Below are 140432 nucleotides of genomic sequence, written 5' to 3' on the forward strand. Positions count from 1 at the left end.
TGGTGTAGTCTCACATTCACTTCAGTTCATATCAGATTTCCCCAGTTTTGCTCAAAGTTCATCACAGAGCAGACACGTGGAGATTTATGTATTTATTTGTTTATTTGTTATTTGATTTGTACTCTTTGTTCAGCTGCTCCACCACATCTGAGGAGTCCTTCTAAGGCATAAATCCTGGGCATTCAGCTGCACTCCAAGTGAAACCTTGTAGATCTCCAGAGTCACAGATACTGCATTTTAGAGCAGAGTGCCCTTCAGAGAGGAGAGCCAGTCAATCCATCGGTTCTGGTCTCAGCTGCCCTGTGTTGGCCGGTCTTTGAGCTACAGTGCAATTCTGCTTCTATGTCCCTAGAGTCATAGAATCATAGAATATCCTGACTTGGAAGTGTTCCACAAGGATCATCAGATCCCACCCCTGAATTTGTACATGACCACCCAAAAATCAGTCTATATGGCTGAGTTGCCCAGATGTTTGACTTCTGACAGCCTCAGTGCTGTGACCACTTCCCTGTGGTGCCTGTTCCAGTGCCTACAGAACCTGGACACTGCTGAGTTTTTCTAAAACAGAAATCCTGTGCATTCGCCCTGCACTTGAAGGGAAACTTTGTGTCTGCTCAGAGAAAAAGAGACTGTCCCTACAGTGCAGAGTGTCCTTTAGTGAGGACAGACAATCTGTCCATCAGTGCTGGTCTCAGCCACCATGTGAGTGTTGCAGGAAAGTTTTACTCAGAGGTTGATCTGAAAAGAACCTGAACATTGCTGAGAGCAAAGGAATTCAGGCACAAAGTGCCCATCTCCACACCCCTCACCCTGTCCCTGTACTCCATGTCCCACAAGCACACCAAGGGCTCACCCCATGGACATGTGAAACCCCCATCCCCAGCCAGCCTGCGAACAAGACCAGCAGCAGCACGGCCAGCTGGAGAAGCCAGGAGGAATGCCAGCGTGCTGCTGCCAGGGGAGGCAAGGCCAGGGAGGGACAGACGGACACTCAGCAGACCCTCCTGTGCTGCAGCTCTGCCTGCAGAGGAGGCAGCTCCTTCTCTTTAAAAACAATCTCTGCTCTGCCTTGGCCTGCAGACACCTCCCAAAGACAGGGGGTATCAGGGCTTTTGCAGCTCCCCAAGATCAGCTAGGATAAAACCTGAGAGGACCACAATATGATGTTGGTGCAGTCTGTGGGCTGAGGTGTGGGAAGGGACTTTATGAAGTTCATTGATGAAATATTGATCCCTCACTGCAATGCTCTAGCAGTCTCAGTCTGCAGTACAAACCTGACCACCTATTACCATGAAACCAGCCTCCATTCTACCACAGGTATCTGCAAGCACAGGCTACAGAAAATGTCTTGCCTTTCAGGTAGCCCCTGCCTTGGTCTTCCTCTTGAAATATGCAATCATAAATGCTATTCTCTACAGCATTTTTTACTCCTTTCTGGAGAAACAGAGAGACCCACCCTGCCAGATGCTATCAGCTGTCGGATGTGCCAGCTGTAGAAGACCCCTCTGGCAACCCCACATGCATTGTCCTGTTGCCAGAGCCTCACGGTGTCAGGAGCCTGCAGATGTGTCCTGCCACACGCTGCCCTCTGTTGTTGCGCTCCTCAGTGCCTCCAAGCCCTCTCTCCTTCTCTCCTCTCTGTGTGCCCGCTGCGGTCAGAGCCCCCAGCCCTGCTGCGCTGTGCAGAGGAGCTGCTCCTGGGCACAGCTCTCTCTCTGCAGCACTGCCTCTTGCCAGGAGCTGCCCTTGTGCCCAGGAGCCCGGCCCAGCTCAGCAGCGCAGCACCCAACCATGGCATCGCTTGCTCTGTGCCCTTGGGCTCCCTCGAGGTGTCCCCAAGGCCTCAGGGCTGACAGCTCCCCAAGGTAGCAGGGTCTCTGCTGGGGTGTGGTGGTTGAAGAAGACTGAAGGCATCACTGACTGCTTCTCTTCTGTAGATGTCAGAGACTGATTTTTAAGTGTGATTTGTGCTGTTGGACTGTGGTTGTCAAACATGAGTACAAATGTTTCCCTCCCTTAACCCCTATTCTGTTCCCAGTGTATTGCAGGACACATCAGCCATGACAGGCAGGGATCATTTCACCCCTCCGAACGTGTTCTAACAAAAGAGGGGGGACCAGAATGCTGTAAAAGGTTTCCATGAAGGAAATAGGGCACTAAGACACCATTCATTGAGTTTCCCTAGCTGTCCATCTGGGAGATCCTCTACCCATACACAAATATCTTCTTCCCCTGTTAATTGTCCAGCACGGTGACTGGGATGTGGAACACCCTCATCACTATGCTGGTGCCTGACACCAAACACTTGCAGATGCTCGTGGCCTTCTTCCTGGGAGAGAGTTGTCCTCCTTGCACAGCTCCAGCACCCTGCGCCAGATGCTGGCCAGCTTCCTGGCTGGGGACAGCACCCCCTTTGCTCACAGAGGTGGCAGCATTCTCAGCTGCGCCTTCTGCATGACCGCAGTGCTTCCTGATGGGGGCCATGTCCTACGGTCAGCCCTGGGCTGTATGCCACCCCTGTTCTCTGCAAGGCTTGGGAAGTGGAAGGTCTGACTCCAGAAGGCAGCTGTACCTGAACCAGGGGAATTTCTCTCATGTACAGGAATTCTTTCTCTTCCTCCCAGCTACAGTTCTGCGGCCCCAGTGTCATAGACACCTTCTGTGGTTTTGTTCCATTTCTGGAGCTGTCCTGCAGTGCCACGGTGATACTCTTGGTTTTGCTTTCAAAATTTGCATTTGTATCCAATCTTCCAATTCCTAATCATGCAGATTTCATGTGTGTGTGCCCTGTGTTGGCAGGCACAAAGCTTTATCCACCTGCTCTTCTGTCCTCATGAGTGTCACTGTTTTCTATGGCACAATCATCATTTTCTGTGTGAAGCACAGAACAGCCCACCTCACAGATCTTAACCAAGCTCTTTCTAAACCTTCATCATCCCCTGGTGAATCCTCAGGTTTCTTAGTGGTGGTGTGAGAAGGGTGAGAGAGGTGCTAGTGGAGATGCTGACATTGTCATAAGACCTATCTCAAATACCTTGGAAAGGACAGATGGATCAAAGACTTTCCTCAGGATTTGGAAAAGGTAGACGTCAAACCCATCTTCTAGTAGAGGGGCAAGCAGAAGGATGATTAAGCCTAACCAAGGAGAAAAGTGCCAGCCTTAGCCTTAGGCCCCAAACCAGACCTAAACTGAAGTCCTCAAAGCTTGCCCTTATTCTAAACCCTGAGCAGGATCCTTAGGCACAACACCAAACAATTCCTTGAAGCCCTTGCCATTCCTTTAACCCTGGAATGTGACCTCTTATTCCTAAACATTAACCTGATCATCTAACCCTCAAAGCCCTCCACCATGCACACAGCACATCTCAGCTTCAACCCCACTCCTACCCCTACCTTGTGTGGCTTTTATGCTTGGGGTAGGGCAGGGACTGTGAGGTCCTGCAGCAGTCCCATGGCATTGGAAGAGGCATGTGCGGTGAAAGGTATGTGATCAGATCACAGTCCACAAGGAGGAGCTGGCTGGGAATGCTGGGATGGAATCAGGTGTGCCTCAGGATGTGCTGGGCCTGCAGGAGGCACATGGCTGTGAAGGAGGCTGGGAGGCCACTTCTGTCTGTACAGCTGACGGACCAGCTGCAGAAATGTGGCACAGATAGGGACTGTAATGGCCAGAAGCATGCACTTGGCATTGAACATGATGGTGAGGCACCTTCTGTTCTAGTCAGGTGAGAGACCACAGGAAGGCTGATGGCATGGGAGTCATGCTTGAGGTATAGTTTGTGAGACCATAGAATGAGAGAATGGCTCCTGTTGGAAGGGACCTTAAAGGTCATCTAGTTCCAACCCCCCCGGCCGTAAGCAGGGATGCCTCCTACGAGATCAGGTTGCCCAGGGCCCTTTGCACAGGAATCCCTTCCTCTGTTGCATCAACTACACCTCTCAGCTTGGTGTCATCTGCACACTTGCTGAGGGTGCACTCGACCCCACTGTCTATGTCACTAATAAACATATTAAACCGTACGGGTCCGAGGACAGACCCCTGAGGTACAAGACTCATCACCAGCCTCCACTTGGACATAGAGCCATTGAGCACCACTCTCTGGGTGTGACCTTCAGGCCAACTCCTTACCCACTGAATGGTTCACCCATCAAATGCATATCTCTCTAATTTGGAGACCAGGATGTCATGTGGGACCATGGCAATGGTCTTACAGAAGTCCAAGTAGATGACATTGGTCGGTCACCTTCACATTGCCTTTGTCTCCATGTCCTCACTGCCTCCTGTGTTCTGCTCTAATGAGCTCCAAGGGAGGCTGTGTCAGTGCTGTCCCTCAGGGGGACACTGCAGGAAACTTGCCTCTGACTTGGACTTCTGGAGAGATGTCTTCAATTGTCTCTGAGTGCCTGAGGTTCGTGGGCTCATCAGCAAAGCCCCCAGAGGGGTGATTGCAGTGCCTTGGGCTGGTGCTGTGCTGCTGAGCTGGTCTGGGCTTGTGGGAAAGAGAGAGCTCGTGGCAAGAGGGCCGTGGTGCAGAGAGACAGCTGTGCCCAGGAGCAGCTCCTCTGCACAGTGCAGCAGGGCTGGGGGCTCTGACCACAGCACAGAGAGAGGAGACAGAGAGGAGAGAGGCACACAGAGAGGAGAGAAGGAGAGGGGGCTTGGAGGCAGTTGGCAATGGGAGGATGCTGAGAGCTGCCTGCTGGAGAAATGTGCACAGCCCTTGACAAGGTAAGTGTCTGGCTGCAGGGCCATGCAGCTGCAGATCCTGGAAGGGTCTCCTCCTGCTGGGTCTTGTTTCTGGGAGGGCAGTGGGCAATGCAGTAGCCTTTGAGAGTCCTGATGGGTTGCCCTGCGAGGGGAGGAAGCCTGGCTGAAGCCCCTTGGAGTGCCCTAAGGCAGGTGCCCCTGGTCAGCCCAGAACACCCTGCCCTGGCTGGCCATGCCGGGCTCTCTCTCAGCTGCCCCGTAGCTCCTGCAGCCATGGAGGTGCCCCTTGGCAGGGCCCTGTTGGTGGCAGGGTGCAGCAGGACAGCGCTGAGCACAGCCGAGTGGGATGGGGTCTGTGAGCACGGGCAGGGGGAAAGAAGAGGAGGGCGCAGAGCAGCAGCTCCCTGCAGGGACAGCTGCAGGCAGCACAGAGGGGCAGGCGGCCAGAAGGAGCTGTTGCAAGAAACACAGTGGCAGGGGGGATTTGGGCACTTCGCAGCCATGCCTTGCAGTGCAGACGCCTTCCCCTGGAGCAGCCCCTCCCTGGCCTCCTCTCCCCCTGCAGCCCATGGGCTGTGGGGCAGGCATGGCCAGCAGTACAGGCAGAGCCCATATGAGGAGAAGCTCTCAAACTCTGGCTTGATTTGGCCCTCCTCGATTAGCAGTCATCTACATTTTTTACTCAGGGAAACACCTGAGAGCAATTGTCCTGCAGCTCAGAGGGGTGACAATTGACTGCTGAGAACTGGTCTGATCGACAGAGCTGCTCTGCTCAGTCTTCACCAAGGGACAGCCCCTTTGGCTCCTGGCACCCACAGGGTTTCTCTGGGAGTGCACAGGAAATGTCAGGGAGCTCAACCATCCAATACCTCTCCTAAGTGTTATCGGGATAATAGGAACAAAACAAAGGAAACAAAATCCCTGAAGCTCTGCCTCTGTATTAAGATGATTTTTTGGCAACAACACTGCAGATCTCATGGATCTGAACAGTGGACGGAATGTAATTTTCTGCCGTGTTTCTGCCTCCCTCCAGCTGCACAGCAGGAAGAACTCCTGTGGAGCCACAGCAGCCCCTGTTCCCAGTGCCCCTCTCAGCCAGCACCAGCCACGGCTCAAGCAAGACAGATGCAGAAAGGTTCTCCTGCAAAGAGACAGGCTCTGTTTGGGGGTGCTCTATGACATACAATAGGTTTTCCTCAGAGAAATTTGTTTTAACATTTTTCCGCAATTTCCTCTTTAACAGAAAACTGTTTTCAATGTCAGAAAATGCCCAACATCAGCTCTATCACAGATTTTCTTCTCCTGGCATTCGCAGACACGCACGAGCTGCAGCTCCTGCACTTCGCACTCTTCCTGGGCATCTACCTGGCTGCCCTCCTGGGCAACGGCCTCATCCTCAGCGCCGTAGCCTGTGACCACCGCCTCCACACCCCCATGTACTTCTTCCTCCTCAACCTCGCCCTCCTCGACCTGGGCTGCATCTCCACCACTCTGCCCAAAGCCATGGCCAATGCCCTCTGGGACACAAGGGCCATCTCCTATCAAGGCTGTGCTGCACAGGTCTTCTTTTTTGTCTTATTGTTTGGAGCAGAATATTACCTTCTCACCATCATGGCCTATGACCGCTACATTGCCATCTGCAAGCCCCTGCACTACGGTAGCCTCGTGGGCAGCAGAGCTTGTGCCCAGATGGCAGCAGCTGCCTGGGGCAGTGGCTTTCTCAATGCTGTCCTGCACACGGCCAACACATTTTCCCTGCCCCTCTGCCAAGGCAATGCTGTGGACCAGTTCTTCTGTGAAATCCCCCACATCCTCAAGCTCTCCTGCTCAGACTACTACCTCAGGGAAGTCGGGGTACTTCTCTTTAGTTTTTCTTTAACATTTGGTTGTTTTGTTTTCATTGTGTTGTCCTATGTGCAGATCTTCAGGGTGGTGCTGAGGATGCCCTCTTCTCAGGGCCGGCACAAAGCCTTTTCCACGTGCCTCCCTCACCTGGCCGTGGTCTCCCTCTTTGTCAGTACTGCCATATTTGTCTACTTGAAGCCCTTCTCCATCTCTTCGCCATCCTTGGACCTGGTGGTGTCATTATTGTACTCAGTGTTGCCTCCAGCACTGAACCCCCTCATCTACAGCATGAGGAACCAGCAGCTCAAGAATGCCTTGTGGAAACTCTTTGGATACATGTTCCTTCGTCAGTAATATTGAAGCCCCCAATCCAGCCAGGACTCACTGTTTTTCTAAAAAATTGTTAGAATATTCTTTTGCTATACTTCTTTTGTAATATATTATACTGCATTATTAGATTTTCATTTTATAATGGTATCTTTATTTTCAAATCTTTTAATTATTATTTTTTTTTTTCACAAAAATATCTCATGTACCTGTAGAACCATGCCTGCCTTCTAGATAAAGACAATTGAGAAGCTGTTAGAACCTGATTGGTCTCAGCTGCCATCTCTCTTGCCATCTCCTCAGGAGCTGGGGGAGCAGCCCCAGCACGCAGGAGGGGCTCAGGACCAAGAGCCCAGCTGACACATGCAGGAGCAGCCCCGGTGGCCCTCGGGGCTGCCCCTCACTGCCCGCTGGGCTCTGCCTCTCTGCTGCCTTCGGGTCGGGGCTGCTGCTTCCCTGGAGCCATGGCCATGGCCAGCAGCAGGACGTGGCCTTTTCCCTGCTGCTCTCTTTTGGCTTCCACATTGTGCTTCCTTTTTTCTGGGTAAGTCCTGATGTCTCCTGTACCTTGGTGACAGTCCTGTTGTCTCTGCTGTGGCTTTCCTGTGGCTACAGGCAGCAGCAGGCACTGTGCAGCCCTGGGTCACAGCTGCCTCCCTGCTAGCACCACAGCAAAAAAATGGGGTTTTATTTGGGACTTCCTGGAGTGAAGGACATAGACTTGAAGTGCAAGGACAGTCTGTGAGGGACCAAGGGCCTGACCAAGAGCTTTATGGCACCTCCTGACAGCAACTGGTCTTGGACTCTTCTGCATGGCACTGTCCCCCTGCAGTGGGGCTCATAGCCACTGTCAGCCTGGAGAGGAATCTGGAGCTGCCAGGAGATGTCAGGGGATCTGCAGGGAGAACATGCAATGCTGAGTTGGTAGGGATTAGAACCTCATAAAATTAATGGCCTTCCAAAGAAGAGTTTGGTAAAGAAAAAGGGGAATCTGAGGAGTCCATGGGCTAAGGACAGCTCTGCCATACCGGGAGTGGTGCATGAAGAGCCAGCGGACAAAGGCCCTTAAGAGTGTAGAGTAATTGAGGATAACTTTTTTGAGGCCTCATGGACCAGGTCTGGTGCAGCACTCGCCTGCCCTTTGTGCCCTCAGAGACACCCCATGGTCCTGCCCAGCACTGCCCTGTGCTGCTGAGCCATCAGGGCAGATGGAAAGGGGCTCAGCAGCAGAGATCCCCATGGAGTTGGGTCTGCTGCCCACCCTGAGCAGCATGGGCAGGGCGAAGATGCATGGGGTTCCAGGTCACCAGAGCCCCTGGCTCTCACAGCAGAACCACCAGCTTGGGGCCCTGAGGGAGCACAGGGAGGGAAGCAGCAATGGCCAGCCAGGCTAGCACAGACACACTGCCCTGGGCCCTCTCTGGGAGCGGGGATGGCCCTGGGGAAGAGCAGGGCAGCATTGCTGGGCCTGCACTGATGGGGAAAGGGCAAAGGGAAAGCTCTTTGTGCAGGCCCCTGCTCGGGGCAGGCAGCCCTGTGGCTGGGCCAGGCCTCTTGTGCTGGCCTGGGGAGCGGGGCTGGCCCTGCGGGGCACAGGCACCCTGTGCTGGAGATCTCCCAGGCAAGAGAGCAGGGCTCCATCAGCTTCACGGACCTCCATCTCCTGGCACCACGGACACTTCCTTGCTCCATGCACCCAGCAGATAAACACCTATCAGCCACCTGCTTTCTCTTCTTCATGAAGAATTGGAGGCAGAATAGCAAAAGTAAGTAAAACTCACAAATTGGGAGCCACAGAAGGCCCTGATGCTCTGCAAACCCTGCTCAAAAACAGCGACCAGCGCTGTGGGTTACCAGCACTGCTCTGGTCACATATCCGAAACACAGCACCTCAGGGGCTGCTCTGCAGAGAATAACTCTGTCCCAGCCACAGCCAGTATAGGGCCCCTGATGAACAAGAAGGCTCCCTCTGAGCTCTGGAAAGAGGCAGAAAGGTGCTAATAAGTACCAGAATAATTGAGGAAGCCCAGAGGCCCTTCTGAAGGGTCACTGAGTGCCACCTGAGAGGCAGTGCTGGGCAATGGGAAGGGCCAGGAGAAAGACTTGGGTGAAGGCTGTGAGAAACAGAGACACTCAGGGCTTTAGCAGCTATCTGTGGATGGAGTAGGAGGATGAGGTCAGTCCTGGGACTGGGGCAGGGCTGAAGGTCCCTGCGTGAATCTGGTCTGATGGAGAAGTATCCACCTTGCATGTGTGCCTCAGCCTGGGAGCAGGGGCCTGCCCATGGTGCAGGATGGCTGGGCTGTGCTCAGCCATGCCCCAGGAGATGACCTTGCTCTCTTCCTCCCCACCACTCCCCACACGGGGCAGGCCCTCAGGAAACACTCCTGAGCCTGGAGATGCACCAACCTGCTGCGCTGAGGTGCCACTACTGCAGGGGCAGAAGGGAGGCTTGGAGAGACACATGGGGCCTGCGGGCAAGAGTGGTGTGGCCTGGGGAACTGAGTGCCTGGGAAAAGTTACCCTGGAGCCATAGGAGCCATTCTGGAAAGGAAACTTGTAGGCAGGAACCACACTTTTGTGGCACTGCCGAGCTGCTGGGCACATTGTGCAGGGTGCTCTGATGGACATTTGTGTCCTTTTCCATCGTGTCTTAAGTGACGCTTTTCTCAGGAATAGAGTAGCCAACAGAGCACTGACAGAGAGTCTAAGATCATGAAAGGCATCATAAGCATGCCCCTAAAAAGATAACTGATATGGGGAAATCAGGAGAAGCCTGGCCAGGAGAAATGTGAGACTGAGAGGAGGGAACAGGGACTTGGCCAGCTGAAATTAAGGATTTTGTAGAGGTAAGAGGGTTCAAGTTATGCTGATGCAGCTGTAACTGTGACTTAAAATAGTCATACAAGTCTATTCCCCAGCTTCAACCTGTAAATTCCTAAACCTAAATGCTACTCAGCCCCCTGACAGGAATCTACTACTCTAATGAGTGACCTCAACGTATCCCTAGAAGACAAAACTCAGCCCAGAGCCACTTCACCTAGCTCTTACTCTCTTAATCACTCTGATCTCAGCCCTTAATACTAGCACTAAAATTGCCTATTTAACACTAGAAAACTGCTTAAGAGATCTAAACAAAACCCTAACTCCAAATGAATTTGAGGGGCCATGGATCTGATCAACTTGTGGGCCACAAGGAGGAGATGGGTGGGAATGCTCTGAGAAGCTCAGCTCTGCCTCAGCATCTCCTGCCCCAGCAGGAGAAATGTGACTGTGGCAGTGACTGTGAGGTCACTTCTGTCTCTGCACTTGATAGGGCAGCAGCAGGAACGTGTCACGCAAAGGGACTCTGAGGTCACTGGTGTCTGGAGGTGGCAGGTCAGCCTTGACTTCTCCCTGGGAGCTGCACTTTTGGGCCGACAGCTGGCAGTGGCCCTGCTAGGCCAGCAGAAGGCACCTGTTTGGCATGCTGACTGTGGGATCCTCTCTGCCTCCAAACCCAGGGGGACGCAGACAGAAAGAAGGCCCCCATATGGGTTGTCCTGTCCCTTCTGCTTGAGTCCATGAGTGGGCAGCAGCAGGCACAAGGCTTGGCTGTATCTCCACAAGAAGCTGCAAGGCCAGTAGCAGGCCCCTGGCTTGGAAGCTGCTGCTGAGGTGACTTGTGTCTGGTTGGCTGAGAGGCCGCAAGGAGCCTGCTGGGTTGGGATGCCTACTTCAGGAGTGTTTTCCACCCTGATGGAGCTTTCTTTGGTAATATGAAAGAGCTGGAGAGAAGAACTTGACACAAACCTCCTGACATTTACAAGGAGAAGAGCCCAATCCTGCACCAGAGGAAGAGGAACCCCATACATGGAGGCAGACTGGGACTCTGCTGAGTGACCAGGGCCCAGGAGGAGGAGAGCCTGGGCACCACAAGGGATGCCATACGAGCAGTGGTGCCTGCTCACCAGGAACCAGGCCAGCTTCCTAGAGAGCTCCTTTCTGAAGAGCAGGAACACCAAGAAGATTTGAGTTATCAGACTCAGCTCAGATTGAACGTGACACTACCCACAGAAGGGTCTGCATCTGGCAGTAGAAGATTTGGAAGTCCGGGAGTCCCTCAGACAGCCTGGTGTGAAGAGGAGTAACGGCTGTGGAAAGGCTGTAAGTCCCTTCAGGACTCAGGTCTTTGTGTCCATGGCTATGGCTGTTGTCTCTGCCACTGAGGCCTATGAGGAGACAGCTGATCGTTAAAGCACCAGTGCCTCATTGCCTCCTCACCCCCAACCATGAACCAGGCAGGGGTCGTACCATTCTCCTGCACTTGGCCATGCACATCCCCATCTCCTACTGCCCCACAATGAGCCCTGAGCAAGGTGTGGCTGCTAAGGATCTCCCTTCTCAGGGGACAGGGGTCAAGGCCTGTCCCTTGTGCTTGGTGACACACATCCAGTTTTCCTACACATCAGTGTCATCTTCACATTGCCTTTGTCTCCTTGTCCTCACTGCCTCCAGGGTTCTGCTCTAACAAGCTCCAAGGGAGGCTGTGTCAGTGCTGGCCCTCAGGGGGACACTGCAGGAAACTTGCCTCTGACTTGGCCTTCTGGAGAGCTGTCTTCAATTGTCTCTGAGTGCCTGAGGTTCGTGGGCTCATCAGCAAAGCCCCCAGAGGGGTGATTGCAGTGCCTTGGGCTGGTGCTGTGCTGCTGAGCTGGGCCGGGCTCGTGGGACAGAGAGAGCTCGTGGCAAGAGGGCCGTGGTGCAGAGAGACAGCTGTGCCCAGGAGCAGCTCCTCTGCACAGCGCAGCAGGGCTGGGGGCTCTGACCGCAGCTGGCACACAGAGAGGAGAGAAGGAGAGAGGGCTTGGAGGCACTGAGGAGCACAACAAGAGAGGGCAGCGTGTGGCAGGACACATCTGCAGGCTCTTGACACTGTGAGGCTCTGGCAGCAGGGCACTGCAGGTGGGGTTGCCAGAGGGGTCTTCTACAGCTGGCACATCCAATGGCTGACAGCATCTGTCAGGTTGGGTCTCTCTGTTTCTGCAGTGCTTTAGATAACGGCATTATGAGGGGCAATTCAAGAGGAAGGCTGAGGCTTGACTTAAGTGAAGGGTAAGGCTTTTTCTGCACAGTGTGCTTGCATACTCCTGTAGTGGAGGGGAGGCAGGTTTCATGGTAATTCGTTGTCAGGATTGTAGTTTATACTAGCTGATCTTTAGCAGCTACAGAAGACATGACTGTCTGTCTTTGGGAGGTGTCTGCAGGCCAAAGCAGAGCACAGATCATTTGCAATGAGCAGGAGCTGCCTCCTCTGCAGGCAGAGCTGCAGCACAGGAGGGTCTGCTGAGTGTCCGTCTGTCCCTCCCTGGCCTTGCCTCCCCTGGCAGCAGCACGCTGACATTCGGTGTGCTTGGGGGAAGGGGAGTACGGGGAAAGTGTGAGGGGTCTGGAGATGGGCACTTTGAGCCTGGATTCCTCTTGGAGTTTTCATGTACAGATTCAGGGGTGGGATTTGAATATCCTTGTGGGCCCCTTGCAAGCTGGGATAGTCTATGACTTCATGTCTCTATGAACCTATGAGTGCAATAATTTTGTAGCTCAATAAATACCAGCACAGGCCAAATGAGCCTAAGCATGGCTGTCATCTCTAAATGAAACTCGGCACTGAAGGAATCATCCTCTTTATCTGAGGATCTACAAGTTTTCACTTGAAATGCCCAGTTCTTGTGCCTTACAAAACAGAGTGGGTTGGGCAGAAAGACAGAAAATACAAAAATAAATCCCAGCAGCCCTGCTCTGCAGTTGGGTGAATTGGGAGCAACAATATTGAAAAGTTCTTTATTATCAGGTGATTGAATATGAGATTACCTCTGGCTGTGGGGCAGGACTGACACATTGCCCAGAGCAGGGTCCCTTGCCACCCCGGACACCCTCAGGCAGCATCAAGAAGAACACAAGAAAGGGACCTGCTAAATGTCTGACTGAAATGGTTTCCAGGGCAGTTATGTGAGAAATGTAAGAACTTTACCTCAGGTATGTCTTCATATTTGTTAAAGATTTTTTCATCCTTGGGCAGTAACTCATGCTCAGAACCAGGAAATGCCCAACAGCAGCTCTGTTAGCGAGTTCCTCCTGCTGGCATTCGCAGACACGCGCGAGCTGCAGCTCCTGCACTTCGCGCTCTTCCTGGGCATCTACCTGGCTGCCCTCCTGGGCAACGGCCTCATCCTCAGTGCCGTAGCCTGCGACCACCGCCTCCACACCCCCATGTACTTCTTCCTGCTCAACCTCGCCCTCCTCGACCTGGGCTGCATCTCCACCACTCTGCCCAAAGCCATGGCCAATGCCCTCTGGGACACCAGGGCCATCTCCTATGAAGCATGTGCTGCCCAACTCTTTCTCTTTGTTTTCTTGCTTGTAGCAGAATATTGTCTCCTCACCGTCATGGCCTACGATCGCTACGTTGCCATCTGCAAGCCCCTGCACTACGGGAGCCTCGTGGGCAGCAGAGCTTGTGCCCAGATGGCAGCAGCTGCCTGGGGCAGTGGCTTTCTCAGTGCTGTCCTGCACACGGCCAACACATTTTCCCTGCCCCTCTGCCAAGGCAATGCTGTGGACCAGTTCTTCTGTGAAATCCCCCACATCCTCAAGCTCTCCTGCTCACATGCCTACCTCAGGAAAGTGGGTGCACTTCTTTTTAGTTTGACATTAACATTTGGTTGTTTTATTTTCATTGTGGTGTCCTATGTGCAGATCCTCAGTGCTGTACTGAGGATGCCTTCTGAACAGGGCAGGCACAAAGCCTTTTCCACTTGCCTCCCTCACCTGGCCGTGGTCAGCCTCTTTGTCAGCACTGTCCTGTTTACCTACCTGAAGCCCCCCTCCATCTCCTCGCCATCCTTGGACCTGGTGATAGCAGTTCTGTACTCGGTGGTGCCTCAAGTACTGAATCCTCTCATCTACAGTATGAGGAATCAGGACCTCAAGGAAGCCTTGTGGAAATTGCTGTTTAGATGTGTTGCAGGACAATAAGTACTCAGTCTGCTTCTGCAGATGAGTCATAATGTTACTTGTAATAGGAACGGCCTATAGTCTTTTTCTTTTTGTTTGTGTGCTTGTGTGCAATTTTATTACTCGATTTCCTTAGTTTTAGTTCGGTTAACGTTACCCACTAAAATGATATTATTCATCCCAATTCCACTTTGGTATGTATTTTTCAAGTCTATCTCAGCGACTATACAAAAAGAGCCTGTCTGTCTGTGAACTTAAGGAAGGAGCCTGCACTGCCATCTTATTCTGACATCCTTCCTCTGAGACCAGGCCTGGCTCTGCAGGGGCAGTGCCCGTGTGCAGGGGTGCAGAGGAAAAGAGTCCCATCCCAGCAGCACGGCCAGGGAACACCAGCGCTTGGGGCATGCAGAGCTGCTCTCTTGCCACTGCCGCCCTGTCCTGCTGAGCCCTGCTGGTGGGGTCAGGCCCGATTGCTCCTCTCACTTGGTGCCAGTGGTGCTGTGGGGCTGTGCTGGGACTGCAGGCAGGGACAGGCAGTGGGCACGGCAGTGGCACAGCTGGCCTCCACTGCAGCACCTCCCTCCTAAGGGGGGATCTCCTCCGGGCACTGCCTGAAGGCTGAGAGCTTCCTGCAAAGCTGCTGTCAAGATCAAGCCCCAGTAAGAGGCTCCAATGGGGCACGATGCTTTCCTTCTTTCCACAGGTTCTCGGTGTGTTGATAGCAGAGACTCAGCATGGATTTTTATGGATTTGGGGCTGATTCAGATATTCCCTGTTAGTTGTTAGTGCCCCTGAGTTTATCAGTGTTCCCAGTTCCCAGGCACTGGGGCTCTACAGCACACGATGGGGCTGATGGCTGACAGCACCTCACAGGACTGCAAGTAATTGGCTCCTGTGTGTCAGAGAGGCTGGGAGTCTAGCAGCAGTGCCATGGGCTTGAAGGATCACAACCTGCTCACATGTACCTGAGCAGGTCCTGGGCCATAAAAGGGGAGTTTTGTAGGTGTGGTATTATGAGCTCAGAGGTACCTCAGAAATTCCTTACCCAGTCCTTAGTGAATGTCTGTAAAGTAGATTGTGAGCTGAGCTCTTTCTGAAGTAGCTGACAGGTCATCCCTCAACTACCAGCTGGCAGTACCCAGGAGTCCCCAGACTGGAACAGGTCTTGAACAAGGGGTGTCATGTCAGAGGTGTCAGCTTTTTCCTAAAAAACAGGGCTTCCTTCAGTTTTCCATGCAGGGGTGGCCACTGCCTACAAGATGCCCGGGGATAGCTGCAGCCTGCATGAAGGCCTATGAACAGTTATCCAGGAGCCGTAGCAGCCATTCTAGATCCAAAACTGGTGGGTAGATAACAAACTTTTGGGGTGTTGCAGAGGTGCTAGGCATGATATGCAGGGTGTTCCTACAGACCTTTGTGCCCTTTGCCTTCCTGACTACAATGCCACTTCTCTCTCAGACGTGGAGTAGCCAGCAGAGGTAAGAGATACTCTGAGATCATGAAAGCCATCAGAAAGCTGCCCCTAAGAAGTTGACTGACATGGGGAGGTCAGGAGAAGCTTGTACAGGAGAGGTGTATGGTTTTGGGGGAAGGAAGAGGGGCTTGGCCAACACAAACTAACAATTTTTTAAGAAGTCCGAGGGTTGATGCTGCTACAACACTGACTCTGAAAACATTCCTGCCAGGCTCTTACCTTGTTTCTAACCCCTCTTACTCCTCACCATAACTGTAATATACTACTTTTAAACTCAGAACTTCCCTTGAAGCCAAAGATCAAACCCATAAGCCTTTACCATTAACTTCTTGCTCACCTTAATCCCTGTCTTTATCACTTAGCTAAAAGTGCTTTAATTAAACCTTGCCCGCAGGCCAGCCCTAAAAATAACCCTATCCCACAGAGCTTGACCATATGCTAAATTCTGACCTGACACCATAAGCAGATCACCAAACCCTACTTCTAACCCCTATCCAGGAAGAAGGCCTGGACATGCATTTCTCTGTCCCTACTGCAATGGGAACGGAAAGTAGGAGGCACACAACTTGGTCATGTCTATCCGAGGAGTTTGAAGCCAGCGGTAAGCCCATGGCTTGAGCGATGATGGTGAGGCAACTGTGTCTGGTCAGCTGATAAACCACAGGAAGGATGCTGGGTTGGAAGTCCTGTTTGAGGTGTGGTTTCTGAGATGGCTGAGCTTTGGTCATTAGTATGAAACAGCAGGAGAAAAATCAGCTGTCACAAAGTACAACTTGGAAAGTGGACTCTGGGTTAGAGAAGGAAGAAATATCCCTCAAAGGGGTCAGAGGTCACTCAGATGAAATCTTAGTAGTCTTAACCAGTCTATAACCATGGCCTCAAATTAACTTCTCTAGTAATTCCATTGGGAGACTTTCACAGTAATGACCCTCAGTGAGGCCAATTTAATGCTCCAAGAAACTTTGCTGTTTGCTTCTGACTTTAGCTGCTGGAGAGATTTCTTCTGTCTCCTTGCAGTACCTGAGGTACCTGAGCACCAAATACACCATGGGGACATTAAAATGCTGAAAGCCCTAGCAACCCATGTCTGTTCTGACCATTTCCTCAAGAGTTGCACAGCTAGTTAGAAAACTATGAGAAATGTAGTTAAAGAGGAAGACATCAAGAAGGATAAAGAAAGATTTTTTTGTATTCACTGTTATTTTTCAACGGTCTTGAAATCAGGCAAATAGTGATAGCAGTATTCCCCAACTGATGTGGATCCAGGTTTTTTCCTAATAAGGTGTGGGAAGGTAGGAAAAGCAGTCTCTTGAGGCTGGACACTGCATGGACAACCTCATTCCTCACCTCTTGGCTCTTGCACTTCTCCCACTGTTCAGCTGAGGATTTTATTGCTTTTCCTTACACCAGATTGTGGTGGTTTTACTCAGGTGGGCAGCTGAGCTCCACCACAACCGCTCTCTCACTCCCCCTCTCCTCAAAGAGGAAGGGGGAGAAAATACAACACAGAGAACTCGAGGTTTGAGATGAGAAAGGTTTAATTAAAGGGAAAGGGAATGGGGAGGAAAAAAGAAACAAAAGAAACAATCAGCCCGCGCGGAAGCACAGAGTGAGGGATAGAAAGAATTATTCTCTACTTCCCATCAACGAGCGGTGTTCGGCCACGTCCTGGGAAGCAGGGCCTCAAAACACGTAGTGGTTGTTCAAGAGGAACAGCCCCCTCCCCCACGAGAGCCCCCCTTTTTATTGCTGAATGTGACTTCAGGTGTTATGGAATATCCCTTTGGTTGGTTTAGGTCAGCTGCCCCAGCAATGTCCCCTCCCCATCACTTGCCCACCCCCACTGCTGGCTCTTCTGGGCTCAGAAGGAGTCCTCATGCTGTGCCAGCACTATGCAGCAAGAGACACAACACTGGAGTGATATCAGTGCTGTTCCAGCTTCGAGTGCAGAGCACAGCACTGTGTGGGCTGCTTCAAGGAAAAGGTGACTCCAGCTCAGACAGACCCAACACACCCACTGAGCACCTTGTCCCTGCAGATCTCCTGACATCTCCTGGCAGCTCCATATTCCTCTCCAGGCTGGCATTGGCCATTTGCCCAACAGCAGAGGGCAGTGTTGTCTATTTGGGCATGTGCTGCCACAAAGGGAGTTCTTGGCCTAGCCCTTGGTTCCTCAGGGACCACCCTGGGGCTTTCAACCTCTGTCTATCACTCCATGACAAAACCCAGAAAACAGAATAGCAGAGAGCAACCCCTTAGCTCTATTTCTGATAGCATTTGGAAGAGGTGTCCAGTGTTCTGGGTTTGCCGTGAGCAAGACCCTCTTGTTACTGTGGTGCTAGCAGGGAGGCCAGCTGTGACCCAGGGCTGCACAGTGCCTGCTGCTGCCTGCAGCCACAGGGATGCCACTGCAGAGACAACAGGACTGTCACCAAGGTACATGAGATATCAGGGCTTACCCAGAACAATGTTGAAGCCAAAAGAGCCATAGTGAAAACGCCACGTCCTGCTGCTGGCCACGGCCATGGCTCCAGGGAAGCAGCAGCCCCGACCCAAAGGCAGCAGAGAGGCAGAGCCCAGCGGGCAGTGAGGGGCAGCCCCGAGGGCCACTGAGGATGCTCCTGCATGTGGCAGCTGGGCTCTTGGCCCTGAGCCCCTCCTGCGTGCTGGGGCTTCTTCCCCAGCTCCAGAAAAGATGGGAAGAGATGGCAGCTGAGACCAGTGAAGTTCTAATGGCTTTATTATTGGGTTTATCTACACAGGGAGCCGTCTTCAATAGGAAAATAATTGATTCTAGGGGGGGTTAAAAATAATATTATTTAATTCAAAAGTGAAATACTTAGAGAAAATAATAATACAGACATTTATTGACAGAAGACATTATATTATTTTATTTCTGAGAAAAACTGGCATTTCTAATATTAGACATAGTATTACAGGTGAATTTGCTGAAGATGTGTGTATTCAAGTAGAGTCCTGATGGAATCCCTTAGTTCCCAGTTCCTCATACTGTAGATGAGTGGGTTCACTGCTGGAGGTACCACTGAGTACAGAAACGACACCACCAGGTCCAAGGATGGTGACGAGATGAAGGGAGGCTTCAGGTAGGCAAACATGGCAGTGCTGACCATCAGGGAGACGACGGCTAGGTGAGGGAGGCATGTGGAAAAGGCTTTGTGCCGGCCCTGCTCAGAGGGCATCCTCAGCACTGCCCTGAGGATCTGCACATAGGACACCACAATGAAAACAAAACAACCAAAGGCCAAAAAAATACTAAACACAAGTGCCCAAACTTCCCTGAGGTAGGCATCTGAGCAGGAGAGCTTGAGGATCTGGGGGATTTCACAGAAGAACTGGTCCACAGCATTGTCATGGCAGAGGGGCAGGGAAAATGTGTTGGCCGTGTGCAGGACAGCATTGAGAAAGCCACTGCCCCAGGCAGCTGCTGCCATCTGGGCACAAGCTCTGCTGCCCAGGAGACTCCCATAGTGCAGGGGCTTGCAGATGGCAACGTAGCGGTCGTAGGCCATGATAGTTAGAATTGAATACTCTGAACCAAAGAAGAAGACGAAAAAGAGGACTTGAGCAGCACAGCCTTGATAGGAGATGGCCCTGGTGTCCCAGAGGGTATTGGCCATGGCTTTGGGTAGAGTGGTGGAGATGCAGCCCAGGTCGAGGAGGGCAAGGTTGAGGAGGAAGAAGTACATGGGGGTGTGGAGGCGGTGGTGGCAGGCTACGGCGCTGAGGATGAGGCCATTGCCCAGGAGGGCAGCCAGGTAGATGCCCAGGAAGAGCGCGAAGTGCAGGAGCTGCAGCTCGCGCATGTCTACGAATGCCAGCAGGAGGAACTCGCTCACAGAGCTGCTGTTGGGCATTGTCTGACTTTGTACTTGCTTCTCTGTTGAAGAGGAGAAGGCAAAGCAATGTTAGAACAGACTTCTATGAAGAAAATTGGAAATAAAACAAAAGGCTGGCTAACTCATATTCAGACAAATGTCAGATCAATGAGCTTTGAAGTATTGCTGCAAAAGACTGAGCTGAATGCAAAGCAGAGCTGCAACTATTTCCCTCACTTTATTTTATTCTAGTTGCCCTATCCTAGTTGAGGTATTGGATTTTGAAACTCCCTGACATTACTTGCACACTCACGGTGAAATCCTGTGTTTGCCAGGAGGCAAAAGGGCTGTGCCTAGGTGAAGACTGAGCAGAGCAGCTCTGCCCAGTGGTCCTGTTCTCAGTTGCTCTGTGTCACCTCTCTGAGCTGCAGGACCATCCCACTCAGATGTTTCCCTGAGAAGAAACAAAAGAAAACTGAGAGCAGAAAAGCCTGAGTCCAAGTGCATCTGGACAGAATCCTCACCTTGTCTCACAGGGTCTTAGCAGGATCTCAGCTCTTCCCTCCTAACCAGGGCTGCAGAAGCCTCACTCCAGCTTCCCAGAGACAGCCATCCAGCAGCACATCCAGGCATGGCCTTAACACGGAGGTGTCTCCTCCTTCGGGTACCTGGATGCTGCAAGGGCACAAGGATGCCACGAGAGAGCTGCATCCTGCTGGGGAGCAGCCTGCAGACCAGGAGGACACCCCTCAGACTGCTCTGGATATTCACAAGCTGGGGTATCCCAATATTTAAACTGCATCCCCTGCAGTGTCTGGAGGAGGCTCAGCCACCACACTCCTGGCTGACAAGGGGTAGCTAGGTTATGACATTCCAAGGGGCTTCTGCCAGACTTCATTAACTCACACTGCAACCCAGCAGGACTCTCAAAGCCTACTGCATTGCCCACTGCCCCCCCAGAAACAAGACCCAGCAGGAGGAAACCATTCCAGGACCTGCAGCTGCATGGCCCTGCAGCCAGGCACTTACCTTGTCAAGGGCTGTGCAGGTTTCTCCTGCAGGCAGCTCTCAGCATCCTCCCACTGCCAACTGCCTTCAGCCACTCTCTCCTTTTCTTCTCTATGTGTCTGTGCCTCTGTGTCTCTTTCCTGCTGCGCTGTGCAGAGGAGCTACTCCTGGGCACAGCTGTCTCTCTGCACCAGGGCCCTCTTGCCACAAACTCTCTCTGTCCCACGAGCCAAGCCCAGCTCAGCAGCACAGCACCAGCCCAAGGCACTGCAATCACCCCTCTGGGGGCTTTGCTGATGAGCCCACGAACCTCAGCCACTCAGAGACAATTGAAGTAATCTCCAGAAGTCCAAGTCAGAGGCAAGTTTCCTGCAGTGTCCCCCTGAGGGCCAGCACTGACACAGCCTCCCTTGGAGCTCGTTAGAGCAGAACCCTGGAGGCAGTGAGGACAAGGAGACAAAGGCAATGTGAAGGTGACACTGATGTGTAGGAAAAGTGGATGTGTGTCAGCAAGCACAAGGGCCAGGCCTTGACCTTCAGCCCCTTGGAAGGGAGATCTTTCCCTTGACAGGTTTCTCAGGGCTCTTTGTGGGGCAGTAGGAGATGGGGATGTGCGTGGCCAAGTGCAGGAGATTGGTACGACCCCTGCCTTCTTCATTAGTGCAGGCGAGGAGGCAATGAGGTCCTGGTGTTTTAACGATAATCTGTCTCCTCATAAGCCTCAGTGGCAGAGACAACAGCCATACCCGTGGACACAAAGACCTGGGTCCTGTTGGGACTTTCAGCCTTTCCACAGCCCTCTATCCTGTCTAAACCTGGCTCTTAAAAGGACTCCCATACCTGCACATCGTTCACTGCTGGCTGCAGACCCTTGTCCGTGTGGTGTCACACCAAGTCTGAGCTGAGTCTGGGAACTCAGATCTTCTTGGTGGCCATGCTCCTCGTAAGACAGCTCTGTAGGAAGCTGGCCTGGTTCCTCGTGAGCAGGCATCACTGCTCGTATGGCATCCCTCATGGTTCCCAGGCCCTCCTCCTGCTGGACATTACTCACTCAGCAGGGTCCCAGTCTGCCCTGATGTGTGGGGTTTCTCTCCCTCTGGTAACTGACTGGGCTCTTCTCCATGTAAAAGTCAAAAGTTTTCTGAAGTCAAAATCCTGCAGATTCTCAAGGTTCACCCACAGTGATGCTCCATTCTATCAGCTGTTAATGTCAGCAGGCAGACAGTTCAACCTTCGTGTAATTGTGCTCTCTCTGACCAGAGATACCTTGCAGCAGCAAGGGTTGTAGGGAAATTTGGATAATTCAGGAGTAACCATCTGAATGGAACTGCAGCACAGTCACAGAAGGTAGGGGATGGAAGGCTGTCAAGTTCCACATTCGCTGTGCTTTCTTCTCATGCATGCTGTCAGTTTGTCTGAAGCTGTCTCCTCAATGTTAAGGGGCTGTGCAGGTCAAAATTAGATGGGACAAAGCCCAGCTGGAGCTCAATCCATCTATTACTGTCAAAGACAATTAAAAAAATAAAATAAGATAAAATAAAAAGATATAAATAGTTTAAATGAAGGAGGATTAGGGAGAATTATAATCCTTTATTGGATTCTGGGGGGAAAACCCAGTGACAAGGGATGAGGTAAAGTCTGAGGCACTTAATGCCTTCTTTGCCTCTGTTACTAGCAGCAAGACCAGTTTTTCCCCTGGACATTTCTTCCACAACATGGCCAGTGCCAATCTTCCAATGTAAACTTTGTGGATTTTTTTCTCTCCTGCTCTTTCCTACTACCACAGAATGCTCCATCAGGGTGGAAACCACTCCTGAAGTAGGCATCCCAACCCAGCAGGTTCCTTGCGGCCTCTCAGCCAACCAGACACAAGTCACCTCAGCAGCAGCTTCCAAGCCAGGGGCCTGCTGCTGGCCTTGCAGCTTCTTGGCTACACACAGCCAAGCCTTGAGCTTCCTGCTGCCCACTCATGGACTCAAGCAGAAGGGACAGGACAACCCATGTTGGGGCCTTCTTTCTGCCTGGGTCCTCCTGGGTCTGGAGGCAGAGAGGATCCTCCGGTCAGCATGCCAAGCAAGTGCCTTGTGCTGGCCTAGCAGGGCCACTGGCAGCTGTCAGCCCAAAAGTGCAGATCCCAGGTCTATGTCAAGGGTGACCTGCCACCTCCAGACACAAGTGACCTCATCATCCCTTTGCGTGACACGTTCCTGCTGCTGCCCTATCAAGTGCAGAGACAGAAGTGACCTCACAGTCACTGCCACAGAAACATTCCTCCTGCTGGGCCATGAGATCCTGAGGTAGAGCTGAGCTTTCTCTAGCCCTTTCGGTATCTCTTTTTCACTTTCTGGGTTAGAGATTAAGCCAAGTTTTAGTAGGAGTTTTTGGTGTTCTGCTTGTGCTGTCAGGTCTGTGGTTAAGGTATCGACAAGCTCTGTGGTTTACGGGCGTTTTTTGTCTGTCAAGGAGTCTAGGGTTAAATAAGGCATTTTAAAGTATGTGTTAATTGAATGGATTACAGTTTTCAAGAGAGAAATTTGATTTCTTTCAGTTTGTTGTAGTAGCATTTAGGTTTATTTAGCGTTAAAATTACTAGCTCAAGTAAAGGGCCATATATGACTGTTTTAAGTCAGTCTTACTGCACTACCAGCATTGCATGAATGCTCTTACCTCTATGAAATCATTAATTTCTGCTGGCCATGCTCCTCTTCCCACCCCAAAATCTCACATGTCTCTTGTTCAGGCTGCTCCTGACCTTCCCATATTTTACTGGGATCAGCTTTCTGATGACATTTAACGTCTCAGTGTATCTGTCTCACCTCTGTTGGCTCCTTCATTCCTGAGAAGGAAGTGGCATTGTAGTCAGGAGGGAAAAGGACACAAAAATCTTTAGGCGCATCCTGCACAATGTGCCCATCAGCTCTGCACCTCCACAAAATCATGCTTCCAACCTACAAGTTTTGTTTCCCAAGTGGCTTCTGTGGATCCAGGGTTACTTCTCCCAGGCCCTCTCACATGTTTCAGTTTTGGGTGTGCAGGGATGGGATAAGGAAAGCCAAGGCATGGATGGAACTCAGCTTATCTGGGGATGATAAGCATAACAGGAAGAGATCCTATAGGTACTTTGCTCAGAAAAGAAAGGCCAAGGAGATTGTACCCCATCTGATGGATGAGAAGGGTGAACTGGTAATGACAGACATAGAGAAGGCAGAGGGACTCAACAACTTCTTTTCTTCAGTCTTCCCTGCCAGTCAGGCTTCCCAAGTCTTTCATTCCCTGAACCTATAGATAGAGGCTGGGGGGTGCAAATTCCCACCTGTTGTAAGTGAAGAGAAGGTTTGAAGCCACCTGAAGAAGCTCAAGAAGTACAAGTCTATGGGACTTGATGACTTGCATTCCAGGGAGTGGAATGCTTTTGCTGAGGCTGTGGATGTTCCATCCTTGGGGGTGTTCAAGGCCATGTTAGATGAGGCCCTGAGGAACCTGATCTTGTGGGTGGTGTCCCTGCCTATGGCAGGGGGGTTGGAACTAGATGATCGTCGAGGTGTTTTCCAACTCAACCGTTGTATGATTCTCTGATTCTGTGATTGTGCTTCAGAGGGAAAGTAATAATAACAGTGATAGTGATAGTGATAGTGATAGTGATAGTGATAGTGATAGTGATAGTGATAGTAATAATAATAATAATAATAATATTAATAATAATAATAATAATGAAAGCATGATATTGAGTTTCAGAATACTCAGTGATCCTTTGTGATATGGCTTAGTGGAGGACTTGTTAGTGGTAGGTCAGAGGTTGGACTAGGTGATCTTGGAAGTCTCTTCCAGCCTAGGTGATTCTGGGATTCTGTTCATCCATGAGACAAAACCCTGCAGGCAGCATGAAGGACACTGAAATGTGGCCTAACATGAAGGAGGCTCCAGATCTCTGGTGTAGAAACAGTATTTTTGTGCCATGACCAACGTGGTATATGCTGCAGGAAAAGGCCTACATCTGAAGTAAAAGGCCTAGGCCAGCACCAGTGTGGCACAAGCTTGAGATTTGGGTGTATGTGAAACTTATGGAACCACAGGATCTTTAAGGTCCCTTCCAACATGAGCAGTTCTATGATTCTGTGCTTAGCAGCCCTGTACAGCCCCTGTAGGGCCCAGCCTCAGTTCATGCCCCTCAGCTTGTGCTCCAAAAGTGCTCCCTCACGTCACTTGTCCCATCTGTGTTTCTTGGCTACCCCAAGGGTGTCCTGGAGGCAGTGGCCAACTCTGAATAGAGAATGGAAACCAGCCATGAAAGTAGATCTAGGAAAAAATGGAAACCTGTGCATAAAAGGATTCTAAGTAACAGCTGAAAGAGTCTTTTATGGCAACACCACCAGCTTTTTTTTTTTTTTCTATGAATCTTTTGATTTAGTCTCATAGGTTTTTTATTATTATTATTATTATATTTATTTATTTATTTATTTATTTATTATTTACTATTGACAGCACTGTGGACAAGGATTATCTACCAAAGTAGGCTTTTTCTGTGAATAGTCTTATGCAAACATTTACCAAAAGACATTTCCCAAATTTTTTTTTTTTTTTTTTTTTTCTTTCTTCCTCCACCTCCCACTCTTCAAGCAGAACTCCAAGGGAAGAAGTCACTGAATTAAAGAATAACTCATGTTGAAGAGATCAAGACTTGGAAAAGTGCTCCATGCCAACATAAAGGGAGATAAAAAAGGGTCAACAGTGTTGGCCCAAGTGCCCATGACTGAAGGGCGCTGCTGCTAACTATCTGGCAGGAAGACTTGGTATCACTAATGTCCAGCCAACTTCTCCCCCCCAACTTCATCCACTTCTTCAGTGTGAATATCAGCAATGTGGCTAAAGGGAGACTCCAGGAGACTATGGCAAAGGCCATGCCAAATCCAGGTTCACCACATTCCCTTCTCTCCCCTCCCCTACTGCTTCACCTGCGGCAGGACTTTCCCCATCACGTTCCCATGGGCAGAGGTGACAACTGCAAATCTCCCAGTCCTTTTTTTTGTCCTTCCTGAAGACCATTATGCTGTCTGCTTTTTCCAAGTCCCCAGAAATCTCTCTGATCCAAACGCTTGATGGCCTGGTCCAGAAAGGCAGGGTAGTGTGACATAGCAGAGAGGGGCATCTGTAATGAGCCTGTGAGAGGGGGGTTACAGAAATCTCACAGAGACACTGGGGGTTGGTTCTGGAGTCACACAGGGCAACGACAGCGCTCTGTGAGGTGTCCGCATCTGAGCTGGCCTCCCACGCTCCTCATACACACAGGGCTGTTGAGAGACACGAGTCTCTGCCTTGCACACCACACACAGTGCACTGCAGTGTCTGCAGTGTCCCTCTGGCTCCTGCAGCCACTGCCAGAGGCTGGGAGGCACCTCAGCCCTGCAGTGCTTTGCCCTGCTCTGCCCTCCTCTGAGATGCCCCACGGCATGATGAATGGTCACAGGGACCTTGCTTCAAGGAAGCACATCTCAGAGCTGGATTCATGTGCCTTCCCAGGGCATGTTACTTAACCTCATGACACTGTCTGCCCCACTGGCCTTCATGAGACTTGTAGGAATGGCTGATGGCTTTTGTGCTCACTCATGTTCATCTGTTTGTGTGTGTATGATGTGCCTGCTGGCACCAGCAGCAAAGGGATTCCTTTTACACATCTCCCATGAACCCTCAGGTGACCCTGCTCTTCTCCTGGACATCCTACCTCCCAGGGAGACTTTATGAGATGAGCAATGAGCAACGGACTGGCCAGCTATTGCTGAACATCCTTCCCATGCACCCCATAGCTCTGAGCATGTGGTGATGCTCTCCAGAGTATGAAAAATGACAAAAAAGATAACAGAATAAACCTTGAGCCTGTAATGTATTGTGGGTCATATGCAGAAAAAAATGGGCTATGTTTTTGATTTTGAAACATCTCCAGTCATGAGTCTCTTCAAGGCATCCTTGAGCTCCTGGTTCCTCATGCTGTAGATGAGGGGATTCACTGCTGGAGGCACTACCGAGTACAGAACTGCCACCACAATGTCCAGGGATGGGGAAGAGATGGAGGAGGGCTTCAGGTAGGCAAACATGTCTGTACTGACAAACAGAGAGACCACGGCCAGGTGAGGGAAGCACGTGGAAAAGGCTTTGTGCCGGCCCTGAGAAGAGGGCATCCTCAGCACTGCCCTGAAGATCTGCACATAGGACACCACAATGAAAACAAAACAACCAAATGCTAAAAATGCGCTAAAGACCAGAAGACCAGCTTCCCTGAGGTAGGCATTTGAGCAGGAGAGCTTGAGAATGTGGGGGATTTCACAGAAGAACTGGTCCACAGCATTGCCTTGGCAGAGGGGCAGGGAAAATGTGTTGGCTGTGTGCAGGACAGCATTGAGAAATCCACTGCCCCAGGCAGCTGCTGCCATCTGGGCACAAGCTCTGCTGCCCAGGAGGCTCCCGTAGTGCAGGGGCTTGCAGATGGCAATGTAGCGGTCGTAGGCCATGATAGTGAGAAGGAAATATTCTGCTGCTATAAAGAAGAGAAAGAAAAAGACCTGAGCAGCACAGCCTTGATAGGAGATGGCCCTGGTGTCCCAGAGGGCATTGGCCATGGCTTTGGGCAGAGTGGTGGAGATGCAGCCCACATCGAGAAGGGCAAGGTTGAGGAGGAAGAAGTACATGGGGGTGTGGAGGCGGTGGTGGCAGGCTACGGCGCTGAGGATGAGTCCTGCATCCAGGACTCTTGTCCCCAGCACGAGAAGCATGTGCATCTGGTAGAACAGGTCCAGAGGAGGGCCACAAAAATGATCAAGGGGCTGGAGCATGTCTCCTATGAAGAAAGGCTGAGCAAGCTGGGGTTGTTCAGCCTGGAGAAAAAAAGGCTCTGGGGTGACCTCTTTGCAGCATTTCAGTACTTAAAAGTTGCTTATAAAAAAAATGGAGAGTGACTCATTGCACAACCAGATAATGGCAGCACAAGGGAGAACGGTTCTAAGTTAAATGAGGGGAGATTTAGATTAGAAGTTAGGAGGAAACTCTTCACTCAGAGGGAGGTGAGGCACTGGAAGAGGTTGCTGAGAGACCTTAGAGGTGCCCCATCCCTGGAGCTGATCAAGAGCAGGTTAGATGAGGCCCTGGACAACCTGATCTCATGGGGGCATCCCAGCTAATGGCCGGGGGTTTGAATTAGGTGACCTTTAAGGTCCCTTCCAACAGGAGCCATTCTCTCATTCTATGGTCTCCGAAACTGTACCTCAAGCATGACTCCCATCCCATCAGCCTTCCTGTTGTCTATCACCTGACCAGAACAGAAGGTGACTCACCATCATCTTCAATGCCATGTGCATTTTTCTGGCCTTTACAGTCCCTTTCTGTGCCACATTCCTGCTGCTGGTCCATCAGCTCCACAGACAGAAGTGACCTCCCAGCCTCCCTAACAGCCATGTGCCTCCTGCAGGTCCAGCAGATCCTGAGGCACACCTGACCTCATCCCAGCATTCCCAGCCAGCTCCTCCTTGTGGCCTCTGATCTGATCACATACCTGTCACCTCACATGCCTCTTCCAATGCCATGGGACTGCTGCAGGGCCTCACAGTCCCTGCCCTACCCCAAGGAGACAAACAGCTGAAGTTAGGTGTAGAAGTGGGGTTGAAGCTGAGATGTGCTGTGTGCATGCTGGAGGGCTTTGGGGGTTAGATGATCAGGTTAATGTTTAGGGATTAGAGGTCACCCTCCAGGGTCAAGGGAATGGCAAAGCATCGAGGGAGGGATTGGTGTTCGGCTTAAGGATCCTGCTCAAGGTTTAGGATAAGGGCAAGCTTTGAGGACTTCAGTTTAGGTCTGGTTTGGGGGCTAAGGCTAAGGCTGGCTTTTTATTCCTTGGTTATGTTTTATCATCCTTCTGCTTGCCCTCCTATTAGCAGATGAGTTTGACATCTGTCATTTCCATGTTCTGAGGAATGTCTTTGATCCATCTGTCCTTTCCAAGGTCTTTGAGGAAGGTCTTATGATGACATCTGCAGATCCACTTGAACCTCTCTCACCCTTCCCGTACCATCTCTAGGCAACCTGAGGACTGACTGGGAGGATGGTGGTTTAGGAAAAGGCTTCATTAACATCTCTGAGGAGGGCTGTATTTGGGCTTCACAGACAGTGATGGCAGTATCATAGAAAACAGTGACACTCGTGAGGACAGAAGAGCAGGTGGATAAGGCCTTGGCCTGCCAATACAGGACACACACACACCTGAAAACTGCATGAGAGGGAAGAGGAAGATTGGATCCAAAATGTAGATTATGAAAGCAAAGACCGTGAGTATCACCTTTGCACTGCAGAACAGCACCAGCAGTGGGGCAAAACCACAGAAGGTATCTATGACACTGGGGCCACAGAAGAATAGCTGGGAGGAGAAGAAATAATTCCTGTACATGACAGAAATCCCCTGGTTCATGTACAGCTGCCTTCTGGAGTCAGACCTTCCACTTCTCGAGCCTTGCAGAGAACAGGGATGGCATACAGCCCAGGGCTGACCGTAGGGCATGGTCTCCAGAAGGAAGCACGGCATCTGCAGGTGTTTGTGTCAGGCACAAGCACAGTGTTGAGGGTGTTCCACATCCCAGTCTCCACGCTGGTCATGTGAGAGAGGAAGAAGAGATTTGTGTATGGGTAGAGGATCTTCCATGTGTGTTACTGGGAAAACTCAACAAATGGTGTCTTAGTGTCCAATTCCCTTCTTGGGAAACCTTTTAGAGCATTCAGTTCCCCCCTCTCTTGTTAGGACATATTCAGAGGGGTGAAATGATCCCTGGCAGTCGTGGCTGAGGTGTCCTGCCATGCAGTGGGAACACAATAGGAGTTAAGGGAGGGAAATATTTGTTCTCATGTTTGACAATCAAACTTTAAGAGCATAAAATCAGTCTCTCCGAAATTCATCTAGGAGCAGACAGTGATGACTTCAGTCTGCTTTAACCACCACACCCCAGCAGAGACCCTGCTGCCTTGGGGAGCTGTCAGCACTGAGGCCTTGGAGACACCTCAAAGGAGCCCAAGGGCACAGAGCAAGCGATGCCATGGTCGGGTGCTGTGCTGCTGAGCTGGGCCAGGCTCCTGGGCCCAAGGGGAGCTCCTGGCAAGCGCTGCAGAGAGACAGCTGTGCCCAGGAGCAGCTCCTCTGCACAGCGCAGCAGGGCTGGGGGCTCTGACCGCAGCTGGCACGCAGAGAGGAGAGAAGGAGAGAGGGCTTGGAGGCACTGAGGAGCGCAACAACAGAGGGCAGCGTGTGGCAGCACACATCTGCAGGCTCTTGACACCGTGAGGCTCTGGCAGCAGGGCAATGCAGGTGGGGTTGCCAGAGGGGTCTTCTACAGCTGGCACATCCGATGCCTGATAGCATCTGGCAGGGTGGGTCTCTCTGTTTCTCCAGTGAGGAGTAGAAGATGTTTTAAAGAATGGTATATATGATTGGATTTTTTAAAAGGAAGACCAAGGCAGGGGCTACCTGAAAGGCAAGACTTTTACTGTAGCCTGTGCTTGCAGATACCTGCGGTAGAGTGGAGGCTGGTTTCATGGTAATAGGTGGTCAGGTTTGTACTGCAGACTGAGACTGCTAGAGCATTGCAGTGAGGGATCAATATTTCATCAATGAACTTCATAAAGTCCCTTCCTACACCTCAGCCCACAGACTACACCAACATCATCATTGTGGTCCTCTCAGGTTTTATCCTAGCTGATCTTGGGGAGCTGCAAAAGCCCTGATACCCCCTGTCTTTGGGAGGTGTCTGCAGGCCAAGGCAGAGCAGAGATTGTTTGCAAAGAGAAGGAGCTGCCTCCTCTGCAGGCAGAGCTGCAGCACAGGAGGGTCTGCTGAGTGTCCGTCTGTCCCTCCCTGGCCTTGCCTCCCCTGGCAGCAGCACGCTGGCATTCCTCCTGGCTTCTCCAGCTGGCCGTGCTGCTGCTGGTCTTGTTCCCAGGCTGGCTGGGGATGGGGGTTTCACATGCCCATGGCATGAGCCCTCGGTGTGCTTGGGGAAAATGGAGTACAGGGACAAGGTGAGGGGTGTGGAGATGTGCAATTTGATCCTGGATTCTTCTGCCCTCAGCCGTGTTCAGGTCCTTTTCACATGAACAACTGAGTACAACTTTCCTGCAGCTCTCACAGGGCAGCTGAGACCAGCACTGATGGAGAGGCTGGCTGTTGTCTCTGACACTCTGCACTAAAGCGACAGTCTCTTTGCCTCTGAGGATCCACAAGGTTTTACTTGGAGTGCAGCAGAATGCCCAGGATTTATGCCTGGAACAGTTTTCCAGTGTGGTGGGGCAGCTAGAACCAATAATACAAAACAAATAATTACATATCTAAACCTCCATACCTCTGCTCTGCAGTTGGGTGAACTAGCAGCAAAACTGGGGAAATCTCTTTGATATCAGCAGTAACCTTAATCTCAGACTACCCCATGTTCCTACCATGTTCCTACCATGTTGCTACCATGCCACTCCCTCTGGCTGTAGTGCAGGACTGATTCTTCCATTGCCCACAGAGGATCCCCTGCTCCCAGAGACACTCTCAGGCAGAATCAGTGAAAGAGAGCTTCAAAATATCTGCCTGGAAATGGGCAATATTTTGGTGATTTTAAATGAGAAAATGGAAAGGTTTTTACTCCGATATGTCTGTGGCACATTATCACTGCCTTTGTCTTCCTTGTACAGGACCTCATGACCAGAAATAACAGATGTCCAATGTCAGCTCCATCACGGAGTTCCTCCTGCTGGCATTCGCAGACACGCGCGAGCTGCAGCTCCTGCACTTCACGCTCTTCCTGGGCATCTACCTGGCTGCCCTCCTAGGCAACGGCCTCATCCTCAGCGCCGTAGCCTGTGACCACCGCCTCCACACCCCCATGTACTTCTTCCTCCTCAACCTCGCCCTCCTCGACGTGGGCTGCATTTCCACCACTCTGCCCAAAGCCATGGCCAATGCCCTCTGGGACACCAGGACCATCTCCTATCAAGGATGTGCTGCTCAAGTTCTCTTTTTTGTCTTCTTCTTTGCTTCAGAGTATTCAATTCTAACTATCATGGCCTATGACCGCTACGTTGCCATCTGCAAGCCCCTGCACTACGGGAGCCTCGTGGGCAGCAGAGCTTGTGCCCAGATGGCAGCAGCTGCCTGGGGCAGTGGCTTTCTCTATTCAGCCCTGCACACGGCCAACACATTTTCTCTCCACCTCTGCCAAGGCAATGCTGTGGACCAGTTCTTCTGTGAGATTCCCCAGATCCTCAAGCTCTCCTGCTCAGATGCCTACCTCAGGGAAGCTGGGGCACTTGTGTTTAGTTTTTCTTTAGCATTTGGTTGTTTTGTTTTCATTGTGGTGTCCTATGTGCAGATCTTCAGGGCAGTGCTGAGGATGCCCTCTGAGCAGGGACGACACAAAGCCTTTTCCACGTGCCTCCCTCACCTGGCCGTGGTCTCCCTCTTTGTCAGCACTGTCATGTTTGCCTACCTGAAGCCGCCCTCCATCTCCTCCCCATCCTTGGACATGGTGATGGCAGTTCTGTACTCAGTGCTGCCTCCAGCACTGAACCCTCTCATCTACAGCATGAGGAACCAGGAGCTGAAAGCCACACTGAAAAAAATGATTCTATTTACTTAGCAATAAATTGGCTATCTCACTTTTCTGGTTTTACTCACGTTAATCTCAGGCAGTTTGTGAGCTTTAGGTATAGCATTCTTTAAAATTCTTTTTCCAGTTAGATGTTTGCTTTCATTCCTCTTTTCCAGATGACCAGTCCTCTGTGAACCCAGAGGCTTTCTCTGAATGTGTTTATCCCTAAATGACACCTGGCCTCTGTTCTGGTATCTTGTTCATAAAATGAAGTTGCTCATGCTTAGTGCTCTTCTTCCCAATCTGGAGTGCAGAAGACAATCAGGGAATGCCAGGCTTAAGGTATCGGTCTTGTACTTGGGTTTCACCTGGACACAGGGACATGGGGGCACCAGGTTTTGGGTGAGGGAGCGAGGGCTGGACTGAGTTGTAACTGGTGGATGCCCAGTGCCCCTGGAGAACCTGACCCTTCAAGAAGCAGCTTCTTGGGATTGAAACGTGAGAGGACCGGTGGCATCAAGGAGGTATTTGGAGCCACCAGGATATCCTAAGGCTTCTCCTGGGATATTGAGTGCCTTGTGTTGGGTGGGCAGTGAGTGGATCTTCACAGTAAAGCTAAGCCAAAGGATGGATTTGCTAAAGGGAGCTCTGCAATGCCAGGGCACAAAGCTGGGTAACAGCACAAAAGTCTCAGAGGCCTTCAGTGAACAAGTGGAAAAGACCAAAAGACTGGGTGAGCAAGCAAAGTCAGGGAGGTGGGGAGAGGTGGGCAGGGGCTGAGCTGGGCTGGTCAGTGCCCGGCAGAGGGCAACAGCAGCGTCAGGGAGCAGTGGCAGCATGCAGGGGAGGGCTCCCAGCAGGGCTTGGTGCTGATGAGCCAGGACTGCGCGAAGGGAGCCCAGCGCTGCAGGGGCAGGGGAGAGGAGGCCGCTCTGGGCCCTTGCTGACCTGGGCAGAGGAGGAAGGGGACCCAGGGCATTCGTCCCCTCCCCGCAGCCTGTCAGCACGTCTACTGAAGGCCAGGGTGGCTGCTGCAGGAGCAGGGAGCTCAGCATGGCCCTTGCAGCCCCCTGGCCTGGGCCTGCCTCTGCCCTTGGCCTTGGCCCCAGCCTTGGCTCTGCTGGCAGGAGCGCTCTTGCCATGCGCTTCCTGGCCTCCCCTCGCCTGCGCACAGCTGCTGCCAACTCAGGCTGCTGGCACAAACATGTCCTCACCAGCAGCACCACCCCTTGGGCTGCTTCTGCTGGCCTCCTCAAACCCACTGCCTTGACTCCTTGTCTCCACTGGGCCCCAAATCCTGCACTGAAATGCATCCCTTGGCTGTCAGTGCCCTCTCCCCTGCCGTGCTGGGACGTGTTTCCATTGGGCCGTCTACCAAACAATGTAATAAATACTATGAGCAGGACTAGAAGGGTCTTTTTTCTAGCCAGGGGAAGGCGGGGAGGAAAGGGACAATTTGGTTTACTGGACTGTGTATATTTAATGGCCTGGCACAACAGACCCACAAATGTGTCAGGCTCCTCTGGACCACAGAGTACCCTAATACCATCAAGCTAGAAAGAGGTAGAACCCACCTGTATTTATGGAGTGACAGGGGCATTCCAAGAGATAACTGTACTGGAGTCTGCCTTGCTTGGCCTTCCACAGAATCCTTCTGTTGGGGGTTTGCTGAGGGTTGAAGAACAGCAGGTGCCAATGGCTACCATGGTGGTGCACCTGAGGCAACGTCACGCAAACCGAGACTCCCTGATTGCCATCCATGAGCTGGGTCATCGACTGGAGAGCCAAGGTGTAGATGTAGAGCTTGGGAGCGTGGTTTAGTGATGGACTTGTCAGCACTAAGGTAAAGTTGCCTGACCTGGGTGACACGTCCCAGAGTAGTGTCAGGCACAATGCAATTCTTTTTGCCTTCTGCATCTATAGCACAGGAAGAAGGACTTTGCCCTACTCTATTGACTGGGCAGGTCTTTTCACTCTACTCAATGTAGGTTTCTGTGTGGGGAAAGGGACACTTTCCCAAAAGCGGCCAAGCTCATGGGTAGAGCTACAGCCACTTGAAGATATATTTTCTTTAATTTTCTTCCTCAGTTTTCCACAGAAGACCCAATAGAGACTATGGATGTCCAGGTGTCTACTGAGATTCCAGCTGAATTTCTCAGGATCCTACGGTCATTTCAAATTTATTTTATTTTATTTTATTTTATTTTATTTTATTTTATTTTATTTTATTTTATTTTATTTTATTTTATTTTATTTTATTTTATTTATTTTTTATTTTATTTTATTTTATTTATTTTTTATTTTATACTTTTATTCTTTCCCAAGGAACCCCTGAATTGTCTTAGAAAGGGTTTCATGTTCTGGGCTGGGCTGCACTAAGAGGGACAAAGACCACTGTTGGCAGTGGAGGTGTCAGACCTCCAGACTGCTTTTCTTCCCGATGGAGTCCTCCAAAGAAATCACCCTGGATGAATAGCAATACGAGAATGATGTTCAAAACTGAAATGCAGCAAAATTCAGCCTTTGAAACAAGAAATTTTTTTTTATTGGTTGCTCTTTGAAATCTTCCTTAATTACATCTTGCAGCTCTGCAATTAGCTGCAAAAGGAATGAAGGCTTGAAGAAAACTATCAAAGAGATGTTAGGAGTTTCTGCATTTTAATGAGTTCCATGGTGTATTTTGGTGCTGAGTCTATGAAGCTCAGGTACTGAGAGGGGAATGATGCAACTGCTAGAGAAAGTAAAGTCAGAAGGACAAGTTGAAGTGACTTGGAGTATTAATGGGCCCCACTGAGGGCTGTTACTAACAAAGCCTTCCCAGGGCCTTGTTAGGGCAGATAATTGGAGGCCATGGTTACAGACAGGCAAAGCACTGTGCTGAGAGAAGTCTTGGTTGGTTTTGGTGATGCAGATGGGCCAATGGTTGGCCCCAGGCACTGCAACAGGAGATCATGCACCCCACGTCTACCTCAAGGCTCTTTCTGGGGTCTGTGGGATGTGGTGGGCAGTGTGATGCCATGAGAACAACACTGGTGTTACACCTCCAAGGTGCTGCACAGGGTTGAAAGGAATCGATGAGGCCTCATCACAATGAATAAAATATATTTCGTCATAAACTCTAGCCAAGAGGACAGAAATTTCAGGGCTGTTGGGCCTGCCATTTCTACCAGCACCCTCTGCCTTCCCCTCTGCAGGCTTTCCTATCATGTGCCACAGTCTGACCTATTTCCTTGAAGTCTGCAGACACCAATCTCAGTTCACCATCTTGCTTTCATGCCTTGCTTTCACTGATGTCTCGTGAGCCCTCATCTTGAAAGACAAAGTGACGGTCTAATCAGAGCGTGACCTCTGGCACCACAGCAATATACTTTCAGGGACATTTCTTCCTCCTTGTGGCCAATGCTTAACTTCCAAGGTGCACTCTGTGGAAGTTTTTTCTTCTGCTCTTTCCTACTACCAAAGAAAGCTCCATCAGGGTGGAAACCACTCCTGAAGTAGGCATCCCAACCCAGCAGGCTCCTTGCGGCCTCTCAGCCAACCAGACACAAGTCACCTCAGCAGCAGCTTCCAAGCCAGGGGCCTGCTGCTGGCCTTGCAGCTTCTTGGCTACACACAGCCAAGCCTTGTTCCTGCTGCTGTGCAGTCATGGACTCAAGCAGAAGGGACAAGACAACCCATCTTGGGGCCTCCTTTCTGCCTGGGTCCTCCTGGGTGTGTAGGCAGAGGGGATCCCCCAGTCAGCATGCCAAGCAGGTGCCTTCTGCTGGCCTAGCAGGGCCACTGCCAGATTTCAGTCCTCACTTGGTTTTGAATGCCATGAGACCTCATGGCAACCTCACGGTTCCTGCCCTGCCTCAAGGGGCCAAGCACCTAAAGTTAGAGGGCTTGAAGGTGGGGAGGTTAATGCACAGGAAGAGGGGCTTTAGGTGTTAGATGTTCATGTATGGTGTTAGGGGCTAGGGCTCATCTTTCTGAGTTAGAGATTAAGGCAAATTTAGTGCAAGTGTTTGGTGTTCTGTTTAAGGTGTGCTGTCTGTGCTTAGGGTATGGGGAAGCTTTGTGGTTTAGGGTTTTGTTTAGGTCTGTAAAGAAGGTGTCTAGGGTTAAACAGAGCATTTCAATGCTAGGATTAAGGGCAGCGATCAAGGTAAACAAAAGAGTAAGGGTAAGGGAAAGAGGCTATGGGCTGAGTTTTGGCTTCAAGGGACACTATGAGTTCTGGCATTAGAGTAGTGGATTCCTGTCAGGGTGTGGTGTAGCATTAAGAGATAGGGATTAAGTTTACACGTTGAGACCTTGGAAGGGCCTCACATGAATTTTTGAAGTCAGTGTTAGAATAGCATGAACATTATCTGAACATTTTTTCATCTTCCAAATCATGGTTTTCTGCTGCCCTAGCTCCTCTTCCCTCCCCTAAATCCCACATCACTCTTAGCCAGGGTTCAGCTGACCTCCCCATAGCAGTAATCTTGTTGGGATCAGATTTCTGATGGCTTTCATGATCTCAGAGTATCTGTCTCACCTCTGTTGGCTACTCCATTCCTAAGACAGAAGTGGCGCTTAAGGCAAAATGGAAGAGGACACAAACATGTCTAGGAACACCCTGCACCATGTGCCCAGCAGCTCTGCACAACCACAGAAGTGAGCTTCCTGATGTTAAGTTTTGGTTCCAGAATGGATTCAGGCTAATTTTTTCCAGGCCCTCAGGCATGCTTCATTTTCCTCCAGGGATCTTGGAGGCACTGGCTGCCTCTGTGTAGAAAACTGAAAGCAGCCGTGGAGGATGACTTTAGGCAAAAGCTGAAATCTTTTGATTTTGACATGACAACCGGAGGTGCTGCTCTGCAGAGCGAGTGGGCACCCCAGCCTGGGAAATGGGGACACTCTGCAGGGCCATGCTGGGCAGGCTGGGAGACAGACCCAGCTCATGAGGTCACTGCCACTGCCCCAGGGCTGCAAGGAATCACTCGCTAGGCTCCTTTGCTGGGGCTGCTGCGTGCCCTGGGGCTGCAGAGCTCTCCTCTGCCTGCTCACACCAGACTGAGCACTTGAGCTCTGCTCAGTCCACCTCAGACATAACATGGTGCTTGGCAGTAAATACTGGGGTCATCTTTCCAAGACAAGGTAGCAGTTTCTCAGAGACTGGCAGCACAGCAATCTGCTTGTGGGAACCAATGAGTTACTAAATATTCCTCATGTTTGGGGTTGCAATTCCTTTTTCTTTATTTTTTTCTTTTCCTTTCCCTTCGTTATGTGTCTATCTGTCTGTGAGTTTTTATGTCCTTTCACTTCTCTCTCTAGTTGTGTTTCCTCCTCTCCCTCTAGAGGGGGAGGAAGCAGGCAGCTCACGCATGTGTAGTTTCTGGTTGAGGTGAGAAACGAGGAGGCTGGCTATGGTGCAGCTGCAGGAGCCCTGCTCTCTTGCCTGGCAGATCCTCAGCACACAGTGCCTGTGCCCCGCAGGGCCAGCCCCGCTCCCCAGGCCAGCACAAGAGGCCTGGCCCAGCCACAGAGCAGCTCCAGAGTCCTCTCCAGGATGCCATTTGCCATCAGACCCAGTAACTGCAGGACATGCCAAGGCCATGCCACTTATTACTGTTTGTTGGGCCATGTGCTATCAAGAAGTCAGATCCCAGTCCAGCCCTTTGTCCTTCAGCTATCACTATGGGACTGATCCATCCTGAAGCCCCGAAAAACAAGAAGCCTGTCAAGGGAGGAGCTCCTTGGGTGTATTTCTGACAACTGCTTTAGAAGAGGTGTACAGAGATGTGGAGGAGATGCCACTCTAGGGACATCAGGAAAGTCACCAAGGTGCATGAGATCTGATGGCTAACCCACGTACAAGAGCACAAGAGAACAATGTGGAAGCCAAAAGAGAGTAGCAGTGAAAAGGCCACGTCCTGATGCTGGCCATGGACATGGCTCCAGGGAAGCAGCAGCCCTGACCCGAAGGCAGCAGAGAGGCAGAGCCCAGCGGGCAGTGAGGGGCAGCCCCGAGGGCCACTGGGGCTGCTCCTCCATGTAGCAGCTGGGCTTTTGGCCGTGAACCCCTCCTGTGTGTTGGGGCTGCTCCCCCAGCTCCAGAGCACATGGGAAGAGATGGCAGCTGAGACCAGTGAATTTATGCTTTATTGTCTATACCTACAGAGGATGCCTAGTTCAATAGGTTGATTAGAAGATGTACTCAAAGTAAAAAATTACTAAATAAATTCAACCAATATCAGAAGTCATGAAAATAATAAAAAGAAAAGAAAAATGATATGAAAATCTGTCATGTTCGTTTCTCAAATACAATAGTAGTCCTGACAGTATTATTATTAATGTTTATAATATGATAATAATACTAAGGATAAAAATAATATGATAAAAATCACAATAATATTAACAATATTGATGTTTAATAAGCACATACAAAAACAGTTTCCTCACTGCATCCTTGAGCTCCTGGTTCCTCATGCTGTAAATGAGAGGGTTCACTGCTGGAGGCAACACTGAGTACAGAAGTGACACCAGTAGATCCAGGGATGGGGAAGAGATTGAGTTGGGCTTCAGGTAGGCAAAAATGCCAGTGCTGACCATCAGGGAGACCACGGCAAGGTGAGGGAGGCACGTGGAAAAGGCTTTGTGCCGGCCCTGTTCAAAGGGCATCCTCAGCACTGCCCTGAAGATCTGCACGTAGGACAGCACAATGAAAGCAAAACATCCAAATGCTGAAAATGTGCTAAAGACCAGAAGACCAGCTTCCCTGAGGTAGGCATGTGAGCAGGAGAGCTTGAGGATGTGGGGGATTTCACAGAAGAACTGGTCCACAGCATTGCCTTGGCAGAGGGGCAGGGAAAATGTGTTGGCCGTGTGCAGGACAGCATTGAGAAAGCCACTGCCCCAGGCAGCTGCTGCCATCTGGGCACAAGCTCTGCTGCCCAGGAGGCTCCCGTAGTGCAGGGGCTTGCAGATGGCAATGTAGCGGTCGTAGGCCATGATGGTGAGAAGGAAATACTCTGATGACATCAACAAGACAAAGAGAAAAACCTGTGCAGCACAGCCTTGATAGGAGATGGCCCTGGTGTCCCAGAGGGCATTGGCCATTGCTTTGGGCAGAGTGGTGGAGATGCAGCCCACGTCGAGGAGGGCGAGGTTGAGGAGGAAGAAGTACATGGGGGTGTGGAGGTGGTGGTCGTAGGCTACGGTGCTGAGGATGAGGCCGTTGCCCAGAAGGGCAGCCAGGTAGATGCCCAGGAAGAGTGCGAAGTGCAGGAGCTGCAGCTCGCGCGTGTCTGTGAATGCCAGCAGGAGGAACTCACTCACAGAGCTGCTGTTGGGCATTTGCTGGCATTGGACACAGTTGTCTGTTGAAGAGAGAAGACAGAACAAAGTTAGAGGAGGCTTCTCTGAGGAAAACCTATTGCAAGTGTTGGAGCACCCCCCAGCCTGAACCTCTCTTTGCAGGATAACCTTTCCACAGCTCTCTTGCTTGACCTTGCAGAAAAGTCCATGCTGCTGTTCAGCATGGGGAAGCAGGAATATGGGGGAAACTCTCGTTCAGTCCACTGATCAGGTCACTGGAATTTACAGTGCTGTTTCAAACAATGCATCCCAATGCAGAACAGGGATTCAGATGCCACTGCTGAACACTCTCTTTCTCAGATGCCCTGTGTCAGCCCTCTGTAAGCTGCAGGACCACAACACTTAGGTGTTTCCCTGAGATGGAACTGAAGAAAGCTGAGAGCAAAGAAGCTGCAGTCCAAGTGCAGCTGGACAGGAATCTCACCTTGTCTGTGCGTTGTGAGCAACTTCTCAGCTCTTCCCTCCTAGCAAGAGGTGTAGAGGTCATTGCACTTATTGCACCTCATTGCAGCTGCCCACAGACAGCCACCCAGAAGCATGGACATGGCCTTAGCAAGGAGATGTCTTCTCCTTGGGGCACGTGGATAACACAAAGATGCCACAAGAGAGCTGCATCCTGCTGGAGAGCAGCCTGCAGCCCAGGAGGATGCCCCACAGACAGAGCTGGATATCTGAAAGCTGGAGTGTCCCATATCCCAGCTGCAGCATTGCAGAGTCTGGAGGAGGCTTGGCCACTCTGCTCATTGCTGTCCAGGGGAACCTGCTTTAGGGCACTCCAAGGAGCTTCTGCCAGACTTCCTCACCTCGCAGGGCAACCCAGCAGGACTCTCAAAGCCTACTGCATTGCCCACTGCCCTCCCAGAAACAAGACCCAGCAGGAGACCCTTCCAGGACCTGCAGCTGCATGGCCCTGCAGCCAGGCACTTACCTTGTCAAGGGCTGTGCAGGACTCTCCTGCAGGCAGCTCTCAGAATCCTCTCACTGCCAACTGCCTTCAGCCCCTCTCTCCTTTTCTCCTCTCCGTGTCTGCCTCTGTGTCTCTTTCCTGCTGCGCTGTGCAGAGGAGCTGCTCCTGGGCACAGCTGTCTCTCTGCACCAGGGCCCTCTTGCCACGAGCTCTCTCTGTCCCACGAGCCCGGCCCAGCTCAGCAGCACAGCACCAGCCCAAGGCACTGCAATCACCCTTCGGGGGGCTTTGCTGATGAGCCCAGGAACCTCAGGCACTCAGAGACAATTGAAGACAGCTCTCCAGAAGTCCAAGTCAGAGGCAAGTTTCCTGCAGTGTCCCCCTGAGGGCCAGCACTGACACAGCCTCCCGTGGAGCTCGTTAGAGCAGACCCCTGGAGGCAGTGAGGACAAGGAGACAAAGGCAATGTGAAGGTGACACTGAAATGTACATAAAGTGGATTTGTTTCACTAAGTACCAGGGTACAGACAATAATGAATGATTTAAAATTTGAAAATACAGAAAAGGAAGATAAAATAGTAATTAACGTTAACAATAACAATGGCAATAGCAATAACAATAACAATAATAATACGTACAAGCCAAGTGATGCACCATGCAATTGTTGAGAAACCCCTCACCGATGCTCAACCTATCCCTGAGCATTGGCCTCACTGACCCTGGCCAGCCGGCATCGGGATCTCTTGTGCATGTCCCTTGACCTTAATTTCTTTTCGTGCAAAATCAGCTCTCGGAGGAATTTGGAGTATTTTCTTCCCTTTCTCTAATACTCCCTCTGCTGTGTCACCCCACCCAGTGATGCCATCGACGTAGTGCAGGTGCTCAGGAGCTTCCTCCTCTTCCAGGGCAGTCTGAATCATGCTGCTGGCATGGCAGCACTCAGCATTGCGGGACTTCATTCAGGCCACGATAGGCCTCTGTTAGTGCACTCGGTTGGTGCTATACTGACTCAGGTGCACAGCTGTGGTAGGGATTGGCACCAGCTGTCCTTCAGCCCTCATCAACCCCACAACAGAAGGGTCCTGTGAGAGACCAAGGCAAGGCAGACAACAGTATAATGTCCTCTGTCTCCAAGGCAACTATGCCTCAAGCCAACCGATACCCTTTTGGGTCCCTGAAATATCTATCCTCTCCTGAAGCAGTCTCTTCCAAGGATGCACAGTGTCTCTTGGCCAGTGCTAATGGGGTGCTTTTGCCACTCCTTCCCACTTAGACACTTCAGCCTCCAGTACAGTTCAGTGTTGGGATCCCCCTGTCACTGCAGACATACAAATGGGTTCGACCCTCTTAGCTTGATGGCATTAGGGTTCACTGTGCAGTGGTGCCCACTAGCTCCTGATACTTCTGTGGGTCTGATGTGCAAGGCCATGGAATCCCCACAGTCCAACAAACCCGACTGTCCCCTTCCTCCCCCTGGCTGGAGGCACAGCCCCTCTAGTCCTGCTCATAGTATTCAGTACTGTGTCTGGAGGAGAGCCCGCTGGAAATAGGAGCAGCAGTTCTCTAAGAACCCCTTTTAGTGATTGTTTTTCCTTGCCATTCACATACTCATGCCTCTAGATTTTCCATCCCACTTTCTCATGTGCTCACCATGGTCACACAGGTAAAACCACAGGGTGGCACATAGTGTGTGCCCACCATATCTGCCTTCCTGCCCTCTAATTCCAGGGAGGGGCCCCGTTTCTCCCAACACCAGAGCAGCATAGGGATAGGGATCGCATGATTACTGATGCTCTTATGACTTCTTCCTCTTCGTCCTCCTACTCATATGATGGCCCAGCTTTTCTGAAGCCTGCCTCGTCTTCTGACTAACTGACTTTCACATCCATTGTTTTTTCTTGCATAGAGGAGCAAGTGATACAGACACAGGTTGGTTTTCTGGCTCAGACACAGGGCCCAGAAAAAGAGCTGGAGTTGCTGCAGGGCATTTTGCAGATGCTGTAGTAGCTGCAGGGTATGTCAGAGGGGTTGGAGTGACTGCAGGGCTTTTCACAGAGGCTGGAGTGGCATTGATTGTGGCTCTGTAAGCACAGGCCAAGACCCAGCACACTGCAGTGGCATGTGTCTCTTTGGAAATGCCAGGGTGATAACACCTCCTTTTCAAGCATTTAACCATTTTTTTTTTAGGATTCTGCATTTGCTTGGGGTGAAGTTCCAAAGTTCTGGAGGTGCTGACTGCTGTAGGTGCCTGCCCAGATCCTCCCTCACTCCCTGCCACTCCAAACTCTCCTGCCACCAGACAGAAATCTGAATGGTATTCTTAAGTAGTCCTGAAACACATTCAGGAGACATAACAATAGGAGTGTGCTGGTTTGACCATCCCAAGGATATTCAAAACTTTGAAGAGCCAGTGTAAACAGCCTGGAGGAGAATGGCAAGGTGAAAGGGAAAGGGAGAGTGAACAAGTGGGGAAAAGTGTCCTCCCCTTGTCTCCGAATGGCTTGGTTTCCTGAGGAGAAAATGTCCAGAGTGTAGTTCTTAATAGTTTCTGAGAGATGGCTCCAAAGTTTTGGAGGTAATGGCAATGCGGACTACAAGTACCAGATTAGTCTCATGACCAGGAATTTTATCATATCATAAGCCAGTGTTACACAACACATCAAAAGAATAAACTTGACGCAGCCATCAGAAAAGATAAACAGCATGACAGGGGAGACATACAGTAAGTAATGTGCTATGCAACACAATTCTGAAATTTAGCACAACAGATCTGAGCTTAAAAGAAAAAGAGAGAAAGAGAGAAAGAAAGAGAGAAAGAGAGAGAAAGAAAGAGAGAAAGAGAGAAAGAGAGAAAGAGAGAAAGAGAGAAAGAGAGAAAGAGAGAAAGAGAGAAAGGAAGGAAGGAAGGAAGGAAGGAAGGAAGGAAGGAAGGAAGGAAGGAAGGAAGGAAGGAAGGAAGGAAGGAAGGAAGGAAGGAAGGAAGGAAGGAAGGAAGGAAGGAAGGAAGGAAGGAAGGAAGGAAGGAAGGAAGGAAGGAAGGAAGGAAGGAGGGAAGGAAGGAAGGAAGGAAGGAAATCAACTTTGTGATCACCAACTATTAAAATCAACTAATGCTTATAATAGCTTTCTTTTAACATGCTGTGTCCAGATCTGCCATTTGCTCAAAATTTGTGCTCCATGTTGGGCACCAAAAGAGTGTGGTTTGACCCAGGAGGCAGCACAGCACCACACAGCCATTCCCTCACACAGACGCCCTGCTACACCCCGAGCAGATGCAGGAGAGAATGAGGAGGGGAAAAAAGATAAAATAAATAAATAAATAAATAAATACATCTTGGATTGAGATAAAGACAGTTTAATAGGACAGAAAGGGAAGAGAAATAATATGAGCAATGATGGTGACGATCATGATGGTGATTGCGTGTCCCACAGTAGTGGTACCCCCTACCCTGGCCAGCCACCCCGTATTGATTGTTCAGCACGACGTTGTGTGGTCTGGAACATCCCTTTGGCCACTTGGGGTCAGCTGTCCTGCTTCTGTCCCCACCAGCTTCACAGGCACCCCCCCGCCTTCCACTGCTGGGCAACAACTAAGCCATCAGTGTGTAATCAGCATTCTTCTCATGCTGAATCCAAAACACAGCATCATACCAGCTCCTAGGAGGAAAAATACCTCGATCCTAGGCAGCTCCAGGACACCCACAGACTAAGGGCATGATATCCCTCTGCATATATCAACAGAGAAAAGGTGGTTGTGCTTAATTGGAAAGTACTGGAGCTGAGCATGATGCAGATGGTATGGAATATGGGGTGGATATTGTCCATGTGTCGGCTGGGATAGACTTAATTTCCTTCCTATTAGATGATACAGTGCAGTGTTTTGTAAGTAACAGCATGCAAGAGAAGGAAGAACAGAAAAAGTGGAATCTGGCAGCCTTCTATCCCACACCCTTCAGTGGTTCTGTGCTGTAATTCCATTCAATGAGTTACTCGTGTATTATCCAAACTGTCCTGCAAACTCCTGCTGCCATTGCTTTGTGAGAGACAGCACAATCACAGTGAGCCGTCTGCCTGCAGACATTAACAGCTGACAGAATGGAGCATCTGTCCAGGGGAACCTTAAGAAACTGCAGGAATTTGCCTACAGATACCTCCTGACATTTACAAGGAGAAGAGCCCAGTACTGCACCAGAAGAAGAGGAACCCCACACATCAGGGCAGACTGGGACCCTGCTGAGTGAGCAGTGCCCAGGAGGAGGGCCTGGACACCATGAGGGATGCCATACGAGCAGTGGTGTCTGCTCACCAGGAACCAGGGCAGCTTCCTAGAGAACTGCCTTATGAAAAGCATGGCCACCAAGAAGATCTGAGTTGTCAGACTCAGTTCATATTCAGTGAGACAACCCCCCCAAAATTGTATACAGGTACAGGGAAAGAGGTACAGGTCTGGGATTCCCTAGTGCAGCCAGGTGTGGAGAGGATCAAGTGCTGTGGCAAGGCTCAAAGTCCAAAAAGAACCCAGGTCTTTGTATCCATGGATATGGCTGTTGTCTCTGCCACTGAGGCCTTTGAGGAGACAGCTGATCGTTAAAGCACCAGGGCTTCATTGCCTCCTCGCCCCCACCCATGAACCAGGCAGGGGTTGTACCATTCTCCTGCACTTGGCAATGTACATCCCCATCTCCTACTGCCCCACAAAGAGCCCTGAGCAACCTGTCAAGGGAAAGGATTTCCCTTCCTGTGTGCCATGCGACAAGACCTGGCCCTTGTGCTTGGTGACACACATCCAGTTTTCCTACACACCAGTGTCACCTTCACATTGCCTTTGTCTCCTTGTCCTCACTGCCTCCAGGGTTCTGCTCTAACGAGCTCCAAGGGAGCCTGTGTCAGTGCTGGCCCTCAGGGGGACACTGCAGGAAACTTGCCTGGGACTTGGACTTCTGGAGAGATGTCTTCAATTGTGTCTGAGTGCCTGAGGTTCGTGGGCTCATCAGCAAAGCCCCCAGAGGGGTGATTGCAGTGTCTTGGGCTGGTGCTGTGCTGCTGAGCTGGGCCGGGCTCGTGGGACAGAGAAAACACATTTCAGAAAGTGCCATGAAGCAGAGAGACAGCTGTGCCCAGGAACAGCTCCTCTGCACAGCGCAGTAGGGCTGGGGGCTCTGACCACAGCTGGCACGGGGAGAGAAGAGAAGGAGAGAGGGCTTGGAGGCAGCTGGGAGTGGGAGGATGCTGAGAGCTGCCTGCAGGAGAAACCTGCACAGCCCTTGACAAGGTGAGTGCCTGGCTGCAGGGCCATGCAGCTGCAGGTCCTGGAAGGGTCTCCTGCTGGGTCTTGTTTCTGGGAGGGCAGTGGGCAATGCAGTAGGCTTTGAGAGTCCTGCTGGGTTGCACTGCGAGGTGAGGAAGTCTGGCAGAAGCCCCTTGCAGTGCCCTATGCCAAGTGCCCCTGGACAGCTATGGGTAGAGTGGCCAAGCCTCCTCCAGACACTGCAGGTGTGCAGCTGTGATGTTGCGACGTCCCTTCTTGTGGATATCCATCTCTCTATGAGGTGTCCTCCTGGGCTGCAGGCTGTTCTCCAGCAGGATGCAGCTCTCTCGAGGCATCCTTGTGTTATCCAGGTACCCCAAGGAGAAGACACCTCCACACTAAGGCCCTGTCCATACAGCTGGATGGCTGTCTGTTGGCAGCTGGAGTAAGGCAAAGAGGGAAGAGCTGAGGTTCTTCTCAGTCCTCCAGAGACAAGGTGAGGTTTCCATCCAGCTGCACTTGAAGTGTGCTTCTCTGCTCTCAGCTGACTCCAGATTCTTCTCATGGAAAGACCTGAGTGGGATGATCCTCAGAGAGGGGAGATACAAGGCAGTTGAAAACAAGGCTAGTGGGCAGTGGCCTGTTGAACTGTGCACTCAGATGAGTTGTTCCAACAACAACAGAAAACTCATGGATTTGACAAATGGTCTGAAGTTAGGTTTTCATTGTGTTCCTGCTTCCCTCCTGCTGCACAGCAGGAAGGACTCCTCTGGAGCCACAGCAGCCCCTTCTACCAGTGCCACTCTCAGCCAGCACAAGCCACAGTTCAAGCAAGACAGCGGCAGAAAGGTTCTCCTGCAAAGAGAGAGAGGCTCAGGCTAGGTGTGCTTTAAGGCTTGCAGTAGGTTTTTCTTAGGTGTCATCTGAAATTTGTCTGCCTTCTCCTCTTCAACAGTCAACTGTCCAGAGTCAGCAAATGCCCAACAGCAGCTCTGTGAGCGAGTTCCTCCTGCTGGCATTCGCAGACACACGCGAGCTGCAGCTCCTGCACTTCGCGCTCTTCCTGGGCATCTACCTGGCTGCCCTCCTGGGCAACGGCCTCATCCTCAGCGCCGTAGCCTGCAACCACCGCCTCCACACCCCCATGTACTTCTTCCTCCTCAACCTTGCCCTCCTCGACGTGGGCTGCATCTCCACCACTCTGCCCAAAGCAATGGCCAATGCCCTCTGGGACACCAGGGCCATCTCCTATCAAGGATGTGCTGCACAGGTCTTATTCTTTCTCTTCTTTATAGCAGCAGAATATTCTATTCTCACAGTCATGGCCTACGACCGCTACGTTGCCATCTGCAAGCCCCTGCACTACGGGAGCCTCGTGGGCAGCAGAGCTTGTGCCCAGATGGCAGCAGCTGCCTGGGGCAGTGGCTTTCTCAATGCTGTCCTGCACACAGCCAACACATTTTCCCTACCCTTCTGCCAAGGCAATGCTGTGGACCAGTTCTTCTGTGAGATCCCCCACATCCTCAAGCTCTCCTGCTCAGATGCCTACCTCAGGGAAGTCGGGGCACTTGTGTTTAGTGTTTCTTTAGCTTTTTGTTGCTTTGTTTTCATCATGTTATCCTATGTGCAGATCCTTAGGGCAGTGCTGAGGATGCCCTCTGAGCAGGGCCGGCACAAAGCCTTTTCCACGTGCCTCCCTCACCTGGCCGTGGTCTCCCTGATGGTCAGCACTGCCATGTTTGCCTACCTGAAGCCCCCCTCCATCTCCTCTCCATCCCTGGACCTGGTGATGGCAGTTCTGTACTCGGTGGTGCCACCAGCAATGAACCCTCTCATCTATAGCATTAGGAACCAGGAGCTCAGGAATGCTTTGATTAAAACTGTTTCTATACATGCTTTTTAAGCATCAGAGATGTGCTGTGTTCACTATTATTATTGTCATAATCAATAATGTAAAATAAAAATATTAATTGGAATGAGAAGTTATTTGGGAAACTGAGGGAACAATTTTTATTGTTTAAATTTTTTTATTTAACATCTTTAATTTTTTTAAATATTATTTTTATTTGAATAATGGATTTTTTAACCATCATCATTCTAATTTATTTACCGTATCCCAGTCATCTCATGTACCTGTAGACCTAGGTTTCCTCCGTGAATAAAGACAATAAGGAAGGCATCCGAAATACATTCAGAATGTCACTGGTCAGAGGTCCCGTGTCCTCATGGGAGCAGCCCCAGCATGCAGGAGGGGCTCAGGGCCAAGAGCCCAGTTGCGACATACAGGAGCAGCCCCAGTGTCCCTTGGGGCTGCCCCTCACTGCCTGTTGGGCTCTGCCTCTCTGCTGCCTTTGGGTTGGGGCTGCTGCTTCCCTGGAGCCATGGCCATGGCCAGCAGCAGGACGTGGCCTTTTCCCTGCTGCTCTCTTGGCTTCCAGTTTGTTCTCTTGTGCTCTTATGTTTGGGTTAGCCCTGAGATCTTGTCTACCTTAGTGACAGTCCTGTTGTCTCTGCAGTGGCATCCCTGTCCCTGCAGGCAGCAGCAGGCACTGTGCAGCCCTGGGTCACTGCTGGCCCCCCTGCTAGCACCACAATAATACAAGGGGCTGCTCATGGCAAACCCTGAAAACTGGAAGCCTCTTCCACTGCTGCTGCCAATGGGTCTCGCAGGAAAAGCTTAATGGACCCGTAGCATAATGCACCAGCATCACCATAGTTGGCCCCAGCCCAGGAGACACTAGAGTGGCCCAGAGCCACCTTTGTGCCAGCAGCTGCGGTGCCTTTCGAGGGGCTGGGGCTGTGGTGGCCGTGCCCAGAGCCCTGCAGCAGCCTGTGGTGGGCACTGCCCTGGGGCCAGCACAGCCTGGGCTACTGGGCTGGGGAGAGGGCAGGGATGTGGGGAGAAGTGGGCAGGGGCTGGGCTGGGCTGGACAGTGCCCGGCAGAGGGCAACAGCAGCATCAGGGAGCGGTGGCAGCATGCAGGGGAGGGCTCCCAGCAGGGCTTGGTGCTGCAGAGCCAGGGCTGCGAGAAGGGAGCCCAGAGCTGCAGGGGCAGGGGAGAGGAGGCCGAGGGCCAGGGCGGCTGCTGCAGGGGCAGGGAGCTCAGCATGGCCCTTGCAGCCCCCTGCCCTGGGCCTGCCTCTGCCCTTGGGCTCGGTCCCGGCCTTGGCTCTGCCGGCAGGAGGGCTCTTGGCATGCGCTTCCTGGCCTCCCCTCACCTGCTCACAGCTGCTGCCCACTCCGGCTGCTGCCACAAACATGTCCTCACAAGCAGCACCACCCCTTGGGCTGCTTCTGCTGGCCTCCCCCACCCCACTGCCTTGATTCCTTGTCTCTGCTTGGCTCCAATTCCTTCACCGAAATTCCTTCACTCACTGTCAGCACCCTCTCCCCTGCCATGGTGGGATGTGTTTCCAGTGGGCTGTTTACCAGACACAGTTATAAATACGACAAGCAGGTGTAGAGGAGTCCTACTTCCAGACAGGGGCAGGCAGGAAGAAAAGCGACAATCAGATTTACTGGACTGTGTATATTTAAGGGCCTGGCACATCAGATCCATAAATGTATCAGGCTCTACTGGACAACGGTGCACAGAGTACCCTAATGCCATCAAGCTAGAAAGAGGTAGAACCCACCTGTATTTCTGGAGTGACAGGGGCAGCCCATTAACTGTACTGGAGGCTGAGATGAGTCTAACTGGGAAGGAATGGCAAAAGCACCCCATTGGGACTGGCCCAGAGGCTATGTGCATCCTCGGCATAGACTGCTTCAGGAGAGGGAATTCAGAGTTCCAAGAGGGCACCACAGGTGGGGCTTTGGCAGAGCTGCCTTGGAGACAAAGGACATGAACCAGTTGTCTACCTTGCTTGGCCTTCCACAGAATCCTTCTGTTGGGGGTTTGCTGAGGGTTGAAGAACAGCAGGTGCCAATGGCTTCCATGCTGGCGCACCTGAGGCAGCGTTGTGCTATCCGAGACTCTCTGATTGCCATCCATGAGCTGAGTCATTGACTGGAGAGCCAAGGTGTAGATGCAGAGCTTGGCAGCATGGTTTAGTGATGGACTTGTCAGCACTAAGGTAAAGTTGCCTGACCTGGGTGACACGTCCCAGAGTAGTGTCAGGCACAATGCAATTCTTTTTGCCTTCTGCATCCAGAGCACAGGAAGTAGGACTTTGCCCTACTCTATTGACTGGGCAGGTCTTTTCACTTTATTCTATTTAGGTTTCTTTGTCTGGAAGGGGACAATTTCCCCAAAGAGGCCAATCTCATGGGTACAGCTACAGCCAATAAAGGTATGTTTTCTTTATTTTTCACCCTGAGTTTTCCACAGATGACCCAAGATAGTCCATGGATGTCCCGGTGTCTACTGAGAGTCAGGCTGAATTTCTCAGGATCCAATGGTCATTTCAATCTTACTTTTTTTATTTTATTTTATTTTATTTTATTTTATTTTATTTTATTTTATTTTATTTTATTTTATTTTATTTTATTTTATTTTATTTTATTTTATTTTATTTTATTTTATTTTATTTTATTTTATTTTATTACTTTAATTGTTTCCCGAGGAACCCCTGACTTGTCTTAGAAAGGGTTTCATGTGCTGGGCTGGGCTGCAGTTACAGGGACAAAGACCACTACTGGCAGTGGACGTGTCAGACCTCCAGACTCTGCTTTTCCTCCATATGGAGGTCTGCAAAGAAGTCACCCTGGATCAATAGCAATAGGAGAGTGATGTTCAAAACTGAAATGCAGCAAAATTTAGCCTTTGAAATAAGAAAATCTTTTCATTAGGTTCTCTTTGAAATCTTCTTCCTTAACTACATCTTGCAAGCTCTGCAAGTAGCTGCACAAGGCATGAAGTCTTAAAGACAACTATGGAAGAGATGTTAGGAGTTTCTGCATTTTAATGAGTTCCATGGTGTATTTTGGTGCTGAGTCTATGAAGCTCAGGTACTGAGAGGAGAGTGATGTAACTGCTTGAGCCAGGAAAAGTCAGGAGGAAAAGCTGAAGTGACTTGGAGTATTAATGGGCCCCTCTGAGGGCTGTTACTAACAAAGCCTCCCCAGGGATTTGTTAGGGCAGGTAATTGGAGGCCATGATTGCAGACAGGCAAAGCACTCTGCTGATAAGTGTCTTGGTTGCTTTTGGTGATGCAGAAGGGCCAAGGGTTGGCCCCAGCCACTGGAACAGGAGATCCTGCACCCCCACATCTGGCTCAAGGCTCTTCCTGGGGTCTGTGGGATGTGGTGGGCAGGGTGATGCCAAGGGAAGAACAGTGGTATGTCACCTCTGAGCTGCTGTACATGGTTGCAAGGAGTCAATGAGGCCCCATTGCAACGAGTATAACATCTCTCCTCATAAGCTCTAACCAAGGAGACAAATATCTCAAGGTTCTTAGCACCTTCCTGTTGCGAAGCACGGACGAAAGCACGACAGACACCAGCAGAGTCAGATCATGCTTCACCATTTTATTGCCCAAATAGCCCAACTTTTATAGTGAATTTTACAGGGGTGGACAGTGTTTCACACAAGATTATTGGTCAAAAGCACTCAGAAAAACCGTTAAGAAAATAACACCACCTGCAAGAAAAGAACCCCCCTTTTGATTAGAAGTTAGGAAAACAACCCCCTTTGTGCTTAACGGCCACGTAGACCTAGTCCTTGAGGCCAGCTGCTGATAACAATATTATCTGAGTTCCTTAATTGGGTGATGTGGGAGTCATAGCAGTGGGAGCTTCTCACAGTTACTCTGGCAGCTTGGTTTGCTCAGCTACAGCAGGCCCTGAGATTTCTAAGGCCTACCCCTGGTTGCTTAAAGCAAGCTTAGATCGAACAATTATGCCAATTCCCAACACCTTCCCTTTTTACCAGCACACTCTGCCTTCTCCTCTGAAGGCTTTCCTATGCTGCCCCACAATTTATCCTATTTCCTTGAAGTCTTCATACAGCCATCTCTGTTCACCAATTTGCTCTCAAACCTGGCTATCTCCAATGTCTCGTCAACCCTCACGAGCTGTTCCTTGAAAGACAAAGCCATGGTCTGATCAGAGGGTGACCTGTGGGACAACAGCATGACCCTTTGAGTGACATTTCTTCCTCCTCGTGGCCAGTTCCAAACTTCCACGGCACACTTTGTGGCAAGATTTTTTCTCCTGCTCTTTCCTACTAACAAAGAAAGCTCCATCAGGGTGGAAACCACTCCTGAAGTAGGCATCCCAACCCAGCAGGCTCCTTGCGGCCTCTCAGCCAACCAGACACAAGTCACCTCAGCAGCAGCTTCCAAGCCAGGGGCCTGCTGCTGGCCTTGCAGCTTCTTGGCTACAGACAGCCAAGCCTTGTGCCTGCTGCTGTGCAGTCATGGACTCAAGCAGAAGGGACACGACAACTCATCTGGGGGCCTTCTTTCTGCCTGGGTCGTCCTGGGTCTGGAGGCAGAGGGGATCCCCCAGTCAGCATGCCAAGCATGTGCCTTCTGCTGGCCTAGCAGGGCCACTGCCAGATGTCAGCCCAAAAGTGCAGCTCCCAGGGAGTAGTCAAGGCTGACCTGCCACCTCCAGACACAAGTGACCTCACAGTCCCTTTCTGTGACACGTTCCTGCTGCTGCCCTATCAAGGGCAGAGACAGAAGTGACCTCACAGTCACTGCCACAGTCACATTCCTCCTGCTGGGGCAGGAGATGATGAGGCAGAGCTGAACTCCTCAGAGCATTCCCACCCATCTCCTCCTTGTGGCCCACAAGCTGATCAGGTCCATGGCCCAACACATTCATTTGGAATTAGGGTTTTGTTTAGGTCTCTTAAGCAGTTTTCTAGTGTTAAATAGACTATTTTAGTGCTACTATTAAGGGCAGAGATCAGAGTGATTAAGAGAGTAAGAGCTAGAATGAATCAGCTATGGGCTGAGTTTTGTCTTCAAGGGATACGTTGCAGTCAGTCATTAGAGTAGTGGATTCCTGTCAGGGTGCTGAGTAGCAATTAGGTTTAGGAAAGAAGTTTACAGGTTGAAGCTGGGGAATAGCCTTGTATGACTATTTTAAGTCACAGTTACAGCAGCATCAGCATAACCTGAACCCTCTTACCTCTACAAAATCCTTAATTTCTGCAGGCCAAGCCCCTATTCCCTCCTCTCAGTCTCACATTTCTCCTGGCCAGGCTTCTCCTGATTTCCCCATATCAGTTATCTTTTTAGGGGCATGCTTATGATGCCTTTCATGATCTTAAACTATCTGTCAGTGTTCTGTTGGCTACTCTATTCCTGAGAAAAGCGCCACTTAAGACACGATGGAAAAGGACACCAATGTCCATCCTGCACAATGTGCCCAGCAGCTCTGCAGTGCCACAAAAGTGTGGTTCCTGCCTACAAGTTTTCTTTCCAGAATGGCTCCTATGGCTCCAGGGTAACTTTTCCCAGGCACTCACTTCCCCAGGCCACACCACTCTTGCCCGCAGGCCCCATGTGTCTCTCCAAGCCTCCCCTCTTCCCCTGCAGTAGTGGCACCTCAGCGCAGCAGGTTGGTGCATCTCCAGGCTCAGGGGTGTTTCCTGAGGGCCTGCCCTGTGTGGGGAGTGGTGGGGAGGAAGAGAGCAAGGTCATCTCCTGGGGCATGGCTGAGCACAGCCCAGGTATCCTGCACAACGGGCAGGTCCCTGCTCCCAGGCTGAGGCACACATGCAAGTTGGAGATTTCTCCATCAGTCCAGCTTCACGCAGGGCCCTTCAGCCCTGTCCCCCATTCGGTACTCACCACTTCCTTCTCGTCAACCCAGACATAGATTGCTTTCCCTCTGGGGACTCAGGCAGGACTTTAAGGATCTGCTAAAGCCCTGAGTGTCCTTGTTTCTCACAGCCTTCTCATCCATTGTGGGGACAAAGACTGGCTGGGACTGCATTTCTCTCTGCAGATCAGGCCGTGTGGTGCTGTGTTTTTGATATGTGACCAGAGCAGTGTTGGTCACCTGTGGTTCTGATCGCTGTTCCTGAGCAGTGCTTGCACAGCATCAAGGCCTTCTCTGCTTCTCATTCTGCCCCAGGAGTCAGTTGGCTGCAGGTGGGCAAGAGGCTGGGAGGAGAACCTGCAGTGACAGCTGACCCAGCCTGAGCAGTCTGAGCTGCCCATGCACTCCTCAGATTCACCTTGTTTGTTACCTGAAACAACCTTGCACAGTCATTTTATGAAGTTCTAATCACTACCCACTGAGCACCCTGTCCCTGGAGATCCCCTGACATCTCCTGGAAGCTCCAGATTCCTCTCCAGGTTGGCATCAGCACAGTCCCAATCAGATGAGTCCAAGATGAGTTGTCATCTCCTTAGGCAAGTGCTGCCCCAACGAGAGTGCTTAGTCCTACTCTTGGTCCCTCACAGACCTCCATGGGAATTTCAGCCTCTGTCCCACACTCCATGAAGAAGCCCAGAAAACAGAAGAGCAGGGAGCAACCCCTTGGCTGTGTTCCTGGTAGCACATTTGGAAGAGGTGTCCAGGCTCCTGGGTTTGCCCTGAGAAAGACCCTCTTGGTACTGTGGTGCTAGCAGGGAGGCCAGCTGTGACCCAGGGCTGCACAGTGCCTGCTGCTGTCTGCAGCCACAGGGATGCCACTGCCGAGACAACAGGACTGTCACCAAGGCATATGAAAACTCAAGACTAGCACAGAAAGAAGTACAGTCTGGAAGCTAAATGAGAGCAGCAGTGAAAAGACCACATCCTGCTGCTGGCCATGGCCATGGCTCCAGGGAAGCAGCAGCCCCGACCTGAAGGCAGCAGAGAGGCAGAGCCCAGCGGGCAGTGAGGGGCAGTCCCAAGGGCCACTGAGGATGCTCCTGCATGTGGCAGCTGGGCTCTTGATCCAGAGACCCTCCTGTGTCCTGAGGTTGCTCCCCCAGCTCCAGAGGAGATAGGAAGAGACTGACACCAGTGAATTTCTGATGGATCTCTTTTTGGGTTTACCTACACAGGAAGCCAACTTCTATCGGAAAATAATTGACTTCTACGGTGCTATGAAAAATATTATTTAAACAAAAGTGAAATAATGAGAGAAAATAACAATACAGATATTTAATAATTGAAGATATCATGTTATTTTCTTTCTTAGAAAAGCCTGGATTTCTAATATTAGGCATAGTATTATAGGTGAATTTGCTGAAGATGTGTGTATTCAAGTAGAGTCCTGACGGAATCCCTTAGTTCCTGGTTCCTCATGCTGTAGATGAGGGGGTTCGCTGCTGGAGGAACCACAGTGTACAGAACTGTAACCACCAGGTCCAGGGATGGAGAGGAGATGGAGGGGGGCTTCAGGTAGGCAAACATGGCAGTGCTGACCATCAGGGAGACCACGGCCAGGTGAGGGAGGCACGTGGAAAAGGCTTTGTGCCGGCCCTGAGATGAGGGCATCCTCAGCACTGCCCTAAGGATCTGCACATAGGATAACATGATGAAAACAAAGCAACAAAAAGCTAAAGAAACACTAAACACAAGTGCCCCGACTTCCCTGAGGTAGGTATCTGAGCAGGAGAGCTTCAGGATGTGGGGGATTTCACAGAAGAACTGGTCCACATCATTGCCTTGGCAGAAGGGTAGGGAAAATGTGTTGGCTGTGTGCAGGACAGCATTGAGAAAGCCACTGCCCCAGGCAGCTGCTGCCATCTGGGCACAAGCTCTGCTACCCAGGAGGCTCCCGTAGTGCAGGGGCTTGCAGATGGCAATGTAGCGGTCGTAGGCCATGACACTGAGAAGGGAATATTCTGCTGCTATAAAGAAGAGAAAGAAAAAGACCTGAGCAGCACAGCCTTGATAGGAGATGGTCCTGGTGTCCCAGAGGGCATTGGCCATGGCTTTGGGCAGAGTGGTGGAGATGCAGCCCAGGTCCAGGAGGACAGCACTTGATCCTCTCCACACCTGGCTGCACTAGGGAATCCCAGACCTGTACCTCTTTCCCTGTACCTGTATACAATTTTGGGGGGGTTGTCTCACTGAATATGAACTGAGTCTGACAACTCAGATCTTCTTGGTGGCCATGCTTTTCATAAGGCAGCTCTGTAGGAAGCTGGCCTGGTTCCTGGTGAGCAGGCACCACTGCTCGTATGGCATCCCTCATGGTGTCCAGGCCCCCTCCTCCTGGGCACTGCTCACTCAGCAGGGTCCCAGTCTGCTCTGATGTGTGGGGTTCCTCTTCTTCTGGTGCAGTACTGGGCTCTTCTCCTTGTAAATGTCAGGAGGTATCTGTAGGCAAATTCCTGCAGTTTCTTAAGGTTCCCCTGGACAGATGCTCCATTCTGTCAGCTGTTAATGTCTGCAGGCAGACGGCTCACCGTGATTGTGCTGTCTCTCATAAAGCAATGGCAGCAGGAGTTTGCAGGACAGTTTGGATAATACACGAGTAACTAGTTGAATGGAATTACAGCACAGAACCACTGAAGGGTGTGGGATAGAAGGCTGCCAGATTCCACTTTTTCTGTTCTTCCTTCTCTTGCATGCTGTTACTTACAAAACACTGCACTGTACATTCTAATAGGAAGGAAATTAAGTCTATCCCAGCCGACACATGGACAATATCCACCCCATATTCCATACCATCTGCATCATGCTCTGCTCCAGTACTTTCCAATTAATCACTAGCACCTTTTCTCTGTTGATATATGCAGAGGGATATCATGCCCTTAGTCTGTGGGTGTCCTGGAGCTGCCTAGGATCGAGGTATTTTTCCTCCTAGGAGCTGGTATGATGCTGTGTTTTGGATTCAGCATGAGAAGAATGCTGATTACACACTGATGGCTTAGTTGTTGCCCAGCAGTGGAGGGCTGGGGGTGAATGCGAAGCTGGTGGGGACAGAAGCAGGACAGCTGACCTCAAGAACCAAAGGGATATTCCAGACCACACAACGTCGTGCTGAACAATCAATATGGGGTGGCTGGCCAGGGTAGGGAGTACCACTACTGTGGGACACGCAATCACCATCATGATCGTCATCATCATTGCTCATATTATTTCTCTTCCCTTTCTGTCCTATTAAACTATCTTTATCTCAATCCAAGATTTATTTATTTATTTATCTATCTTATCTTATCTTTTTTTTTCCCCTCCTCATTCTCTCCTGCATCTGCTCGGGGTGTAGCAGGGAGTGTGTGTGAGGGAATGGCTGTGTGGAGCTGAGCTGCCTGCTGGGTCAAACCACACCCTTTTGGTGCCCAACATGGAGCCCAAATTTTGAGCAAATGACAGATCTGACCACAACATGTTAAAAGAAAGCTATTATAAGCATTAGTTGATTTTAATAGTTGGTGATCACAAAGTTAATTTCCTTCCTTCCTTCCTTCCTTCCTTCCTTCCTTCCTTCCTTCCTTCCTTCCTTCCTTCCTTCCTTCCTTCCTTCCTTCCTTCCTTCCTTCCTTCCTTCCTTCCTCTCTTTCTCTCTTTCTCTCTTCTTTCTCTCTTTCTCTCTCTCTCTCTTCTCTCTTTCTCTCTTTCTCTCTTTCTCTCTCTTTCTTCTTTCTCTCATTCCCTCTTTCTCTTTCTCTCTTCCTATTTCTTTCTTTCTTTCTTTCTTTCTTTCTTTCTTTCTTTCTTTCTTTCTTTCTTTCTTTCTTTCTTTCTTTCTTTCTTTCTTTCTTTCTTTCTTTCTTTTTCTTTTAAGCTCAGATCTGTTGTGCTAAATTTCAGAATTGTGTTGCATAGCACATTACTTACTGTATGTCTCCCCTGTCATGCTGTTTATCTTTTCTGATGGCTGCGTCAAGTTTATTCTTTTGATGTGTTGTGTAACACTGGCTTATGATATGATAAAAATCCTGGTCATGAGACTAATCTGGTACTTGTACTCAGCATTGCCATTGCCAATATACCTTGGGAGCCATCTCTCAGAAACTATTAAGAACTACACTCTAGACCTTTTCTCCTCAGGAAACCAAGCCATGGGGAGACAAGGGGAGGACACTTTTCCCCACTTGTTCACTCTCCCTTTCTCTTTCACCTCACCCTTCTCCTCCAGGCTACTTACACTGACTCTTCAAAGTTTGGAATATCCTTGGGATGGTCAAACCAGCACACTCCTATTGTTATGTCTCCTGAATGTGTTTCAGGACTACTTAAGAATACCATTCAGATTTCTGTCTGGTGGCAGGAGAGTTTGGAGTGGCAGGGAGTGAGGGAGGATCTGGGCAGGCACCTACAGCAGTCAGCACCTCCAGAACTTTGGAACTTCACCCCAAGCAAATGCAGAATCCTAAAAAAAAATGGTTAAATGCTTGAAAAGGAGGTGTTATCACCCTGGCATTTCCAAAGAGACACATGCCACCGCAGTGTGCTGGGTCTTGGCCTGTCCTTACAGAGCCACAATCAATGCCACTCCAGCCTCTGTGAAAAGCCCTGCAGTCACTCCAACCCCTCTGACAGACCCTGCAGCTACTACAGCATCTGCAAAATGCCCTGCAGCAACTCCAGCTCTTTTTCTGGGCCCTGTGTCTGAGCCAGAAAACCAAGCTCTGTCTGTATCACTTGCTCCCATATGCAAGAAAAAACAATGGATGTGAAAGTCAGTTAGTCAGAAGATGAGGCAGGCTTCAGAAAAGCTGGGCCATCATATGAGTAGGAGGACGAAGAGAAAGAAGTCATAAGAGCATCAGTAATCATGCGATCCCTATCCCTATGCTGCTCTGGTGCTGGGAGAAACAGCACCCCTCCCTGGAATTAGAGGGCAGGAAGGCAGATATGGTGGGTACACACCATGTGCCACCCTGTGGTTTTACCTGTGTGACCATGGAGAGCACATGAGAAAGTGGGATGGAAAATCTAGAGGCACGGGTGTGTGAGTGGCAAGGAAAAACAATCACTAAAAGGGGTTCTTAGAGAACTGCTGCTCCAATTTCCAGCGGGCTGTCCTCCAGACACAGTACTGAATACTATGAGCAGGACTAGAGGGGCTGTGCCTCCAGCCAGGGGGAGGAAGGGGACAGTCGTGTTTATTGGACTGTGTGGATTCCATGGCCTTGCACATCAGACCCACAGAAGTATCAGGTGCTAGTGGGCACCACTGCACAGTGAACCCTAATGCCATCAAGCTACAGAGGGTCAAACACATTTGTATGTCTGCAGTGACAGGGGGATCCCAGTGCACTAACAGAGGCCTATCGTGGCCTGAATGAAGTCCCGCAATGCTGAGTGCTGCCATGCCAGCAGCATGATTCAGACTGCCCTGGAAGAGGAGGAAGCTCCTGAGCACCTGCACTACATCGATGGCATTACTGGGTGGGGTGACACAGCAGAGGGAGTATTTGAGAAAGGGAAGAAAATACACGAAATTCCTCCGAGAGCTGATTTTGCACGAAAACAAATTAAGGTCAAGGGATGTGCACAAGAGATCCCGATGCCGGCTGGCCAGGGTCAGTGGGACCAATGCTCAGGGATAGGTTGATCATCGGTGAGGGGCTTCTCAGCAATTGCATGGTGCAACACTTGCCTTGTACGTATTATTATTGTTATTGTTATTGCTATTGCCATTGTTATTGTTAACGTTAATTACTATTTTATCTTCCTTTTCTGTATTTTCAAATTTTAAATCATTCATTATTGTCTGTACCCTGGTATTAGTGAAACAAATCCCGTTTATGTACACTTCAGTGTCACCTTCACATTGCCTTTGTCTCCTTGTCCTCACTGCCTCCAGGGTTTGGCTCTAACGAGCTCCAAGGGAGGCTGTGTCAGTGCTGGCCCTCAGGGGGACACTGCAGGAAACTTGCCTCTGACTTGCACTTCTGGAGAGTTGTCTTCAATTGTCTCCGAGTGCCTGAGGTTCGTGGGCTCATCAGCAAAGCCCCCAGAGGGGTGATTCCAGTGGCTTGGGCTAGGTCTGTGCTGCTGAGCTGCGCCGGGCTCCTGGGCTCAAGGGGAGAATGTGGCAAGAGGGCTGTGGTGCAGAGAGACAGCTGTGCCCAGGAGCAGCTCCTCTGCACAGCGCAGCAGGAAAGAGACACAGAGGCACAGACACAGAGAGAAGGAGAGAGGGGCTGAAGGCAGTTGGCAGTGGGAGGATGCTGAGAGCTGCCTGCAGGAGAAACCTGCACAGCCCTTGACAAGGTAAGTGCCTGGCTGCAGGGCCATGCAGCTGCAGGTCCTGGAAGGGTCTTGTGCTGGGTCTTGTTTCTGGGAGGGCAGTGGGCAATGCAGTAGGCTTTGAGAGTCCTGCTGTGTTGCGGTGCGAAGTGAGGAAGTCTGGCAGAAGCCCCTTGGAGTGCCCTTAGGCAGGTGCCCCTGGGCAGCCATGAGCAGAGTGGCCAAGCCTCCTCCAGACCCTGCAGGGGGAGCATCTGGGATATGGGACACTCCAGCTTTCAGATATCCAGCTCTGTTCATGGGGCATCCTCCTGGGCTGCAGGCTGCTCTCCAGCAGGATGCAGCTCCCCTGTGGCATCCTTGTGTTATCCAGGTGCCCCAAGGAGAAGACACCTCCATGCTAACACCATGGCCTTGCGTCTTGATGGTTGTCTGTGGGAAGCTGCAATGAGGTGCAATAAGGGCAATGACCTCTACACCTCTTGCTAGGAGGGAAGAGCTGAGAAGTTGCTCACAACGCACAGACAAGGTGAGGTTTCTGTCCAGCTGCACTTGGACTGGGGGTTCTCTGCTCTCAGCTGTCTGCTGTTTCTTCTCAGGGAAACACTTGAGTGTGGTGGTCCTGCAGCTCACAGAGGGCTGACACAAGGCAGGTGAGAATAGCAGTGTTCAGCAGTGGCATCTGAATCCCTGTTCTGCCTTGAGATGCATTGTTTGAAACAGCACTGCGAATTCCAATGTCCTGGTCAGTGGACTGAACGAGAGTTTCCCCCATATCGCTGCTTCCCCCTGATGAACAGCAGGAAGGACTCCTCTGCAAGCTCAAGTAAGGGAGGTGTGGAAAGGTTCTCCGGCAAAGAGAGGCTCAGGCTGGGGGGTGCTCCAAAACTTGGAATAGGTTTTCCTCAGAGAAGCCTCCTCTAACTTTGTTCTGTCCTCTCTCTTCAACAGACAACTGTGTCCAATGTCAGAGAATGCCCAACATCAGCTCTGTGAGCGAGTTCCTCCTGCTGGCATTCGCAGACACGCGCGAGCTGCAGCTCCTGCACTTCGCGCTCTTCCTGGGCATCTACCTGGCTGCCCTCCTGGGCAACGGCCTCATCCTCAGCGCCGTAGCCTGCCACCACCGCCTCCACACCCCCATGTACTTCTTCCTCCTCAACCTCGCCCTCCTGGACCTGGGCTGCATCTCCACCACTCTGCCCAAAGCCATGGCCAATGCCCTCTGGGACACCAGGGCCATCTCCTATGAAGCATGTGCTGCCCAACTCTTTTTCGTTGCTTTCTTGTTTGTAGCAGAGTATTCCCTTCTCACCGTCATGGCCTACGACCGCTACGTTGCCATCTGTAAGCCTCTGCACTACGGGAGCCTCCTGGGCAGCAGAGCTTGTGCCCAGATGGCAGCAGCTGCCTGGGGCAGTGGCCTTTTCAGTGCTGTCCTGCACACGGCCACTACATTTTCCCTGCCCCTTTGTCGAGGCAATGATGTGGACCAGTTCTTCTGTGAAATCCCCCAGATCCTCAAGCTCTCCTGCTCACATGCCTATCTCAGGGAAGTTGGGGCACTTGTGTTTAGTGTTTCTTTAGTCCTTTGTTGTTTTGTTTTCATTGTTTTCTCCTATGTGCAGATCTTCAGGGCTGTGCTGAGGATGCCCTCTTCTCAGGGCCGGCACAAAGCCTTTTCCACGTGCCTCCCTCACCTGGCTGTGGTCTCCCTGTTTGTTAGCACAGCTACAGTTGCCTACCTGAAGCCCCCTTCTATCTCCTCTCCTTCCCTGGACCTGGTGGTGGCAGTTCTGTACTCAGTGGTGCCACCAGCAGTGAATCCTCTCATCTATAGCATTAGGAACCAGGAGCTCAAGAATGCTTTGATTAAAACTGTTTTTATACATGCTTCTTAAGCATCAGTGTTGTGGTCATTATTACTACTGTCATAATACATAATGGTAAATAAAAACATTAACTGGACTGATAAGTTATTTGGGAAACTGACAGGACAATTTTTACTATTATGCTTTAACATTTTTTTCAATATAATTTTTATTTGAATAATGGAATTTTTAACCTGAAGTATGTTAATTTATTTACTTTAACACAGTCATCTCATGTACCTGTAGAGCTAGGTTTCCTCTGTGAATAAAGACAATAAGGAAGGCATCTGAAATACATTCAGAATGGCACTGGTCAGAGGTCCCGTGTCAACTGGAGCTGGGGGAGCAGCCCCAGCACGCAGGAGGGGCTCAGGGCCAAGAGCCCAGCTGCCACATGCAGGAGCAGCCCCGGTGGCCCTCGGGGCTGCCCCTCACTGCCCGCTGGGCTCTGCCTCTCTGCTGCCTTCGGGCCGGGGCTGCTGCTTCCCTGGAGCCATGGCCATGGCCAGCAGCAGGACATGGTCTTGTCACTGTTGTTCTCTTTTGGCTTCCGCGTTCTTCTCTTGTACTCTTGCATTTGACTAAGTCTTGAGATTCCATGTATATTGCTGACAGTCTTTCTTTGCACAGCTCTTCCAAAGCTGGTGCTAGGAATATACCCAAGAAACTGCTGCATGAACGGGCCCCGTACTTCTCTGGGCTTCACCGTGGATCAGAATTTCAGTGTAGTGCTGGACTGGGAACTCCCTTCTTGGATGGCCATGGTCAGCAATCAATAATTGGCCTTGACTGCCCAGGGAGTATCCTGAAGTTGCTGAGTCTGATGGCAAATGGCAACCTGGAGAGGAATCTAGAGCTGCTCTGTGGCTGGGCCAGGCCTCTTGTGCTGGCCTGGGGAGCGGGGCTGGCCCTGCGGGGCAGAGGCACTGTGTGCTGGGGATCTGCCAGGCAAGAGAGCAGGGCTCCTGCAGCTTCACGGACCTCCATTTCCTGAGCTGTCCCCAGTGTGGGGGCTGCTGGGGAGGCCCAGAGCCGCCTTTGTGCCAGCAGCTGCGGTGCCTTGCGAGGGGCTGGGGCTGTGGTGGCCGTGCCCAGAGCCCTGCAGCAGCCTGTGGTAGGCACTGCCCTGGGGCCAGCACAGCCTGGGCTACTGGGCTAGGGAGAGGGCAGGGAGGTGAGGAGAGGTGGGCAGGGGCTGGGCTGGGCTGGGCAGTGCCCGGCAGAGGGCAACAGCAGCGTCAGGGAGCAGTGGCAGCATGCAGGGGAGGGCTCCCAGCAGGGCTTGGTGCTGCAGAGCCAGGGCTGCACCAAGGGAGCCCAGAGCTGCAGGGACAGGGGAGAGGAGGCTGCCCTGGGCCCTTGCTGGCCTGGGCAGAGCAGGAAGGGGGCCCAGAGCATTTGTCCCCTCCCTGCAGCCTGCCAGCACGTCTGCTGAGGGCCAGAGCGGCTGCTGCAGGGGCAGGGAGCTCAGCATGGCCCTTGCAGCCCCCTGCCCTGGGCCTGCCTCTGCCCTTGGGCTCGGCCCCGGCCTTGGCTCTGCTGGCAGGAGCGCTCTTGGCATGCACTTCCTGGCCTCCCCTCGCCTGCGCACAGCTGCTGCCCACTCAGGCTGCTGCCTCAAATGTGTCCTCACAAGCAACACCACCCCTTGGGCTGCTTCTCCTGGCCTCCCCCAGCTGACTGTCTTGACTCCTTGTCTCTGCTGGGCCCCATATTCCCCACCCAAATGTGTCTCTTGACTGTCGGCTCCATTCCCCTGCCCCATGGAATTACTGTGCTATGGCAGGACGTGTTTCCATTGGGCCGTCTACTAGACACAGTAATGAATACTATGAGCAGGACTTGTGGGGTCCTGCTTCAAGCCAGGGGGGGGCAGGGAGGAAAGGGAGAATCGGGTTTACTGGACTGGGTATATTTAATGGCCTGGCACATCAGATCCATAAATGTATCAGGCTCTACTGGACACCAGTGCACAGTGTACCTAATTCCACAATGCTAGAAAGAGGTAGAACCCACCTGCATTTCTGGAGTGACAGGGGGAACCCAACAGTTAACTGTACTGGAGGCTGAAGTGAGTCTAACTGGGAAGGAATGGCAAAAGCACCCCACTGGGACTGGCCCGGAGGCTATGTGCATCCTCGGCATAGACTGCTTCAGGAGAGGGAATTCTGAGTTTCAAGAGGGCACCACCGGTTGGGCTTTGGCAGAGCTGCCTTGGAGACAAAGGACATGAAACTGTTGTCTACCTTGCTTGGCCTTCCACAGAATCCTTCTGTTGGGGGTTTGCTGAGGGTTGAAGAACAGCAGGTGCCAATGGCTACCATGGTGGCGCACCTGAGGCAGCGTCGCGCTAACCGAGACTCCCTGATTGCCATCCATGAGCTGAGTCATCGACTGGAGAGCCAAGGTGTAGATGTAGAGCTTGGGAGTGTGCATATGTGATGGACTTGTCAGCACTGAGGTAAAGTTGCCTGACCTGGGTGACACGTCCCAGAGTAGTGTCAGGCACAATGCAATTCTTTTTGCCTTCTGCATCAACAGCACAGGAAGTAGGACTTTGCCCTACTCTATTGACTGGGCAGGTCTTTTCACTCTACTCAATATAGGTTTCTGTGTCTGGAAGGGGACAATTTCCCAAATTTAGTCCAGGCTCATGGGTACAGCTACAGCCAATAAAGATATATTTTCTTTATTTTTCACCCTGAGTTTTCCACAGAAGACCCAAGATAGTTCATGGATTTCCAGGTGTCTACTGAGATTCAGACTGAATTTCTCAGGATCCAATAGTCATTTCAAATTTGTTGTATTTTAATTTAATTTAATTTTATTTTATTTATTTTATTTTATCTGAAGGCACCCCTGACCTATCTTAGAAAGGGTTTCATGTGCTGGGCTGGGCTGCAGTTACAGGGACAAAGACCACTGCTGGCAGTGGAGGTGTCAGACCAGCACACTCTGCTCTTCCTCCCGACGAAGGTCTCCAAAGAAGTCGCCCTGGATCAATAGCAATAGGAGAATGATGTTCAAAACTGAAATGCAGCAAAATTCAGCCTTTGAAACAAGAAAATATTTTTATTGGTTGCTCTTTGAAATCTTCTTCCTTAATTACATCTTGCAAGCTCTGCAATTAGCTGCACAAGGCGTGAAGGCTTGAAGACAACTATCAAAGAGATGTTAGGAGTTTCTGCATTTTAATGAGTTCCATGGTTTATTTTGGTGCTCAGTCTATGAAGCTCAGGTACTGAGAGGAGAATAATGTAACTGCTACAGAAAGTAAAGTCAGGAGGAAAAGTTGAAGTGACTTGGAGTATTAATGGGCCCCATTGAGGGCTGTTACTAACAAAGCCTCCCCAGGGCCTTGTTAGGACAGATAATTGGAGGCCATGGTTACAGACAGGCAAAACACTGTGCTGAGAAAAGTCTTGGTTGGTTTTAGTGATGCAGAAGGGCCAAGGCTTGGCCCCAGCCACTGGAACAGGAGATCCTGCACCCCCAGTGTTTGGCTCAGGGCTCTTCCTGGGGTTCTGTGGGATGTGCTGGGCAGGGTGATGCCAAAGGAAGAACAGTGGTATGTCACCTCTGAGCTGCTGCACAGGGTTATAAGCAATCAATGAGGCCTCATTGCAACGTATAACATCAGTCCTCATAAGCTGTTGCCAAGGAGACAAATATCTCAGGGTTGTTAGCAACTTCCCTTTTTGCCAGCACCCTCTGCCTTCTCCTCTGCAGGTTTTCCAATGCTGTCCCACACATTGACCCATTTCCTTGAAGTCTGCAGACACCCACCTCTGTTCAACACTTTGCTCTCATCCCTTGCTTTCACCCATGTCTCGTCAACCCTCACCAGCTGTTCCTTGAAACACAAAGCCAGGGTCTGATCAGAGGGTGACCTCTGGCACTACAGCACAACCCCTTGAAGGACATTTCTCCTTCCTCGTGGCCAGTTCCAACATTCCAGGCCACACTTTGTGGCAAGTTTTTCTCTCCTGCTCTTTTCTACTACCACAGATAGCTCCATCAGGTTGGAAACCACTCCTGAAGTAGGCATCCCAACCCAGCAGGCTCCTTGCGGCCTCTCAGCCAAGCAGACACAAGTCACCTCAGCAGCAGCTTCCAAGCCAGGGGCCTGCTGCTGGCCTTGCAGCTTCTTGTGGAGAAACAGCCAAGGCTTGTGCCTGCTGCTGCCTACTCATGGACTCAAGCAGAAGGGACAGGACAACCCATGTTGGGGCCTTCTTTCTGTCTGCGTCCTCCTGGGTCTGGAGGCAGAGGGGATCCCCCAGTCAGCATGCCAAGCAGGTGCCTTCTGCTGGCCTAGCAGGGCCACTGCCAGATGTCAGCCCAAAAGTGCATCTCCCAGGGAGAAGTCAAGGCTGACCTGCCACCTCCAGACACAAGTGACCTCACAGTCCCTGCCACAGTCACATTCCTCCTGCTGGGGCACGAGATCCTGAGGCAGAGCTGAACTTTCTCTAGCCCCCTCGGTATCTCTTTTTACTTTCTGGCTTAGAGATTAAGCAAAGTTTTAGTGGGATTGTTTGGTGTTCTGCTTGTGCTGTCACGTCTGTGGTTGAGGTATGGACAAGCTCTGTGGTTTACAGGTGTTTTACGTCTTCCAAGGAGTTTAGGGTTAAATAGAGCATTTTAAAGTTAGTGTCAAGTGAAGGGATTACGGTTATCAAGAGAGAAAATTGATTCCTTTCAGAGTGTTGTAGTAGGATTTAGGTTTAAGCGTAAAAATTACTGGCTCAAGTAAGGTAAGGTCCATATGTGACTGTTTTAAGTCAGTCTTACTGCACTACTGGCATTGCATGAATGCTCCTACCTCTATGAAATCATTAATTTCTTCTGGCCATGCTCCTACTTCCACCCCAAAATCTCACATGTCTCTTGTTCAGGCTGCTCCTGACGTCCCCATATCTTACTGGGATCAGCTTTCTGATGGCATTTAACATCTCAGTGTATCTGTCTCACCTCTGTTGGCTCCTCCATTCCTGAGAAGGAAGCAGCGTTGTACTCAGGAGGGAAAAGGACACAAAGATCTTTAGGCACATCCTGCACAATGTGCCCATCAGCTCTGCACCTCCACAAAATCATGCTTCCAACCTACATGTTTTGTTTCCAAAATGGCTTCTGTGGATCCAGGGTCTTTTCTCAAGCCCTCAAGCATGTTTCTCTTTTGGATGTGGAGGGATGGGAAAAGGAAAGCAATGCATGAATGGAACTAAGCTTGGCAAGGGATGCAAAGATTAACAGGAATAGATTCTATAGATACATTGTTCAGATATGGTAGGCCAAGGAGAGTGTACCCCATCTGATGGATGAGGAGGGTGAACTGGTAATGACAGACATGGAGAAGGCTGAGGTACTCAGCAGCGTCTTTGCCTCAATCTTCCCTGCCAGTCAGGCTTCCCAAGTCTTTCATTTCTCTGAATCCATGGATGGAGGCTGAGGGGCCAAGTCCCACCCGCTGTAAGTGAAGAGCAGGTTTGAGTCCACCTGAAGGAACTAAACACGTGCAAGTCTATGGTGCTTGATGACATGCAACCCAGGGTCCTGAGGGAGCTGGCTGATGTAGTCGTCAAGCCTCTCTCCATCATATTTGAAGAGTTCTGGCAGTCAGGTGAATTCCCTGCTGGCTGGAAAAAGGAAAACATCACTCCGATTTTTAAAAAGGGTAGAAATGAGAACTCATGGGACTACCGAATGGTGAGCCTCACCCCTGTGCCTGACAAGATCATGGAAAAGATCCTCCTGGAATCAATGTCAAGGCACATGCAAGACAAAGAGGTGATCTCAGACAGCCAGCATGGCTTCACCAAAGGCCAAATCGTGCCTGACCAATGTGATGGTTTTCTACAGTGGAGTGACCGCATCATACAACAACAGAAGACCGACCTATGTCATCTACTTGGACTTCAGTAAGACCATTGACACTGTCCCACATGACATCCTTCTCTCCTAATTGGAGAGATACGCATTTGATGGGTGCACCAGTCAGTGGATAAGGAGTTAGCTTGACGGTCACACCCAGAGCGTGGTGCTCAATGGCTCTGTGTCCAAGTGGAGGCTGGTGACAAGTGTTGTACCTCAGGGGTCTGTCCTGGGACTGGTACTGTTTAATATCTTTATTTATGACAGACTGTGAGATCAACAGTGAGACAGTACATTCTGTGCTTGTAGCCCAGAAGGCCAACTGCATGCTTCTGGCCTTTACGGTCCCTATCTGTGCCACATTCCTCCTGCAGGTCTGTCACCTCCAGAGACAGAAGTGACCTCCCAGCCTCCTTCACATCTACATGCCTCCTGCATGCCCAGCAGATCCTGAGGCACACCTGATCCCATCACATCATTCCTGTCTAGCTCCTCCTTGTGGCCTGTGATCTGATCACATACCTGTCACCTCACATGCCTCTTCCACTGCTGTGGGACTGCTGCAGGACCTCACAGTCCCTGCCCTACCCCAAGCATATAAACCATATAAGGTAGGGGTAGGAGTGGGGTTGAGGCTGAGATGTGCTGTATGCATGGTGGAGGGCTTTGGGAGTTAGGTGTTCAGGTTAATGTTTAGGAATTAGAGGTCACATTCCAGGGTTAAAGGAATGGTAAGGGCTTCAAGGAACTGTTTGGTGTTGTGCCTAAGGATCCTGCTCAGGGTTTAGAATAAGGGCAAGCTTTGAGGACTTCAGTTTAGACCTGGTTTGGGGCCTAAGGCTTTTGATTTTATTTTATTTTTTTTCTTCATATTGGTCTCTTATTATATTCAGAAGATATTGTTTCTGATATAAATCCTTTCAAGTGCAGGGGGAATGCCCAGGATTTCACAGAATCACAGAATTTCTAAGTTGGAAGAGACCTCAGGATCATCGAGTCCAACCTCTGACCTAACACTAACAGTCCCCCACTAAACCATATCCATAAGCTCTACATCTAAATGTCTTTTAAAGACCTCCAGGGATGGTGACAGCACCACTTCCCTGGGCAGCCTGTTCCAATGCCTAACAACCCTTTCGGTAAAGAAGTTCTTCCTAACATCCAACCTAAAACTCCCCTGGCACAACATTAGTCCATTCCCCCTCATCCTGTCACCAGGCACATGGGAGAATAAACCAACCCCTACCTCGCTACAGCCTCCTTTAAGGTACTTAGAAAGACCGATAAGGTCACCCCTGAGCCTCCTTTTCTCCAGGCTGAACAAGCCCAGCTCCCTCAGCCACTTCTCATAGGACTTGTTCTGCAGGCCCCTCACCAGCTTTGTCACCCTTCTCTGGACTTGTTCGAGCACCTCGATGTCCTTCTTGTAGCGAGGGGCCCAAAACTGAACACAGTACTCAAGGTGCGGCCTCACCAGAGCTGAGTACAGGGGGACGATCACCTCCCTAGCCCTGCTGGTCACACTGTTCCTGATACAAGCCAGGATGCCGTTAGCCTTCTTGGCCACCTGAGCACACTGCTGGCTCATATTCAGCCGACTATCCACCATCACTCCCAGGTCCTTCTCTGCCTGGCAGCTCTCCAACCACTCATCTCCCAGCCTGTAGCTCTGCTTGGGGTTATTGCGCCTCAGGTGCAGGACCCGGCACTTGGCCTTGTTGAACTTCATGCAGTTGACCTCAGCCCATCGGTGCAGCCTATCCAGATCCTCCTGCGGAGCCTTCCTGCCATCAAGCAGATCGACACACGCGCCTAGCTTGGTGTCATCTGCAAACTTACTGAGGATGCACTCGATGCCCTCGTCCAGATCATCGATAAAGATATTAAAGAGGACCGGACCCAATACCGAGCCCTGGGGGATGCCATTAGTGACTGGCCTCCAACTGGACTTGACTCCATTCACCACGACTCTTTGGGCCCGGCTATCCAGCCAGTTTTTAACCCAACGAAGCGTACGACAGTCGAATCACAAGCAGACAGTTTCTTGAGGAGAATGCTGTGGGAAACAGTGTCAAAAGCCTTGCTGAAGTCAAGGTAGACCATATCCACAGCCTTCCCCTCATCCACCAAGCGCGTCATTTTGTCAAAGAAGGAGATCAGGTTCGTCAAGCAGGATCTGCCTTTCATAAACCCATGCTGACTGGGCCTTATCGCCTGCTTACCCTGTAGGTGCCACATGATGGCACACAAGATAATCCATGAGCTTCCCTGGCACTGAGATCAAACTGACAGGCCTATAGTTCCCCGGGTCTGCCCTCTGGCCCTTCTTGTAGATGGGCATCATGTTTGCTAGCCGCCATTCAATTGGGACCTCCCCAAGGAGGATATATGGCTCAGTAGCTTAGTGGGTAGTATTAGTGATAGGAAGGTTGGACTAAATGGTCTTGTAGGTTCTTTACAACTTTGTGTTTTTATGATTTCTATGACTCTATCATTGGACAAGGGGAATGGTTTTAAATTAAAGAGGGTAGGTTTAGATTAGATAGTCAGATGAAATTCTTGACTTGAAGGTGAGGCACTGGCACTTGTGCAGTGGGTCCAGAGGTCACCAAGAGGGAGTTTGGATCAGCCCATGCCCTTGTGTTTGAAGGAACAGCTGGCGAGAGTGGAGAGGCAGCAGTGAAATCATGGGAATACCAGAGTGAGAGCAAGGTGGGGAAGAGAAGTGTCTGTCTGCAGCCTTCAGGGAAGTGTGGGTCTGCATAGGAAAGCATGCAGAGGAGAAGACGGGGTTCTCACAAGAATGGAAGGTTTTAGCAGCAGTGACGCCTTTGTCTCCTTGGCCATGGGTTGTGAGGAGACGTGTTATCCTCATGGCATTGGGACCATGAATTCTCCTTTCAGCCCTGTGCAAACAGTGGAAGGTGTCATACCATTGTCCTTCACATGATATCACAGGCATCGCTCCCTACCCCACAGACCCCAGACCCTCTGATGTAATGACAACCATCAGTAAACTGATCCCAGTTAGATGACTGATATGGGAAAGTCAGGAGAGATGTGAGATTTGGGGGAGGAAAGAGGAAGGGAAGAGGAGCTCGGAAGCTTACCTTTGTAGAGATAAGAGGGTTCATGTAATGTTGATGCTGCTGTTAAAACTGACTTCAGTCTTGTAAGGCCTGAAAAAAATAACAATAATCCCTCAACCTAAACATTAGTCCAACATCCTGACAAGAATCCACTATTGTAAAGCAGAACTCAAAATATCACCTGAAGAAAAACTCAGCGCATAGCCCCTGTCCCTTACATTTACTCTTTTGCTTACCCTAATCCCTGCCCTTAACACTACCATTAAAATGCTCTATTTATCCCTAGACTTCTTGCCGGACCTAAACAAAACCCTAATCCATAGTGCTTGCCCATACCCTAACCAGAGACCTGACACTACAAACAGAACACCAAACCTTTCAACTAAAACTTTGTTTACTCTCTAAACCAGAAAGGTGAGCCCCAGTCCATAGAGGACGACAGAGAGATGAGCTCTGCCTCAGGATCTCATGGCCCCAGCAGGAAGAATGTGACTGTGGCAGTGACCGTGAGGTCACTTCTATCTCTGCAGCTGGTAGGGCAGCAGCAGGAACAGAAAGGGACTGTGAGGTCACTTGTGTCTGGAGGTGGCAGGTCAGCCTTGACTTCTCCCTGGGAGCTGCACTTTTGGGCTGACATCTGGCAGTGGCCCTGCTAGGCCAGCAGAAGGCACCTGCTTGGCATGCTGACTGGGGGATCCCCTCTGCCTCCAGAGCCAGGAGGACCCAGGCAGAAAGAAGGCCCCCAGATGGGTTGTCCTGTCCCTTCTGCTTGAGTCCATGACTGCACAGCAGCAGGCACAAGGCTTGGCTGTGTCTAGCCAAGAAGCTGCAAGGCCAGCAGCAGGCCCCTGGCTTGGAAGCTGCTGCTGAGGTGATTTGTGTCTGCTTGGCTGAGAGGCCACAAGGATCCTGCTGATTTTGGATGCCTACTTCAGGAGGGGTTTCCACCATGAAGATACCATATGAGCAGTGGTGCCTTCTCACAAGGAGCCAGGCCAGCTTCCTACAGAGCTGCCTTATGAGATATTTGGGTCCATGGCTATGGCTATTGTCTCTGCCACTAAAGCTTTTGAGGAGACAGCTAATCATTAAAGCACCAGAGCCTAATTGACTCCTTGTGGGCTCATTTAATTGGTGATTCCAATTCCTTGGGCTGGGCCTCTGTTACTGAGCTGGGCTGGGCTCGTGGGACAGAGAAAACACATTTCAGAAAGTCCCATGAAGCAGAGATATAGCTGTGCCTAGGAGCAGCTCCTCTGCACGGCGCAGCAGGGCTGGGGGCTCTGACTGCATCTGTCATGGGGAGAGGAGAGAAGGAGAGAGGGCTTGGAGGCAGCTGGCAGTGGGAGGATGCTGAGAGCTGCCTGCAGGAGAAACCTGCACAGCCCTTGACAAGGTAAGGGTCTGGCTGCAGGGCCATGCAGCTGCAGGTCCTGGAAGGGTCTCGTGCTGGGTCTTGTTTCTGGGAGGGCAGTGGGCAATGCAGTAGGCTTTGAGAGTCCTGCTGGGTTGCCCTGCAATGTGAGGAAGCCTGGCAGAAGCCCCTTGCAGTGTCCTATGCCAAGTGCCCCTGGACAGCAATGAGCAGAGTGGCCAAACTTCCCCCAGACCCTGCTGGGGGTGCATTTGGGATATGGGACACTCCAGCTTTCAGCTATCCAGCTCTGTCTGTGAGGCATCCTCCCGGGCTGCAGGCTGCTCTCCCGTAGGATGCAGCTCTCTCGTGGCATCCTTGTGTTACCCAGGCGCCCCAAGAAGAAGAAACCTCCATGCTAAGACCGTGTCCATGCTGCTGGATGACTGTCTGTGGGCAGCTGGAGTGAGACCTTTGCACCTGTCTGGGAGGGAAGAGCTGAAATCCTGATCAGTCCCCTGCAGACAAGGTGAGGACTCTGTCCATCTGCACTGGGACTGGAGCTTCTCTGCTCTGCAGTTTCTTCTCAGGGAAACACCTGAGTGGGATCATCCTGCAGCTCACAGAAGGGTGACACGGGGCAGCTGAGAGCAGGACTGATGGGCAGAGCTGCTCTGCTCTGTCTTCACCTAGGGACAGACCCTTTGCCTCCTAGCACCCACTGGATTTAACCAGGACTGTGCAAGTAATGTCAGGGAGTTCAAAACTCCAATACCTCAACTAGGATAGGGCAACTGGGATAAAATAAAGTGAGGGAAATACTTGCAGGTCTGCCTTCCAATCAGCACAGCTATTTGCAATGATACTGCAAAGCTCATTGATCTGATATTTGTCTGACTTTGAGTTATCCACCCTTCTGTTTTATTTCCTATTTTCCCCAGAGAAGCCTGTTCTAACATTGCTCTGCCTTATCTTCAACAGACAAGCAAGTACAAAGTCAGAAAATGCCCAACATCAGCTCTGTGAGCGAGTTCCTCCTGCTGGCATTTACAGACACGCGCGAGCTGCAGCTCCTGCACTTTGCGTTCTTCCTGGGCATCTACCTGACTGCCCTCCTGGGCAACGGCCTCATCCTCAGCGCCATAGCCTGCCACCACCGCCTCCACACCCCCATGTACTTCTTCCTCCTCAACCTCGCCCTCCTGGACCTGGGCTGCATCTCCACCACTCTGCCCAAAGCCATGGCCAATTCTCTGTGGGACACCTGGGCCATTTCCTATCAAGGGTGTGCTGCCCAAGTACTTTTTTTAGCCTTCTTTTTTGATGTAGAGTATTCCCTTCTCACCGTCATGGCCTACGACCGCTACGTTGCCATCTGCAAGCCCCTGCACTATGGGAGCCTCGTGGGCAGCAGAGCTTGTGCCCAGATGGCAGCAGCTGCCTGGGGCAGTGGCTTTCTCAATGCTGTCCTGCACATGGCCACTACATTTTCCCTGCCCCTCTGCCAAGGCAATGCTGTGGAGCAGTTCTTCTGTGAAATCTCACAGATCCTCAAGCTCTCCTGCTCAGATTCCTATCTCAGAGAAGTCTGGGCAATTCTATTTAGCATTTTGTTAGCATTTGGTTGTTTTGTTTTCATTGTGGTGTCCTATGTTCAGATCTTCAGGGTGGTGCTGAGGATGTCCTCTGAGCAGGGCCAGCACAAAGCCTTTTCCACGTGCCTCCCTCACCTGGCTGTCACCTCCCTGATGATCATCACTGCCATATTTGCCTACCTGAAGCCCCCCTCCATCTCCTCCCCATCCCTGGACCTGGTGGTCACAGTTCTGTACTCAGTGGTTCCTCTAGTAGCGAACCCCCTCATCTACAGCTTGAGGAACCGGGAACCAAGGGATTCCATCAGGACTCAGCAAATTCACCTGCAATACTATGCCTAGTATTAGAAATTCCAACTATTCTCAGAAAGAAAATAATATGATGTCTTCTGTTATTAAATGTGTGTATTATTATTTTCTCTCATTATTGCACTTTTGATTAAATATTATTTCTAGCCCCCTACAAGTCAATTATTTTCCTGTAGAAGATGGCTTCCTGTGTAAATAAACCTAATAAGAAAGCCATCAGAAATTCGTTGGTCTGAGCTGCAATCTCTTCCAATCTTTTCTGGAGCTGGGGGAGCAGCCCCAGCACGCAGGAGGGGCTCAGGACCAAGAGCCCAGCTGACACATGCAGGAGAAGCCCCGGTGGCCCTCGGGGCTGCCCCTCACTTCTCGCTGGGCTCTGCCTCTCTGCTGCCTTCGGGCCGGGGCTGCTGCTTCCCTGGAGCCATGGCCATGGCCAGCAGCAGGACATGGCCTTTTCGCTGATTCTTTCTTTTTGGTTCCTCATTGCTTTCTTGTGCTCTTGTATCTGTCTTAGTCTCGAGGTCTCATATTCATTGATGACTGTCCTGTTGTCTTTGCAGTGTCTGTGGCTACAGACAGCAGCAGGCACTGTGCAGCCCTGGTTCACAACTGGCCTACCTGCTAGCACCACAGTAACAGGAGGGTCTTTCTCAGGGCAAACCCAGGACCCTGGACACCTCTTCCAAATGTGCTATCAGAAATGGAGCCAAGAGGTTGCTCCCTGCTCTTCTGTTTCCTGGGGTTTGTCATGGAGTGAGGGACAGAGGCTGAAAGTCCCAGGGTGGTCCCTGAGGAACCAAGGGCTGGGCCAAGAACTCCTTTTGTGGCAGCACATGCCCAAATAGACAACACTGCCCACTGCAGTCAGTCAGATGGCCAATGCCAGCCTGGAGATGTCAGGAGATCTGCAGGGACATGGTGCTCACTGGGCAGTGATTAGAACCTCATAACATGTATGAGCATCCAAAGACGGGTCTGGTAAAGGAAAAGAGGAATCTGAAGATTTGATGGGCTAAAGGAGGGCTCTGCAATGCCAGAAGACGTGGTGGAGAGCCAGCAGGTGAAGGCCCGTAAGACTGCAAAGCAACAGTGGAGATTCTCCTTATAGGCTCCTGGGCTAGGTCTGGTGCAGCACTCGCCTGCCCTTTGTGCCCTCAGAAACACCCCATGGCCCTGCCCAGCACTGCCCTGTGCTGCTGAGGCATCAGGGCAGATGGAAAGGGGCTCAGCAGCAGAGATCCTCATGGAGTTGGGTCTGCTGCTCACCCTGAGCAGCATGGGCAGGGGGGAGACCCAGGGCACCACAGCCCCTGGCTCTCACAGCAGCACCGCCAGCTTGGGGCCCTGTGGGGAGCACGGGGATGGAAGAAGCAAGGGCTGGCCAGGCCAGCACAAAAACCTTGACCTGGATAAGGCTCCCTGGGAGCAGGGATGGCCCTGGGGAAGAGCAGGGCAGCATTGCTGGGCCTGCACTGATGGCTAAAGGGAAAAGGAAAACTCTTTGTGCAGGCCCCTGCTCGGGGCAGGCTGCTCTGTGGCTGGGCCAGGCCTCTTGTGCTGGCCTGGGGAGCGGGGCTGGCCCTGTGGGGCACAGGCACTGTGTGCTGGGGATCTGCCAGGCAAGAGAGCAGGGCTCCTGCAGCTTCACGGACCTCCATCTCCTGGCACCACGGACACCTCCTTGCTCCATGCATCCAGCAGATAAACACCTATCGGCCACCTGCTTTCTCTTCTTCTAGAGGAACTGGGGACAGAATAACAAAACCAAGTAAAACTCACAAATTTTGAGCCACAGAAGGACCTGATGCTCTGCAAACACTGCTCAAAAACGGCGACCAGAACTGTGGGTCACCAGCACTGCTCTGGTCACATATCCGAAACACAGCACCTCATGGGCTGCTCTGCAGAGACTAACTCTGTCCCAGCCACAGCCAGTACAGGTCCCCTGATGAACAAGAAGGTTCCCTCCGAGCTCTGGAAAGAGACAGGAAATTGCTAATAAGCACCAGGACAATTGAGGAAGCCCAAAGGCCCTTCTGAAGGGTCACTGAGTGCCACCTGAGAGGCAGTGCTGGGCAGTGGGGAGGGCCAGGAGAAAGACTTGTGAGAAGGCTGTGAGAAACAAGGACACTCAGGGCTTTAACAGATCCTTAAAGTCCTGCCTGAGTCCTCAGATGGAAAGCAATCAATGTCTGTGGGTTGACGAGAAGGAAGTGGTGAGTCCTGGATGGGGGGCAGGGCTAAAGGGCCCTGAGTGAAGCTGGGCTGATGGAGAAGTGTCCACCTTGCATGTGTGCCTCAACCTGGGAGCAGGGGCCTGCCCACGGTGTGGGATGTCTGGGCTGTGCTCAGCCATGCCCCAGGAGATGACCTTGCTCTCTTCCTCCCCACCACTCCCCACACGGGCCAGGCCCTCAGGAAACACCCCTGAGCCTGGAGATGCACCAACCTGCTGCGATGAGGTGCCACTACTGCAGGGGAAGAAGGGAGGCTTGGAGAAACACGTGGGGCCTGCGGGCAAGGGTGGTTTGGCCTGCGGAAGTGAGTGCCTGGGTAAAGTTACCCTGGAGCCATAGGAGCCATTCTGGAAAGGAAACTTGTAGGGAGGAACCACACTTTTGTGGCACTGCAGAGCTGCTGGGCACATTGTGCAGGCTGCTCTGATGGACATTTGTGTCCTTTTCCATCGTGTATTAAGTGCCACTTTTCTCAGGAATAGAGTACCCAACAGAGCACTGACAGATAGTCTAAGATCATGAAAGGCATCATAAGCATGCCCCTAAAAAGATAACTGATATGGGGAAATCAGGAGAAGACAGCCCAGGAGAAATGTGAGACTGAGAGGAGGGAATAGGGGCTTGGCCAGCCAAAATTAAGGATTTTGTAGAGGTAAGAGGGTTCAGGTTCTGCTGATGCTGCCATAACTGTGACTTAAAATAGTCATATGAGGCTATTCCCTGGCTTCAACCTGTAAAGTTAATTCCTAAACCTAAATGCTACTCAGCACCCTGACAGGAATCCACTACTCTAATGAGTGACCTCAGCGTACCCCTAGAAGACAAAACTCAGCCCATAGCTGATTCATCCTAGCTCTTACTCTCTTAATCACTCTGATCTCTGCCCTTAATAGTAGCATTAAAATGGTATATTTAAAACTAGAAAACTGCTTAAGAGACCTAAACCAAACCCTAAATCCAAATAAATGTGAGGGGCCATGGATCTAATCAGCTTGTGGGTCACAAGGAGGAGATGGGTGGCAATGCTCTGAGAAGCTCAGCTCTGCCTCAGCAACTCCTGCCCCAGCAGGAGGAATGTGACTGTGGCAGTGACTGTGAGGTCACTTCTGTCTCTGCACTTGATAGGGCAGCAGCAAGAACGTGTCACGGAAAGGGCCTGTGAGGTCACTTGTGTCTGGAGGTGGCAGGTCAGCCTTGACTTCTCCCTGGGAGCTGCACTTTTGGGTTGACATCTGGCAGTGGCCCTGCTAGGCCAGCAGAAGGCACCTGCTTGGCATGCTGACTGGGGGATCCCCTCTGCCTCCAGACCCAGGAGGACCCAGGCAGAAAGAAGGCCCCCATATGGGTTGTCCTGTCCCTTCTGCTTGAGTCCATGAGTGGGCAGCAGCAGGCACAAGCCTTGGCTATGTGTAGCCAAGAAGCTGCAAGGCCAGCAGCAGGCCCCTGGCTTGGAAGCTGCTGCTGAGGTGACTTGCGTCTGGTTTGCTGACAGGCTGCAAGGAGCCTGCTTTGTTGGGATGCCTACTTCAGGAGTGGTTTCCAACCTGATGGAACTTTCCTTTGCTAGTAGGAAAGAGCAGGGGAGAAGAAACTCAACAAAGTGCACCATGGAAGTTGCGCACTGTCCACAAGGAGGAAGAAATGTCCCTCAGAGGGTCATGCTGTGGTGCCAGAGGTAACCCTCTTATCAGACCATGGCTTCATGTTTCAAGGAACAGCTGGTGAGGGTTGACGAGACATCGGTGAAAGCAAGCGATGAGAGCAAGATGGTGAACAGAGATTGGTGTCTGAAGGCTTCAAGGAAATAGGACAAATTGTGGGACAGCATAGTAAAAGCTACATAGGAGAAGGCAGAGGGTGCTAGCAAGAATGGAGGGCCCAACAGCCCTGAGGTTTTTGTCCTCTTGACTAGAGCTTAGGAGGAGAGATGTTATATTCATTGTGATGGGGTCTCATGGATTCCTTACAACCCTGTGCAGCAGCTCAGAGGTGTAGTACCACTGTTCTTCTCATGGCATCACACTGCCCACCACATCCCACAGACCCCAGCAAGAGCCCTGAAATGGACATAGGGGTGCAGGATCTCCTCTCACATTTCCAGGGGTCAGGCCTTGGCTCTTCTGCTTCACTAAAACCAACAAAGACATTTCTCAACACAGTGCTTTGCCTGGCTGTAACCATGGCCTCCAATTATCTGCCCTAACAAGTCCCTGGGGAGGCTTTGTTAGTAACAGCCCTAAGTGGGGCCCATTAATACTCCAAGTCACTTCAGCTTTTCTTCCTGACTTTAGTTTCTCTAGCAGTTGCATCATTCTCCTCTCAGTACCTGAGCTTGATAGACTCAGCACCAAAATACGCCATGGAACTCATTAAAATGCAGAAATTCCTAACATCTCCTCCATAGTTTTCTTCAAGTCTTCCCAGCTTTTGCACCTAATTGCAGAACTTGCATGCTGTAGTTAAGGAATAAGTTTTCAAAAAGCACCTAAAAAAGATCTTTTCTAGTTTTAAAGGTTGATTTTTCTGCAATTCAATTTTGAGCATCATTCTCCTATTGCTATTGATCCAGGGTGACTTCTTTGGAGACCTCCATAGGGAGGAAAAGCTGAGACTGGAGGTCTGACACCTCCACTGCAAGCAGTGGTCTTTGTCCCTGTAAATGCAGCCCAGCCCAGCACGGGAAACCCTTTATAAGACAAGTCCGGGGTTCTTTGGGAAAAAAAATAAAAATAAAAATAAAAATAAAAATAAAATAAAATAAAATAAAATAAAATAAAATAAAATAAAATAAAATAAAATAAAATAAAATAAAATAAAATAAAATAAAATTGAAATAAAATAAATTCGAAATGACCATTGGAACCTGAGAAATACAGCCTGAATCTTACTAGAAAACTGGACATCCATGGTCACTCTTGGGTCTGCTGTGGAAAACTCAGAATGAAAACTAAAGAAAATATTTCTTTAAGTGGCTGTAGCTGTACCCATGAGCTTGGCCTCTTTGGGGAAATTGTCCCCTTCCAGACACTGAAAACTAAATTGAGTAATGTGAAAAGACCTTCCCAGTCAATAGAGTAGCTATTGATTGGGCAGCTCTTTTCACAAGGCAGCTATGTCAAAGCCCCACCGGTGGTGCCCTCTTGCAACTTTGAAGTTCCCTCTCCTGAAGCAGTCTATGCTGAGGATGCACATAGCCTCCGAGCGAGTCCCAGTAGGCTGCTTTTACCATTCCTTCCCAGTTAGACTCAGTTCAACCTCCAGTACAGTTAACTTTTGGGATCCCGCTGTCACTCCAGAAATACAGGTGGGTTCTAACTCTTTCTGGCTTGATGGCAAAAGGATATTCTGTGCACCGGTGTCCAGTAGAGCCTGATATGTTTGTAGGTGTGATGTGTCAGGCCATTAAATATACCCAGTCCAGTAAACCTGATTGTCCCTTTCCTCCCTGCCTCCCCCTGGCTGGAAGCAGGACCCCTCTAGTCCTGCTCATAGTATTCATTACGGTGCATGGTAGATGGCCCACTGGAAACACATCCAACCATGGTAGGGGAGAGGGCACTGACAGCCATGGGATGAATTTCAGTGCAGGAGTTGGGGCCCAGCAGAGACAAGGAGTCAAGGCAGTGTGCTGGGGGAGACCAGCAGAAGCAGCCCAAGGGGTGGTGCTGCTTGTGAGGACATGTTTGTGGCAGCAGCCGGAGTGGGCAGCAGCTGTGCGCAGGCGAGGGGAGGCCAGGAAGCGCATGGCAAGAGCGCTCCTGCCAGCAGAGCCAAGGCCAGGACCAAGGCCAAGGGCAGAGACAGGCCCAGGGCAGGGGGCTGCAAGGGTCATGCTGAGCTGCCTGCCCCTGCAGCAGCCGCCCTGGCCCTCAGCAGATGTGCTGACTGGCACGCACAGGGAGGTGCTGGCGTGCATCAGAGAGCAGCAAGGAGGATGCTGGAGAGGGCTGGGGCCAGGTGGGTGGCAGAGCCCCGTGCAGGGGCTGGCTGGGGGTCCCCTCTGCTGCAGCCAGCGCATGCAGTGTGGCAGGAGGAGGGCAGGCAGGGCTTGTGGCCACCTTACTGGGGAAGAGCCCTGATCCGGAGGACAAAGCTTTTCCTGCTCGGAAGGCCAAGCAGCTCCAGCTTCTCCCCACACCTTGTGTCTTTACCCCCTCCTTCTGCACCACAGGGCAGAGGCAGGCCCTGGGCCCTTCCTGACATCCCTGCATATCCTGGTGAAATCACCAGTTCAGAAGGACATTTGGTTCTCTTCCTGTTAGAATAATAAAACCAGATTTGAAATATGTTGCTATGTTTAATTAGATAGAAGATTAGAAACTTTTTATGTCTGATGCTACCTTAGTCACTAACACCTTATCTGTAAGGCCATACAAAATTGTAACCAAGGATGGAAGAGAGGGATAAGATAATCTAGGGCTGGAGTATGTACCTGTAAAGAATAGATGAGGAACTTGTGGTATACAAGCAGTGCTATAGGCTGGGAGATGAGTGGTTAGAATGCTGCATGGTGGAGAAGGACCTGGGAGTGATGGTTGATAGTCAGCTGAATATGAGCCAGCAGTGTGCTCAGGTGGCCAAGAAGGCCAACAGCATCCTGGCTTGTATAAGAAGCAGTGTGGCCAGCAGGGCTAGGGAGGTGATCGTCCCCCTGTACTCAGCTCTGGTGAGGCCGCACCTCGAGTACTGCGTTCAGTTTTGGGCCCCTCGCTACAAGGACATGGAGGTGCTCGAGCGAGTCTAGAGAAGGGCGACGAAGCTGGTGAGGGGCCTGGAGAACAAGTCCTACGAGGAGTGGCTGAGGGAGCTGGGCTTGTTCAGCCTGGAGAAGAGGAGGCTCAGGGGCGACCTTATCGCTCTCTACAGCAACCTCAAAGGAGGCTGTAGCGAGGTGGGGGTTGTCATGTTCTCCCACGTGCCTGGTGACAGGACGAGGGAGAATGGGCTAAAGATGCACCAGGGGAGTTTTAGGTTAGATGTTAGGAAGAACTTCTTCACTGAAAGGGTTGTTAGACATTGGAACAGGCTGCCCAGGGAAGTGGTGGAGTCACCATCCCTGGAAGTCTTTAAAAGACATTTAGATGTAGAGCTTAGGGATATGGTTTAGTGGGGATTGTTAGCGTTAGGTCAGAGGTTGGACTCGATGATCTTGAGGTCTCTTCCAACCTAGAAATTCTGTGATTCTGTGATCTTCCCCCTTTCTTTTTATTTGGTCATATCTTTGCCAGATATCAGAGACCCGTGCAGTGCCACATGAAATAGTTAGGAGTTATTTTGAAACCTCTTTGTTCTCTTATCCGAGATATCAGATACTTGCCCCATGCAAAAGTCAGCAGTTTTTGGAAACTCTTTTGCTCTCTTATCCCCTAGACCCGAGTCTCAAAGTTTACCCTTCAAACCCTCTATTGACACGAACTGCTAGATGATTCTTTTGCAAGATACAAGAACTATATACATTAATCACGCTGTTTCACTTAGACGTGTGGTTATAACAGGGTATGTAAGACAGAAGGTCACATTCATCATACCATGAGGCCCCTAGCATCGTTCATATCGACATGAATCAGATGAACATATATCACTGTTAAATGCTTGAAAAGGAGGTGTTATCACCCTGGCATTTCCAAAGAGACACATGCCACTGCAGTCTGCTGGGTCTTGGCCTGTGCTTACAGAGCCACAATCAATGTCACTCCAGCCTCTGTGAAAAGCCCTGCAGTCACTCCAACCCCTCTGACAGACCCTGCAGCTACTACAGCATCTGCAACATGCCCTGCAGCAACTCCAGCTCTTTCCTGGGCCCTGTGTCTGAGCCAGAAAACCAACCTGTGTCTGTATCACTTGCTCCTCTATGCAAGAAAAAACAATGGATGTGAAAGTCAGTTAGTCAGAAGATGCAGGCTTCAGAAAAGCTGGGCCATCATATGAGTAGGAGGACGAAGAGAAAGAAGTCATAAGAGCATCAGTAATCACACGATCCCTATCCCTATGCTGCTCTGGTGCTGGGAGAAACAGCACCCCTCCCTGGAATTAGAGGGCAGGAAGGCAGATATGGTGGGCACACACTATGTGCCACCCTGTGGTTTTACCGGTGTGACCATGGAGAGGACATGAGAAAGTGCGATGGACAATCTAGAGGCACGGGTATGTGAGTGGCAAGGAAAAACAATCACTAAAAGGGGTTCTTAGAGAACTGCTGGTCCAATTTCCAACAGGCAGTCCTACAGACACAGTACTGAATACTATGAGCAGGACTAGAGGGGCTGTGCCTCCAGCCAGGGGGAGGAAGGGGACAGTCGGGTTTGTTGGACTGTGTGGATTTGATGTCCTTGCACATCAGACCCACAGAAGTATCAGGAGCTAGTGAGCACCACTGCACAGTGAACCCTAATGCCATCAAGCTAAGAGGGTCGAACCCATTTGTATGTCTGCAGTGACAGGGGGATCCCAACTCTGAACTGTACTGGAGGCTGAAGTGTGTCTACGTGGGAAGGAGTGGCAAAAACATTATTGGCACTGGCCCAGAGACTCTGTGCATCCTTGGAAGAGACTGCTTCAGGAGAGGATAGATATTTCAGGGACCCAAAAGGGTATCGGTGGGTTATTGGCATAGCTGCCTTGGAGACAGAGGACATTATACTGTTGTGGGGTTGATGAGGGCTGAAGGACAGCTGGTGCCAATCCCTACCACAGCTGTGCACCTGAGTCAGTATAGCAGCAACCGAGTGCACTAACAGGGGCCTAGCGTGGCCTGAATGAAGTCCCGCAATGCTGAGTGCTGCCATGCCAGCAGCATGATTCAGACTGCCCTGGAAGAGGAGGAAGCTCCTGAGCACCTGCACTACGTCGATGGCATCACTGGGTGGGGTGACACAGCAGAGGGAGTATTAGAGAAAGGGAAGAAAATACTCCAACTTCTTCTGAAAGCTGATTTTGTACAAAAAGAAATTAAGGTCAAGGGACATGCACAAGAGATCCCGATGCCAGCTGGCCAGGGTCATTGGGACCAAAGCTCAAGGACACGTTGAGCATTGGTGAGGGGCTTTTCAGCAATTGCATGGTGCATCATTTGCCTTGTACATATTATTATTGTTATTGTTATTGCTATTGTTAATGTTAATTACTATTTTATCTTCCTTTTCTGTATTTTCAAATTTAAAATCATTCGTTATTGTCTGTACCCTGGTACTTAGTGAAACAAATCCACTTTATGTACATTTCAGTGTCACCTTCACATTGCCTTTGTCTCCTTGTCCTCATTGGCTCCAGCGTCCTGCTCTAACGAGCTCCAAGGGAGGCTGTGTCAGTGCTGGCCCTCAGGGGGACACTGCAGGAAACTTGCCTCTGACTTGGACTTCTGGAGAGATGTCTTCAATTGTCTCGGAGTGCCTGAGGTTCGTGGGCTCATCAGCAAAGCCCCCAGAGGGGTGATTGCAGTGCCTTGGGCTGGTGCTGTGCTGCTGAGCTGGGCCGGGCTCGTGGGACAGAGAGAGCTCGTGGCAAGAGGGCCGTGGTGCAGAGAGACAGCTGTGCCCAGGAGCAGCTCCTCTGCACAGCGCAGCAGGGCTGGGGGCTCTGACCGCAGCTGGCACACAGAGGAGAGAAGGAGAGAGGGCTTGGAGGCACTGAGGAGCTCAACAACAGAGGTGGCAGGACACATCTGCAGGCTCTTGACACCGTGAGGCTCTGGCAGCAGGGCCATGCAGGTGGGGTTGCCAGAGGGGTCTTGTACAGCTGGTACATCCGATGGCTGACAGCATCTGTCACGATGTGTCTTATTTTACCTGTAATGTGGCACAGAAGATGTTTTAGAGAATGGTATTTTTGAGGGGGCATTTTAATAGGAAGACCGAGTCTTGGTTTATCTGAAATGGAAGACTTGCTTGGATTCTGTGCTTTCAGATTCTTGGAGTGGAGGGGAGGCAGGGTTCATGACAATGAATTGTCTGGATTGTACAGGAGACTGAGACTCCAAGAGTATTGCAGGGAGAGATCAATATGGCAGCAATTAACGTGATCAAATCCCTTCAGGCACCTCAGCCTAAAGACTGAAACAACAACATTTGTTGTCTCCTCAGGGCTTATCAGGTCTTTAGGAGCTGCAACCCCTGTGATGTCCTTTATTCAGGAAGCACACAGCTTCTCAGATGGGGTCTGTGATCAAGGACATGGCAGATACATGGGGACAGAGATCCTGTTTCCAGCAGGGACATAGGAAGGCAGTAGAGATATGAGCAGGGCAGGTGGTGAGAGGGAGCTGCTGCCACAAATGCTTTGTTAGGGAGTGCTCGGGCACCTCCCTGCGATCCCCTGCAGGGTAGGTGTCTTCCCTGGGACACCCCCTGCTCTCCTCTCCCTCCAGCACAGCCTCTGCCCTCAAGCCCCCGGTGTCCCCAGAAGGAGCTGCCTTATCTGCAGGCAGAGCTGCAGCACAGGAGGGTCTGCTGAGTGTCCGTCTGTCCCTCCCTGGCCTTGCCTCCCCTGGCAGCAGCACGCTGGCATTCCTCCTGGCTTCTCCAGCTGGCCGTGCTGCTGCTGGTCTTGTTCCCAGGCTGGCTGGGGATGGGGGTTTCACATGCCCATGGCGTGAGCCCTTGGTGTGCTTGGGTGGAGGGACAGGGTGAGGGGTTTGCAGATGGGCACTGTGAGCCTGGATTCCTCTGCTCTCAGCAGGGTCTTTGTTCTTTTCAGTCAAACATGTGAATAGAACTTTCCTGCAGCTCTCACAATGCAGCTGAAACCACACTTGGTGGACAGACTGGCCTGAAGGAGAACACCGTGCACTAAAGTGACAGTCCCTTTTTCTCTGATAATGATCTACAAGGATTCCCTTTGAGTTCAGCACAAATAGCCAGGGTTTGTGACTTGGAAACACTCCTCAGGAGTGGTGGGACAGAGGAAACAAAAAAATCAAATCAATCAATCAATCAATCAATCAATAAGGCTCCACAGCTCTGCTCTGCAGTTTGGTGAACTGGGAGCGATACTGGGGCAAAGCATTTTGTGAACAAGAAGGAAGTGAAACCAACATTACCACATGTTCCTCTTCACCTCTTGCTGTAGGACAGGGCTGACTCCTGCACTGCCCACAGTAGAGCCCCCTGTTCCAACAGACACCGTCTGGCAGAATGAATCAGGATGCATGAAAGGGATCTGCCAAATGTCACAATATAGGTGATGATTTTAAATGAGAAAGAGCATTCGTTTTCCTCTGATACATTTCTTGTACTTTATTACTCTCATCCTCTTCTTTTTTCAGGATCACATCCTGAAAAAAGCAGATGTCCAACAGAAGCACCATCACTGAGTTCCTGCTGCTGGCATTCGCAGACACACGCGAGCTGCAGCTCCTGCACTTCGCGCTCTTCCTGGGCATCTACCTGGCTGCCCTCCTGGGCAACGGCCTCATCCTCAGCGCCGTAGCCTGCCACCACCGCCTCCACACCCCCATGTACTTCTTCCTCCTCAACCTCGCCCTCCTCGACGTGGGCTGCATCTCCACCACTCTGCCCAAAGCCATGGCCAATGCCCTCTGGGACACCAGGGCCATCTCCTATCAAGGCTGTGCTGCCCAACTCTTTCTCTTTGCTTTCTTGTTTGGAGCAGAATATTACCTTCTCACAGTCATGGCCTACGACCGCTACGTTGCCATCTGCAAGCCCCTGCACTACGGGAGCCTCCTGGGCACCAGAGCTTGTGCCCAGATGGCAGCAGCTGCCTGGGGCAGTGGCTTTCTCCATGCTGTCCTGCACACGGCCAGTACATTTTCCCTGCCCCTCTGCCACGGCAATGCTGTGGACCAGTTCTTCTGTGAGATCCCCCAGATCCTCAAGCTCTCCTGCTCAGCTGTCCACTTCAGGGAAGGTCAGCTTCTCATGTTTAGTGCCTCTTTAACCACTGGATGTTTTGTTTTCATTGTGCTGTCCTATGTTCAGATCCTCAGGGCAGTGCTGAGGATGCCCTCTTCTCAGGGCCGGCACAAAGCCTTTTCTATGTGCCTCCCTCACCTGGCCGTGGTCTCCCTGTTTGTCAGCACCATCATGTTTGCCCACCTGAAACCCCCCTCAATCTCTTCCCCATCCCTTGACCTGGTGATTTCATTTCTCTACTCGGTGGTGCCTCCAGCAGTGAACCCCCTCATCTACAGCATGAGGAACCAGGAGCTCAAGGATGTCTTGAGGAAACTGATGCCTTGATTTGTTTCACAATCATGACATTGCCCTTCTTCTTCTGCTTCATTTGGTTGTTTTGCTCAGGTGAGCAGCTGAGCTCCACCACAACTGCTATCTGACTCCCCAGTCCCCTTCCTCAATGGTAAACAGGAAGAAAATATGAATAAAAGGGCTCAAGGGTTGAGGTAAGGACCAGGAGATTAGTTTACAGTTATCATCAAGGGAAAAACAGACTCAGCGTAGGGAAATTAGTTAATTTTACTGCCTATTACTAGCAAGCTATAGGATTGAGAATCAAAGAAAACAAAATAAAAACAACTTCCCCCTATCCACCTTCTTCCACCTCCTTCCCTCGAGCATTGCAGGGGAATGGGGAATAGTGGTTGCGGTCAGTCTGTAGCACCTCGTTTCCGATGTTCCTTCACAATCACTCTCTGCCTCTGCTCCATGTGGGGTCCCTCCAACAGGATGCCGTCCTTCCCAAACTGAGCCCACAGGGGCTGCCCACAGGCAGCAGCTCTTCAGGAACTGCTCCCACATGTCTCCGTACCACAGGGTCCATCCCCCAGAAGCAAACTGCTCCAGCATGGGTACCCCACAGGCAGCAGATCCCCTCAGACCCCCTGCTCCATGTGGGCTCCTTTCCACGGGCTGCAGCTCGGGTCCAGGGCTTGCTCCTGCAGGGGTTCTCCATGGGCCGCAGCCTCCTCCAGGCCACGTCCACCTGCTCCATGAAGGGCCTCTCCACAGGCCACAGCAGAACTGCTGCTGCGTGCCTGGAGCACCTCCTGTCCTCCTGCTGCACTGACCTTGGTGTCTGAAAGGCTGTTTCTTACTCCTCGCTCTCCTAGCTGCTGTTGAGCAGCATTTTTTGTTTGTTTGTTTGTTTTCCCCTTTCTTAAATCTGCCCTCACGAAGGCTCAAACAACATTGTTTATTGGCTTGGCTCTCAGGAGCAGGTCCCCTTGGAGCTGGCTGAAACCAGCCCTTATCTCACATGGGGCATCTGGATTCTTCTCACAGAAGCCACCCCTGCAGCCCCCCAGGTAACATTGCCACGTAAACCCACTATACCCATCCCTGGAGGTGTTTGAGACCAGGTTAGAAGAGGCTCAGGGCAACCTGATCTAGTGGGTGGCATCCCTGCCCATGGCAGGGAGTCAGAACTAGAGGATTTTTAAGGTCACTTCCAACCCCAGCCACTCAATGTTTCTATGACATCCCTGCCTGTTCTTTCTAACTCAAAGCTGTGGTTGCCTGGGTTTTTGCCAAAGCCTGGGAGATCCCTGCAAACTCTTCTAGCTTCTTTTAAGTCCTGTTAATAATCCTCAGTCACCTAGGATGTCCTGGACCCAAACCTGCTTCTGTCTTTGCCAGAAGACAGAATTCCTCTGTCCCTCTATCCCAGAACTGAACTCCACATCCTCTTTCCCCTGCTACCCTCACATCAAACCTCAAGGTCCTCACCTTCAGCAAGGCCATGCTATGCTCTTTCAGGCCTTCTTAATGCCCAGAACACACTTACTGCTCTGCACTCACCACTCTGTCTGGAGGTCCCACATGTCTTACACTCCTTCCCCTCTCCCCCTGCAGTAGTGGCACCTCACCACAGGAGATTCTATCATCTTCAAGCTCACAGGTGTTTCCAGATGGATGTAGCCCAGCCTTTGAAACACAATGCCACTGCCAGCAGTGGTCTTTATCCCCGTAACTGCATCTGTGCCCAGCACGTCAAACCCCTTCAAAGACAAAACGGGGCAAAACCCCTTCAAAAACAATCAATGCCACTCCAGCCTCTGTGAAAAGCCCTGCAGTCACTCCAACCCCTCTGACAGACCCTGCAGCTACTACAGCATCTGCAACATGCCCTGCAGCAACTCCAGCTCTTTTTCTGGGCCCTGTGTCTGAGCCAGAAAACCAAGCTCTGTCTGTATCACTTGCTCCCATATGCAAGAAAAAACAATGGATGTGAAAGTCAGTTAGTCAGAAGACGAGGCAGGCTTCAGAAAAGCTGGGCCATCATATGAGTAGGAGGACGAAGAGAAAGAAGTCATAAGAGCATCAGTAATCACGCGATCCCTATTCCTATGCTGCTCTGGTGCTGGGAGAAACAGCACCCCTCCCTGGAATTAGAGGGCAGGAAAGGAGATATGGTGGGTACACACCATGTGCCACCCTGTGGTTTTACCTGTGTGACCATGGAGAGCACATGAGAAAGTGGGATGGAAAATCTAGAGGCACGGGTGTGTGAGTGGCAAGGAAAAACAATCACTAAAAGGGGTTCTTAGAGAACTGCTGCTCCAATTTCCAGCGGGCTGTCCTGCAGACACAGTACTGAATACTATGAGCAGGACTAGAGGGGCTGTGCCTCCAGCCAGGGGGAGGAAGGGGACAGTCGGGTTTATTGGACTGTGTGGATTCCATGGCATTGCACATCAGACCCACAGAAGTATCAGGTGCTAGTGGGCACCACTGCACAGTGAACCCTAATGCCATCAAGCTACAGAGGGTCAAACACATTTGTATGTCTGCAATGACAGGGGGATCCCAGTGCACTAACAGAGGCCTATCGTGGCCTGAATGAAGTCCCGCAATGCTGAGTGCTGCCATGCCAGCAGCATGATTCAGACTGCCCTGGAAGAGGAGGAAGCTCCTGAGCACCTGCACTACCTCGATGGCATTACTGGGCGGGGTGACACAGCAGAGGGAGTATTTGAGAAAGGGAAGAAAATACTCCAACTTCCTCTGAAATCTAATTTTTCATGAAAAGAAATTAAGGTCAAGGGACATGCACAAGAGATCCCGATGCCGGCTGGCCAGGGTCAGTGGGGCCAAAGCTCATGGACAGGTTGAGCATCAGAGAGGGGCTTCTCAGCAATTGCATGGTGCATCATTTGCCTTGTACATATTATTATTGTTATTGTTATTGCTATTGTTAATGTTATTGTTAATTACTATTTTATCTTCCTTTTCTGTATTTTCAAATTTTAAATCATTCATTATTGTCTGTACCCTGGTACTTAGTGAAACAAATCCACTTTATGTACATTTCAGTGTCACCTTCACATTGCCTTTGTCTCCTTGTCCTCACTGCCTCCAGGGTTCTGCTCTAACCAGCTCCAAGGGAGGCTGTGTCAGTGCTGGCCCTCAGGGGGACACTGCAGGAAACTTGCCTCTGACTTGGACTTCTGGAGAGCTGTCTTCAATTGTCTCTGAGTGCCTGAGGTTTGTGGGCTCATCAGCAAAGCCCCCAGAGGGGTGATTGCAGTGCCTTGGGCTGGTGCTGTGCTGCTGAGCTGGGCCGGGCTCATGGGACAGAGAGAGCTCGTGGCAAGAGGGCCCTGGTGCAGAGAGACAGCTGTGCCCAGGAGCAGCTCCTCTGCACAGCGCAGCAGGAAAGAGACACAGAGGCACAGACACAGAGAGAAGAAAAGGAGAGAGGGGCTGAAGGCAGTTGGCAGTGAGAGGATGCTGAGAGCTGCCTGCAGGAGAAACCTGCACAGCCCTTGACAAGGTAAGTGCCTGGCTGCAGGGCCATGCAGCTGCAGGTCCTGGAAGGGTCTCCTCCTGCTGGGTCTTGTTTCTGGGAGGGCAGTGGGCAATGCAGTAGGCTTTGGGAGCCCTGCTGGGTTGCCCTGCGAGGTGAGGAAGTCTGGCAGAAGCTCCTTGGAGTGCCCTAAAGCAGGTTCCCCTGGACAGCCATGAGCAGAGTGGCCAAGCCTCCTCCAGACCCTGCAGGGGGTGCAGCTGGGATATGGGACACTCCAGCTTTCAGATATCCAGCTCTGTCTGTGGGGCATCCTCCTGGGCTGCAGGCTGCTGTCCAGCAGGATGCAGCTCTCTTGTGGCATCTTTGTGTTATCCAGGTGCCCCAAGGAGAAGACACCTCCTTGCTAAGGCCATGTCCATGCTTCTGGGTGGCTGTCTGTGGGCAGCTGCAATGAGGTGCAATAAGTGCAATGACCTCTACACCTCTTGCTAGGAGGGAAGAGCTGAGAACTTGCTCACAACAGACAGACAAGGTGAGATTCCTGTCCAGCTGCACTTGGACTGCAGCTTCTTTGCTCTCAGCTTTCTTCAGTTCCATCTCAGGGAAACACCTAAGTGTTGTGATCCTGCAGCTTACAGAGGGCTGACACAGGGCAGCTGAGAGCAGGGCTGTTCAGCAGTGGCATCTGAATCCCTGTTCTGCATTGGGATGCATTGTTTGAAACAGCACTGTAAATTCCAGTGACCTGATCAGTGGACTGAACGAGAGTTTACCCCATATTCCTGCTTCCCCCTCCAGCATGGACTCCTCTGCAAGCTCAAGCAAGAGAGCTGTGGAAAGGTTATCCTGCAAAGAGAGGCTCAGGCAGAGGAGTGCTCCAACACTTGCAATAGGTTTTCCTCAGAGAAGCCTCCTCTAACTTTGTTCTGTCTTTTTTCTTCAACTGACAACTGTGTCCAATGCCAGCAAATGCCCAACATCAGCTCTGTGAGCGAGTTCCTCCTGCTGGCATTCACAGACACACGCGAGCTGCAGCTCCTGCACTTTGCGCTCTTCCTGGGCATCTACCTGGCTGTCCTCCTGGGCAACGGCCTCATCCTCAGCACCGTAGCCTGCCACCACCGCCTCCACACCCCCATGTACTTCTTCCTCCTCAACCTCGCCCTCCTCGATGTGGGATCCATCTCCACCACTCTGCCCAAAGCCATGGCCAATGCCCTCTGGGACACCAGGGCCATCTCCTATCAAGGATGTTCTGCACAGGTATTTCTCTTTGTCTTGTTGATGTCATCAGAATATTTCCTTCTCACCATCATGGCCTATGACCGCTACGTTGCCATCTGCAAGCCCCTGCACTACGGGAGCCTCGTGGGCAGCAGAGCTTGTGCCCAGATGGCAGCAGCTGCCTGGGGCAGTGGATTTCTCAATGCTGTCCTGCACACGGCCAACACATTTTCCCTGCCCCTCTGCCATGGCAATGATGTGGACCAGTTCTTCTGTGAAATCCCCCACATCCTCAAGCTCTCCTGCTCAGATTCCTATCTCAGAGAAGCTGGCATTCTTGTGTTTAGTGTTGTTTTGTTTTCATTGTGGTGTCCTATGTGCAGATCTTCACTGTGGTGCTGAGGATACCCTCTTCTCAGGGTTGACACAAAGCCTTTTCCACGTGCCTCCCTCACTTGGCCGTGGTCTCCCAGTTTGTCAGCACAGCCACAGTTGCCTACCTGAAGCCCCCTTCTATCTCCTCTCCATCCCTGGACCTGGTGGTGGCAGTTCTGTACTCGGTGGTGCCACCAGCAATGAACCCTCTCATCTATAGCATTAGGAACCAGGAGCTCAAGAATGCTTTGATTAAAACTGTTTTTATACATGCTTCTTAACATCAGTGATCTAGTATTGTCATAATATATGTTAAATAAAAACATTAGTTGGACCGAGAAATTATATGGGAAACTGAAGGGGCAATTTTAATTATTATTCTTTAACATTATTTTAAATTCAATTTTTATTTGAATAATGGAATTTTTAACCTTCAGCAGGTTTATTTACCTTAACCCGACCATCTCATATACCTCTAGAGCCAGGCTTCCTCTGTGAATAAAGACAATAAGGAAGGCTTCAGACTTATATTGAGAATGTCGCTGGTCAGAGGTCCTGTGTCCACTGGATCTGGGAGAGCAGCCCCAGCACGCAGGAGGGGCTTGGGGCCAAGAGCCCAGCTGCCACATGGAGGAGCAGCCCCGGTGGCCCTCGGGGCTGCCCCTCACTGCCCACTGGGCTCTGCCTCTCTGCTGCCTTCGGGTTGGGGCTGCTGCTTCCCTGGAGCCATGGCCATGGCCAGCAGCAGGACGTGGTCTTGTCACTGCTGCTCCCTTTGGCTTCCTCATTGTTCTCTTGTGCTTTCACATTCAACTAAGTCTTGAGATCTCGTGTATCTTGCTGACAATCTTGTTGTCTGTACAGTGGCATCTCTTTCATTGCATAGCTCTTCCAAATCTGGTGCTAGGAATATACCCAAGGAACTGCTGCATGAATGGGCCTCTTGCTTTTCGGGGCTTCACTGTGGATCAGAATTTCAGAGTGCTCAGTGTAGTGCTGGACTGGGAGCTCCCTTCTTGGCTGGCCATGGCTCAGCAAACAATAACTGGTCTTGACTGGCCTGGAACTGTCACAGTTGTGCTTAGTCTGATGGCCAATGGCATGCTGGAGAGGAATGTGGAGCTGCTCTGTGTCTGGGCCAGGACTGTTGTGCTAGCCTGGGGAGCGGGGCTGGCCCTGCGGGGCACAGGCACTGTGTTCTGGGGATCTGCCAGGCAAGAGAGCAGGGCTCCTGCAGGTTCACAGACCTCCACCTCCTGAGCCGGGTCTGGCCCCAGCGCAGGGGCTGCTGGGGAGGGACAGAGCCACCTTTGTGCGAGCAGCTGCGGTGACATTGAGGGGCTGGGGCTGTGGTGGCCATGCCCAGAGCCCTGCAGCAGCCTGCGGTGGGCACTGTCCTGGGGCCAGCTCAGCCTGGGCTGCTGGGTTGGGGAGAGGGCAGGGAGGTGAGGAGAGGTGGGCAGGGGCTGGGCTGGACTGGGCAGTGCCCGGCAGAGGGCAACAGCAGCATCAGGGAGCGGTGGCAGCATGCAGGGGAGGGCTCCCAGCAGGGCTTGGTGCTGCAGAGCCAGGGCTGCGCCAAGGGAGCCCAGAGCTGCAGGGGCAGGGGAGAGGAGGCCAAGGGCCAGGGCAGCTGCTGCAGGGGCAGGGAGCTCAGCATGGCCCTTGCAGCCCCCTGCCCTGGGCCTGCCTCTGCCCTTGGGCTCGGCCCCGGCCTTGGCTCTGCTGGCAGGAGCGCTCTTGCCATGCGCTTCTTGGTCTCCCCTCACCTGCTCACAGCTGCTGCCCACTCAGGCTGCTGCCACAAACATGTCCTCACCAGCAGCACCACCCCTTGGGCTGCTTCTGCTGGCCTCCCCCAGCCCACTGCCTTGACTCCTTGTCTCTGCTGGGCCCCAATTCCTTCACCGAAATTCCTTCATTCACTGTCAGCACCCTCTCCCTTGCCATGGTGGGATGCGTTTCCAGTGGGCTGTCTACCAGACACAGTTATAAATACGACAAGCAGGAGTGGAGGGGTCCTGCTTCCAGACAGGGGGAGAAAGGGACAATCAGGAAGAAAAGCGACAATCAGGTTTACTGGACTGTGTATATTTAATGGCCTGGCACATCAGATCCACAAATGTATTGGGCTCTACTGGACACCGGTGCAGAGCGTACCCTAATGCCATCAAGCTAGAAAGAGGTAGAACCCACCTGTATTTCTGGAGTGACAGGGGCAGCCCAAGAGAAAACTGTACTGGAGGCTGAAGTGAGTCTAACTGGGAAGAAATGGCACAAGCACCCCATTGGGACTGGCCCAGAGGCTATGTGCATCCTCGGCTTAGACTGCATCAGGAGAGGGAACTTCAAAGTTTCAAGAGGGCACCACCGGTGGGGCTTTGGCAGAGCTGCCCTGGAGACAAAGGACATGAACCAGTTGCCATCCATGAGCTGGGTCATCGACTGGAGAGCAAAGGAGTAGATGTAGAGCTTGGGAGTGTGGTGTAGTGATGGCCTTGTCAGCACTAAAGCAAAGTTGCCTGACCTGGGTGACACGTCCCAGAGTAGTGTCAGGCACAATGCAATTCTTTTTGCCTTCTGCATCTATAGCACAGGAAGTAGGACTTTGCCCTACTCTATTGACTAGGCAGCTCTTTTCACTCTACTCAATTTAGGTTTCCATGTCTGGAAGGGGAAAATTTCCCAAAAGCGGCCAAGCTCATGGGTACAGCTACAGCCAATGAACATATATTTCCTTTACTTTTCTTCCTGAGCTTTCCATGGAAGACCCAGTAGAGACTATGGATGTCCAGTTGTCTACTAAGATTTATTTACAATTTCTCAGATCCCAATGGTCATTTCAAATTTTATTTTATTTTATTTTATTTTATTTTATTTTATTTTATTTTATTTTATTTTATTTTATTTTATTTTATTTTATTTTATTTTATTTTACTTTATTTTACTTTATTATTTTATTTTATTTATTACTTTAATTGTTTCCCAAGGAACCCCTGACTTGTCTTAGAAAGAGTTTCATGTGCTGGGCTGGGCTGCAGTTACATGGACAAAGACCACTGTTGGCAGTGGAGATGTCAGACCTCCAGACTCTGCTTTTCCTCCCGATGGAGGTCTGCAAAGAAGTCACCCTGGATGAATAGCAATAGGAGAATGATGCTCCAAACTGAAATGCAACAAAATTCAGCTTTTGAAACAAAAAAATATTTTTATTATGTGCTTTGTGAAATCTTTTCCCTTAACTACGTCATGCAAACTCTGCAATTAGCTGCACAAGGCGTGAAACCTTAAAGAAAACTATGGAGGAGATGTTAGGAATTTCTGCATTTGAATGAGTTCCATGGTGTATTGTGGTGCTGAGTCTATGAAGCTCAGGTACTGAGAAGACAATGATGCAACTGCTAGAGAAAGTAAAGTCAGAAGGAAAAGCTGAAGTGACTTGGAGTATTAATGGGCCCCACTGAGGGCTGTTACTAACAAAGCCTCCCCAGGGACTAGTTAAGGCAGATAATTGGAGGCCATGATTGCAGACAGGCAAAGCACTGTGCTGAGAAAAGTCTTGGTTGGTTTTGGTGATGCAGAAGAGCCAAGGTCTGGCCCCAGCCTCTGGAAGCGGAGATTCTGCACCCCCACATCTGGCTCAAGGCTTTTCCTAGGGATCCGTGGGATGTGGTGGGCGGTGTGATGCGGTGAGGACAACAGTGGTGTGAAACCTTTGAGCTGCTGCACACAGTTGTAAGGAATCCATAAATCCCCATCACAATGAATATAACATATCTCCTCCTAAACTCTAGCCAAGGGGACAAAAACTTCACGGCTGTTAGAGCCTTCCCTTTTTACCAGCAACCTCTGCCTTCTCCTTTGGAGGCTTTCCATTGCTGTCCCACACATTGCCCTATTTTCTTGAAGTCTGCAGACACCCATCTCAGTTCACCATCTTGCTCTCATGCCTTGCTTTCACTGATGTCTGGTCAGCCCTCACCAGCTGTTCCTTGAAACAGAAAGCCAGGGTCTTATCAGAGGGTAACCTCTGGCACCACAGCATGACCCTTTGAGGGACATTTCTCCCTCTTTGTGATAAGTGCCAGCCTTCCATGGAACACTTTGTGGCAGTTTTTTCTCTCCTGCTCTTTCCTACTGCCAAAGGAAAGTTCCATGAGGGTGGAAACCCCTCCTGAAGTAGGCATCCCAACCCAGCAGCCTCCTTGCGGCCTCTCAGCCAACCAGACACAAGTCACCTCAGCAGCAGCTTCCCAGTCATGGGCCTGCTGCTGGCCTTGCAGCTTCTTGGCTAGACACAGCCAAGCCTTGTGCCTGCTGCTGCCCACTCATGGACTCAAGCAGAAGGGACAGGACAACCCATCTGGGGGCCTTCTTTCTGCCTGGGTCTTCCTGGATCCGGAGGAAGAGGGGATGCCCCAGTCAGCACGTCAAACAGGTGCCTTCTGTTGGCCTAGCAGGGCCACTGCCAGATATCACCACAAAAGTGCAGCTCCCAGGGAGAAGTCAAGGCTGACCTGCCAGCTACAGACACAAGTGACCTCCCAGTCCCTTTCCGTGACACGTTCCTGCTGCTGCTCTATCAAGTGCAGAGACAGAAGTGACCTCACAGTCCCTGCCACAGTCACATTCCTCCTGCTGGGGCAAGAGATCCTCAGGCAGAGCTGAGCTCATCACAGCATTCCCACCCGTCTCCTCCTTGTGGCCGACAAGCTGATCAGATCAGGGTGAGCAAAAGACTAAAGATAAAGGGAAGCAGCAATAGGCTGTGTTTTGGCTTGAAGGGATACTTTGAGGTCAGGCATAAGAGTAGTGGATTCCTGTCAGGGTGTGGAGTAGCATTTAGGTTTGACGATTAATGTCAGTGATTAAAATAGTGCAAGTGCTATACATGACTATTTTAAGTCAGTGTTACAGCAGAATCAACATTGCCTGAATGTTCTAAACTCACAAAAATCATTAATTTTTTCTGGCCAATCTCCTCTTTCCTCCCTCAAATCTCACATCTCTCCTGGCCAGGCTTTTCCTGACTTCCCCATATCAGTCATCTTCCTAGGGGCAGCTTTCTGATGGCTTTCATGATCTCAAAGTATCTGCCTCACATCTGTTGGCTGCTCCTTTTTTGAGACTGACATGGCACATAAGTCAGGATGGAAAATAACCCAATGCTGTAGGTGAACCCTACAGAATGTGTCCAGCAGCTCTTGTACCACCCCAAAATTTTGTTTCCTGCCTCCAACTTTTAGATATGGAATGGTTTCTGTGCACCCAGGCTATCTTTTCCAAACCCTCATGCATGGTTCAGTTTGCTCCAAGCATCTTGGAGGCAGTGGCCCCCTCTGTGTAGAAAACTGAAAGCAGTCCTAAAGGATGACTTCAGGCAAAAGCTGACACCTCTGACATGACAACCCCTACCCAAGACCTCTTCCACTATGGGGCCTACCAGGTACTTAGAAGGAGCCGATCTCAGAAACTACATGCACAGCAAGTGCCTTCTGCTGCCCTACCATGGACACTGGCAGATGTGAGCCTAAAGGCACAGATCCCAGCCAGGAGTCAAGGGTGACCTGTCAGCTACTTCAGAAAGCAGTCACCTCACAAGACGTTTAAGAGCCATTTGCTTCCTGCTGGACTTAGTGTTTCTGAGGCACCACTGAGCTTATAATACCACACCTACAAAACACCCCCTTTTTGGGCCAGGACCTGCCCAGGTAGAAGTGATCTGGTTGTGATCCACCAAGCTCATGACACACCTGCTGGGCTCCCAGCCTCTCTGAGACACAGGAGCCAGTTCCGTGCCAGTCCTGTGAGGTGCTAGGGCAGGAGGGACCTTGCAGGCAATGTTCCAGCCCCATGCCTGTTGGCGGTCTGTCAGCTCCTTGTGCACAGTGAAGATCACGCTTACATCCAGAAGTCTGAAGCTGGCCTAGAAGACACTCATGTAAAGCATCCTTGAAGCCCCAGCCCCAGCTGGTGATGCTGCTCTGCAAAGTAAGGGAGCTGTGGTGCCTGGGGCACGGGGGCACTCTGCAGGGCCGTGCTGGGCAGGCTGGGAGGCAGACCCAGCTCAGGGGGTCACTGCCATTGCCCCAGGGCTGCAAGGAATCACTTGTCAGGCTCCTTTGCTGGGGCTTTTTTGAGCCGTGGGGCTGCAGATCTCTCCTCTGCCTGCTCACACCAGATTGAGCACTTGAGCTCTGCTCAGTCCACCTCGGAGGAGATCCCCCCTTAGGAGGGAAGTGCTGCAGTGGAGGCCAGCTGTGCCACTGCCGTGCCCACTGCCTGTCCCTGCCTGCAGTCCCAGCACAGCCCCACAGCAGCACTGGCACCAAGTGAGAGGAGCAGCCGGGCCTGACCCCACCAGCAGGGCTCAGCAGGACAGGGCGGCAGTGGCAAGAGAGCAGCTCTGCATGTCCCAAGCGCTGGTGCTCCCTGGCCGTGCTGCTGGGATGGGACTCTTTTCCTCTGCACCCCTGCACATGGGCACTGCCCCTGCAGAGCCAGAACAGGTCTCAGAGGAAGGATGTCAGACAAAAAAGCCTATTGAACTTTAACTTCCTGAAGTTTAAATTCATAGAGATCATGGTTTCACATGCACAGAGTCTATAAACTATATTCAACAGGTACATCCATATCATTTTAATGGGTGTTATTAGCTGAATTGATGTAATAAGAATATACAGAAACACAACCACGAAAAACAAAACAAAACAAAACGCCACAGGTATATTGGCTATTCATATAATTATTGACATTACAAGTCATGTGCAGAAGCAGATCAGAAATTTGCATCCAAGACACATCTAGCCATCTATTTCCACAAGGCATGCTTGAGCTCCTGGCTCCTCATGCTACAGATGAGGACGTGCTACACTACAGACACCACTGAGTACAGAACTGCCACCACCAGGTACAGGGATGGGGAGGAGATGGGGGGGGGCTTCAGGCAGGCAACCATGACAGGCCTGAGGAAGATGGACACCATGGCCAGGTGAGGGAGGCACGTGGAAAAGGCTTTGTGCTGGCCCTGCTATAGAGACGACAGGACTGTCACCTAGATCCACAAGGTCTAATCCAAGTACACTGTTCCTATGCGTGGCAGCTGGGCTCTTGGCCCTGAGCCCCTTCAGGATGCTGAGGATGCTCCCCCAGCTCCAGAGGAGATGGAAAGAGAAGGATACTGAGACTAATGAATTTCCACTGGTATCTTTATTGTCTTTAACAACAAAGGAAACATGATCTCTGTGTACATTAAATGATATGGTAAAAACTAAGACAAAATGTAACATTCAGAATGCTGAGAACTACACTACAAAAAAAAAATAAAAAATAAAATAAAATAAAATATTAACAGAGAAAAATAATTTTTAAAATGTTGTGTCATTTTCCCGAATACCCTTTTATTTCTGTTAGGATTATTATTAATGAAAATGTTATGATAACACTAATAATGATAAAAATGATACGATATAGTATGAATCAAAATATTTGCATATTATTAAGAATACATTCTCTGAATACATCACAGATGCTAAAGAAGCAAGTATGGAAACAATTTCCTCACTGCATTCTTGAGCTCCTGATTCCTCATGCTGTAGATGAGGGGGTTCACTACTGGAGGCACCATTGAGTACAGAAATGCCACCACTAGGTCCAGGGATGAAGAGGAAATGGAGGGAGGCTTCAGGTAGGCAAATATGGCAGTACTGACGAACAGAGAGACCACGGCCAGGTGAGGGAGGCACGTGGAAAAGGCTTTGTGCTTGCCCTGCTCAGAGGGAATGCTCAGCACTGCCCTGAAGATCTGCACATAGGACACCAAAATGAAAATAAAACAACCAAAGGCCAAAAAAACACTAAAAACAAGTGCTCTAACTTCCCTGAGGTAGGTATTTGAGCAAGAGAGCTTGAGGATGTGGGGGATTTCACAGAAGAACTGGTCCACAACAGTGCCATAGCAGAGGGGCAGGGAAAATGTGTTGGCCGTGTGCAGGACAGCATGGAGAAAGCCACTGCCCCAGGCAGCTGCTGCCATCTGGGCACAAGCTCTGCTGCTCAGGAGGCTCCCGTAGTGCAGGGGCTTGCAGATGGCAACGTAGCGGTTGTAGGCCATGACAGTGAGAAGGGAATACTCTGCTCCAATCAAGAAGACAAAAAAGAAGACCTGAGCAGCACAGCCTTGATAGGAGATGACCCTGGTGTCCCAGAGGGCATTGGCCATGGCTTTGGGCAGAGTGGTGGAGATGCAGCCCAGGTCGAGGAGGGCGAGGTTGAGGAGGAAGAAGTACATGGGGGTGTGGAGGCAGTGGTGGCAGGCTACGGCGCTGAGGATGAGGCCGTTGCCCAGGAGGGCAGCCAGGTAGATGCCCAGGAAGAGCGCGAAGTGCAGGAGCTGCAGTTCGCGCGTGTCCGCAAATGCCAGCAGCAGGAACTCACTGACTGAGCTGCTGTTGGGCATTTGCTGACATTAAGCACAGATGCCTGTTGAAGATGAGAATGCAGATCAAAGTTAGAACAGACTTAAATGAAGAAAACGTATTCCCTATCTTAGCACACCCCCCAGGCGATCTTCTCTCTTTACAGGAGAACCTGTCAGAATCTCATTGTTTCCATTCTGATCTCTCTGTGCAATACTCTGGGATTCTCAGTCTCCTGTACAATCCTGAAAACAAAGTACCCTCAAGCTTTCCTCCTCTGCAGTGCAGGAATCGGAAAGCACTGAACCAAAAAAAAAAAAAAAAGCCTTCTCCTTCAGATAAACAAAGCCTCAATCTTCTTCTGAAAATGACCCCTTATAAATGCCATTCTCTAAAGCATCTTCCACTCCTTTCTGGAGAAACAGAGAGACCCATCCTGACAGATGCTGTCAGCCATTGGATGTGCCAGCTGTAGGAGACCCCTTGGCAACCCCACCTGCAGTGCCCTGCTGCCAGAGCCTCACGGTGTCAGGAGCCTGCAGATGTGTCCTGCCACACGCTGCCCTCTGTTGTTGCGCTCCTCAGTGCCTCCAAGCCCTCTCTCCTTCTCTCCTCTCTGTGTGCCAGCTGCGGTCAGAGCCCCCAGCCCTGCTGCGCTGTGCAGAGGAGCTGCTCCTGGGCACAGCTGTCTCTCTGCAGCACTGTCCTCTTGCCAGGAGCTCTGCTTGGGCCCAAGAGCCCGGCCCAGCTCAGCAGCACAGCACCCGACCATGGCATCGCTTACTCTGTGCCCTTGGGCTCCCTCGAGGTGTCCCCAAGGCCTCAGGGCTGACAGCTCCCCAAGGCAGCAGGGTCTCTGCTGGGGTGTGCTGATTGAAGGAGACTGAAGTCATCACTGACCTCTTCTCTCTGTAGATGCCAGAGACTAATTTTTTAAAGTGTGATTTGTGCTTTGGATTGTGGTTGTCAAGCATGTTGTGCTTTATCCTGGCATACAGCTCAGCACCACGTAGCTCATCCTCACCCCTGAAATGCTAATGTGTTGAGATAAGGACGGTTTGATTGCAAAAGGAAAGGAAGAGATGTTGCTGCTGCTGATGATGATGATGGTGATAATGTAGTTTAATAAATCAAGCGATGCACAGTGAAGTTGCTCACCACACACTGAACAATACACAGCCCGTCCCCAAGCAGGGGTCCCCCTGAACCTGGCCAGCCTGCCTCAGGATCTCCTGTGTAGGTCCTTTGATCTTGCTTTGTTTTATGTCAAAATCAGCAGTGGTGGGACTTCATTCAGTCCACAGACGTCCACCATTACCTTCCACTCCCCATTAGAATTTTGCACTGTCCATATGGGACTATTAAAGGGTGAGAGAGCCTTGCTGATCACTCCTTGGCTCTCCAGTCAATGAACCAGGTCATGCAGGGGAATCAGGGAGTCTCTGTCAGTGCAATACTGCCTCAGGTGCACTGTTGTGGTAGCGATTGGCACCTGCTGCTCATTGGCCATCAGCACCTCCAGAGCAGAAGGGTCCTGTGAGAGAGTGGGCAAGGTAGACAACTGTTTAAAGGTAAGCCTTTGGATCTTTGGAGTACCCTTTCCTGAAGGAGTCTATACTAAGGATGCACAGAGCTTCTGGGCCAGTCTCAAGGGGTTGCTTTTGCCACTCTTTCCCATTAGACTCACATCAGCCTCCAATACAGTTGACTACTGGGATTCTCCCATCATTCCAGAAATACAATTGGGTTCTGGCCCTTTTAGCTCGATGGCATTACACTACACTGTGCATTGGTGTCCTTTAAAACCTAACACCTGCTGTGGGTCTGATGTGCCAAGCGAGTAATCCTCAAAGTCCAATACACCCAGTTGCCTCCTTCCTCCCCCCGGTTGGAGGTAGAACCCCTCTAGTCCCGCTCATAGTATTCATTACTCTGTTTGGAGGACTGCCCACTAGAAACAGGAGCAGCAATTTTCTCAGAAGAACCACTTTTTGTGAATGTTTTTCCTTGCACTTCATGTATCCATGCCTCTAGGATGGAGGTAGATTTTCCATCCCATTTACTCATGGCTTCTCCGTGATCACACAGTTAAAACCACAGAGCTGCACGTGGTATGTACCCACTATATCACCTTTCTTGAGTAGAGGGACACTTACACCTGAGAGCTGAGGTATTGGTTCTTACAGGTGGGGAGGAAGATGTATTCTCTTGTAGTTCTTGGACCTACTCAGACAGTTTCTCCATAGACGAGACACAGGTTTGTAGGGAAGAAGAGAGACTTTCTTTGTAATGCCATAGCTGGCTAGCTGATTCATCCACCATGGGTTCCTCTTGGTCTTTCCTGGTCATTACTGCCAATGAATTGGCATATGATTATGGTGCGCTCTCTACAAACTTCTGTCACATGGGTCATGTGCAGTTGACTTCATCGGGATCTTTGGACAGCTGTTAGTTTCTAGGTTTCTACAAATCGCCTTCAGCATGGGTAATTCCCTCAGGTACAGGATACCCCTCTGCATGGTGGTCCACTTGCCTGGTTGACATAGAAGATCTTCCTTCAAGGGATACCTTTCTTTCAGGCCTGAGAGGATTAAGTTCCTTGTGCCCTTTTCCAATGGCTTTCTCAATCACCCCTCACCTACAGGAGGATCCCAGCTGCTTGGCTTCCCTGCCCTCTAAATCCAGACTGTTAGCCCCCTTCTCTCAGGACTGGAGCAGCCAGCTGACAATGTGCTCACCGAGATGATGGCTAAAATATTTTCCCATGTCTCGTAGCTTACACTGGGATAGGGATCACATGGTTTCTGATGCTTATATGACCTCTTCCTCTTGGTCATCCTGCCTCCATGATGGACCAACTTAGGAGAAACCTGCCTCTTCTACTTCCTCCTCCTTTCTTGTCTGGGTGCCTGAGTTTCTTTCCTTTCTAAAGAAAAACTGACTTTTACACCCATTGTTTTCTCTTGCATAAAGAGGCAACCGATACTGGCACAGGCTGGTTCTCTGGCCCAGCCATGGGGCCCATTGCAGGTGCTGGAGTGGCTGCAGGGCCCATCACTGGAGTTGTTCTGGCTGCAGGGCCTTTTGGATGAGTTGGAGTGGCTGCAGTGCCTATCGCAGGTTTGGGAGTAGCTATAGGGCCTGTCACGAGTGTCAATTTAACTTTGGGCCCACCTCAGGAGCTGGAGTGCCTGCAGGGCCTGTTGCGGGGTTTGGAGTGGCTTTGGACAGGCCATATGCCTGTCATGGAGGAGAAGGGGGAGGTGCAGGAGAAAGGGAGAGGGAAGAAGTGGTGAAAAGCATCCCCCACTGTCCATCCCAGTTCCACCCACCCTGCATAGGTTTACTCCCCAAGGAGAAAAGGCAAAGAGTTTGAAAAGTGTAATTCTAAATAATTTCTAAGAGATGAAGAGATGGTTCCTGAGGTATGGAGGCAGCAATTATTTTATCCTGTCATAAGTCAGCGTTATCCAATACAGCAAAACAGTAACCTTAAACCAGCCCCCAGAACTGATAAAGAGCACACCATGGATGGCAATTAGTAATGTGCTGTACAACACAATTCTGAAAACAAGCACCACAGACCCCAGATCAAAAATATCAATGCTGTGATCAGCAACTGTTAAACTGATCTAATGCTTATAACAATTTACTTTTAAAACGCTGTGGTCAGCTCTGTCATCTCAACCTTTGTGCTCCATGCTAGGCACCAAAAAGCCTTGCTGTGGTTTGACCCAGCAGGCAGCTCAGAACTGTACAGATATTCATCCAATGGACTGCAGGAGAGAAGAGGGAGAAAAAAAAAAAGTAAAAGTTTATGAGTGAATATAAGAGCAGATTAATAGGACACAAAGGAAATAATAATAAAACAACAATAGCAATAAACTGTTATTATTATATATTTCATTATTATTATTATTATTATTATTATTATTATTATTATTATTATTATTATTAATAGACACAGATATAATTATTATTATGGCCTGGCACATCAGACCCACAAAATGTATCAGGCTCTACTAGACACCAGTGCACAGTGTACCCTAATGCCATCAAGCTAGAAAGAGGTAGAACCCACCTGTATTTCTGGAGTGACAGGGGAATCCCAGAAGTTAACTGTACTGGAACTGTACTGGAGGCTGAAGTCAGTCTAACTGGGAAGGAATGGCCAAAGCACCCCACTGGGACTGGCCCAGAGGCTATGTGCATCCTTGGCATTGACTGCTTTAGGAGAGGGAATTCTGAGTTTCAAGGTGGGGCTTTGACATAGCTGCCTTGGAGACAAAGGACATGAAACAGTTGTCTACCTTGCTTGGCCTTCCACAGAATCCTTCTGTTGGGGGTTTGCTGAGGGTTGAAGAACAGCAGGTGCCAATGGCTACCATGGTGGCACACCTGAGGCAGCGTCGCGCTAACCGAGACTCCCTGATTGCCATCCATGAGCTGGGTCATCAACTGGAGAGCCAAGGTGTAGATGTAGAGCTTGGGAGCGTGCTTTAGTGAAGGACTTGTCAGCACTAAGGTAAAGTTGCCTGACCTGGGTGACACATCCCAGAGTAGTGTCAGGCACAACGCAATTCTTTTTGCCTTCTGCATCTATAGCACAGGAAGTAGGACTTTGCCCTACTCTATTGACTGGGCAGCTCTTTTCACTCTAATCAATTTACGTTTCTGTGTCTGGAAAGGGACAATTTCCCAAAAGTGGCCAATCTCATGGGTAGAGCTACAGCCAATGAACATATATTTCCTTTAATTTTCTTCCTGAGTTTTCCACAGAAGACCCAATAGGGACTATGGATGTCCAGGTGTCTACTGAGATTGAGGCTGAATTTCTCAGGATCCAAAAGTCATTTCAATTTTATTTTATTTTATTTTATTTTATTTTATTTTATTTTATTTTATTTTATTTTATTTTATTTTATTTTATTTTATTTTATTTTATTTTATTTTATTTTATTTTATTATTTTTTGAAGGCACCCCTGACTTATCTTAGAAAGGATTTCATGTGTTGGGCTGGGCTGCATTTACTGGGACAAAGACCACTGTTAGCAGTGGAGCTGTCAGACCAGCACACTCAGCTCTTCCTCCCGATGAAGGTCTCTAAAGAAGTCACTCTGGATGAATAGCAATAGGAGAATGATTCTCCAAACTGAAATGCTGCAAAATTCAGCCTTTGAAACAAGAAAATATTTTTATTGGTTGCTTTTTTAAATCTTCCTTAATTACATCTTGCAAGCTCTGCAATTAGCTGCATAACGTGTGAAGGCTTGAAGACAACTATCGAAGAGATGTTAGGAGTTTCTGCATTTTAATGAGTTCCATGGTGTATTTTGGTGCTGAGTCTATGAAGCTCAGGTACTGAGAGGTGAATAATGCAACTGCTAGAAAAAATAGTCAGAAGGAAAAGCTGAAGTGACTTGGAGTATTAATGGGCCCCACTGAGGGCTGTTCCTAACAAAGCCTCCCCAGGGCCTTGGTAGGGTAGATAATTGGAGGCCATGGTTATAGACAGGCAAAGCACTGTGCTGAGAAAAATCTTGGTTGGTTTTAGTGAAGAAGAAGAGCAAATGCCTGACCCCTGGAACTGTGAGAGGAGATCCTGCACCCGCACGTCTGGCTCAAGGCTGTTCCTGGGGTCTGTGGGCTGTGGTGGGCAGTGTGATGCCATGAGAAGAACAGTGGTATGACACCTCTGAGCTGCTGCACAGAGTTGCAAAGAACCAATGAGGCCTCATCAGAATGAATAAAATGTATTTCCTCATAAACTCTAGCCAAGAGGACAGAAATTTCAGGGCTGTTGGGCCTGCCATTTCTACCAGCACCCTCTGCATTCCCCTCTACAGTCTTTCCTATCATGTGCCACAGTCTGACCTATTTCCGTGAAGTCTGGAGATACCATCTCTGTTCACCACCTTGCTTTAATCCCTTGCTTTCACCCATGTCTCGTCTGCCCTCACCAGCTGTTCCTTGAAACACAAAGCCAGGGTCTGATCACAGGGTGACCTCTGGCACTACAGCACTACCCTTTGAGGGACATTTCTTCCTCCTTGTGGACAATGCTAAACTTCCAAGGTGCACTCTGTGGAAGTTTTATCTTCTGCTCATTTCTACTGCCAAAGAAAGCTCCATCAGGGTGGAAACCACTCCTGAAGCAGGCATCCCAACAAAGCAGGCTCCTTGTGGCCTCTCAGCCAACCAGACACAAGTCACCTCAGCAGCAGCTTCCAAGCCAGGGGCCTGCTGCTGGCCTTGCAGCTTCTTGGCTAGACACAGCCAAGCCTTGTGCCTGCTGCTGTGCAGTCATGGACTCAAGCAGAAGGGACAGGACAACCTATATGGGGGCCTTCTTTCTGCCTGGGTCCTCCTGGGTCTGGAGGCAGAGGGGATCCCCCAGTCAGCATGCCAAGCAGGTGCCTTCTGCTGGCCTAGCAGGGCCACTGCCAGATGTCAGCCCAAAAGTGCAGCTTCCAGGGAGAAGGCAAGGGTGACCTGCCACCTCCAGACACAAGTGACCTCACAGTCCCTTTCTGTGACACGTTCCCGCTGCTGCCCTATCAAGTGCAGAGACAGAAGTTACCTCACAGTCACTGCCACAGTCACATTCCTCCTGCTGGGGCAGGAGATCCTGAGGCAGAGCTGAGCTCCTCAGAGCATTGCCACCCATCTCCTCCTTGTGGCCCACAAGCTGATCAGATCCATGGCCCCTCACATTTATTTGGATTTAGGGTTTGGTTTAGGTCTCTTAAGCAGTTTTCTAGTTTTAAATATACCATTTTAATGCTAGTATTAAGGGCAGAGATCAGAGTGATTAAGAGATTAAGAGCTAGGGGAAGCGGCTATGAGCTGAATTTTGTCTTCTAGGGATACGTTGTGGTCACTCATTAGAGTAGTGGATTCCTGTCAGGGTGCTGAGTAGCAATTAGGTTTAGGAAAGAAGTTTACAGGTTAAAGCTGGGGAATAGCCTTGTATGACTATTTTAAGTCACAGTTACAGCTGCATCAGCATAACCTGAACCCTCTTACCTCTAAAAAATCCTTAATTTCGGCTGGCCAAGCCCCTATTCCCTCCTCTCAGTCTTACATTTCTCCTGGCCAGGCTTCTCCTGATTTCCCCATATCAGTTATCTTTTTAGGGGCATGCTTATGATGCCTTTCATGATCTTAGACTATCTGTCAGTGCTCTGTTGGGTACTCTATTCCTGAGAAAAGCGCCACTTAAGACACGATGGAAAAGGACAAAAATGTCCATCAGAGCACCCTGCACAATGTGCCCAGCAGCTCTGCAGTGCCACAAAAGTGCGGTTCCTCCCTACAAGTTTCCTTTCCAGAATGGCTCCTATGGCTCCAGGGTAACTTTTCTCAGGCAATCACTTCCCCAGGCCACACCACCCTTGCTCGCAGGCCCCACGTGTCTCTCCAAGCCTCCCTTCTTCCCCTGCAGTAGTGGCACCTCAGCGCAGGAGGTTGGTGCATCTCCAGGCTCAGGGGTGTTTCCTGAGGGCCTGCCCCGTGTGGGGAGTGGTGGGGAGAAAGAGAGCAAGGTCATCTCCTGGGGCATGGCTGAGCACAGCCCAGACATCCTGCACCGCAGGCAGGCCCCTGCTCCCAGGCTGAGGCACACATGCAAGGTGGACACTTCTCCATCAGCCCAGCTTCACGCAGGGCCCTTCAGCCCTGCCCCCCACCCGGGACTCACCACTTCCTTCTCGTCAACCCACAGACATACCCTGCTTTCCATTTGGGGACTCAGGCAGGACTTTAAGGATCTGCTAAAGCCATGGATTTCCTTGTTTCTCATAGCCTTTACCTGAGTCTTTCTCCTGGCCCTCCCCACTGCCCAGCACTGCCTCTCAGGTGGCACTCAGTGACCCTTCAGAAGGGCCTTTGGGCTTCCTCAATTGTCCTTCTGCTTATTAGAACCTTCCTGGCTCCTTCCAGAGCTTCTCATCCATTGTGGGGACAAAGACTGGCTGGGACGGCATTTCTCTCTGCAGATCAGGCCGTGTGGTGTTGTGTTTTTGATATGTGACCAGAGCAGTGTTGGTCACCTGTGGTTCTGATCGCTGTTCCTGAGCAGTGCTTGCACAGCATCAAGGCCTTCTCGGCTTCTCACTCTGCCCCAGGAGTCAGTTGGCTGCAGGTGGGCAAGAGGCTGGGAGGAGAACCTGCAGTGACAGCTGACCCAGCCTGAGCAGTCTGAGCTGCCCATGCACTCCTCAGATTCACCTTGTTTGTTACCTGAAACGACCTTGCACAGTCATTCTATGAGGTTCTAATCACTACCCACTGAGCACCCTGTCCCTGGAGATCCCTTGACGTCTCCTGGAAGCTCCATATTCCTCTCAAAGGTTGGCATTGGCCATCAACACTACTGCAGGGTGCAGTCCCATGCAGATGAGTCCAAGACCAGTTGTCATCTCCATAGGCAAGTGCTGCCACAACAGGAGTACTTAGTCCTGCCCTTGTTTCTGCAGAAACCACCCTGGGACTTTCATCCTGTGTCCTTCACTCCATGAAGAAGCCCAGAAAACAGAAGAGCAGGGAGCAACCCCTTGGCTGTGTTCCTGATAGCACATTTGGAAGAGGTGTCCAGGCTTCTAGGTTTGCCCTGAGCAAGACCCTCTTGTTACTGTGGTGCTATCCGGGAAGCCAGCTGTGACCCAGGGCTGCACAGTGCCTGCTGCTGCCTGCAGCCACAGGGATGCCACTGCAGAGACAACAACAAGACTGTCACCAAAGTAAATGAGATATCAGGGCTTACCCAGAAAAAAAGAAGCACAATGTGGAGGCCAAAAGAGAGCAGCAGGGAAAAGACCACGTCCTGCTGCTGGCCATGGCCATGGCTCCAGGGAAGCAGCAGCCCCGACCCGAAGGCAGCAGAGAGGCAGAGCCCAGCGAGCAGTGAGGGGCAGCCCCGAGGGCTGCCGGGGATGCTCCTGCATGTGGCAGCTGGGCTCTTGGTCCTGAGCCCCTCCTGCGTGCTGGGGCTGCTCCCCCAGCTCCAGAGGAGGTGGGAAGAGATGGCAGCTCAGACCAATGAATTTCTTCTGGATTCTTTATTGTGTTTATGTACACAGGAAGCCTGGTTCTATAGGTAAATCTTTAACAAGTAGGAGGATAAGATTAATATTATTTATATCTGACACAATAGCTAGTGAAAATAACAACACAGACAAATATAAAGAAAAAAAAATATCTTAAAGTTTTTTGAAAAAAAGGTGTTTCTGATTATAAGCTTATTGTTATAGACAAAAAAGCTGAAGAATATGTATTCAAGCAGTGTCCTCACTGCATCCATTAGTTCCAGGTTCCTCATGTTTTAGATGAGTGGGTTCACTGCTGGAAGCACTGACGATGGGAAGAGACTGCAGCAGAGACTAATGAAATTGCCCCAGTTTCTTTATTGTCTTTATTTAAACAAGAATATTGATTGTAAAGGTATTTGAAATTATCGACTTCATAATAATAATAATAAAATAAAAATAATTAGGAGGCTTAGAATAACATTAAATCAAAGCCAGAAGTTATAGGAAATAATAATAAAGAAAATTACTTTCAAGAATTTGCACTAAGAGTGTTTGTTTGCAGAAATCCTATTAGTATTATATGCACATTATTAATGCTGAAGAAAGAGGTATAAAATATTTTCCTCACTGCATGTTTGAGCTGCTGGTTCCTCATGCTGTAAATGAGGGGATTCACTGCTGGAGGCAACAGTGAGTATAGAGCAGCCATCACCAGGTCCACGGATGGGGAAGAGATGGAGGGGGGCTTCAGGTAGGCAAATATGCCAGTGCTGACAAACAGGGAGACCACAGCCAGGTGAGGGAGGCACGTGGAAAAGGCTTTGTGCCTGCCCTGCTCAGAGGGAATCCTCAGCACTGCCCTGAAGATCTGCACATAGGACAGCACAATGAAAACAAAGCAACCAACGGCTAAAGAAATACTAAACACAAGTGCCCTGACTTCTCTGAGGTAGGCATCTGAGCAGGAGAGCTTGAGGATCTGTGGGACTTCACAGAAGAACTGGTCCACAACATTGCCTCGACAGAGGGGCAGGGAAAATGTAGTGGCCGTGTGCAGGACAGCACTGAAAAGGCCACTGCCCCAGGCAGCTGCTGCCATCTGGGCACAAGCTCTGCTGCCCACGAGGCTCCCGTAGTGCAGGGGCTTGCAGATGGCAACGTAGCGGTCGTAGGACATTATGGTGAGAAAGGAATACTCTGCTCCAACCAAGAAGAAGAAAAAGAAGACCTGTGCAGCACATCCTTGATAGGAGATGGCCCTGGTGTCCCAGAGAGAATTCGCCATGGCTTTGGGCAGAGTGGTGGAGATGCAGCCCAGGTCAAGGAGGGCGAGGTTGAGGAGGAAGAAGTACATGGGGGTGTGGAGGCGGTGGTCGCAGGCTATGGCTGTGAGGATGAGGCCGTTGCCCAGGAGGGCAGCCAGGTAGATGCCCAGGAAGAGCGTGAAGTGCAGAAGCTGCAGCTCGCGCGTGTCTGCGAATGCCAGCAGGAGGAACTCGCTCACAGAGCTGCTGTTGGGCATTTGCTTGTTTTGTGTATGTTGTCCTGCTAAAGGAACAGAAATAGAGTGATAATATATCACGATTATCTAAGAAAAAAACATTTCATTTTTCAGTTAAATCTCTCAAAGCATTTGCCGAACTGCATGTAGACAGTTGGCAGATCCTTTTCCTTCATTGGTTTCAGTTGTTCTCTGCTGGCGTTTCCTTGAGCTGCAGGGCAATTGCACTAAGGAGGTTCTCCTGAGAAGAACCTGGACACTGCTGAGAGCAGAGGAATCCAGGCTCAAAGTTCACATCTCCAGACCCCTCACCCTGGCCCCATACCCCCCTTTCCCCAAGCACATTGAATGCCAGCGTGCTGCTGCCAGTGTAGGTAAGGCCAGGGAGGGACAGACGGACACTCAGCAGACCCTCCTGTGCTGCAGCTCTGCCTGCAGAGGAGGCAGCTCCTGCTGGGGACACCAGGAGCTTGAGGGCAGAGGCTGTGCTGGTGGGAGAGGAGAGCAGGGGGTGTCCCAGGGAAGGCGCCTGCCCAGCAGGGGATGGCAGGGATGTGCCTGAGCCCTCCCTCGCACAGCATTTGTGGCAGCAGCTCCCTCTCACCGCCTGCCCTGCTCATATCTCTACTGCCTTCCTATGTCCCTGCTGGAAAAAGGATCTCTGTCCCCATGTATCTTCCATGTCCTTGCTCACAGACCCCATCCCACATGCTGTGTGCTTCCTGAGTACAGGACATCACAGGGGTTGCAGCTCCTGAAGACCTGATAAGCCCTGAGGGAGACAAAAAATGTTGTTGTTTCAGTCTTTAGGCTGAGGTGCCTGAAGGGATTTAATCACATTAATTGCTGCCATGTTGATCTCTCCCTGCAATACTCTTGGAGTCTAAGTCTCCTGCACAATCCAGACCATTTCTTATCATGAACCCTGCCTCTCCTCCACACCAAGAATCTGAAAGCACAGAATCCAAGCAAGTCTTCCATTTCAGATAAACCATGCCTTGGTCTTCCTATTAAAATGCCCCCTCAAAAATACCATTCTTTAAAACATCTTCTATGCCACATTACATGTAGAATAAGACACATCCTCACAGATGTTATCAGCCATCAGATGTGCCAGCTGCAGAAGACCCCTCTGGCAACCCCACCTGCAGTGCCCTGCTGCCAGAGCCTCACGGTGTCAGGAGCTTGCAGATGTGTCCTGCCACACGCTGCCCTCTGTTGTTGCACTCCTCAGTGCCTCCAAGCCCTCTCTCCTTCTCTCCTCTCTGTGTGCCAGCTGCGGTCAGAGCCCCCAGCCCTGCTGCGCTGTGCAGAGGAGCTGCTCCTGGGCACAGCTGTCTCTCTGCAGCACTTGCCAGGAGCTGCCCTTGGGCCCAGGAGCCTGGCCCAGCTCAGCAGCAAAGCACCAGACCAAGGCACTGCAATCACCCCTCTGGGGGCTTTGCTGATGAGCCCACGAGCCTCAGGCACTCAGAGACAATTGAAGACAGCTCTCCAGAAGTCCAAGTCAGAGGCAAGTTTCCTGCAGTGTCCCCTGAGGGCCAGCACTGACACAGCCTCCCTTGGAGCTTGTTAGAGCAGAACCCTGGAGGCAGTGAGGACAAGGAGACAAAGGAGTGTGAAGGTGACACTGATGTGTAGACAAACTGGATGTGTGTCACCTAGCACAAGGGCCAGGCCTTGACCCCAAGTGCTTCGGAAGGGAGATCCTTTCCTTTACAGGTTGCTCAGGGCTCTTTGTGGGGCAGTAGGAGATGGGGATGTGCATGGCCAAGTGCAGGAGAATGGTACGACCCCTGCCTGCTTCATGGGTGGGGGCGAGGAGGCAATGAGGCCCTGGCACTTTAATGATAAGCTGTCTCCTCATGGGCGTCAGTGGCAGAGACAACAGTCCTAGCCATGGACACAAAGATCTGGTCTTGTTGGGACTTTCAGCCTTGTCACAGTCCTCTGCCCTGTCTATACATGGCTTTGCTTGGGACTCCAAGACCTCCACATCTTTCCTTTTCGGCTGCAGACCCTTATCTCTGTTGTGTCACAGCAGATCTGAGCCAAGCGTGATACCTCAGATCTTCTTGGTGGCCATGCTCCTCATAAGGCAGCTCTTTAGGAAGCTGGCCTGGTTCCTCGTGAGCAGGCAACACTGCTCGTATGGCATCCCTCGTGGTGCCCAGGCCCTCCTCCTCCTCACTACTCACTCAACAAGGTCCCAGGCTGCCCTGATGTGTGGTGTTCCTCTTCCTCTGGTACAGGACTGGGCTTTTCTCTATGTTAAAGTTAAGAGTTTTCTGAAGTGAAAATCCTGCAGATTCTCAAGTTTCACCCACAGTGATGCTCCATTCTATCAGCTGTTAATGTGAGCAGGCAGACAGTTCAACCTTCGTGTAATTGTGCTATATCTGACCAGACAGCAGCAGCAGCAAGAGTTGCAGGGAAAATTGGATAATTCAGGACTAACCATCTGAATGGAATTGCAACACAGTCACGGAAGGTAGGGGATGGAAGGCTGTCAGGTTCCACATTTGCTGTGCTTTCTTCTCATGCATACTGTCAGTTTGTCTGAAGCTGTGTCCTCAATGTTAAGGGGCTGTGCAGGTCAAAATTAGAAGGGCCAAAGCCCAGCTGGAGCTCAATCCATCTATTACTGTCAAAGACAATTAAAAAAATAAAATAAGATAAATATTATATAAATAGTATAAATGAAGGAGGACTAGGGAGGATCATAATCCTTTATTGGATTTTGGGGGGAAAACCCAGTAACAAGGGATGAGGTAAAGTCTGAGGCACTTAATGCCTTCTTTGCCTCTGTTATTAGCAGCAAGACCAGTTGTTCCCCTGGACATTTCTTCCTCCTCATGGCCAGTGCCAACCTTCCATTGCACACTTTGTGGCATTTTTTTCTCTCCTGTTCTTTCCTACTACCAAAGGAAGCTCCATCAGGGTGGAAACCACTCCTGAAGTAGGGATCCCAACCCAGCAGGCTCCTTGTGGCCTCTCAGCCAACCAGACACAAGTCACCTCAGCAGCAGCATCCAAGCCATGGGCCTCCTGCTGCTGGCCTTGCAGCTTCTTGGCTAGACACAGCCAAGCCTTGTGCCTCCTGCTGCCCACTCATGGACTCAAGCAGAAGGGACAGGACAACCCATGTTGGGGCCTTCTTTCTGTCTGGGTCCTCCTGGCTCTGGAGGCAGAGGGGATCCCCCAGTCAGCATGCCAAGCAGGTGCCTTCTGCTGGCCTAGCAGGGCCACTGCCAGATGTCGGCCCAAAAGTGCAGCTCCCAGGGAGAAGTCAAGGCTGACCTGCCACCTCCAGACACAAGTGACCTCACAGTCCCTTTCTGTGACACGTTCCTGCTGCTGCCCTATCAAGTGCAGAGACAGAAGTGACCTCACAGTCCCTGCCACAGTCACATTCCTCCTGCTGGGGCAGGAGATCCTGAGGTAGAGCTGAGCTTTCTCTAGCCCCCTTGGTATCTCTTTTTACTTTCTGGGTTAGAGATTATGTAAAGTTTTAGTGGGATTGTTTGATGTTCTGCTTTTTCTGTCACGTCTGTGGTTGAGGTATGGACAAGATCTGTGGTTTACGGGTGTTTTACATCTGCCAAGGAGTTTAGGGTTAAATAGAGCATTTTAATGTTAGTGGTAAGTGAAGGGATTATGGTTATCAAGAGAGAAAATTGATTCCTTTCAGAGTGTTGTAGTAGCATTTAGGTTTAGGGATTAAAATCACTGTTTCCAGTAAGGTAAGGGACATACATTACTGTTTTAAGTCAGTGTTACTGCAGCATTGGCATTGCATGAATGCTCTTACCTCTATGAAACCATTAATTTCTGCTGGCCATGTGTGGTGGTTTTACTCAGGTGTGCAGCTGAGCTCCACCACAACCGCTCTCTCACTCCCCCTCTCCTCAAAGAGGAAGGGGGAGAAAATACAACACAGAGAAGTCGAGGTTAGAGATGAGAAAGGTTTAATTAAAGGGAAAAGGAATGGGGAGGAAAAACAGAGACAAAAGAAACAATCAGTCTGCGCAGAAGCACAGCGAGAGAAAAAAATATTCTCTACTTCCCATCAGCGAGCGGTGTTTGGCCACGTCCTGGGTAGCAGGGCCTCAAAACGCGTAGTGGTTGATCAGGAGGAACAGCCCCCTCCCCCACGAGAGCCCCCCCTTTTATTGCTGAGTGTGACCTCAGGTGTTATGGAATATCCCTTTGGTTGGTTTAGGTCAGCTGCCCCAGCAATGTCCCCTCCCCATCACTTGCCCACCCCCAGCCTGCTGGCTCCTGGGGGCTTGGAAGGAGTCCTGATGCTGTGCCCGCACTATGCAGCAAGAGACACAACACTGGAGTGATATCAGTGCTGTTCCAGCTACGAGTGCAGAGCACAGCACTGTGTGGGCTGCTGCAGGGAAAAGGTGACTCCAGCTCAGACAGACCCAACACACAGATTCTCCACTGAAATCAACAGTTGGACATAAATGTCCATTGCACCAGTTCCCACCTTAGGCTGCACGGAGGCACATAAATTTTTATTATTATTGTTATTATTATTATTATTGTTGTTGTTATTTTATTTTATTTTATTTTATTTTTTTGAAGCAAACAACTGTAAACCATGTTACAATTTGCTGAAAAACAGAACAAACTCCTCAGCTGTGTGCCCAGTCCAGGCTGCCTCTAGGCAACTTCACATTCCAAAAGGAAGAAGTAGAAATTAGATGGACAAGAAACTAGATTTATTTTTTGTTTTGTTTTGTTTTATTTTATTTTATTTTATTTCAAGATAAAATATTTTATACAGCTAGATTGGAAATGCTAAATAGAAAAAGAGTTGAGGAGCTGCCTAAGGACATGATTAGATAAACTTGTTAAACATGGTCAAATTTGAACTCCTTGATGGTCAGAGACTAACTGGGTAGGTTAGAGGGATCAGAATGATCAAAGGTTTGCAGTGGGCAAATCTGGAGACCAATGGGAAGTGCATAGGTCCAGACAGAGAGCTGGAAAGGGAAATTCCAACACTGTCAGTTTAATCAGGACCGGTGGAAGATTATGGCCTTAAATGCACATCAGAATCAACAGAGTAGTGCAAGTGCAGGGGAAGAACGGTATTTCTTTTTCTGCAGTGAATATACATCCTGGAAATTCTCATTTTGTGACAACAGAAATTCAACTTAATGTGGGACACTTTGTGGAAAGGATTCACCCAAATCCCTTCAAGTGATGACAATTAGGTGCTCTATTTCTTAAATACTGAAGGAATGCACAGGATTTTGGGCAAAGCTTTGCTGTCTGACCATAAGCAACCAGTTCCACCTCTAGATACTCGGCTGCATCTGAGGAACTTCCCTGGACTGGCCGCTGTCAGAGAGGACCTGCAGGAGACCCTTGGGGCTACAGATTGAGCCAGGTGGACTTGCCAGGGCACCTCTACTGCCAGTAGTAGTCTCTGTCCCTGTAACAGCAGCCCAGCCCAGCACAACAAACCCCATCAAAGACAAGTCGGGGGCTCTTGAGAAATGGTCATCCATCTGAAATGGTCATTTTGAGCATTGGTCATACATGTACAGCATTGGTATCACACCAGTGTTTTGTCCATTGCTGAGCAATACTGGCACAACATCAGGACTCCGTAAGGCTTGGATTGCTTTGGTTTCCACCAGTCACTGCACAGGAGATGGAGGTCCATGAAGCTTCACGACCTCTTGTCTCATGCCTGGGAGATCCCCAGCACACAGTGCCTCTGCCCCGCAGGGCCAGCCCCGCTCCCCAGGCCAGCACAAGAGGCCTGGCCCAGCCACAGAGCAGCTCCAGATTCCTCTCCAGGATGCCATTTGCCATCAGACCCAGCACCAGTGGGACAGTCCCAGGACAGTCAAAGGCCAGTTACTGTTTGCTGGGCAATGTGGAATCAGGAAGGGAGCTCCCAGACCAGCCCTTGGTCTTTCACTGGTCACTTTGGGACTCTGATCCTGCTGCTGGCCATGGCCATGGCCAGGGAAGCAGCAGCCCCGACCCGAGGGCAGCAGAGAGGCAGAGCCCAGCGGGCAGTGAGGGGCAGCCCCGAGGACCACCGGGGCTGCTCCTGCATGTGGCAGCTGGGCTCTTGGCCCTGAGCCCCTCCTGCATGCTGGCACTGCTCCCCCAGCTCCAGAGTTGTGAAGAGACAGCAGCTGAAAGTAGTTAATTTATCCTGGATTCTTTATTTTCTTTATCTACACAGAAAGACAAGTTCTATAGTTACATGGCAAAGCTTTTGGACAAAAATAAAAAGAAATAATTAACAGATAGGAAACTTAGAATATCATTAATATATGATAAAAACAAGTTTCAGAAAATGGTATAAAAGAAAATAATAAGAAAAGACTGTTCTAACATATTGTCAGAAAAACTTTGAGTCCGGTTAGGACTTTAGTCCATTATTAAGATGAAGAACTATGTATCCAAAGAGTTTCTGCAAGGCATTCTTGAGCTCCTGGTTCCTCATGCTATAGATGAGGGGGTTCAGGGCTGCAGGAACCACAGAGTATAGAACTGCAACCACGAGGTCCAGGGACTGGGAGGAGATGGAGGGGGGCTTCAGGTAGGCAAACATGGCAGTGCTGATAAACAGAGAGACCACAGCCAGGTGAGGGAGACACGTGGAAAAGGCTTTGTGCTGGCCCTGAGAAGAGGGCATCCTCAGCACCACCCTAAAAATCTGCACATAGGATAGCACAATGAAAACAAAACAACCGAATGCTAGACAGACACTAAGTAAAATAAGCCCAAACTCCCTGAGGAACAACTTTGAACAGGACAGCTGGAGGATTTGAGGAAGTTCACAGAAGAACTGATTAAGCTCATTGCCTTGGCAGAGGGGCAGGGAAAATGTGTTGGCCGTGTGCAGGACAGCAGTGAGAAAGCCACTGCCCCAGGCAGCTGCTGCCATCTGGGCACAAGCTCTGCTGCCCAGGACGCTCCCGTAGTGCAGGGGCTTGCAGATGGCAACGTAGCGGTCGTAGGCCATGATAGTAAGGTTATAATACTCTGCTGATATGCAGAAGAGAAAGAAAAAGACCTGTGCAGCACATCCTTGATAGGAGATGGCCCTGGTGTCCCAGAGGGCATTGGCCATGGCTTTGGGCAGAGTGGTGGAGATGGATCCTACATCGAGGAGGGCGAGGTTGAGGAGGAAGAAGTACATGGGGGTGTGGAGGCGGTGGTCGCAGGCTACGGCGCTGAGGATGAGGCCGTTGCCCAGGAGGGCAGCCAGGTAGATGCCCAGGAAGACCGCAAAGTGCAGGAGCTGCAGCTCACGCGTGTCTGTGAATGCCAGCAGCAGGAACTCACTCACAGAGCTGACGTTAGACATTTGCTGTCCATACACATGCTTACCAGGTAAAGAGTAAAATGCAGAAGAATGTTAAAACAGAGTTCTCTGAGGAAAACCTATTGTGTCTATTAAAGCACACCGTAACCTGAGCATCTCTCTTTGCACGAAAATCTTTTGGCATCTCTCCTGCTTGAGCTGCAGCTGGTGCTGGCTGAGAGTGGCACTGGGAGCAGGGGCTGCTGTAGGCTGCAGAGGAGTCCTCTCTGCTATACAGCAGGAAGGAATCAGGAACATGGGGGAAGCTTAAGTTCAGTTCACTGGTCAGATTAATGATCTTTTCAGTGTTATTTCAAACAACTCATCTGAATGCAGAGTTACACAGGCCACTGCCCACAAGTCGTGTTCTAATCTGCCCTGTATTTCCTATCTTTGAGCCACAGGACCATCCAACTCAGGTGTTTCCCTGAGAAGAAACTGTAAAGAACTGAGAGCAGAGAAGCCCCAGTCCAAGTGCAGCTGGACAGAAACCTCACCTGAGGTGAAGTTCTCACACAGACAGAGCTTGGGAGCATCCCTGTCTGAGCTCTACGTTCTTTTCTACCTCTGCCTTCCCCAAAGCCCATGGGCTGCAGTGGGAGAGGAGGCCAGGGAGGGGCTGCTCCAGGGGAAGGCGTCTGCACTGCAGGGCGTGGCCGCAAGGTGCCCGAATCCCCCCTGCCACGGCGTTTCTGCCAACAGCTCCTTCTGGCCGCCTGCCCCTCTCTCTGCTGCCTCAGCTGTCCCTGCCGGGAGCTGCTGCTCTGCGCCCACCTCTTCTTTCCCCCTGCCCGTGCTCACAGACCCCATCCCACACGGCTGTGCTCAGCGCTGTCCTGCAGCACCCTGCCACCAACAGGGCCCTGCCAAGGGGCACCTCCATGGCTGCAGGAGCTACGGGGCAGCTGACAGAGAGCCCGGCATGGCCAGCCAGGGCAGGGTGTTCTGGGCTGACCGGGGGCACCTGCCTTAGGGCACTGCAAGGGGCTTCTGCCAGACTTTCTCACCTCACACTGCAACCCAGCAGGACTCTCAAAGCCTACTGCATTGCCCACTGCCCTCCCAGAAACAAGACCCAGCAGGAGGAGACCCTTCCACGACCTGCAGCTGCATGGCCCTGCAGCCAGACCCTTACCTTGTCAAGGGCTGTGCAGGTTTCTCCTGCAGGCAGCTCTCAGCATCCTCCCACTGCCAACTGCCTTCAGCCACTCTCTCCTTCTCTCCTCTCTGTGTGCCAGCTGCGGTCAGAGCCCCCAGTCCTGCTGCGCTGTGCAGAGGAGCTGCTCCTGGGCACAGCTGTCTCTCTGCACCAAGGCCCTCTTGCCACGAGCTCTCTCTGTCCCACGAGCCCGGCCCAGCTCAGCAGCACAGCACCAGCCCAAGGCACTGCAATCACCCCTCTGGGGGCTTTGCTGATGAGCCCACACACGAACCTCAGGCACTCAGAGACAATTGAAGACATCTCTCCAGAAGTCCAAGTCAGAGGCAAGTTTCCTGCAGTGTCCCCCTGAGGGCCAGCACTGACACAGGCTCCCTTGGAGCTCGTTAGAGCAGAACCCTGGAGGCAGTGAGGACAAGGAGACAAAGGCAATGTGAAGGTGACATTGAGGTGTAGGAAACATGGATGTGTGTCACCAAGCACAAGGGCCAGGTCTTGTTGCATGGCACACAGGAAGGGAGATCCTTTCCCTTGACAGGTTGGTCAGGGCTCTTTGTTGGGCAGTAGGAGATGGGGATGTGCATTGCCAAGTGCAGGAGAATGGTACGACCCCTGCCTGCTTCATGGGTGGGGGCGAGGAGGCAATGAGGCCCTGGTGCTTTAGCAATAAGCTGTCTCCTCATGGGCCTCAGTGGCAGAGACAACAGCCATAGCCACGGACACAAAGACCTGGGTCCTGTTGGGACTTTGAGCCTTGCCACAGCCATTACTCTTCTCCTCACCAGGCTGTTTGAGGGACTCCCGGACTTCCAAATCTTCCACTGCTGGATGCAGACCCTTCTGTGGGTAGTGTCACGTTTGATCTGAGCTGAGTCTGATAACTCAGATCTTCTTGGTGGCCATGCTGCTCATAAGGAGCTCTGTAGGAAGCTGGCCTGGTTCCTGGTGAGCAGGCACCACTTCTCGTATGGCATCCCTCGTGGTGCCCAGGCCCTCCTCCTCCTGGGCCCTGGTCACTCAGCAGAGTCCCAGTCTGCCTCCATGTATGGGGTTCCTCTTCCTCTGGTGCAGGACTGGGTTCTCCTCCTTGTAAATGTCAGGAGGTTTGTGTAGGCAAAATCCCGCAGTTTCTCAAGGTTACCCCACACTGATGCTCCATTCTGTCAGCTGTTAATGTCTGCAGGCAGATGGCTCACCCTGACTATGCTGTTTCTCACAAGATAACAGTAACAGGAGTTTGCAGGACAGTTTGGATAATAGAGCAGGAACTAGTTGAATGGAATTACAGCACAGAATCAGTGAAGGGTGGGGGATAGAAGGCTGCCAGATTCCACTTTTTCTGTTCTTCCTTCTCGTTCATGCTGTTACTTTGGAACTGCGTCCTATATACAAATCAAAGGACTGCATCATCTAATAAGAAGGAAATTAAGTCTATCCCAGCCAACACATGGACAATATCCAGCCCATATTCCATACCATCTGCACCTTGCTCAGCTCCAATACTTTCCAATTAATCACCACCACCTTTTTTCAGATGATATACACGCAGATATATCATGCCCTTAGTCTGTGGGTGTGCTGGAGTTGTCTAGGATCGAGTTAATTTTCATCTTAGTAGCTGGTATGAAGCTGTGTTTTGGATTTAGCATGAGTACTCAGTACTAGGGCCAGTCCTCTTTAATATATTTATCAATGATCTGGATGAGGGGATCAAGTGCACCCTCAGTAAGTTCGCAGATGACACCAAGGTAGGTGCATGTGTCGATCTGCTCGAAGGCAGGAAAGCTCTGCAGGAGGATCTGGATAGGCTGCACCGATGGGCTGAAGTCAACTGAAGTTCAACAAGGCCAAGTGCTGGGTCCTGCACCTGGGATGCAATAACCCCAAGCAGAGCTACAGGCTGGGAGAGGAGTGGTTGGAGAGCTGCCAGGCAGAGAAGGACCTGGGAGTGATGGTGGATAGTCGGCTGAATATGAGCCAGCAGTGTGCTCAGGTGGCCAAGAAGGCCAACGGCATCCTGGCTTGTATCAGGAACAGCGTGACCAGCAGGGCTAGGGAGGTGATCGTCCCCCTGTACTCGGCTCTGGTGAGGCCGCACCTCGAGTACTGTGTTCAGTTTTGGGCCTCTCACTACAAGAAGGACATTGAGGTGCTCCAGCAAGTTCAGAGAAAATACGAAGCTGGTGAGGGGTCTGGAGAACAAGTCCTACGAGGAGCGGCTGAGGGAGCTGGGCTTGTTCAGCCTGGAGAAAAGGAGGCTCAGGGGTGACCTTATTGCTCTTTACAGCTACCTCAAAGGAAGCTGTAGTCAGGTGGGGGTTGGTCTGTTCTCCCACATGCCTGGTGACAGGACGAGGGGGAACAGGCTAAAGTTGCACCAGGTGTGGTTTTGGTTGGAAGAACTTCTTTACCGAGAGGGTTGTGAGGCATTGGAATGGGCTGCCCAGGGAAGTGGTGGAGTCACCATCCCTGGAGGTCTTTAAAAGATGTTTAGATGTTGAACTTAGTGATATGGTTTAGTGGAGGACTTGTTAGTGTTAGGTCACAGGCTGGACTCGATGATCTTGAGGTCTCTTCCAACCTAGACAATTCTGCGATTCTGTGATTCTGTGGGAAGAAGAGCTTGGCCAGCAGAAACTTATGATTTCATAGAAGTAAGATGGTTTATGTAATGTAGATGCTGTGGTACAACTGACTTAAAACAGTCACATATGGCCCTTTCCTTACTTGAAACAGTACTTTCAATCCCTAAACCTAAATGCTACTACAGTACTCTGAAAGGAATCTTTTTTTTTTTTATTTTTTTTCTCTTACTAACCCCAATGCCTTCCCTTAACATTAAAATTCCCATTAAAATGCTCTATTTAACCCTAGACTCCTGCTCACCAGGAACCAGGTCAGCTTCCTACAGAGCTGCCTTACGAGGAGCAGGACCTCCAAGAAAATCTGAGTTATCATACTCAAGCTCAGATCCGGTGTGGCTCCACACAGAAGAGGGTCTGCAGCCCTCAGGAGGTACAGGTCTGGGAGTCCCTAGGACAGCCTGGTGTGGAAAGGATCAAGGGCTCTACAAGGGCTCAAAGTCACAACCCAGGTCTTTGTGTCCATGGCGATGGCTGTTGTCTCTGCCACTGAGGCCTAGGAGGAGACAGCTGATCGTTAAAGCACCAGGGCCTAACTGCCTCCTCGCCCCCAACCATGAAGCAGTCAGAGGTCGTACCATTCTCCTGCACTTGGCAATGCACATCTCCATCTCCTACTGCCCCACAATGAGCCCTGAGCAACCTGTCAAGGGAAAGGATCTCCCTTCCTGTGTGCCATGCGACAACACCTGGCCCTTGTGCTTGGTGACACACATCCAATTATCCTACACCTCAGTGTCACCTTCACATTGCCTTTGTCTCCTTGTCCTCACTGCCTCCCATGTCCTGCTCTAACGAGCTCCAAGGGAGGCTGTGTCAGTGCTGGCCCTCAGGAGAACACTGCAGGAAACTTGCCTCCGACTTGGACTTCTGGAGAACTGTCTTCAATTGTCTCTGAGGGCCTGAGGTTCGTGGGCTCATCAGCAAAGCCCCCAGAGGGGTGATTGCAGTGCCTTGGGCTGGTGCTGTGCTGCTGAGCTGGGCAGGGCTCGTGGGACAGAGAGAGCTGCTGGCAAGAGGGCCCTGGTGCAGAGAGACAGCTGTGGCCAGGAGCAGCTCCTCTGCACAGCGCAGCAGGACTGGGGGCTCTGACCGCAGCTGGCACACACAGAGGAGAGAAGGAGAGAGGGCTTGGAGGCACTGAGGAGTGCAACAACAGAGGGCAGCGTGTGGCAAGACACATCTTCAGGCTCTTGACACCGGGAGGCTCTGGCAGCAGGTGGGGTTGCCAGAGGGGTTTTCTACAGCTGGCACATCATAAGCCTGATATAGCATATTTCAGGGTGGCTCTCACTCTACATGTAATTTGGACTAGGAGAAACTTTAGAGTATGTCATTTATGAATGGGCATTTCAGGAGGAAGCCTGAGGCTTGGTTAGTCTGAGGAGGAAGGCTTTTTTGGATTCTCTGCTTTAAGATTCTTGCAGTGGAGGGGAATCTGAGTGAGTGTGAGCACAAAGCTTGTGGGATGAGGTCTGTTAGCGTGGACAGGGAGGAGATGTGGGGACAGAGAACCAGTTCCCAGCAGGGCCATGGGCAGGCGGTGAGAGGGAGCTGCTTCCAGAAATGCTGTGCAAGGGAGGGCTCAGGCACCTCCCTGGGAAAATCGATGCTCTTCTGTCCCACCAGCACAGGGCAGCACAGAAAGACCAGACACAGAGAGACACAGAGAGACCAGCACAGACAGACCAGACGTGATGGACAGACTGGCTGTGCTCTCTGAAGTACACTCTGTAGTAGAGGAATCTGTGATTCTGAGGATCCACAAGGTTTTCAATGTAGAGCAGCAGGAATGACAGTATAGAAAAAAGAAATCGCCACAGCCCTTCTCTGCCGTTAGGTGATTTGGGAGCAACAATTTGTTCATAAGAATTAAAATAATCTGAGAATATGCAATGTTCCTCTTTACTTCTTTCTATAGGTAAGAACTGTTAACTACACTGCCCAAAGCAGAGTCCCCTGCTCCCAGGGACACCCTTGGGAAGCAACAGACAGAGCTCATGAAATGGACCTGCTTAATATCTACTTAATAGGCTGAAACTGAATCAGATATCATCAGATAATTTTGTTGTATTTTCTTACTGCCTTTTCCCTCCTTGGGAGAACCCTATGGCCAAAACCAGCAAATGCCCAACATCAGCTCTGTGAGCGAGTTCCTCCTGCTGGCATTCGCAGACATGCGCGAGCTGCAGCTCCTGCACTTCGCGCTCTTCCTGGGCATCTACCTGGCTGCCCTCCTGGGCAACGGCCTCATCCTCAGTGCCGTAGCCTGCCACCACCACCTCCACACCCCCATGTACTTCTTCCTGCTCAGCCTCGCCCTCCTCGACCTGGGCTGCATCTCCACCACTCTGCCCAAAGCCATGGCCAATGCCCTCTGGGACACCAGGGCCATCTCCTATCAAGGATGTGCTGCACAGGTCTTTTTTGTTGCTTTCTTGTTTGGAGCAGAGTTTTCCCTTCTCACTGTCATGTCGTATGACTGCTACATTGCCATCTGCAAGCCCTTGCACTACGGGAGCCTCGTGGGCAGCAGAGCTTGTGCCCAGATGGCAGCAGCTGCCTGGGGCAGTGGCTTTCTCAATGCTGTCCTGCACATGGCCAACACATTTTCCCTGCCCCTCTGCCAAGGCAATTCTGTGGACCAGTTCTTCTGTGAAATCCCCCAGATCCTCAAGCTCTCCTGCTCAGATGCCTACCTCAGGGAAGTCGGGGCATTTGTGTTTACTATTTCTTTAGTCTTTGGTTGTTTTGTTTTCATTGTGTTGTCCTATGTGCAGATCTTCAGGGCTGTGCTGAGGATGCCCTCTGAGCAGGGCAAGCACAAAGCCTTTTCCACGTGCCTCCCTCACCTGGCAGTGGTTTCCCTGTTTGTCAGCACTGCCATATTTGCCTACCTGAAGCCTGCTTCCATCTCTTCCCCATCTCTGGACTTGGTGGTGTCACTTATGTACTCAGTGGTACCTCCAGCAGTGAACCCCCTCATCTACAGCATGAGGAACCAGGAGCTCAAAGTTGCAGTGAGGAAGATGATTCTATATGTGCTTCTTAAGCATCAATGTTGTTAATATTATCGTGATTTGTATCATATCATTTTCATATTTAGTAGTATTATCATATTGTAATCATTAATAATAATCCTCTGAAGACTACCATTGTATTTGAGAAATTGACATGACAGATTTTTATATTATATTTCTTTTTTATTTTTAAAATAATTTTTAATATTGATTTAATTTATTTAGTAATTTATTTAATTTGAATACATCTTCGAATCAACCAATTGAACTAGGCTTCCTCTGTAGGTATAGTCAATTAAGAAAAGAACATAACTTCACTGGTCTCAGCTGCCATCTCTTCCCATCTCCTCTGGAGCTGGGGGAGCAGCTGCAGCACGCAGGAGGGGCTTGGGGCCAAGAGCCGAGCTGACACATGCAGGAGCAGCCCTGGTGGCCCTCGGGGCTGCCCCTCACTGCCTGCTGGGCTCTGCCTTTCTGCTGCCTTCGGGTCGGGGCTGCTGCTTCCCTGGAGCCATGGCCATGACCAGCAGCAGGACGTGGCCTTTTCACTGCTACTCTCTTTTGGTCTCCACATTGTTCTCTTGTGCTCTTGTACGTGGGTTAGCCATCAGGTCTCATGCACCTTGGTGAGTTTCCTGATGTCCCTAGAGTGGCATCTCCTCCACATCTCTGTACACCTCTTCTAAAGCTGATGTTAGAAATACACCCAAGGAGCTCCTCCCAGAACAGCCCTCTTGTTTTTCTGGGCTTCAGGATGGATCAGATTCCCATAGTGATCACTGAAGGACAAAGGGCTGGACTGTGATCTGACTTCTTGGTAGCACATGGCCCAGCAAACAGTAATAACTGGCCTTGACTGGCCTGGGAGTGTCCACTGGTGCTGGGTTTGATGGCAAATGGCAACCTGGAGAGGAATGTGGAGCTGCTCTGTGGCTGGGCCAGGCCTCTTGCGCTGGCCTGGGGAGCGGGGCTGGCCCTGCAGGGCACAGGCACTGTGTGCTGGGGATCTCCCAGGCAGAGAGCAGGGCTCCTGCAGCTTCACAGACCTCCACCTCCTGAGCTGGGGCTGGCCCCAGCGCAGGGGCTGCTGGGGAGGCCCAGAGCCGCCTTTGTGCCAGCAGCTGCGGTGCCTTTGAGGGGCTGGGGCTGTGGTGGCCGTGCCCAGAGCCCTGCAGCAGCCTGTGGTGGGCACTGCCCTGGGGCCAGCACAGCCTGCGCTGCTGGGTTGGGGAGAGGGCAGGGAGGAGGGGAGAGGTGGGCAGGGGCTGGGCTGGGCTGGGCAGTGCCCGGCAGAGGGCAACAGCAGCGTCAGGGAGCGGTGGCAGCATGCAGGGGAGGGCTCCCAGCAGGGCTTGGTGCTGCAGAGCCAGGGCTGCACGAAGGGAGCCCAGAGCTGCAGGGGCAGGGGAGAGGAGGCCGCTCTGGGCCCTTGTTGGCCTGGGCAGAGAAGGAAGGGGGCCCAGGGCATTCGTCCCTTCCCCGCAGCCTGCCAGGACCTGCAAGGCGCTCATGGAGTGTCCAGGGCCAGGCTGTACCCCATGGCCACGAGCCCTGCCTTCCCTCCTCCTGTTACACTGTGTGCACTGGCCGCAGCAGAGGGGACCACCAGCCAGCCCCTGCATGGAGCTCTGCCACCCGCCTGGCCCCGGCCCTCTCCAGCGCCCTCCTTGCTGCTCTCTGATGCACGCCAGCCCCTCCCCGTGCATGCCCGCCAGCACATGTGCTGAGGGCCAGGGTGACTGCTGCAGGGGCAGGGAGCTCAGCATGGCCCTTGCAGCCCCCTGCCCTGGGCCTGCCTCTGCCCTTGGGCTCGGCCCCGGCCTTGGCTCTGCTGGCAGAGGCGCTCTTGGCATGCGCTTCCTGGCCTCCCCTCGCCTGTGCACAGCTGCTGCCCACTCCGGCTGCTGCCACAAATGTGTCCTCACCAGCAGCACCACCCCTTGGGCTGCTTCTGCTGGCCTCCCCCACCCCACTGCCTTGACTCCTTGTCTCTGCTGGGCCCCAGCTCCTGCACCGAATTGCATCCCTTGGCTGTCAGTGCCCTCTCCCCTACCGTGGTGGGATGTGTTTCCAGTGGGTCATCTACCATGCACCATAATGAACACTATGAGCAGGACTAGAGGGGTCCTGCTTCCAGCCAGGGGGAGGCAGGGAGGAAAGGGACAATCAGGTTTACTGGACTGTGTATATTTAATGGCCTGACACATCACACCCACAAATGTATCAGGCTCTACTGGACACCGGTGCACAGAGTACCCTAATGCCATCAAGCTAGAAAGAGGTAGAACACACCTGTATTTCTGGAGTGACAGGGGGAACCCAATACATAACTGTACTGGAGGCTGAGGTGAGTCTAACTGTGAAGGAATAGCAAAACCACCCCATTGGGACTGGCCCAGAGGCTATGTGCATCCTCGACATAGACTGCTTCAGGAGAGGGAATTCTGAGTTCCAAGAGGGCACCACCGGTGGGGCTTTGGCAGAACTGCCTTGGAGACAAAGGACATGAAACTGTTGTCTACCTTGCTTGGCCTTCCACAGAACCCTTCTCTTGGGGGTTTGCTGAGGGGTGAAGAACAGCAGGTGTCAATGGCTACCGTGGTGGCACACCTGAGGCAGCGTCGCGCTAACCGAGACTCCCTGATTGCCATCCATGAGCTGGGTCATCGACTGGAGAGCCAAGGTGTAGATGTAGAGCTTGGGAGCGTGGTTTAGTGATGGACTTGTCAGCACTAAGGTAAAGTTGCCTGACCTGGGTTACACGTCCCAGAGTAGTGTCAGGCACAACGCAATTCTTTTTGCCTTCTGCATCTATAGCACAGGAAGTAGGACTTTGCCCTACTCTATTGACTGGGCAGGTCTTTTCACTCTACTCAATGTAGGTTTCTGTGTCTGGAAAGGGACAATTTCCCAAAAGTGGCCAATCTCATGGGTAGAGCTACAGCCAATGAACATATATTTCCTTTAATTTTCTTCCTGAGTTTTCCACAGAAGACCCAATAGGGACTATGGATGTCCAGGTGTCTACTGAGATTGAGGCTGAATTTCTCAGGATCCAAAAGTCATTTCAATTTTATTTTATTTTATTTTATTTTATTTTATTTTATTTTATTTTATTTTATTTTATTTTATTTTATTTTATTTTATTTTATTATTTTTTGAAGGCACCCCTGACTTATCTTAGAAAGGATTTCATGTGTTGGGCTGGGCTGCATTTACTGGGACAAAGACCACTGTTAGCAGTGGAGGTGTCAGACCAGCACACTCAGCTCTTCCTCCCGATGAAGGTCTCTAAAGAAGTCACTCTGGATGAATAGCAACAGGAGAATGATATTCAAAACTGAAATGCTGCAAAATTCAGCCTTTCAAACAAGAAAATATTTTTATTGGTTGCTTTTTTAAATCTTCCTTAATTTCATCTTGCAAGCTCTGCAATTAGCTGCGTAAGGTGTGAAGGCTTGAAGACAACTATCGAAGAGATGTTAGGAGTTTCAGCATTTTAATGAGTTCCATGGTGTATTTTGGTGCTGAGTCTATGAAGCTCAGGTACTGAGAGGTGAATAATGCAACCGCTAGAAAAAATAGTCAGAAGGACAAGCTGAAGTGATTTGGAGTATTAATGGGCCCCACTGAGGGCTGTTACTAACAAAGCCTCCCAGGGGCCTTGGTAGGGTAGATAATTGGAGGCCATGGTTATAGACACGCAAAGCACTGTGCTGAGAAAAATCTTGGTTTGTTTCAGTGAAGCAGAAGAGCCAAGGCCTGACCCCTGGAACTGTGAGAGGAGATCCTGCACCCGCACGTCTGGCTCAAGGCTGTTCCTGGGGTCTGTGGGCTGTGGTGGGCAGTGTGATGCCATGAGAAGAACAGTGGTATGACACCTCTGAGCTGCTGAACAGGGTTGCAAAGAACCAATGAGGCCTCATCAGAATGAATAAAATGTATTTCCTCATAAACTCTAGCCAAGAGGACAGAAATTTCAGGGCTGTTGGGCCTGCCATTTCTACCAGCACCCTCTGCATTCCCCTCTACAGGCTTTCCTATCATGTGCCACAGTCTGACCTATTTCCGTGAAGTCTGGAGATACCATCTCTGTTCACCAACTTGCTTTAATCCCTTGCTTTCACCCATGTCTCGTCAGCCCTCACCAGAGTTTCTTTGAAACACAAAGCCAGGGTCTGATCACAGGGTGACCTCTGGCACTACAGCACTACCCTTTGAGGGACATTTCTTCCTCCTTGTGGACAATGCTTCACTTCCAAGGTGCACTCTGTGGAAGTTTTATCTTCTGCTCATTTCTACTGCCAAAGAAAGCTCCATCAGGGTGGAAACCACTCCTGAAGCAGGCATCCCAACCCAGCAGGCTCCTTGCGGCCTCTCAGCCAAGCAGACACAAGTCACCTCAGCAGCAGCTTCCAAGCCAGGGGCCTGCTGCTGGCCTTGCAGCTTCTTGGCTAGACACAGCCAAGCCTTGTGCCTCCTGCTGCCCAGTCATGGACTCAAGCAGAAGGGACAGGACAACCCATATGGGGGCCTTCTTTCTGCCTGGGTCCTCCTGGGTGTGTAGGCAGAGGGGATCCCACAGTCAGCGTGCCAAGCAGGTGCCTTCTGCTGACCTAGCAGGGCCACTGCCAGATGTCAGCCCAAAAGTGCAGCTCCCAGGTCTATGTCAAGGCTGACCTGCCACCTCCAGACACAAGTGACCTCACAGTCCCTTTCTGTGACACGTTCCTGCTGCTGCCCTATCAAGTGCAGAGACAGAAGTGACCTCACAGTCACTGCCACAGTCACATTCCTCCTGCTGGGGCAGGAGTTGCTGAGGCAGAGCTGAGCTCCTCAGAGCATTCCCACCCATCTCCTCCTTGTGGCCCACAAGCTGATCAGATCCATGGCCCCTCACATTTATTTGGATTTAGGGTTTGGTTTAGGTCTCTTAAGCAGTTTTCTAGTTTTAAATATACCATTTTAATGCTAGTATTAAGGGCAGAGATCAGAGTGATTAAGAGATTAAGGGCTAGGGAAAGCGGCTATGAGCTGAATTTTGTCTTCTAGGGATACGTTGTGGTCACTCATTAGAGTAGTGGATTCCTGTCAGGGTGCTGAGTAGCAATTAGGTTTAGGAAAGAAGTTTACAGGTTAAAGCTGGGGAATAGCCTTGTATGACTATTTTAAGTCACAGTTACAGCTGCATCAGCATAACCTGAACCCTCTTACCTCTACAAAATCCTTAATTTCGGCTGGCCAAGCTCCTATTCCCTCCTCTCAGTGTTACATTTCTCCTGGCCAGGCTTCTCCTGATTTCCCCATATAACTTATCTTTTTAGGGGCATGTTTATGATGCCTTTCATGATCTTAGACTATCTGTCAGTGCTCTGTTGGCTACTCTATTCCTGAGAAAAACGCCACTTAAGACACGATGGAAAAGGACACAAAAGTCCATCAGAGCACCCTGCACAATGTGCCCAGCAGCTCTGCAGTGCCAGAAAAGCGTGGTTCCTGCCTACAAGTTTCCTTCCCAGAATGGCTCCTATGGCTCCAGGGTAACTTTTCTCAGGCACTCACTTCCCCAGGCCACACCACTCTTGCCCACAGGCCCCATGTGTCTCTCCAACCCTCCCTTCTGCCCCTGCAGTAGTGGCACCTCATCGCAGCAGGTTGGTGCATCTCCAGGCTCAGGGGTGTTTCCTGAGGGCCTGCCCTGTGTGGGGAGTGGTGGGGAGGAAGAGAGCAAGGTCATCTCCTGGGGCATGGCTGAGCACAGCCCAGCCATCCTGCACAACGGGCAGGTCCCTGCTCCCAGGCTGAGGCACACATGCAAGTTGGACATTTCTCCATCAGACCAGATTCACACAGGGCCCTTCAGCCCTGTCCCCCACTCGGTACTCACCACTTCCTTCTCATCAACCCAGACATACCCTGCTTTCCATTTGGGGACTCAGGCAGGACTTTAAGGATCTGCTAAAGCCCTGAGTGTCCTTGTTTCTCACAGCCTTCTCATCCATTGTGGGGACAAAGACTGGCTGGGACTGCATTTCTCTCTGCAGATCAGGCCGTGTGGTGCTGTGTTTTTGATATGTGACCAGAGCAGTGTTGGTCACTTGTGGTTCTGATCGCTGTTCCTGAGCAGTGCTTGCACAGCATCAAGGCCTTCTCTGCTTCTCATTCTGCCCCAGGAGTCAGTTGGCTGCAGGTGGGCAAGAGGCTGGGAGGAGAACCTGCAGTGACAGCTGACCCAGCCTGAGCAGTCTGAGCTGCCCATGCACTCCTCAGATTCACCTTGTTTGTTACCTGAAACGACCTTGCACAGTCATTTTATGAAGTTCTAATCACTACCCACTGAGCACCCTGTCCCTGGAGATCCCCTGACATCTCCTGGAAGCTCCAGATTCCTCTCCAGGTTGGCATCAGCACAGTCCCAATCAGATGAGTCCAAGATGAGTTGTCATCTCCTTAGGCAAGTGCTGCCCCAACGAGAGTGCTTAGTCCTACTCTTGGTCCCTCACAGACCTCCATGGGAATTTCAGCCTCTGTCCCACACTCTATGAAGAAGCCCAGAAAACAGAAGAGCAGGGAGCAACCCCTTGGCTGTGTTCCTGATAGCACATTTGGAAGAGGTGTCCAGGCTCCTGGGTTTGCCCTGAGCAAGACCCTCTTGGTACTGTGGTGCTAGCAGGGAGGCAGCTGTGACCCAGGGCTGCACAGTGCCTGCTGCTGCCTGCAGCCACAGGGATGCCACTGCAGAGACAACAGGACTGTCACCAAGGCATATGAAAACTCAAGACTAGCACAGAAAGAAGTACAGTCTGGAAGCTAAATGAGAGCAGCAGTGAAAAGACCACATCCTGCTGCTGGCCATGGCCATGGCTCCAGGGAAGCAGCAGCCCCGACCTGAAGGCAGCAGAGAGGCAGAGCCCAGCGGGCAGTGAGGGGCAGTCCCAAGGGCCACTGAGGATGCTCCTGCATGTGGCAGCTGGGCTCTTGATCCAGAGAGCCTCCTGTGTGCTGAGGTTGCTCCCCCAGCTCCAGAGGAGATAGGAAGAGACTGACACCAGTGAATTTCTGATGGATTTCTTTTTGGGTTTAACTACGCAGGAAGCCAAATTCTATCGGAAAATAATTGACTTCTACGGTGCTAGGAAAAATATTATTTAAACAAAAGTGAAATAATGAGAGAAAATAACAATACAGATATATAATAATTGAAGATATCATGTTATTTTCTTTCTTAGAAAAGCCTGGATTTCTAATATTAGGCATAGTATTATAGGTGAATTTGCTGAAGATGTGTGTATTCAAGTAGAGTCCTGATGGAATCCCTTAGTTCCTGGTTCCTCATGCTGTAGATGAGGGGGTTCGCTGCTGGAGGAACCACAGTGTACAGAACTGTAACCACCAGGTCCAGGGATGGAGAGGAGATGGAGGGGGGCTTCAGGTAGGCAAACATGGCAGTGCTGACCATCAGGGAGACCACGGCCAGGTGAGGGAGGCACGTGGAAAAGGCTTTGTGCCGGCCCTGCTCAGAGGGAATCCTCAGCACTGCCCTGAAGATCTGCACATAGGACACCACAATGAAAACAAAACAATCAAAGCCTAAAAAAACACTAAACACAAGTGCCCCAACTTCCCTGAGAGAGGCATCTGAGCAGGAGAGCTTGAGGATCTGGGGGATTTCACAGAAGAACTGGTCCACAGCATTGCCTTGGCAGAGGGGAAGGGAAAATGTGTTGGCCGTGTGCAGGACAGCATTGAGAAAGCCACTGCCCCAGGCAGCTGCTGCCATCTGGGCACAAGCTCTGCTGCCCACGAGGCTCCCATAGTGCAGGGGCTTGCAGATGGCAATGTAGCGGTCGTAGGCCATTATAGTGAGAATAGAATATTCTGCTGCTATAAAGAAGACAAAGAATAAGACCTGTGCAGCACAGCCTTGATAGGGGATGGCCCTGGTGTTCCAGAGGGCATTGGCCATGGCTTTGGGCAGAGTGGTGGAGATGCAGCCCATGTCGAGGAGGGCGAGGTTGAGGAGGAAGAAGTACATGGGGGTGTGGAGGCGGTGGTCGCAGGCTACGGCGCTGAGGATGAGGCCATTGCCCAGGAGGGCAGCCAGGTAGATGCCCAGGAAGAGTGCGAAATGCAGGAGCTGCAGCTCGCGTGTGTCTGCGAATGGCAACAGGATGAACTCAGTGATGGTGCTTCTGTTGGACATCTGTTTTTTTGGGATGTGTTCCTGCACATAGAAGAGGAAGAACAGTAATAACGTACAACAGATTTATCAGAGAAAAATTAATCCCATTTCTCATCTAATATCACCAGAAAATTGCCCACTTCCAGTAAGACATTTGGCAGGTCCCTTTCATGAGTTCTTCCTGATGCTGCCTGAGGGTATCCCTAGGAACAGGGGACTCCTTTGTGGGCAATGGAAGAGTCAGTTTTGCCCAATAGCCAGAGGAAAGGCAGAACATGGTGTAATCTCAGACTCACTTCACTGCTGATATCAAAGAACCTTGCCCCAGTGTTGCTCCCGGGTTAACCAACTTCAGAGCATATATATATATACAGATTTCTTTAATTTTTATTGTATATGGTCAGATTTTTTGTGGTTGCTAACCTACCACACCTGCTGAGTTTTTCTGAAACAGAAACCCTGAGCATTTCTCTTGCACTTGATGGGAAACTTTGCGCATCCTAAGAGAAAAAGAGGCAGTCCCTATAGCGCGAAGTGTCCTTTAGTGAGGACAGACAATCTGTCCATCAGTGCTGGTCTCAGCTGCCTGTGAGAGCTGCAGGAAAGTTCTACTCAGAGGTTGACCTGAGAAGAACCTGAACACTGCTGAGAGCAGAGACATCCAGGCTCAAAGTGCCCATCTCCCGATGCCTCACCTTCTCCCCATACTCCCCTTCCCCCAAGCACACCAAGGGCTCTCCCCATGGGAATGTGAAACCCCCATCCCCAGCCAGCCTGGGAACAAGACCAGCAGCAGCACGGCCAGCTGGAGAAGCCAGGAGGAATGCCAGCGTGCTGCTGCCAGGGGAGGCAAGGCCAGGGAGGGACAGACGGACACTCAGCAGACCCTCCTGTGCTGCAGCTCTGCCTGCAGAGGAGGCAGCTTGTGCTGGGGACAGCAGGGGCTTGAGGGCACAGGCTGTGCTGGTGGGAGAGGAGAGCAGGGGGTGTCCCAGGGAAGGTGCCTGCCCTGCAGGGGATGGCAGGGAGGTGCCTGAGCCCTCCCTCGCACAGCATTTCTGGCAGCAGCTCCCTCTCACTGCCTGCCCATGTTCCTGCTGCCTACCCATATCCCTACCAGGAGCCAGATTAGTGTCAGCTCAGTTATATCCTGAGGAGACCACAAACATGATGTTGGTGTAATCTTTAAGCTGAACTGGCTGAAGGCACTTTATGAAGTTCACTGCTTCCATATAGATCTCTCAGTGCAATGCTCTAGGAATCTCAGTCTCCTACACAATGCTGACAACAAATTAACATGAAATCTATATTGTCTCTACTGCTGTAAGCTCAAAACACAGACTAAAAAAAAATCTTACCCTTCAGGTAACCCCTGTTTTGGCCTTCCTCTTTAAATATCGAACCATAAATGCCATTCTCTAAAGCATCTTCTACTCATTTCTGGAGAACCAGACAGACCCACCCTGCCAGATGCTATCAGCCATCAGATGCGCTAGCTGAAGAAGACCCCTCTGGCAACCCCACCTGCATGGCCCTGCTGCCAGAGCCTCACGGTGTCAAAAGCCTGCAGATATGTCCTGCCACACGCTGCCCTCTGTTGTTGTGCTCCTCAGTGCCTCCAAGCCCTCTCTCCTTCTCTCCTCTCTGCGTGCCAGCTGCGGTCAGAGCCCCCAGCCCTGCTGCGCTGTGCAGAGGAGCTGCTCCTGGGCACAGCTGTCTCTCTGCAGCACTGCCTTTGCCAGGAGCTGCCCTTGTGCCCAGGAGCCCGGCCCAGCTCAGCAGCACAGCACCCGACCATGGCATCGCTTGCTCTGTGCCCTTGGGCTCCCTCAAGGTGTCCCCAAGGCCTCAGGGCTGACAGCTCCCCAAGGCAGCAGGGTCTTTGCTGGGGTGTGCTGTTTGAATCAGACTGAATTCATCACCAACTGCACTTCTCTGAACACAGGGGAGATGACTTTTACAAGGGTGATTTCTGCTGTTGGACTGTGGTTGTCAAACATGATGTGCTTTAACCTGGTGGGCAGCTCAGCACCACACAACGGTTGCCTCACACCAACGCCCCCACATGCTTATGTGTTGAAGTAAGGGCGATTTGAAAGACCAAAAGGGAAGAGAAATAATAATAATAATAGTAATTATTTTTATTATTATTATTGTTATGTACAAAGCAAGCTATACACAGTGCAATTGCTCATTACTGACTGATGTCCAGCCTGTCCCCAACTGGTAGAACATTGCATTAACCATCTGCACCTGCTCTTCTTTGACCTTCAACCACTGTGGAAATGGAAGGGTCCTCCTAGGGACTGGGCGAGGGAGACAACTCTTTAATATCCTCTGTCCCCAAGACAGCTATCCCAAAACCCCACCTGTACCCTTTTGGATCTTGGAAGTACCCTCTCATGGGGAAGTTTATGTGAAGGTTTCATAGATCAACATTCTTCTCCCTCCTTTCTTTTCTGGGCAGTAGTTCTTTTCCATTCTCAGGAGCCCGATTTTCACACCCATTGTTTTCTCCTGCATGTAGAGGCAATGGATCCTGGCAAAGGTTGGTGTTCTGGCCTAGCAAGAGCAGACCTGGGGGGTCTGGTCTAGGCCCCAGACTAGACCTGGGGTCTGTCACAGAGGCTGGAGTGGCTGCGGGACATGTCAGAGGTGTTGGAGTAGCTGCAGGGCCTGTCCCAGGGCTTGGAGCGGCACTGACTGAGGCTCCCTTTGGAATTCCCTTTGGAATTGCCAAGGTGATAACCCCTCCTTTTCAAGCACTTCTGCAGTTTTTAAGGATTCTGCACGTGCTCAGGGGGGAAGTTCCAAAGCACCGGAGGTGCCCACTGCTCTAGGTGCCTGCCCAGATCCTCCCATGCTCCCTGCCACTCCTAACTCTCCGGCCTTGGGGCAGGTCTCCGGAGGGCATTCTTAAGGAGTTGTTTATCCTTAAACAAAAGTTGAAACACATTCAGGAAACATCACAGTAGGTCCATCCCATGGATATCCAAAGCTTTGTAGAGCTAGTGTAATTAGCCTGGAGGAGAAGGGGGAGGTGAAGGAGAAAGAGAGAGTGCATAAGTGGAGAAGTGTCTCTCCCGTTTCTCCTCATGGATTGGCTCCCTAAAGCAAAAAGATCAAGAGTGTAATTCTTAATAGTTTCTGAGTGATGGTTCCTGAGGTATGGAGGTGATGGCAATGCTCAGTACAAAGAACAGATTTGTCACATGACCAGTAATTTTCTAGACTCATAAGCCAGTGCTACACAACACAGCAAAATAACTTTATACCAGACCCAGAAATGATAAACAGCGCAATGGGAACACGTGCAGTAAGTAATGTGCTATACAACACATTTCTGAAAACAAGCCCAACAGACCTGAGATCCAAAATGTCGACCTTGTGATCAGCAACTATTAAACTGGTCTAATGCTTATAACAATTTATCTTTAGCACTCTGTGGTAAGATCTGTCCTTATCTCAACCCTTCCTGCCCCACACTGGGTGCCAAAAAGACTGCTGTGGTTTAACGCGACAGTTCGAGTACATGGAATTATTTGAACAAGTCCAGATCAAGGGGCTAGAGCAAGTCTTCTATGAAGGCACACTGAGAGAACTGGTACTGTTCTGCCTGGAGAAGACAAGGCACCAGGGAAACCTTAGAGCAACCTACCAGTACTTAGAGAGGACCTACAGGAAAGCTGCGGAGACAGTCTTTGTCTGGGAGTGTAGTGACAGGACAAGGAGTAATGACTTTAAAATAGAAGATGGCAGGTTTAAATTAGATACATGGAAGAAATTCTTTCCTCTGAGGATGATGAGGCACTGGAACAGGTTGCCTGGAAAAGCTGTGAATGTCCCATCCCTGGAAGTGTTCAAGGACAGGTTGAAATGTGTTTTGAGCAACCCGGTCTAGTGCAAAGTGTCCCTGCCCACTGCAGGGGGGTTGGAATAAGATGATCTTTAGGTCCCTTCCAATCCAAACCATGATCCCATGTTTCTATGATTATCTATGACACTGCCATCATTGACCATGTGAAGCTCATAAAGGCTCTCCTCAGAGATTTTAACCAAGCCCTTTCCCAAAATTTCATCATCCCCCTGGCCAGCCCTCATGTTGCTTAGAGTTGGTTTTGGAACAATGAGAGAGGTGCTGGTACAGCTGCTGACATCGTCAGAAGACTGATCTCAAAGACCTTGGAAAGGACAAATTGATTAAAATCATTCCTTAGGACTTAGAAAAGGCAGATGTCAAACCCATCTTCTACTAGAAGGCTGAGCAAAAGGATAATTAAGCCTAACCAAGGATTATAACGCCAGCCTTCACCCTAGCCCCCAGTCAAGAACTAAACAAATCTCCAATCTCCAAAGCTTGATCTTCCCCTATAAATTGAGCAATCATCTTGAGAAGAACACCAATCCTTCCCTCAAAGCCCTACCATTCCCTTAACCCTAGAAGGTGACCTCTAATCCCTAAATGTTACTCTGAACACCTAATTCCCTAAGCTCCCCACCATGCACACAGCACATCTCAAATTCAACCCCACTCCTATCCCTAACTTCAGTTGTTTGTCTCCGTGGGGCAGGGCAGGGACTGTGAGGTACTGCAGCAGTCGCATGGCATTGGAAGAGGCATGTGAGGTGACAGGTATGTGATCAGATCAGAGGCCACAAGGAGGAGCTGGCTGGGAATGCTGGGATGAGGTCAGGTGTGCCTCAGGATGTGCTGGGCCTGCAGGAGGCACGTGGCTGTGAAGAAGGCTGGGAGGTCACTTCTGTCTCTGGATCTGATGGACCAGCAGGAGGAATGGGGCACAGATAGGAACCGTAAAGGGCAGAAGCATGCTCAAGGCATTGAAGATGATGGTGAGGCACCTTCTGTTCTGGTCAGGTGATAGACCACAGGAAGGCTGATGGCATGGGAGTCGTGCTTGAGGTATAGCTCATGAGACCATAGAATCAGAGAATGGCAAGGGACTTTAAAGATCACCTATTGCCAGCCCTCTGGCCATAAGCAGGGATGCCCCCCAGGAGAACAGGTTGCCCAGGGCCCTTTGGACAGGAATCTCTTCCTCTGTTGCATCAGCTACACCTCTCAGCTTGGTGTCATCTGCACACTTGCTGAGGGTGAACTCAACCCCACTGTCTATGTCACTAATAAACATATTAAACCATACAGGTCCGAGGACAGACCCCTGAGGTACAAGACTCATCACCAGCCTCCACTTGGACATAGAGCCATTGAGCACCACTCTCTGGGTGTGACCTTCAGGCCAACTCCTTACCCACTGAATGGTGCACCCATCAAATGCATATCTCTCTAATTTGGAGACCAGGATGTCATGTGGGACCATGGCAATGGTCTTACAGAAGTCCAAGTAGATGACATCGGTCGGTCTTCCCTTGTTGTCTGATGTGGTCACTCCATTGTAGAAAGCCACCAAATCGGTCAGGCAAGATTTATCCTTTGGTGAAGCCATGCTGGCTGTCTGAGATCACCTCTTTGTCTTGCATGTGCCTTGACATTGATACCAGGAGGATCTTTTCCATGATCTTGCCAGACACAGAGGTGAGGCACAGCATTCAATAGTTCCACGGCTTCTCATTTCTACCCTTTTTAAAAACGGGAGTGATGCTTTCCTTTTTCAGGTCACCAGGGACTTCACCCGACTGCCAGGACTCTTCAAATATGATGGGGAGATGCTTGGCAACTACATCAGCCAGTTCCCTCAGGACCCTGGGATGCATGTCATCAGGCCCCATAGACTTGTACTTGTTGAGTTCCATCAGGTGGTCTCAAACATGTTCTTCACTTAGAGTGGGTGAGACTTTGCACCTCCAGCCTCCATCCATGGGTTCAGGGAAATGAAAGACTTGGGAAGCCTGATTGGCAGGGAAGACTGAGGCAACGATGTTGTTGAGTCCCTCAGCCTTCTCCATGTCTGTCATTATCAGTTCACCCTTCTCATCCGTCACAAGGGGTACACTCTCCTTGGCCTTTCTTTTATGAGCAGTGAATCTGTAGAATCCCTTCCTATTATTCCTTGCATCCCTTGAGAACATCAATTCCATCTGTGCCTTAACTTTCCTTATCCCATCCCTGCACACCTGAAACTGAAACATGTGAGAGGGCCTGGGAAAAGGAACCCTGGCTCCATAGAAGCCACTTGGGAAACAAAACTTGTAGGTAGGAAGCATGATTTTGTGGAGGTGCAGAGCTGATGGGCACATTGCTCAGGATGCTCCTAAAGACCCATATGTCCTTTTCCCTCCTGACTACAATGCTACTTCCTTCTCAGGAATGGGGTAGCCAACAGTGATGAGACAGATACACTGAGATGTTAAATGTCATCAGAAAGCTGATCCCAATAAAATATGGCACAGTCTGGAGCAGCTTGGACAAGAGACTGTAGATGCTAGATGCTACACTAACACTGATTTAAAACAGTCATGTATTGCCGTCACCTTATTTGAACCAGTAATTTTAATCCTTAAAACTAAATGCTACTAAATACTAAACACTACTCGACCTCTCTGAGAGGAATCCACTACTCAAAGTATGCACTGAAGCAAAACACAGCCCTTAGCCCCTTTCCCTTACCTTTCCCTTACCTTTACACTCCTGCATACCCCAATCCCTACCCCAAACACTAACATTAAAATGCACTATTTAGCCCTAGAGAAGTTGTTGGCAGGCCTTAAAATTCCCTAAACCACAGGGTTTGCCCATACGCTTATGACAGACCTGATATGCACAGAAGAACACCAAAGATTCCCATTAAACCTGTGTTTTTCCTCGAACCTAGAATGGTGAGCCCTAGTCCCTAAAGGACTAGAGAGAGGTCAGCCCTACCTCAGGATGTCCTGACCCAGCAGAAGGGATGTGACTGTGAGGTCACTTCCGCATCTGCACTTGATAGGGCAGCAGCAGGAACGTGTCATAGAAAGGGACTGTGAGGTCACTTGTGCCTGGAGGTGGCAGGTCACCCTTGGCTTCTCCCTGGGAGCTGCACTTTTGGGCTGACAGCTGGCAGTGGCCCTGCTAGGCCAGCACAAGGCACCTGCTTGGCATGCTGACTGGGGGATCCCCTCTGCCTACACACCCAGGAGGACCCAGGCAGAAAGAAGGCCCCCAGATGGGTTGTCCTGTCCCTTCTGCTTGAGTCCATGAGTGGGCAGCAGCAGGCACAAGGCTTGGCTGTGTCTAGCCAAGAAGCTGCAAGGCCAGCAGCAGGCCCATGGCTTGGAAGCTGCTGCTGAGGTGACTTGTGTCTGGTTGGCTGAGAGGCCACAAGGAGCCTTCTGGGTTGGGATGCCTACTTCAGGAGTGGTTTCCACCCTGATGGAGCATTCTGTGGTAGTAGGAAAGAGCAGGAGAGAAAAAAACTGCCACAAAGTGTTCCAGAAAGGCTGGCACTGGAGGGAGAAATGTCCCTCAAAGGGTCATGCTGTGGTGCCAGAGGTCACCCTCTGATCAGACTGTGGCTTTGTGTTTCAAGGAACAGCTGGTGAGGGCTGACAAGACATCAGTGAAAGCAAGGCATGAGAGCAAGATGGCGAACAGAGATGGATGTCTCCAGACTTCAAGAAAATAGGGCAATGTGTGGGACAGCATAGGAAAAGCTACAGAGGAGAAGGCAGAGGGTGCTGGTAAAAAGGGAAGGCCCAACAGCCGTGAAGGTTTTTCCCCTTGGCAGTAGCTTAGGAGGAGAGATGTTATACTCATTGCAATGGGGCCTCATTGATTTCTTGCAACCCTGTGCAGCAGCTCAGAGGTGTCATACCACTGTTCTTCTCATGGCATCCCACTGCCCACCGCATCCCACAGACCCCAGCAAGAGCCTTGAGCTGGACGTGGGGGTGCAGGATCTCCCCTTCCAGTGGCTGGGGTCTGGCCTTGGACCTTTTACTTCACCAAAACCAACAAAGACATTTCTCAGCAGAGTGCTTTGCCTGTCTGCAATCATGGCCTCCAATTATCTGCCTTAACTAGTCCCTGGGGAGGCTTTGTTAGTAACAGCCCTCAGTGGGGCCCATTAATACTCCAAGTCACTTCAGCTTTTCCTTCTGACTTTACTTTCTCTAGCAGTTGCATCATTGTCCTCTCAGTACCAGAGCTTCATAGACTCAGCACCACAATACACCATGGAACTCATTAAAATGCAGAAAGTCCTAACATCTCCTCCAAAGTTTTCTTCAAGGTTTCATGCCTTGTGCTGTTAACTGC

The 140432-nt window shown here is 50.8% G+C and overlaps 13 protein-coding genes across 13 annotated transcripts; 7 read left to right on the forward strand and 6 right to left on the reverse strand.

Annotated features, from left to right (window-relative positions):
- Positions 1 to 5974: 5974 nt before the first annotated feature.
- On the forward strand, positions 5975 to 6907 carry LOC311216180 (olfactory receptor 14C36-like; the record flags this gene model as incomplete). The annotated part of the gene is made up of 1 exon (XM_084297725.1): positions 5975 to 6907. One exon carries the CDS (start codon positions 5975 to 5977, stop codon positions 6905 to 6907), a length of 933 nt encoding a protein of 310 aa, XP_084153851.1.
- Positions 6908 to 12961: 6054 nt separating this feature from the next.
- Positions 12962 to 13894, forward strand: LOC311216181 (olfactory receptor 14C36-like; the record flags this gene model as incomplete). Its single annotated transcript, XM_084297726.1, has 1 exon — positions 12962 to 13894. The coding sequence occupies one exon, from the start codon at positions 12962 to 12964 to the stop codon at positions 13892 to 13894; it is 933 nt and encodes a 310-aa protein (XP_084153852.1).
- Positions 13895 to 18280: 4386 nt separating this feature from the next.
- LOC311216182 (olfactory receptor 14C36-like) lies at positions 18281 to 19222 on the reverse strand (the record flags this gene model as incomplete). Its single annotated transcript, XM_084297727.1, has 1 exon — positions 18281 to 19222. The coding sequence occupies one exon, from the start codon at positions 19220 to 19222 to the stop codon at positions 18281 to 18283; it is 942 nt and encodes a 313-aa protein (XP_084153853.1).
- A 403-nt stretch (positions 19223 to 19625) lies between these two features.
- On the reverse strand, positions 19626 to 39114 carry LOC311216183 (uncharacterized protein; the record flags this gene model as incomplete). Its single annotated transcript, XM_084297728.1, is given in 7 exon segments — positions 19626 to 19637; positions 19774 to 19858; positions 26056 to 26123; positions 26125 to 26871; positions 28234 to 28410; positions 28512 to 28569; positions 38204 to 39114. Coding segments are annotated over 7 exon segments (2058 nt in total).
- A 7152-nt stretch (positions 39115 to 46266) lies between these two features.
- LOC311216184 (olfactory receptor 14C36-like) lies at positions 46267 to 47193 on the forward strand (the record flags this gene model as incomplete). The annotated part of the gene is made up of 1 exon (XM_084297729.1): positions 46267 to 47193. One exon carries the CDS (start codon positions 46267 to 46269, stop codon positions 47191 to 47193), a length of 927 nt encoding a protein of 308 aa, XP_084153855.1.
- Positions 47194 to 60305: 13112 nt separating this feature from the next.
- LOC311216185 (olfactory receptor 14J1-like) lies at positions 60306 to 61232 on the forward strand (the record flags this gene model as incomplete). The annotated part of the gene is made up of 1 exon (XM_084297730.1): positions 60306 to 61232. One exon carries the CDS (start codon positions 60306 to 60308, stop codon positions 61230 to 61232), a length of 927 nt encoding a protein of 308 aa, XP_084153856.1.
- Positions 61233 to 72523: 11291 nt separating this feature from the next.
- LOC311216186 (olfactory receptor 14C36-like) lies at positions 72524 to 73456 on the forward strand (the record flags this gene model as incomplete). Its single annotated transcript, XM_084297731.1, has 1 exon — positions 72524 to 73456. The coding sequence occupies one exon, from the start codon at positions 72524 to 72526 to the stop codon at positions 73454 to 73456; it is 933 nt and encodes a 310-aa protein (XP_084153857.1).
- An 11485-nt stretch (positions 73457 to 84941) lies between these two features.
- LOC311216187 (olfactory receptor 14C36-like) lies at positions 84942 to 85856 on the forward strand (the record flags this gene model as incomplete). The annotated part of the gene is made up of 1 exon (XM_084297732.1): positions 84942 to 85856. The coding sequence occupies one exon, from the start codon at positions 84942 to 84944 to the stop codon at positions 85854 to 85856; it is 915 nt and encodes a 304-aa protein (XP_084153858.1).
- A 12596-nt stretch (positions 85857 to 98452) lies between these two features.
- On the reverse strand, positions 98453 to 99379 carry LOC311216189 (olfactory receptor 14C36-like; the record flags this gene model as incomplete). Its single annotated transcript, XM_084297735.1, has 1 exon — positions 98453 to 99379. One exon carries the CDS (start codon positions 99377 to 99379, stop codon positions 98453 to 98455), a length of 927 nt encoding a protein of 308 aa, XP_084153861.1.
- Positions 99380 to 108897: 9518 nt separating this feature from the next.
- On the reverse strand, positions 108898 to 109890 carry LOC311216190 (olfactory receptor 14C36-like; the record flags this gene model as incomplete). Its single annotated transcript, XM_084297736.1, has 1 exon — positions 108898 to 109890. The coding sequence occupies one exon, from the start codon at positions 109888 to 109890 to the stop codon at positions 108898 to 108900; it is 993 nt and encodes a 330-aa protein (XP_084153862.1).
- Positions 109891 to 116269: 6379 nt separating this feature from the next.
- LOC311216191 (olfactory receptor 14A16-like) lies at positions 116270 to 117220 on the reverse strand (the record flags this gene model as incomplete). The annotated part of the gene is made up of 1 exon (XM_084297737.1): positions 116270 to 117220. The coding sequence occupies one exon, from the start codon at positions 117218 to 117220 to the stop codon at positions 116270 to 116272; it is 951 nt and encodes a 316-aa protein (XP_084153863.1).
- Positions 117221 to 123144: 5924 nt separating this feature from the next.
- Positions 123145 to 129114, forward strand: LOC311216192 (olfactory receptor 14A16-like; the record flags this gene model as incomplete). The annotated part of the gene is made up of 2 exons (XM_084297738.1): positions 123145 to 124038; positions 129091 to 129114. 2 exons carry the CDS (start codon positions 123145 to 123147, stop codon positions 129112 to 129114), a joined length of 918 nt encoding a protein of 305 aa, XP_084153864.1.
- Positions 129115 to 131299: 2185 nt separating this feature from the next.
- Positions 131300 to 132241, reverse strand: LOC311216193 (olfactory receptor 14I1-like; the record flags this gene model as incomplete). The annotated part of the gene is made up of 2 exons (XM_084297739.1): positions 131300 to 131587; positions 131948 to 132241. The coding sequence occupies 2 exons, from the start codon at positions 132239 to 132241 to the stop codon at positions 131300 to 131302; spliced, it is 582 nt and encodes a 193-aa protein (XP_084153865.1).
- Positions 132242 to 140432: the final 8191 nt, after the last annotated feature.

This window comes from Netta rufina, assembly GCF_964035555.1.
Source record: "Netta rufina genome assembly, chromosome: 18".
Classification (NCBI taxonomy): Eukaryota; Metazoa; Chordata; class Aves; order Anseriformes; family Anatidae; genus Netta; species Netta rufina.